This window comes from Aquarana catesbeiana, linkage group LG08, assembly GCF_042186555.1.
Source record: "Aquarana catesbeiana isolate 2022-GZ linkage group LG08, ASM4218655v1, whole genome shotgun sequence".
NCBI lineage: Eukaryota > Metazoa > Chordata > Amphibia > Anura > Ranidae > Aquarana > Aquarana catesbeiana.
In genome coordinates, this window is record NC_133331.1 from 264,493,932 (window position 1) to 264,638,110 (window position 144,179).

The following is a 144,179-nucleotide window of genomic DNA, read 5'->3' on the forward strand; positions in this document are numbered from 1 at the left end:
CAAAAAATAGGAAGGAATTGGAATAGGGAGGACTCTGAATAGATAAAGCAATTTGGGTAGAATAGTCATTTTGATTGCATTAATCTTCCCTATCCAGGATAAAGGAAGTTGCGACCATTGTTTTATTAGATTTGTGATCTGTCTTAATATAGGAGGATAATTGGTTGAGAATAAGTCAGAATGAGATGCTGTTAAATGAATTCCAAGATATGGGATTGATTTTTCTGCCCATGTGAATGGGAGTGCAGCCCTAGCCGGGATCAATTCCATGTTTGTGAGCGAAATATTAAGCACTAGGCATTTCTTAGGATTAATCATAAGGCCGGATAGGGCTGCAAATCCATCAAGAGCTGGTATTAAGTTAGGACCAGAGACCTGTGGTGATGATAGAAAAAGTAATATATCGTCTGCAAATATACATAATTTGTGTGTAATACCTCCTACTTCAATGCCAGTTATAGTTTGGTTTGTTCTGATGTATTGGGCCATGGGTTTGAGTATAAGGGCAAATAATAAGGGAGATAATGGACAACCCTGTCAGGTACCTCTTTCGATATTAAAGGCATCAGATTTGTATCCAGCATATTTTATATAGGCTTTGGGTTTATTATATAATGCTTTGATCCATGTTAAAAAGTGGGGTCCAAAACCCCATTTTTGTAATGAATATTGCATATATTGCCAGGATACTGTATCAAATGCCCTCTTAATATCGAGAGATAGAAAACATAAAGGGATTTTCCGTTTTTTAGCAATATGTGCCAATAACACTGCCCTGCGTATATTATCGCCTGCCTGTCTATTTGGCATGAAGCCTACTTGATCTCTATGTATTAATTTTCCTATAATGCTATTGAGGCGTTTTGCTATTATTTTTGCTAATAATTTAATATCAAGGTTTAACAGAGAGATAGGCCGATAATTCACACAGGAAGTATCATCAGAAAGGGGTTTTGGGATCATACAAACAATTGCCATTAATGTTTCTTGCCGAAAATAATGTCCTTCTAGAAGTTTGTTAAAAGTTTCAGTGAGAATGGGAGAGAGTATTTCTGAGAATGTTTTATAGTATAAAGCCGAGTAGCCGTCTGGGCCTGGTCTTTTGTTAAGTTTTAGGTCTTTTATGGCGTTAGCAACTTCATCTATAGTTATAGGCTCATCCAAACTGCTTTTTTGATTCTGAGACAACTCAGGTAAGGTTATTTTTGAGAAGAAGGATTCTGCCTCTGTAGGATTAAATTCATTGTTTGTCTTGTATAAAGTTGCGAGGTGTGAGTGAAATTTATGGACTATTTTAACTGGATTACAAGTATAAACATTTTTTGATAATTTCAGACGTATTGGTTTGAAAGATTTGTTAGTTGAATTTAATGCCCGTGCCAAATATGTGCCTGGTTTGTTTGTATTCATGTAGAAATTGTGTTTGGAGCGTTTGAGGGATTTATCAACTGACTCAGTGAGAAATAGATTGTATTCCAATCTAGATTTTTCCAGATGAGATTTTGTACTCTGAGATGGATTATCTTGGAATGATATGTAGGCTGCATTAAAATTGAGTTCTAGTTTTTTTGCTAGATTTTTGCGTTCCCATTTAAATAGTGCCATTTGTCTTTGTATTGCACCACGCAAGACAGGCTTATGAGCTTCCCACAGTGTTATTGGGGAAATGTCTGTTGTATTATTAATTGTTATGTATTCCTTTAAAGCTTGTTCAATGGCCATCTGGTGTAGTAGGTGTTTGAGCATTATGTCCGGTAAGTACCACATTGGGTCATGCGCTTTTGGTATGGCTGAGGCTATAGTAGTGTATACTGCATTATGGTCAGACCACGGAATCGGAATTATATCTGATGCAATAATTTCTGGTATCATTCCTATTGTTAGAAAAATATGATCTATTCTGGTGAAGGTTTGATGAGGGTGCGAGAAATAAGTGAATTTCTTTTTCATTGGGTTACTTTCTCTCCACGAATCTACCAGATTGTATTTGGAAAGAAGTTGAGGAAAAGGTAATCTAGTGGTTATTTTAGATGGTTTAAAAGGTGATTTATCTAGAAATGGGAGGAGGACCTGGTTCGAATCCCCGCTCATTATCACTGTTCCTATTTTGTGTGTATTAATCACTTGTAATATATGTGAGAGGAATGGTGTAGGTTGTTAGGAGCGTAGTAGGAAATCACCGTGATTGCTGTATCCATTATATAACCCATGAGTATCAGGTATCTACCTTCTGGGTCTTTAATTTCTGATGCTAAGGTGAATGGTGTGGATCGGTGAAATGCAATTAGAGTACCCCTTTTTTTGGTACAGGCAGAAGCCGTGTAAATTTGTTGATAAAAAGGAGAAATATATTTTGGAGTAGAATCTTTGGTGAAGTGTGTTTCTTGGAGGCATACTATGTGAGCCTTCTTGTTATGGAAAGTATGGAAGGCTTTGGTCCTTTTTTGAGGGACATTTATTCCCTGAACATTCAGGGAAAGTACATTCAGTGGTGCCATGGTAACAGATCAAATAGTTTTGACTTACTTTTTGTTATGCAGAGCTGACTGCACAGATCAACCTGTGTGGACTGAAGAGATGAAAAGATAGGAAAGAAACCAGTGAATTCTGGAGTAAAGAGTAAACAAAAAACATATGAGATTAGATGATACATTGTATAAATTATTTTTTGTAAGTAATCACAATTTACCCGTGAAAGAGAATAAATATCTCTCTAAGGGGAATAAGTGCCTTCGTCACACTCCCACATAATATGGTTGGGAGAATGAGGAGGGCTAATGGGGGTACACGGATCTTCCGCTTACAGGAGAGAAGTGCTATGTCAAAAGACATCAAAATGATGATTCATTAATTGGCGTGCAGAATATAGTTTTTGTTGAAATTATTTATTCCAGGGTGGTTGTATATGGTTAGTTTTGCCCTAGGCTAAATAATTCAGTTAGAAAGGTACTGTTAATAACTTTGGTACTGATGAAGATAGTTTGAATTATTTTGGGATTTTAACCCTTTTAGAGTAAACAATTACATATTTTATTTATATGTAACTGTTTAGATATGTTAACTCATAAAATTGAGGTTGTATTGCTTCAGATTAGAATAAACAAAAACATAGTTCTAGGAACTAGTTAGGTAATAATATATTTGTTTTAAGAAAAGAAAGAAAAAGCTTCCATTACTTCTGGATTATTGAACATATTTGTCCTAAAAAGTAATAAATCTATTGTTATTACCTGAAAATATATAACTGAACAAGAATTTCCTTGTTTATATATTCCAAGGCTATATGAATCAGAAGTAATAAGAAATATAACTGGAATGTAACATGATCCCACACAGTGTGTGACTATCAGAATGCAGTTACATTCAGTTATAAATACAGGTTTTTTATAGAGAACCATCTCTTAGTATAATAAATGAAGAGATATCAGGAAATAGGATGTCAGTCCATTGAATCTTCTTGGTCCATGGATGATGTGGCATAACGGCCTCTTTTGTGAGAATGATGATTCCCATTTTGTTCTGATATTTTCTGGGTGCTGCCTGAAGGTGAAGATGATGATGCCATTCTTCTGCGTGTGGGAGAGTTGCTGCTTGTGGGTTCTGTCAGATTTAATTTTAAAAGGGTTTGTTGTAGTTCATCTGCTGATCTGCTTCTGTAAATTGTACCTTGGTAGTTAAATCTGACTGAAAAGGGGAAACCCCATTGATACATAATGTTGTGGCGTTGCAGTTCCATTAGTTGGGGTTTCATGGATCGTCTTTTAGTAATAGTAAGTTGGGATAGGTCAGCAAAAATTTGATAATTGTGTCCTTGAAAATTAAGTTCCTTTTTTTCTCTTGCAGCAATTAGTATTTGTTCTTTTGTTCTGTAATAATGAAATTTTGTGATTATATCACGTGGGGGTCCATCTTTCTTTTTGGCTGTGAGGGCTCTGTGTACTCTGTCCAGTTCTAAACGTTCAATAGGGATATCTGGCTTTAGTTCTTGTAATAGAGCAGTAATAGTAGATTGCAGGTCTGTCACAGTTTCAGGTATTCCCCTTATGCGCAAGTTTGAACGTCTGGCTCTATTTTCGTAATCTTCGAGCTTAGTTTGAAGTATTAAATTCTCTTCTTTTAATTGTTCCAATTCTGTTATATTTTCTTGGGTTGTAATTTCAATTTCATTCATTTTTATTTCTAAGGCTGCGGTGCGGTTTCCCAGCTCTCTTATTTCTTTGGTTAGGCTGTTTGTTATTTGGTCTGAGGTTTGTTTTAAAGCCTTATGAAGCATCTTTTCAAATTGTAATAATATTACTGGGGATGTTGAGGAGGCTTGTGGAGAAGTTTGTGAGAGGATTTGTTCTGTATCTGACTCAAATGGAGAGTCTTGCTGTGACATTTTCTGTCTGTGAGAGCCCTGATGCTGTATATTGTGAGTTGACTGGAGCTGCTTTAGTTGCAGTGAGTGCCTGTGAGCTCTTTGTGAGGTGATTTTTATTTTTGCCACGGCTTCCTCCCAGTACCATTTTTCCTGCCCAAACTTTCACAGTTTGTTCCCTGGGGCAAAAAGGTTCAAATGGATACCTTTTGAGCCTGCAGGCTCCGCTTTGTCCTTCTCTTCGCTCCTCAGCGGTGTGGAGCTCTAACAATGCATGTCTGCTCTGCTAGACTCCGCGCATGCACCTCCCGAGTATGTTTTTTTTAATCGGCCTTATTTCTCTACCCCATATTTTTATCATATTCCGAAAATACACAAGAGTATCCAAAATCCACCAGGTCGACCCATAGTTAAGGCTATGGATAGCATCACTAGTTCCTTTTCTCAATATATAGATCAGTTTTTACAGCCACTCGCAACCAGTCTCCCCTCTTACATTCGTGATGTATTCCATCTTATGCAACAGTTGGAACACTACACATGGGAGCCCACTTATTCCTGGGCCTCCTTGGATGTAAGCTCGCTGTATACCTCAATTCCACATCACATAGGCCTCAGAGCTATTGCTAGCTTCCTTTCCTCTGATCCCATGCTAAATCCAGGTAAGGCAGAGTTCATTCTAGAGGCCACAGAATTCTGCCTGACCCATAACTATTTTGAGTTTGATGATGATTTCTATCTCCAAACAAAGGGCACAGCTATGGGTGCTAACTTCGCACCCAGTTACGCTAATTTAACCATGGGGTACTGGGAGGCTAATCACATCTGGCTCAATAATCCCTTTACCTCCCATATAGTTTTTTATGGGAGGTATATTGACGATATTATCGTCATTTGGGATGGCCCAGAGCCCCTTTTCTCAGACTTTATCACACATTGCAACAACAATGAGTATGGCCTCACTTTCACTTCAGAACATGATCCGTTTCAACTTGCATTTCTAGATCTTTTACTTTTCCACCAAGATGGCAAAATATTGGCCAAAAACTACACTAAGGCAACAGCCGGCAATTCTTTTTTGCACCATCAGAGCTGCCACCATCTGAGATGGATTGCAAACATCCCTAAGAGCCAGTTTTGCCGCTTACGCAGAAATTGCACTAGACAATCGGACTACATCACGGAAGGGTCCCTCTTAAAACAAAAGTTTTTCTATCTATACTAGTATTCTCATTTGCACATCTCATTCACATTCCTATTTTTTCTTACAGACCACATTAACAGAAAACAATATATATATAAACCTTTCTTCTCATATATACATATAGCGCTGTTTTATTAAGATCTGTCACAGCAGAGACACGAACACTACTCCATCTACTTCCTTATCAGACACGTCAGCACGTAACCGCAGTACATAGCTTTGTGCCTGAGTCTGACAGATGTTTTTTTCCTCCAATCAATGCCCCTCATAGACTACATAAGTTTTGACCAATCACAGGTCACGTTAGGCCTGAGGAAGGAGCGTAGCTCCGCAAACGCGTCACCTATCTGCCTATCCCTGCACGGACCCGGAAGTGACCTTGTTCCCCTGATCACAAACAGTGCGTTCCAGCGGCAGGATACACCGAGCATCCAGCAGCGCAGCCTGTCGTATGAAGCAGAACGCCACTACACGATGTGATTGGACACTACTCCTGGGACACCTGGCACCACCTATCTATTTTCCACATGCCTGTTTACATGTACCCTTGTGAGTACCCGATTTTAAAGATGTATTAAATTTGTTTTTAAATACTGCACTTAGAGTGGCGCCCTTGTTGTTCTTTTTCTTAAGAAATAGAATATCAGTATGTTTTGCAGTAAGAATTTGTACAAGGAAAGTAGAAGTAATAGTCTGCAGAAGAGTTATTCAAATGAAAGAGACTGGGGTGCAAGGAGTGTATCCAGTTTTTGCAAGGCCACGGCCACTGAATAACTACATACAATCTGCAATGTGTTAAATGCTATGGGCATCTCATATCATCCTTTTCCCAGTTCAAGTTGTATCCCACAATAAATATGACAAAACCGTGAAACTGACTGTTCATTTTCTTAATTTATCATGAGGAGGATGGCAACAGGGCGATTGGCGGATTGCTAAGTAACCATATCAGCAGCCCTTACGGGGGTACCGCTACAGTAACATAGTTGGTAGTGTTGAATAAAGACAACAGTGCATCCCGTTCCAGTTATTGTCTTAGTTATCTCCTTCTTTTACATTCTATATCTTTCCTTACTTTTCCTGAATCATTTCTTTCCCTCTCCCCTCTCACTCTTTTCTGCTTTTTCTTAAAACCCAGGTCATTGGTCGGAGATTACACAGCACCAATAATACTAATACAGAGAACACATGAAATTGAGTTTAGTGCTATTCTCTCTCAATCCTGAAATGGAGAAAAATACCAAACATAGCAATTAGTACATTTAACCTGTTCTGTTGTGCCTTGAATAATTTTGATGAATGTGATCCTGTGTAGTCAGGTGTAGGGAAACAAGTGAATAGGAGATTAAGGTTACAGGGAAGGTTCATGGTAATGTAGCTAGGAGCTGGCTAATATTACCTGCATTTTCAGGAAACACTCATAGAATTGCTATGGTGAGGCTGTTCCCTCCTAGTGCTCAGCTCAGACTCTACCTTCAGGATGTGATGACGCAGAGTGACTGAGATCCAGGAGAGGAACGAAGCATCTTGAGACATGTAGTCTATGGGGCCAAGTTGTACATTCAGTCGAACTGCTATGGAATACAAATTCCACCCGGCTGGAGAGTAGAATGAGATGCTGGGAAAGGTGATATAAAGCCTGTGTGGGGGAGGGATTACTCTCTTGGGACCACGGCCTGGATCTGCAAAGAATGACTCTGCATTAGATTGTGCTGTGGCCGAATTGCGGCCTCTGCAACCAGGAGAAAGAGAGTCATCATGAGAGGGTGCTGGAGCATCCACTTCCAGCCTCTTTTGGTCATTTAGTGGCAGCCTGGAGGCTGCTCTCATCACATCCATGCCAGATCCAGCTGGGCTGCAACATGGTGCAACACGAGGCCAAGTGCCATCCCTTGAGGCAGACCATGCAGGAGATTGCTGTGGAGCCTTCTTGCCACTCTTCAATACCAAAGGTCCCTGGGATTGGTGAGCGGGCACTTGCCCATCTTCCTAAAACAAAGGACACTGCATGCAGACACCATAGTCAGTCTTGTTTCACTGACCTAACTTGTAGGAGAACTTGTGCTACACCTACTCTTTACTGAGCAGCAACAGTGTTCATTCTGCCAGGACACCACAAGTTTACATTACCCTGCTTGTCAGGACACTTTAAGCACTTCACTAAAGAGCTTGATGAAGACGCAAGACCTTCTTTTCTTCTAAAAGACTACAACATACCCCCCCACAAGGGATAAATGCCATTGGTGCTATAAGGGCCCATACTTCCACAGAGAACTTTATGCACTAAAGGAGCAGGTTCTCGGGATACGCACACGTCAGCATCTCTCTGCTTGAGTTAGTTCCGGTTTCTAGCAGGCGGGCGGTGGAATGCACGCCACACCACGCTGCCCACCAGCTGTGAGCCGGCTATTGGAGCGCTGTTAGCTCCTGTGTTTATAACTGTTTTTAACTATTTTTACCATACTCTTATGGATTTTTATTAATAAACTCAATTTTTTTGGATTCACGCTATGAAGTTTTTTCTTTCCTTACGGATGTTTATTATTGGGGATACTACAATATCAGAGAAGGATAAAACACCCCCGGACGGAGGATCGCTTCCTGGATTCACCATCGCAGGATTTTCTACATATGTCTTTTACCCCTGCAGGGGTTAGGCAGTCCGGTGAGTGTAAGCACGAGTGAGGGTGCAGTGAAGAACGGGGGAAGACACCAGTTAATGCTGAGACCACGTTTTCTTCACCAGAAGGATACACTTTAGCACTTTGACTTTGATTTTGGACACTTACTGATTTTTTATAGATTTTTTGTTTTTTTCTACACACATTTTTTTCACTTTTCATAATTTGTTTTTTGGACTTTTTATGCACACATGCTGGAGATTTTTTATTGCTAAAACTGTTTGTTTTTTATTGCCATAACTGTTTGTATTTTGGATTTCCTGTTTTTTTGCCTTTTTCATTTTTTCAACCTTTGGGCACATTCCTATATACATCTAGGTATTTGGTATATATTGAGATATTGGCACATATACATATATTTTAGGAGCACGTTGCACTTTATTATATTACATTTACTGGGTGTGTTGTTTGCACTTTGATATACCTCAGCCCCCGCAACACATTGGTTACAGGTATAATATTAATAGCTTTATTCTATTTCATTTTCTTTTTACACGTATGTTTTTTGCACTTGTATGAATCACCATTAATGCACATATAGCCGGACAGCGCCAATTCCCCTGTTTAAAGCATTTTGTATATTGGATTTCACCTAGGTGATTTTCATTTTTAGGGGGGCAGCAGTCCTTTCTTGTCCCTATCCTCCTAAGCGCGGAATTACCGTCATCCATTTAATCAAATCAAGTAACACGGGAGCAGGGGGTGGGGCCGTGTCCCGCTGTCTGTGAATGGATGCAGCATCCATTGACACAGACTGACATGTCAATGAATGCAGCAGAGCGAGCCCACACGGTTGCCCACAGGGAAAGCAGATTTCCGTGGGGGCACCCGATGAAGAGGAGGGCCCTGGAGTGCCAGCGGGGCACTCCAGAAGAAGAGGATCAGGGCTGATCTGTGCAAAGCGATTTCACAGAACAGGTAAGTATAAGCATGTTTGTTATTTTAAAAAAAAGAAAAGTAGAATTTTAAAAACAGATTTTGTAAAAAAAAAAAAAAAAAAAAAAAAAGTTATTGTTTCTTCCACGGGACAAGGTGTGTAAACCAGGCCTAAGAGTATATTACTGGTAGGGTCTTGGACACTTAACAAGTTTGGGCCTGGCAAAACCAACCTAAAACCCACTGATTAGTTTGATTGTCATTTTTTAGAAAAGCAACATTTTACTTTTTATTGTACTTTTTTTAAATCTCTTCAGTGGAATTTGAACAAAGGTTTACTGGTCTGCCCAAAGTATATGCTAAAAGGTGTCATAGAACTATAAACAAAACGATAGCACCGATAAATAAGTCAGCACACTAAAATTCAAAGTTAGATGAATATATTATAGTATACAGATAGCAACAATGTAGTACATAGAAAATACAGACAGCGTATGTATATTTTTGGATGTGCCCCCAAATTAGTCTAGCCATGCTTTACAAAAAGTGCAGCCTATAGCTATGAGCAAACAATAGTCATATATAAGGAAGGGGGTAAAGATTCAATATAAAAAGGAAAATATAATGAATTGAAGGACTAACCATATAGAGCAGACAAATGGTACTAGTAGAGGTGAAACAGACAATCCCCTTTCTCAAGTCAAGTCCCACCTCCTGGTCAGTCCAACACATTAAGGAACCTTTTTTGGCACAAGTAATCACTTTTAGAAAAACAACCCAAGAATTTAGTAATATTGCTAAATTACTGATTTGCAATAATTAGGAAACAATCCATTAGAAAGCTGATCATAGCCATAAAATATGTATATGACAGTTGCTCTTTATTAATGGTCTGGTCAAGCTTTAACTACATTGACTGTATATGGCGGTGGCTGCGGTGGTGGTTGAGCATATGTGGTGGTTACAGGATAGGGAACGGGAACGGCACCAGGATTCATGGTAAGGACGCCATCATTCTGTAACACGAACACCTTCAAAAGATAAAAGTACAATAAGATAAAGGATAATATTTTTGAGGAGGAAGACAAAATATTATGACCAAGGTTCATGGTATTCATGGTTCATGGTATATACCCAAAGAGGGTATGAGGACAAATTTCTGAGAAATGCAAATCATAGAAGGAAAGCTATTAGAAACTTCATCGTGTTTGTAAATCTTTATTGTGGATTATGTTCATGTCTGTTTGTTACATTACTAGGTATTTAGAACAATCTTCTAGGTAAAAAGAAATCTCTGGCATTGGTTCCAGGAAGATCTGCAGCGGCGTAACTAGAACCTTCAGGGCTCCGGTGCAAAAAAACATGAAGGGCCCCCCTAAACCCACTAGTCCTGAGACACTTCCCTCAGAGCCCGCGCCCCTTTACTCCCATCGTCGGGCCCTTTATTATGACCCCGCAGTCTTACCCTTTCACATTTTCTTCAGCCGCCCCCTTACTGCCACCTTGGAGCACCCCACGGTGGCGAAGCGCCAGGGCCCAGTCGACCTTTGAGACCCTGGTAGTTCTGCCATGGGGTGAAATACTCTGCAGTGTCATGGAATGGGTGCAATGCTCTGCAGTATATTATGTGATAGTTGTAATGCTGTGCGGTGTATCATGGGATGGGTGGCATGCTCTGCAGTGTCAGGAGAGGGGTGAAATGCTCTGCAGTGTATCATGGGATAGTTGTAATGCTCTGCAGTGTATTATGGGATGGGTGGAATGCTCTGCAGTGTATTAGGATATGGGTGGAATGCTCTGCAGTGTCAGGGGTTGGGTGGAATGCTCTGCAGAGTGCAATGTGATTGGTAGAATGCTTTGCAGTGTGTCATGGGATAGGTGAAATGCTCTGCAGGGTGTTATGTGATAGGTGGAATGCTCTGTACACATATACACACACATACAAACAGATATAAAAACACACACTCACACAATCACACAATAGTTACATAGTAGGCGAGGTTGAAAAATGACACGTTCATCAAGTCCAACCTATGTGTGTGATTATATGTCAGTATTACATTGTATATCCCTGCATGTTATGGTCGTTCAGGTGCTTATCTAATAGTTTTTTTAAATTATCGATGCTCCCCGCTGAAACCACTGCCTGTGGAAGGGAATTCCACATCCTTACCACTCTTATGCCCCGTACACACGGTCGGATTTTCCGACGGAAAATGTGTGATAGGACCTTGTTGTCGGAAATTCTGACCGTGTGTAGGCTCCATCACACATTTTGCATCGGATTTTCCGACACACAAAGTTTGAGAGCAGGCTATAAAATTTTCCGACAACAAAATCCGTTGTCGGAAATTCCGATCGTGTGTACACAAATCCGACGGACAAAGTGCCACGCATGTTCAGAATAAATAAAGAGATGAAAGCTATTGGCCACTGCCCCGTTTATAGTCCCGACGTACATGTTTTACGTCACCGCGTTCAGAATGATCGGATTTTCCGACAACTTTGTGTGACCGTGTGTATGCAAGACAAGTTTGAGTCAACATCCGTCGGAAAAAAATCCTAGGATTTTGTTGTCGGAATGTCCGAACAAAGTCCGACCGTGTCTACGGGGCATTACAGTAAAGAACCCTCTACGTAGTTTAAGGTTAAACTGCTTTTCTTCTAATTTTAGTGAATGGCCACGTGTCCTATTAAATTCCCTTTCGTAGAAAAGTTTTATCCCTATTGTGGGGTCCCCAGTACGGTATTTGTACATTGAAATCATATCCCCTCTCAAGCGTCTCTTCTCCAGCGAGAACAAGTTCAGTGCTCGCAACCTTTCTTCACAACTGAGGTCCTCCAGTCCCTTTATTAGCTTTGTTGCCCTTCTCTGGACTCTCTCCAGTTCCAGCACATCCTTCCTGAGGACTGGTGCCCAGAACTGGGCGGCATACTCCAGGTGGGGCCGGACCAGAGTCTTGTAGAGTGGGAGAATTATCATTTTATCTCTGGAGTTAATCCCCTTTTTAATGCATGCCAATATTTTGTTTTCTTTTCTTGCAGCAGCTTGGCATTGCATGCCATTGCTGAGCCTGTCATCTACTAGGACCCCCAGGTCCTTTTCCATCCTAGATTCCCCCAGAGGTTCTCCCCCTAGTGAGTAGATTGCATTTATATTTTTACCACCCAAATTCATTATTTTACATTTTTTTACATTAAACCTCATTTGCCATGTAGTTGCCCACCCCATTAATTTGTTGAAATCTTCTTGCAAGGTTTCCACATCCTGTGGAGAAGTTATTGCCCTACTTAGCTTAGTATCGTCCGCAAATATAGAGATTGAGCTGTTTATCCCTTCCGCCAGGTCGTTTATGAATAAATTAAATAGGACTGGTTCCAGGACAGAACCCTGGGGAACCCCACTACCCACCCCTCACCATTCTGAGTACTCTTTTATCACTACCCTCTGAACTCGCCCCTGTAACCACTTTTCAATCCATGTACTCACTCTATGGTCCATGCCAACGGACCTTTACTTTGTACAGTAAAGGTTTATGGGGAACTGTATCAAATGCTTTTGAAAAATCCAGATACACCACGTCTACGGGCCTTCTTTTATCTAGATGGCAACTCACCTCCTCATAGAAGGTTAATGGACTGGTTTGGCAAGAACGATTCTTCATGAATCCATGCTGATTACTGCTAATGATACCGTTGTCATTACTAAAATTTTGTATATAGTCCCTTATCATCCCCTCCAAGAGCTTGCATACAATTGATGTTAGACTAACTGGTCTGTAATTCCCAGTGATGTATCTTGGCCCTTTTTTAAATATTGGCGCTACATTGGCTTTTCTCCAATCACCTGGTACCATTCCAGTCAGTAGACTGTCAGTAAAAATTAAGAACAATGGTCTGGCAATTACTTGACAGAGTTCCTTAAGGACCCTCGGGGTGCAAGCCATCTGGTCCTGGTGACATATTAATGTTAAGTTTTTCAAATCTATTTCTAATTCTGTCCTCTGTTAGCCATGAGGGTGCTTCCTGTGACATGTCAGGAGGATAAACATTGCAGTTTTGGTTACTGAAGCCCCCCGTTTCCCTCGTGAAGACTGAGGAGAAGAATAAATTCAATACCTTCGCCATCTCTCCATCCTTAGTAACCAGATTCCCTTCATCATTCTTTATGGGACCAATATGATCTGACCTCCCTTTTTTTCCTATTTATGTACTTAAAGAATTTCTTGGGATTTTTTATACCCCCCTCCACTATGTGCCTTTCGTGTTCTATCTTAGCCACCCTGAATGCACCCTTACATTTCTTGTTGCATTCTTTGAAATGCTGGAATGTTGATCTCTCAGTCTTTTATTTTTTTAAGGCCTTCTCCTTTGCTTTTATATGCATTTTTACGTTGGAGTTAAGACATCCAGGACTTTTATTAGCTCTTTTAAATTTATTTCCCATTGGGATGCACTGGCTAATGTCCTTATTTAATATGCTCTTAAAGCATACCCATTTTTCCTCCGTGTTCTTTGTTCCTAAAAATCACAATCACAAAAAAAACAATCACTCACACACTTACACAATCACACTTAAACACAATCACACAAACACATGCCGATTCCCCTGCTCATCCAGCCAGCCACTGCTGCCACCGGTCACACAGGCAGCGGCACTGACACACAGAACTACAGCAGCTGCCGGGGATTTCCCCCCTCCCTCTCTTCTCTGTGCTGCTATGCCGGTGTGGGTGGCGCAGCAAGGACAGCTGACTGTTCTGCTCCTTTCCCCTGTTTCCTCATTGGCAGGGAGAATGAACCAATTACAGAGGAGCTGGAGAGGATCACCGTGGGATATGTAGTCCTAAAGAAGCACGGCCCTACAACACTGAATGGACAGTGGACTGCAGCCCCCAGCATGCAGGGGGGGGCTGGACCATGGGGTGACCAGAGGAGACCATAAGGCGGCTGATGAGAAGAAGCTGATGCCCTTGGTCAGTGACTTGGTGAGGAGATCTGAGAGCCTCTCTCTATGAGCCACACGGGCCTCCCAAAGCAGGGGCGGGGTCGCCATTGCAACCCCTGCAACCCCCCTAGCTACGCCACTGAAGATCCAGTTACTGTTTATCTAAACAATTTTTTGGTGCTGGAACCTTAGGTGGATGTTAGTTGCTACAAATGATTGGTTTTATCAAAATTATACTGTTACTGTCATAACGGGGCATCTAGGAGATATGTGGGCTGCTTTTGTACACTGAAGACCCTTCCACTTTGGGATGTAATGTAATAGTTGGATCATGAGCTGCAACATGTACCAGCTGCTGAAGAGGACTGAGTCTCTTTAATAAACAACATTTTTAGATTTTATCTGCAGTCATTCTTTTATGTCCTGATGAAGGGAGCACAACGAGGCCCCTAAAATGTGTTGGCTATTAAGTTTACTACATGCTTGGAATAAACCTCTTTTATGGATTTCAACATTTTGTGCCAATCTTCTGATCCATTTAGTACATATCTGAACTTGTGATGTCTTTATCTTACCATCTATTACATATATATCCACACTTAATAGGGGATCAATTAGTCTAAAGCCACTTTTGTAGCAATCACCAATTATGCTGCCGAACTAAGGGCACCTATAAGCATGGGGCTTTTTCAACTTGCAAATAGGTATACGCTGACAAATGGATTGATGTATTTAATGGAAAAACTTTGACTGCTAGACATTTTGCTAATTGCAACACACAGGGAGTTATTTATCTCCTCCTTCATGGTTTGCGAAGGCCATTTTGGCAGAAAACAAAATGTCCATTTTAAGTGAGAATTTCAGACCATGTCCCAGACATATGTTAAGAAAATATCCAATCACCTTTAGCCCGCCATGCTTTATACAATCATATTGATAACATGGAATCCCCTTTTTCTGGGTTCTGGATGGAACCATAGGAGCAAAAGGTGTGAATTTGTTAAATATCTTTTGAGTTTGGAGAGCAGGTGGATCTATAAATTAAGGGCCCATAATTTTCTGGGCCTAAATAATTCAAATAATTTTGCCTGTATTTTGGATTCTTAGATTTGCCCCTGAAATTTTGAAATAAGGAGGGAGAGGGGTTATTTGTGGTTTTCCTTTTTGGTGGAAACATTGCCAATTGTTTTCAGTCATTTCTATATTGTTTTTTGTCTATTAGTACAATTCCAATGACTGTACCATGACAACTTAGTTGGCTTTCGTTTGGCCTTCTATTTGGTTTTCTTCCTTTTGTCTTGTATATATTATGGGGCCACATGTAGTGCATATGTCTTGACGTCAATGTGCGTTGCAGTGTTATGTGCATTGTGCCTTCACATGTGGCGCAAAGCTATGTTCATGACAACACCCCTTGTATGGCTTTATTTTAATCCACATGTACACATGCTTTTGAATCCGTTTGAGAAATTTGCCATACAAGCGTTGAAGCCAGCCATGCCAGCAACTAGCAGTATTGTTCTCCGCCACATCTACTTGCATATGCAAGGCTTATATTTCACCATTGTCCTCCATGGGACAAGAAATATGGAAGACCTTTTTTTGCAGAGAGTGGATAAACTCAAAGGAGACTTTTTGTTGGGGTGAAATATGAATGTCATCATGGCATACATTTTCTGAATCTTTTTGATCTTTCACATATTTGTAGTGGATTACTTGGTGACGTTTATACACAAGATTAATGCACATAAACAAGTTTATTCACATAATCCATGTTGTATGGGCTATGGAAGGATTGTATTAATGAGATTTTTGGTTGAATTGATGAATTCACAAAATACACAGTCCACAGCGACTTCCTCAGTTCCTCAACCCCTTCATCATTATGCGGTGTAGCACAGCCTGGACATTGGTGCATATACAATTTAAACAGCTGGGGCTGTATTTGCCCATTACAGCTTTTGGAGCTCAACTTTGACTGGTTTTCAGCATGTGTTCCAAACACTAAGGGAAGGTTATAGTCGCCAACAGTAATTGCATGTAGATGTAGCATTACCCCCTTAGGAGCCACTACGTATTGGGTCCCTCTATAGCCCACACAGCCAGGCAACATGTATTTTCTTACTTTCAGGCAGAGACAAGAAACAGTCCATGGACTTGGTTTTTAGTATTTATTAGGGATAGTAAACTTGGATAGGGATAAGGGATTATGGGATGCCCGACTTAACTCGAAGAACAAGAAAATGAGCAGGGTATTGCTGTTCCCTCTGTCCTTCTCAGCTCCCAGCCTGGAGGCAGAACCCCTCCACCCCGGAGTCTCCTCCCAGGCTAAACGGCACAGCTTCCTCACTCCATCTTCCACCTGACTCCCCTTACTGGGCAGGCTCCTCAATATTTATGGCAAACAAGATCAAAAGAATTCCCAGCTCAACTTACCAACCAGCCTGAAAACAACCAAATTATCCTGTCTAACAGTTTGCATTTAAAACAGGGATTTAGTTTGCACACATTTGCCACTTCATGGCACCTCAGTATTATCTGCAGTCCCAATTTGTGAGAGCCTCCATAGTAGAAGCACATGTATAAAAATTGATAGATAAAGGGCAGGTAAGCCTGGAGGGAACCCACCCCTACTTAAATGCACAGGGGCACATTGGATAGTCAGCATATAGCACAGGCTGGTTGTACTGTTAAAATACAGGTGAGGTGATGCACTGGACACCATTGCTGCCATTGTGCTATATGCTGGGTGTCCAGTTCGCTCCTGTGCCTTTAACACCTTCCCATATGGCCTATAGCAGATTGATGGCTGGCCGAGCCTTTCGTCCTTCTGAGTGGACATCGTATGATGTCCTGTCAGAAGGCGCTGGTAACAGTATGTAAAAAAAAAAAATTGCCATGCCTCTTACTAAAGACCTTGGACTGTCCATTTTCCAAAAAGGGGGCATTTGAGGGGACAATTGTACTTTTCTGGCATTTTCAGGCCTCAAGGAATTAGATAGGCCATCAATACATCAGGTTTGAATGATTTTCACCTATATACCATCGTTTCTGGACTTTCCTACAGAATAAATATTAAACACTGATTTGGGTTATTTTCACCAAGGAAATGTAGTAGAATACATTTTGACGTACATTTATGAAGAAAGGTTATTTATTTGCAAAATGTTATAACTGAAAAAAAATGTGTTTTTCTTTGTTTCTAAGTTTCTGGTCTTTTTTTGTTTATTTAGCAAAAAAATAAAAACCCAGTGATGATTAAATATCACCAAAAGAAAGTTCTGTGTGATAAAAATGATAACAATTCCTTATGGGTACAGTGTTGCATGACCGCGCAATTGTCATTCAAAGTGTGACAGCACTGAAAGCTGAAAATTGGCCTGGACAGGAAGGGGGTAAAAGTGCCCGGTATTGAAGTTGTTAAGGAGGGCCAGGCCCCTCTAGGCTTACCTGCCCTCTATCTATCCATTATTATACATGTGCTTCCACTATGGAGGCTCTCACAAATTTATAGAATTAGGACTGTGGATAATACTGGGGTACCTTGAAGTGGCTCTGCAGCTTAGGCATGTATTTGCAAATGTGTGCAAACTAAACCCCTGTTTTTAACGCAAACTGGTAGACAGGAGAATTCAGTTGGTTGCAGACTGGTTGGTAAGCTGGGAATTTTCTTTGGTTTTCCATGTGCTCCTTGCTGTGAAGTCCAGTTATAGGTGGGGGACAGTGGCCATTTGTTTGACCTCAATAATTATGAGCCTGTGTGACCTACCTGCCAAGCCTACAGCCTGTGGATTGGTCCAACTCCCATAAATATTCAGAAGTTTAAAAAAAAATCATATTCGAAAGAGTATGTAGAGTAAGGCCCCTTTTCACACTGGAGCGGTTTTAAGGCGGTATTGCGCTAAAAATACCGCCTGAAAACCGCCCCTAAACAGCCTCCGCTGTTTGTTCAGTGTGAAAGCCCGAGGGCTTTCACACTGAAGCGGTGTGCAGGCAGGGCGGTGAAAAAAGTCCTGCAAACCGCTTTTTTGGAGCGGGGAAATAGCGGTGTATTCACCGCTCCTTCACCGCTCCTGCCCATTGAAATCAATGGGACAGCGCGGCTATACCGCGGCAATACCGCGGCTATAGCCGCGCTGTACGAGGGATTTTAACCCTTTTTCGGCCGCCAGCGGGGGTTAAAACCGCACCGCTAGTGGCCGAATACCACAGCAAGAACGACGGTACAGCAGCGCTAAAAATAGCGCTGTTGTACCGCCGACGCCCCCACCACCCCAGTGTGAAAGGGGCCTAAGGGTTAAGATCACTGCCAGTTTTTTTTTTAACCATCTGTGTCTCAGGAGATTTTCCTTCACTTCCTATAGACTCAGTAGAAAATGAAAGAATATCATTCCAATGTCAGGGAAATCCTCTCTTAGAGAGCTGTCATGGGAGCAAATGTTATCATTGGAAAATTTCTCCTCTATTCCTGTTCTGGTAGCAACTCAAAATTTTGCTATAAAAACCTGGTATTGGTTGTAATCCCTCAGCACATTTAGATAAAAAAAAAAAGCTTAACCTCTGGTTACACTTTAAATACAGGTCCACCCTTACAGTGTAAGTATAGCCCAAACTCTTAAATGTTTTGAATAGAGTAGAGAAGCCTTAAAACCCTTGTCAGGTTATTTTTCTCTTATTGCATGGCCTAGTGGGGAGATTTCGCTCCACTTCCTGCAGATGCAATAGGAAGCAGTGGCGGCTGGTGGTGTATTTTTTAGGGGGGGGCGCCACACCCCCCCATTCTGTCGGGTCACCCACGCCTAGCACTTACCCCTTTTAGGTCACAGGCAGCACTTTTCCAGGCAGCGGGTGGCAGCTTCCTCTGCATCTCCTCCTTCCCTGCATTACGCCATGCATCTCCTCCCTCCTTTCCTCTGTGTGCCGTGCATCTCCTCCCTCCTCCTCCTAGGCGGCCAATCGTATCACCTCTAAGTTCGGGCCCTGAGGCCTCAGGACACGCTTTCTGATTGGCCGGGAGGAGAATCAGTATGACATTAGCAAATATTAATTCCCTATGGTCACACAACTGGGTGGGCTCGGAGCGCAGTTCTCTGTGCCCCGAGCCCACTCTTTTTTGAAACCTATTAGAGCCTCTGGCTCTAATCACGAGCTTAAAAAAAAAACCCATTGGAATCCATGCATTCGGCGCCCTGCATGTAGATTAGGGGGCCGGACGCATGGATGGGGGGAGGGCGGTGCCCCCGCATTATGGGCCGCCACTGATAGGAAGTAGGAGGAAATCTTTCCAAAGTGAGAAGAAATCCATTCTTAGGGCTCGTTTACACCTGTGTCAGTCTTTAAAGAGAGATCCGTAGTGGGTCCCTTTCAGAGTGATGCAGGTGCAACTGAAAGGCATTCAGTAGGGAACACTGTAACCTCCTGACTTCCGTTTTCTTTTCCTGACACCTGAATGCCTAGTGTTTGGCTTGTGGTTATGGTATGGCCCCAGTCAGGTAAATATGTCATTTTTGTTAGCAGTACTGTGATGGGGGATCCTTTTTGCCACAATGCAAACAGACCTCTGCCTCAAGTAGGGTGATGCCTAAACACAATCCTAGTTAAGGCCACAGGGGAGAGCTGGGACAATGATCTCAAAGCAAAGGGTTTCCCAAAGCTGGTGGGTGATAGACTTTGCTGGTCCCTTGACTTGACGTTCTTTTTACAGTAATCCCATACGTCTCTTACCTGGGTGACACTTTGTACTTTTGAGAGAGTCCGGCATTCAAAAACAGAGGTGGAAACGGTGACACAGAAGAGCAGCAAATTTATCACAAGTAGTAGAGAAATAGCAGCATAAGCACCATTCTGTAAAAAAAAATAAAAATAGTAAGTCAGCGAATGATTATAGGGAATCTTTTAGTTTAATATATGCAGTATATGTCTATTATACAGGATGCCGGGATATGTCCTGGATGTTAGGTTCGCTTTCCCTGTTATTTGGGTTTTGGTCCCTTTAGCCCTTTTACAGCCACAGCTGTTTTTATGTTTTTTTGTTTACATGTATAAAAAATGTTAGGCCTGAAGATTAGGTCTCTTTAATGAGAAATCAGGAGTCTAGAAGACCCCTAATATCTCACCTGTCCTCAAATAGACTATATAGTCTGTTTCTGTAACATGTAGGCACCGCCAAGGATCAGAAAGATCTGCAGAGTGAAGGAATGAAGAGAGAGTGGTAGTCCCTTTTCTGCAAATGTGGTAATAATAACTTAATTGTAATGCCTGTATAAGATTAGGCATTCTCTGGGGTAAGGTTGAAGTTTATCCATAAGGAACTTATGGAATCTTTTATGGTGTGTTTTGGGTGTATAGACATTGAATATGACTACTGTTTTCTTTCCCCAACAAAGCCACGTAGGCTAGTGGCGTAACGCGTAGGGTGAAGCCAAGAGGTGTCTGGAGCCTGATGCCGGAATTCTTCAGCTAAAAATGCTGGAAATGAGTCTGTGGCTCAGATAATACAAGTGAGTGTGTTTCCTTTTGTGGTTGGCATGTTTAATATTGGAGGCTTCCTCTCTTTCCTTTAAATTCTGTATGGAGATGATGCCTAACATTTAATCCCTTCCCATCTGGCCTACTGTAATGCCCTGTACACACGGTCGTTTGTTGTCGGAAGTTCCGATCGTGTGTGGGCTCCATCTGACTTTTTCTGTCGGAATTTCCGACACACAAAGTTTGAGAGCAGGCTATAAAATTTTCCGACAACAAAATCCGATCGGTTAAATTCCGATCGTGTGTACACAAATCCGACGCACAAAGTGCCACACATGACGAAAGCTATTGGCTACTGTCCCGTTTATAGTCCCGACGTACGTGTTTTACATCACCGCATTCAGAACGATCAGATTTTCCGACAACTTTGTGCGACCGTGTGTATGCAAGACAAGTTTGAGCCAACATCTGTCGGAAAAAATCCATGGATTTTGTTGTCGGAATGTCCGATCAATGTCCGATCGTGTTTACAGGCCGGATCCCTATTGTGGGGGGGGGGTATAAAAATAAGGGGGCGCTAATAGTTTCTGAGTGTGACAGTAAAATACCAGTGATCAATATTTCATGGTCATTATAAACAATACTGTACAAAATAAATCATATTAAATAGCAACATATAGTGAATATAATAAACTGTGCATCAGTAAACAGCCAGTATTGTGCTCATAGCAGATATATTAAACACCTTCCTGTAAATAAGTCAAACCACACCTTAGATAATAGTGTGAGACTATCTGATCTGCTACACTCACACTATTATCTAACGTGTGGTTTGACTTATTTACAGGAAGGTGTTTAATATATCTGCTATGAGCACAATACTGGCTGTTTACTGATGCACAGTTTATTATATTCACTATATGTAGCTATTTAATATGATTTATTTTGTACAGTATTGTTTATAATGACCATGAAATATTGATCACTGGTATTTTACTGTCACACTCGACTATTAGCGCCCCCTTATTTTTATACACCCCCCTTTCAAGCTCAAAGTCTGCTCACCAAGCACTTTGAGGGGAGCAGCTTTTTGGTATATTTTTTAAGTTTCACTCATAACGCAGAGTTCTTTCTTTTTACTTTTTTATATTTTTTAGGGATCCCTATTATCCTGGGAGGACATCATATGATGTCCTCCCATGATCACACCTCGTGTGTGCCCCACAGGCCATGCTCTGGCACGATCTGTCACCCGCTGTGTCCGGATGACAGATCAGTTTATCGGCCTGCTGCCAGTACCATGGGTTCGCTGTGGCCAATCACAGCAGATCACATTGTACACAATGAAAGGCTTTGATTCATGTGTACTATTGTGATGAGCTCCGTGATTGGTCACAGTGATCAACTGGTACAAGCAGGGCTAGTCACAGCCCATCTGTACCATGGGATTAGCTGTGGCCAATCACGGCTAATCACAATAGTAAACACTGAATTAATAGTTTTAATTCAGAAAAAATGCTTGATTTATAACTGTAAAATTCACAGTTATAAGCAATCATAGTTGTAAAAAAATCCTGATCACCTCCCCAGAGTAGTACAGTGTTACTATGGTAACACTAAATTGCTCTGGTCACTGTATTTATAAAAAGAAAAGAAAAGGAATGTAATAAAAAAAAAGAAAATATTTTAAAAAATTAAAAAAAAAATAATATTTTTTTTTTTTACTTATGCTGTCCCCAGTCAGTGTCCCTGATCATGGCCACACCAGTTTTATGATGATGCTGTACTGCACTGCTGACAGTAATAAAAATGTAAAAAATAAATTTCTTCATTATCCAAAAAATTGTGACAAAAAAAAATACAACTTCAAAAAAACTCCCCATGCATCTTATTAAATACCTTGAGTTATCTACATTCCAAAAAGGGGTCGTTTGGGGGATATTTGTACTTTCCTGGCATTTTCGGGCCTCAAGAAATGAGTCGGTACATCAGGATTGATCGATTTTCAGATATAGAGTCTATAAGCTATTGTATATACTGGATAACTTTCCTACAGGCTAAATAATATACACTGATTTGGGTTATTTTCACCAAAGATATGTAGCAGAATACAGCTTGGAAAAATGTCATAACAGAAACGAAGAAAAACTGCATTAAGATTTTATATTATTCGTATGATATCCAACCTTGCCCCTTTTTATAGTATATATGATATTATTTGAATCAGTATACATATTTTTAGTGATTAATGTATTAAAGAAATTAAACATATATAACTAGAATATCAAGTGTTTTATATAATGACCAGAATAAGACTTACAAGTTTCTCTTGGCATAGCCTCTGAGCTTCATAGTAATTATAATTGTACCCACTATTGCCATAGTAACCGTAACCGTAACTGTAGCACCGCAGGGTTGCCAAATCGGCAATATTTAGGATCACAGCTACCATACTGAAAATGGAGCTAATGATGTTCAGAGACAGAGAGCCTTTGATCTGTAAAGTGAAATCGGGAAGAATAAATCAATGATACAACAATACCATAAACAGTCCTATTTATAACATTTGCAAAGTGTTAAAGCGGTATTAAACCCGAAACCAAACATATAATATATCACAGTTTACCAATCATTAGATGTGGTGGCTGCATTTGTTTTCTTTTTTTTGTAATTTTCCCCCCTGTGTTTTCACCTGATGATCTAGCCAGGAACACACTTTTTATTTTAGAGAGCCTACACTCTGGATGAAGGAACAGAGACACCTTAGGACAGCAGCATTGTCAGTGTGGGAGGTCCCTGAGGATGAGCAGGTGCGGGAAAGGCATTGGGCGGAGAATAGAGCGTGACATCGAGCCGCCACGCCGGTCGGGTCAGTGGCAGCGTTTGATGGGTCTTGTGAGTGCTTAGTGCATATACTGCCCTCAGTGAGAGAAGAGGATTTAAAAGTTGCCAGACCCACTGAGTGGATTGATCCGGGGATCTCAGATTGAGCTCGTATTGCTGCTTCATTCTTTGGCAGCACGTTCATGCGATGAGTGGGTAGTCTCACTTTTGGTGGAAGAAAGTGCTCAAATTGTTGGTGTAAAGCTTTGGATGTTTGGTGAAGAAAGTTCACATACTAATGGATGGAACAATTGTTTATTTCCATCACTATTCATCATAGTGGACTTATTTATTATACTTATTTATAAATTAGGGCTGGGAAAATTAAAGATTAATTCCTCGATTAATCATTAATTTTTTTGATCGATCAAAAATCTTTTGATAGGTACTCACCTCTCCGCCGGCTTCCGGGTCTTCAGGGAGTTCCGTCGGAGATCCGGCGACGTCACCGGACTCCTCCCCCCTTCCCCAAGTGCCACCGTCTGCTAACGAAGGGAAGGGGGGAGGAGTTCTGTGACGTCGATGTCCATGAAATCATAAATTGAGGAAGACAGATCCTAACGATTTGATTGATCTCACTGGTCAAAGTATTCAGATAAACATCTATGTAAATCTTGGACTTGGCTATGAAAATCCACAAATCTGAGGGCTTTCCTGGCGGTAAGTCAGTTTGAAGATGAACTGACATTGATTGATTATCCAGCAATCAAGAAACATTTATGATGAGGGCACTTTATTTTCCAAAGAGCTGACACTTTGCTGTCTCAGCAGGTGATGGATGTCTCTGGCTCTCCATTGATGCACAATGGTGCTATTTAAATAGACTGTAGGGTGACACCGTAGCCCCGCCTCGCCTCGCTGAGGAAGTTCTGATTGAACGTAACGCGTACGGGGGAGGAGCTACGCATGACGTCAGCTAAAAGTAGTTGGATCTGTATGTGCATTATAATTAATCAAAATTAGTCGATTAATTGATTTAAAAAAATCAGTTAATCGAACATGAAAATTTTAATCAGTAACAGCCCTATTATAAACGATATTTGGTTATATTTACATATACACTCCCGGACCATTTTATTAGGAACACCTGTTCAATTGTTTGGTAACACAAATTGCTAATCAGCCAATCACATGGAAGCAACTCAATGCATTTTGGCATCTAGACATGGTGAAGTTCAAACTGAGGATCAGAATGGGGAATAAAAGGGATTTAAGTACTGTAACTTTGAAGGTGGTATGGTTGTTTGTGCCAGACGGGCTGGTCTTAGTATTTCAAAAACTGCTGATCTACTGGGATTTTCATACACACAACCATCTCTGGAGTTTACAGAGAATGGTCCGAAAAAGAGAAAATGTCCAGTGAGCGGCAGTTGTGTGGACGAGAATGCCTTTTTGATGTCAGAGCTTAGAGGAGAATGGGCAGACTGGTTCCAGATGATAGAAAGGCAACAGTAACTTAAATAACCACTCGTTACAACCAAGGTATGCAGAATACCATCTCTGAATGCGCAACACATCAAACCTTGAAGCAGATGGGCTACAGCAGCAGAAGACCACACCAGGTGCCACTCCTATCAGCTAAGAACAGGAAACTGAGGCTACAGTTTGTACAGGTTTAAATTCAGCTGCGACATTCAAATGGTAGGGTCAGAAAATGGCATTAACAACATAAAAGCATGGATCCATCCTGCCTTGCTTAATTGGTACTAAGGGGCCCAAGGTGTGCCAGGAAAATATCCCCCACACCATTACACCACCACCAGTCTGAACCATTTGTACATCATTTAACCACTTACGAACCGCCGCACGCCGATATACGTTCTAACTTTGAAGAGGAATATCATTGTTATGGCAGCAGCTAACTGCCATAACCCCAGTATCCTCTTCTTCGTCCGGCGGTCCACTTTCCGATTCACCGCGAGATCACTTTTATCGGTGGTGGGAGAGGGCCCCCCCGCTCCCGCCTTTATCCGGTGCCCTCCTTTTGACCCCAGATCTCATATTTAAGAGGTCCTGTCATGCTTTTTTTCTATTACAAGGGATGTTTACATCCCTTGTAATAGTAATAAAAATGACACATTTAAAAATAAAAAAAAACAGTGTAAAAAAATAAAATAAAAGGTAAAATAAATAAGAAAAAAAAATTTTTTAAACACGCCCCATCCTGCCGAGCTTGCATGCAAAAGTGATCGCATACGTGAGTAGCTTCCCCAGACACAGCTCCCTGTTGTCATTCAAGGTTTGATGCCGCAGTCCACCTTACTATTCCTTTCCAGCGCAGAGACACTAACTCCCTCTGGCAGCCACCATTGGTGCAATATCCAGTCTTACTACAGATACCCCCAACTTGTGTTCTGTGTTTTGGGGAAGTTTCGGATGTACGCCCTGCCAGCACGCTGCTCCATCACCTCAGCTCCCGGCAAAGATTGGTTGGCCCCGGCTCCATACTTATTATACCTCATTATAGTGAGTCCCTATATACTATTAGCACCTGCCCCTGATGAGTGTCATACACATGAAACGCGTCGGGCATTGTTTGGGATGCAGATACAAGCCCCCATTCAACCATCCACCTTGGGCATTCCGGGTTGTTTCCCCACACCCCGATTACTCTACTTCTTATCTTCAAATCTGATTTTGCAATTTACTATGGTCTCACTGTCTCATTTGCAAGTGCTGTTTACATGTTACATGATGTATTTACTGATCAATCCAGACCACTGCGGGGCACGTGGCTACCATACCTGGATGTACCCTAGTTGCCTGTATTGCACGCACACTTTCAATAGTGTGTGTGTGAACAAACATGAAATTACATTTATTACAATGTTTTCTCACCTATGTGGTTTCTGTCATTGACATGTTTTATGATTTTTATGACAATAAATGTGTACTTTTTTTCAATCTATCTCCACCATGTCTATGACCTCATTTAAAGTCCCAAACTTTCCGTTTCCTGATGGACCGCCGCGCGATATAATCGCCAAATTTCACTATTTTCGCACCAAAGAACCACTCCTGGCTGCAGCTAGAGTGAACGATACGCTGACCTTCCAGGTACATACTTATCAGCTATTTGCTGACCTCTCCCTGCTCACTATTTCTAAAAGACAGGCTTTAAAGCCTCTTCACCAAATTCTACAGAGACATCAAATCGCATATCAATGGGGTTTCCTGTTTTCAATTTGTTTCACGCACCAAGGGTCTAAATATGTCTGCCGTTCTGCTGAAGAATTCTAGTCTTTCTTACAAGACATGCAGCTTTTAGAATGCCCTCTCAACCAAAATAGCACGCAAAGTCGATTAGCCCCCCACTCTCTGCAAACACCAGCAGCAGGAAGTGATAGAAGTCGCCAGGGGCAATCAAAGCATGGTCGTTTTGGGCTCTAGATGGCCTTGTCCCGGCACAGCGACCAGCTTTACTTTATTACGTAGCCTTGTGCTATTTTTTTTATTGTTATATTTGATGCTTTATGTTACATGGTTGCTCCTTACACTTATATTTATGCTCCCCCTCTTGGGCTTTTATAGCACATTTTTAGGGACGTAGTTATCAACTTTCTATATGTATTATATTTTTATTGTTGGCAGTGCTCCCTTTAGAGGAGTCTTTGTGCCCCCAGTTAGCTACCCTCAGATCACCATTAATATTATGTGGATATCAGACGGTAGCACTTTGGCCTCTGGTGTACGCCCTTGTGTTTTGTCCGTTGCTCTCTATACCATATTGCAAATTTTAAATACATTTGCTCTACGAGAGATAGTCCTTCTTCCTTCTTTCCTACTTCTTTTCCTGCGGTAGTCGCAGTCACATTATATATTGTTAAATCATCTGTAATTCAGTTCATAACATCATTATTATGGCCCCCCTAAATGTTTTGACCTTTAAATGTCCAAGGTCCTAATATACCACATAAACGTACCAAGGCATTTCGCTGTTTTGCTGCATCCAAAAGCCATATTGTTTGTCTACAAGAGACTCATTTTACGGCTCGAGCCACCCCCCTTTTTTTTAGTACCTTTTATCCACAAGTATTTACAGCCTCAGCAGCTATTAAACAACGAGGGGTTCTTATAGCTTCCCACCGCACAACCCCATTTGTACCCACATCTGAAATTAAAGACCCAGAGGATCGTTATCTCATACTTACTGGACACATTTCTGATGTAACGGTAACCATAGTATCATATTATGCTCCTAATAAACAACCAAACTTTTTTTTCTTTCCCATCTTTTCCATGTAGTTGATACCCATAAATTAGGTATTGTGATAATATGTGGAGATTCAAACCAAGTCCTCTCCCTTTTTAGATAAATCCCCACCCTGTCCCTCTTCCAGTCCTTCTAAACTTTCATTTCAACAACTTCTTTCTAAATATAACTTGTTTGACTCTTGGCGTGAGCTTAACTCAGCTCGCAGACGCTTTACCTACTACTCTCATCCACATAAATCATTCTCTAGGATTGATCATATTTTCCTAAATATAGGTATGGCACCAGAAGTCCTTTCCTCGATCATTATACCCTTTACCTGGTCTGATCATAGTGCAGTTTGTACTACCATCTCCTCCCCTGTCTCAAAAGCATGAGATACATCCTGGTGTATAAACAATTCGATTTTAACTCACCCATCCCACTCTTTAGATATCAAGCTCGCTCTCACTGACTATCTCACTAATAACACTTCTCCAGATATTTCTCTACTCACTCTTTGGGAAGCCCATAAACCTGTAATCCGGGGTGCCCTTATCCGACAGGCATCATTTCTCAAACGTGAGCACAAACTCTTACAATAAAAATTAGAAACTTATTTTAATTCTTGTCATAACGCATTTTAAAACTCTCCCTCCCCCTCCGCTAAAGCTAAACTTGATAGGGCCCATTTAGAGTTTGACTTGTTTCCTACCAACTCTGCAGATAATCTTTTACGCAAATCACAACACCTCTATTATCTCAAAGCAAACAAACCTGATACCCTTTTAGCTCGAACCTTGCGTTCACTGTATAAACCCACAACATCTGTGCGACTTAAGCTAAATCAAGATAATTATACAAGTAGTCCAGTCAAAATTTTACACACCTTTCGCTCAAATCTTGCTAAATTATACTCTTCAAACTATATATTTGATCACACAGTTGCTGGTGTCCTTTTTTCCCCTATCACACTTCCAACACTTTCCCAAACTCATCGTGAAAGACTTGAGTGCCCAATTTCTGTAGCGGAAGTTAGTATGGCTATCAAAGCTTTAAAACCTAAAAAGTGTCCTGGCCCAGATGGGTTTTCAGCTTCTTATTACAGGAAGTTTTCTCATATTTTAACTCATATTCTGACTGAAGCCTTTAATTAGCTGCTGAAGGGACACTCTTTTCATTCAGAATCTTTAATGGCTATAATCTCTTTGTTATCTAAACCTAAATCTAGTACAACCTCCTGGACAAATTATCATCCTATTTTGCTCCTTAATCTTGACATAAAACGTTTAGCCAAAATACTAGCAACTCATTTAAATCAGATGATAGATGAACTTATTCACAGTGGTCAAGTTGGATTTATCCGCCTATGCCAAGCAGGTGACAATGTTCGCAGAGCTTCGCTACTTGCTCATGCAACCAAATCTAGATGTTTATCAGAATGTTTTCTTACCCTCAATATTAGAAAAGCTTTTGACACAGTTTCATGGTCCTATCTTCAGTACACGCTTCAAAAATGGGGATTTGGACCACATTTCTTAAAGTGGATTTCTTCCCTATATGATAAACTGAAAGCATATATAAAATATGCCGGTTTTAAATCTGACCTATTCCCTATTGGAAGTGGACCCTGTCAAGGATGCCTTTTCCACACTTTTTTTTTGCTCTCATCATCGAGCCTCTTGCCCAATTGATTAGATCAGACCAAAACATTAAAGGTATTGAATTAGGCGGATATCATCATAAAGTCTGCCTTTTTGCTGATGATATCTTACTCTTTATGACTTCTCCCTATATCACAGCACCTAATTAGCACCTAATCTCCTGTTTTTCACACATTTCAGGTCTGACAAAAATCCACTGCACTCAACATCTCCCTATCTCCTGCTGAACTTCAACTTGCTAAAAACTCACTCCCCTTTGCATGGACACCACATCGACTCCCATACCTAGGAATCCAACTTACTACTAAAATAACCAATTTATATTCAGCTAACTTCCCTCCGTTACTGAAATAGGTTACCGAATTGTTAACACAATGGTCCTCTATCTTCTTATCCTTAATAGGAAAAATTAATGTAATCAAGAAGGCTATTTTACCCAAATTCTTATACCTTTTTAGAGTCCTGCCCATTTCAGTGCCATCCCATTTCTTATGACTTATTCAGCGTAGAATTATGTAATTTATCTGGGGCACAGCTAAACCCTGTACCTCTAAATCCACTTTTTGTCTTCCACAACAACGTGAAGGCTTAGGTCTCCCCGATATTTCTGCCTATTATCATGCAGTTCATTTTGCACATTTACCTATATACTATGCAGTAAATGAAGTTCTAGTATGGGTAGCAATTGAGTCTGTTGACTGTGACCCTTTCTCAGTAGCTAATATGTTATGGTTACGTCCAGTTGATCGAACCTATATCTACAATCCTATCATGAAACACTCTTTATCCATCTGGGATAGATTCAAAACCACTCTTGGCCTTCAATCACCCCATATACCACTTTTTATTAAAAACCCAGCCCTTTACCCTTCCTTGATTTCCCCTAATTCCTTTAATGCGTGGAGTGCAGCTAATCTATTTAGATTAAAGAAGATGCGGATACAAATCTATATACACTCCTTTCCTACTCTATGTGAAACTTATGGACTTCCCCAATCAGAATTATTCCGTTATTTACAGATTAAAAATTGTTTCCAACCATACCTACAATCAGGTGTCACATTTTGAGCATATACAGTATCTCACTAAAGTGAGTACACGCCTCACATTTTTGTAAATATTTTATTATATCTTTTCATGTGACAACACTGAAGAAATGACACTTTGCTACAATGTAAAGTAGTGAGTGTACAGCTTGTATAACAATGTGAATTTGCTGTCCCCTCAAAATAAATCAACACACAGCCATTAATGTCTAAACTACTGGCAACAAAAGTGAGTACAGCCCTAAGTGAAAATGTCCAAATTGGGTCCAAAGTGTCAATATTTTGTGTGGCCACCATTATTTTCCAGCACTGCCTTAACCTTCTTGACCCTTTTGACATGGAGTTCACAGGTTGCCACTGGAGTCCTCTTCCACTCCTCCACAATGACATCACAGAGCTGGTAAATGTTAGAGACCTTGCGCTCCTCCACCTTTGGGTTAATGGTGCCCCACAGATGCTCAATAGGGTTTAGGTCTGGAGACATGCTTGGCCAGTTCATCACCTTTACCCTTAGCTTCTTTAGCAAGGCAGTGGCCGTCTTGGAGATGTGTTTGGGGTCGTTATCTTGTTGGAATACTGCTCTGCGGCCCAGTCAACAAAGGGAGGGGATCATGCTCTGCTTCAGTATGTCACAGTACATGTTGGCATTCATGGTTCCCTCAATGAACTGTAGCTCCCCAGTGCCGGCAGCACTCATGCAGCCCCAGACCATGACACTCCCACCATTATGCTTGACTGTAGGTAAGACACATTTGTCTTTGTACTCCTCACCTGGTTGCAGCCACACACGCTTGACACCATCTGAACCAAATAAATTTATCTTGGTCTCATCAGACCACAGGACATGGTTGCTTGTCTTCAGCAAACTGTTTGCGGGCTTTCTTGTGCAGCATCTTTAGAAGAGGCTTCCTTCTGGGACGACAGCCATGCAGACCAATTTGATGCAGCATGTGACGTATGGTCAGAGCACTGACAGGCTGACCCACCCCAGCCCTTCAACCTCTGCAGCAATGCTGGCAGCACTCATACATCTATATCCTAAAGACAACCTCTGGATATGACGCTGAGTATGTGCACTCAACTTCTTTGGTCGACCATGGCGAGACCTGTTCTGAGATGAACCTGTCCTGTTAAACCGCTGTATGGTCTTGGCCACTGTGCTGCAACTCAGTTTCAGGGTCTTGGCAATCTTCTTATAGCCTAGGCCATCTTCATGTAAAGCAACAATTCTTTTTTTCAGATCCTCAGAGAGTTCTTTGCCATGAGGTGCCATGTTGAACTTCCAGTGACCAGTATGAGAGAGTGAGAGCGATAACACCAAATTTAACACACCTACTCCCCATTCACACCTGAAACCTTGTAACACTAACAAGTCACATGACACTAGGGAAGGAAAATAGCTAATTGGGCCCAATTTGGAAATTTTCACTTAGGGGTGTGCTCACTTTTGTTGCCAGCGGTTTAGACATTAATGGCTGTGTGTTGAGTTATTTTGAGGGGACAGCAAATTTGCAAGCTGTACACTCACTACTTTAGATTGTAGCAAAGTGTCATTTATTCAGTGTTGTCACATGAAAAGGTATAATAAAATATTTACAAAAATGTGAGGGGTGTACTCACTTTTGTGAGATACTGTATGTAATTATGTTCTACATATCAGAGGGCTCTGTTTCAATTCTTTATAAACAAATTCTAGCTAGTTTTGATACTAGTCCCCTCCCTATGTTTCTAAATGGGAACAAGATCTAAACCACTCATTCGATGATATTGAATTGTCCAGTATATGGTTAGCCACTAAATCTGTTTCCTCTAATGTTGTTGCTGTGGAAACAAATGATAAGGTGCTTTCTCGGGGGTATTTAGTTCCTGCTAGGATAGCAAAATATGCTCCTGATTACCCTGTGGCTTGTTTTGTTCAGATCCTGGCACCCAACTCCATATATGGTGGGATTGTCCAATAGCCCAAAAATTTTGGAAGGCAGTTTTTGATTTAGCTTCTAAAGTGTTTGAAGCTTCCATACAACCTAATCCTGTTTTAGCTCTTTTGAATCTAAAACCAGACGGAATTACACGGAATCAATTTTGCCTTCTTTTACAGCTCTTAACAGCCGCAAAACAAACCATAGCTAAGGCATGGAAAACTCAAAATCTGATTGTAGCCAAAACCATTCACAGAACCAATAATCGGATCTGCAAATTTGAAAAACTTTGCTTACCTTGGGTTAAACATTGTTTACCTCCAAACTTTGATGGCACTTTACTATTGCCATGGTAATAATACTTCATTTACCCTTTCATCACCCTTCATTCTGTTGAAGCTGCACTACCTCTATCAAATTTACCACTTACTACCGCTATATTTCTTCCCTTTTCTTTACTTCTTCTATTCTCTTACTCCTTTTTCATGACCCTTTCCCTTTTATCAGTTCTTATGTGGTACTAACAGTGTTGTTCTCCAGACCCATTGAAATGTACTTTTTCTTTACTGATTTGTTAATTACCTTGTTTTTAATCAGACAGGCAGTCAACAATCTACCTTCCTTTTTCTTTTCAATTATATGACATTTTTGACATTTGACCTTGATGGTCTATTTGATGCTTATCCATTTCATGCCTAAGCCTATTTCTGACATTTGTTGCTTAAAAGTTAAAATCCATATTTTTTGCTAGAAAATTACTTAGAACCTCCAAACATTATATATATATTTTTTTTAGCAGAGACCCTAGAGAATAAAATGCCTATTATTGCAATATTTTATGTCATTTCAAATGCAATTTTGGGGAAAAAAGACACTTTCATGTATTAAAAAAAATGAAAACAGTAAAGTTAGCCCAATTTTTTGGTATAATGTGAAAGATGATGTTACAGCGAGTAAAAAAATACCTAACACGTCATGCTTTGACATTGAGCACACTTGAGGAATGGAGACAAACTACAGTACCTAAATACCTCCATATGCGACATTTTAAAACATTTTTATGGTTACCAGGTTAGAGTTACAGAGAAGATCTAGTGCTAGAATTATTGCTCTCACTCTGACGATCGCGGCAATACCTCACATGTGTGATTTGAACACTGTTTACATATGTGGGCATTACTTACGTGTGCTTTTTCTTTGCTGCACGAACTCAAAAAATGTTGATCACTTTTATTGCTGTCACAAGGAATGTAAACATCCCTTGTGATAGTAATAGGTGGTGGCAGGTACTCTTTATGAAGGGATCAGGGGTCTTTTAGACCCCGATCCCTCCTTAGCACTTGACAGTATTCAGAATCGCCGTTTTTGGCGATCTAAATACTTTATTTTTTTTTTTTTAATTGCCGCCATTGGCAGCCAACTAAACCGGAAGTGACATCCTGACGTTGCTTCTGTGTTTACACAAAGGAGACTCGATCGAACAGGGCACCCACCACAAAGCAACCCCTTCTATATTGAGCACATGTGGCCTGCTATGGTTCAGGAGGGTGGGGGGGTGCTGCATGCTCAGATAAGGGTCTGGTATGGATTATAGGGGGGGCCCACGTCATTTAAAAAAAAAATGGTGTGGGGGTTCCCATCAATCTCCATACAAGACCTAAGCGTCTGGTATAAATTTTGGGGGGACGCCCACACCATTTTTTTTTGGTGTAGGATTTGCCTTAAAACCATATCAGAACCAGAGGGCCGTTTTTTTCACTTTGTGTATTATCTGCAATGTTTTTTTTTTTTCAAGAAAGCTTGCAGCCGGGAAAATCTATTTAAACATTATTTTTTCCTTTATATATGTCAGTTTTGCTACAGTAGGTTCTATACATATGTGTCACTTTACCAGCAGACTAAGGGGATCCCCCCAGCACTATATTTAAAGGAATTTTTCATTTTTATTGTTTCACTTTAAGCATCAATAAAATTACTGCTCATTTAAAAATTATATTTTTTAAAAAACATTTTTGCATTAATCCGCAGGGCAGTACCCCAGCTCTCACACTCTTTTTATGGGTATCAATAACTTTCATATAAGCCTTCAAAATGGAGACTTTTGATTTTTCAAGTTCGGGTCCCATAGACTTTAATATGGTTCGCTGTTCGGGTCCGAACTTTTTCCATTTTCTGGTGCGAACTGAACCAGGGGGTATTCGGCCCAACACTATCAGCTATAAATAGATTTTTTTCAACCTTTGGAGAAAGTTTATACTCACCTTATAGCAATGTTACTTTCCGACTACTTAGAAAATGAAAAGAAAAAAAAACTCACCAAGCAGACATTGGGTTTTTTCTGAGCTGCAAGTGTCAGAGATGCGGCAATGATGTACTGTAAAATAAAAAGAATTATAAAAAAAAAAAAACACATCTTCACATTCTAAAACATTCTACACACAAATGTCAGAAGCATTTGTGCAAACTGAACAAAATTTAATTGTACTGTATTTAAATAGAGAAATTTCTGTACTGTCAGCTCCATCTATTGGCCAAAATGCAGTATAGTTTTCTGAAATACCTCAAACAGTAAACAATGCTGCATTTGGCCACTAGATGGAGCTGATGATACAGGAATTTATCTCTTAGAAAAAATACGGTGACATTTTGTTCAGCTTGCACAAATGCTTCTGACATTAATGCACCTAACGGAAGAAAGAACACGAGTAAATTTAAATGTAGATATCAAAACTGATATTACTTGGCACTTATACATAACAGGGGGTCCCAGAATGAAGGCTGCAAGATCTGTGCACAGGGCATCCGTTTGCCACGGCCTGTGGCAGAGCCAGATAAGCCGGGGGGAGCTGTCAAAAAGCTGGTTGATGGAAGTGAGAGTGCTGGAAGGGGTATTACTGAAGCTGCTGGTTCTCAGTGTACATGCTGTGCTGGAGTCAAGATAGAGGTCCTCCCAGGTTGCAGAGTGGTGTGGGAGGTTGCTAGGCATTTTAAAGTGCAGCTCCTTTGTCAGGACAGATGTTCTGTACATGAATTTTGTAGACCACATTGTGGGACCCCCTGATAAATGTAAATGCCAAGTACCCAGGAAGGTGCAGTGAGTTGTCTCCAGATATGTATAACTAGTACTGGCATGCATAATAAGATATACATCACCCCTAGGTATATGCATACATTCTGTGATTCACAGAATAATACTGGGTGGCAAAAAAGAAGCTCTATACCATTGTGTTGGCGATCAGCAAATCTTCCAAAAATTACAGATTGTAACTCTGCACACTCAACAGAGCCAGAGTTGGAGTAACTTATCCATGAAGCCCGAGAGACACCTTCGAAATATATGACCTCTTGGGCCTACTGGAACCATTTGGTGGAGTCTACGGAATACAAATTTCTGATGACGCACCCACCATGATCACGCAGTATGAAGGTGGTGGAGGAATAGTTTCCTCCCTTTACCCCCTCCCACCTCCCCTTCTTACCTTGACCTCCCCTCCTCTTCTTTTTTTTTGCCCCCCTTCCCCTTACTCCTTGTATTCTACCCTCCCTACTATTCTACTTCCCTGACCCTATATTCCCCTAACTGGACCGCCTAGGACCTATTAGTGAATAGGCATAAGCCAACCTGTTTGGATTACTATTTCAACAATTTTTGCTAGTACCTATGGTTTTACATGTACTGTCCTATGTATATAAGTTTCTATAACATATGTTTTTTTCTTCATCTCTGGCCATGTTTAAATGGTTATAGATATATGTCAGTTGCACCCACTTATTAGGTAACGTCTCTTTTTTTTTTAACTGGTTATTGACTTTGTGTTTTTGTTTACAAACAATTTTTTTTTTTTTTAGTGCAAAAAAGAATGGTGCAAAAAGTGGTGGCATATGAGAAGAAAAATGCATTACACATGGTTTACAGGTAAGGAAAATGTTGTTAGTCTATACAATATGTGATAGATGTACATTGCTATGGTTAACTAGTATGCTAACAGTAGAATCCTTGAATTCAATAAACAACTTAAGTTTTTCATTGATCTGTGATAAAAAGTATTATTATTCTGGGTTTAAGAAGTGTTTAGAGTGAGTGAACCAAGGATCTCATTTCTTATCATATAAGTGATTTGTGTAGGGTGTGAAATATTTTTTCCATGAGGTTAATATTGTTTATTCGTACTTTCAATTGGGCTAGAGGTACTGATGGGGATTTCCAACGGTATGCGATCAGCCAGTGTATTGACACACATATTGTATGGATCAGTCTCATGTGATGAATGGATAGTCCCATGATTGGGGAGAATAAAAGGTTATTGACTTTGTAGCCTAATTCTTATCTTTAGTTTTTACCATTCTAAGATGATTGGTGATTAAGCTGTCTCCTTGCCGACACTGAGATGGGGAGCATGCGCAGTCTGTACCAAGCGGCCGGCTTGGATGACGTCACCTCGGCGTGCGCCGATTGGATGACTACAAGCGGGGCGTGTGCACAAAAGGCACGCTGTTCAGCGTCCCTCTACTGACTTCCTGGGTACAGTCGCTCTCTACCCAAGCGGCTGCTTTTTTTTGTCCCTCCAAGCTTATTATTTTATGCCAGCAGCAGGTATGTTCCTGGAGTTTAGACTATGTTACTGGCACATCTATTTCTGCCTTCCCTGTTCTCTCTCCATACCTTCTTCCTTTTTGCTAGACCTTGTTTTGTCTATTTTAATTTATTCAATTATAATCTGAGTACTCATATAACATCTTTAGTAATTTTGCCTTGTTATCTGTTTGCATCCTATTAGGTCTCACACCACCAATCTCTATATGGGATGTCCAATCACCCTGTGTGACTATCTATAAATATTTGTGACTGCTGTGTTTTACACACATTTAAGTAACCCTATATAGTTACCTATACAACTGCTCTGCGGATACTATATGTTGCTGGATGCTTCTAGCACTATTTATCACAGTGATAGTTTCTAGGTCATTTTCCTGGCGTGGCACTCCCCCGCCCTCCCCCTCTTTTTCTCCCCCCTCCCCCCTTCACATCTAAGTACTACATTACTACTATTTGGTAAATACCTTAATTTTTGATATTGTTAAAATTATTATAATTATGAGGTTCCTGTAACTAGAGGTTATTCCTATCTACGAGTTTTCAGGACCACTATTTAATACCTATTTTTTCTATCAAAATCAATCGCTGTACACCTTTTTATTACAACACAATTCAATTGTTATTCTGGGTAGCCCTTCCCCTCTTTCCCCTTCCCCCCTTCCTTTCTCCCCTCCCCTCCCTTCCCCCCCTTTTTTTTTCCCCCTCCCCTTACTTTTTCCTCCCTTTTCCTTTCTCCCCCTACCTTCCCTCCCCTTCCCTCCTTTCTTATCCTCTCCCTTCCCCTCCCTCTCCCTCCTCCCCCCCTTTCCTCCCTCCCCCCCTTTTTCCTCTTCCCTCTTCCCCCTCCTCTTTCCCTCCTGCCCCTCCCTTCTTTCTTCCCTCCCTCCCCCACCCTTTCGTCTCCCCCCCTTCCCTTCCCTTGTTGCCAGCTGCCATATATCTATTTCCGGATTTATCCCTTTTTTAGTTATCTTTACATACTGATTTTGCTAACCATACTACTAGCATATATAACTAGCATATATAAATATACCTTTGTTATTATGTTGCATATGTTCCCATAGTGTACGAATACTTCCTGGGTCTTTCCTGACTAGGACTGGCCTGTATAGGTTTCCATCTTAGCCTATCCAATTTGCAGTGTTTATTTATTATTTTTTGTCACTAATATCTTTGGTTTATGTTTTATGTTTTACATTGACGTATTATCTGTTATATTTATTCAATGTCCTATATTTCAGTTCCATGCTCCTGAAGAAGCGCTAGGCGCGCAACATGTTGAGCTGTAAATCTTAAGATTTACAGCTCCGTTGGTAGATGTTAACATCTACCAACGACATAGCTCTCCTCTGAATTCAATACTTCTATGATGGAATGATGGTTATCCTATCCTTGAAATGTTTATGATATTTCACTGAGCTGTGTATGCTCTGTTTTGATGTAAACATTCTCATGGACTGATGTTGTACAGATTTTTGGATCTGTTTTCCTCTTTAAAATCTATTGAACATAGATAACATATATTTAAGTTTTTAACTGAATAATACCTGTCATCGTGCCTAAAAAGTCCAAGCCCACACATTTTTCTCCTAATCTACTTAATCATAGGACGTGGCACAGATTACTTTATACGTATCAACAGCCCCACTCTGCGTTGATACTAACAGATTCTGCATGGTGATTATTTATGTTTACTACCTAAGGGCTCTTTCACATGGGCCGGATCCATGATGATCCGCCCCGTGAACATCCGCTTGCTCAGCGGGGATCGCTCCGCCGATCCCTGCTGAGCAGGAAGATGACAGGTCCGTCACTGCACACTGTGCAGTGACGGACCTGTCAGAGCGCCGCTCTCCCCTATGGGGGATCGGGTGATGACGGACCGTAGAGTCCATCGTCACCCGATCGGATCCAAAAACGGATGGAAAAGTAGGTTTTTCCTCCGTTACACTTTTTCGGAGCGGAGCGGACATGCCACCGCTGACATCCGACGCTCCATAGACCTCCATGGAGTGTCTGTTCAGGTCTGCCTAAAAAAACTGACAGGCGGACCAGAAGGGATCGGCCGTGTGAAAGAGGCCTTAGATAAAGTGCTCTTATGTTTATATACAATGTATGTTTTCCTCATCTTCCTTTACCTAGGGACTTGTCTCCCCAGAAAATTCTATTATATCTTTGTCATGGCGATTTCTTTATTGGAAATTAATAATAAAGTAACAGCAAAAAGAAAAAAAAAACAAAAAAAAACCCTCACAGTCCACAGTCCATCATGGTACACAGCCGTCATGTCTAGTGCCTAATTTTAGGCCAGAGTCAGAGTCACCATCTCCTGCTTACCAGCCTAATATCTAAGTCAGATGTGCACATTTGCAATATAGTTGACTATGAAGGTCATTTGTATACTATTTAGCATTATCCCACTGTGATATAGTTCCTGGCACCTCACCTGCCAAATGCCAGTCTCCTTTGTTACATGGTAATGGGAGAATGTCCAAACCTGATGCCAACTCCAACACAGGCTGACAATGAGCTTACATAGTACTACCTACAGTTGTGCTCAAAAGTTTGCATACCCTGGCAGAAATCATGACATTTTGGCATTGATATCGACATGAGTGATCATGCCAAAAAATTATTTTATTTAAGGATGGTGATCATATGAAGCCATTAATCACATCGTTTTTTTAAATCATAATGATAACAAAAATCCCCTAAATGGCCCTGATCAAATTGTTTCCATACCCTGGAATGTTTGGCCTTGGTACAGACACACAAGGTGACACACAGGTTAAAATGGCAATTAAAAGTGAACTTCTCACATCTTGTGGCTTTTTAAATTGCAAATAGTGTATAAATAGTCATTCAGTTTGTTAGCACTCACATTGATGCACAGAGCCATGGGGAGCAGAAAAGAACTGTGAAAAGAACTGCCTAACAAAGTAATATAACTTTATAAAGATGGAAAAATATATAAAAAGATATCCAAAGCTTTGAATATACCAGTCAGTACTGTTCAATCACTTATTAAGTGGAAAACTTGGGGATCTCTTGATACCAAGCCAAGATCAGGCAGACCAAGAAAGATTGCAGCCACAATTACCAGAAAAATTGTTCGGGATACAAAGAAAATCCGACAGGTAACCTCAGGAGAAATACAGGCTGCTCTGGAAAACTATAGTGTGGTTGTTTCAAGGTGCACAATATGACATTACATGAACAAAAATGAGCTGCATGGTCGAGTTGACAGGAAAAAGCCTTTACTGTACCAATGCCCCAAAAAAGCCTGGGTACAATATGCCCAACAACACCTTGACATGCCTCACAGCTTCTGGCACATTGTAATCTGGAGTGCCGAGACCAAAATAGAGCTTTATTGTCTCAACCATAAGCACTATGTGTGGAAAGGGGTCAACAAGGCCTATAGCGACAAGAATACAATCCGAACTGTGAAGCATGGTGGTGGCTCACTGATGTTTTGGGGGTGTGTGAGCTCTAAAGGCATGGGGATTGTTGTGAAAATTGATGGCAAGATGAATGCAGCATGTTATCAGAAATTACTGGCAGACAATTCTCCTGCATGAAAGCTGAGCATGGGACACTTGGAATATCCAACACGACAGTGACCCTAAGCGGAAGACCAAGTTGACCCTCCAGAGTTTACAGCAGAAAAAGGTGAAGGTTCTGGAGTGGCCATCACAGTCTCATAACCCTAATGTCACCGAGATCTGTGGAGATCTCAAACGTGCAGCCTGACCTGGAGGTATTTTGCCAAGATGAATGGGAACTGCCTTCAAGAATTTGGGGCCTCATAGATGCACACTTTAAAAAAGGGGTAATTTAATTTGTTTACTTGTTGCCATAATTTGTTTTTGTCATTGTACCGTTCTGTTATAGCCTACAACTGAATATGAATCCCATGGCTTTTGGCCCTACTTTGGCTTCCTTACAAGCTTCGCCCCCTCCTCCCCTCGCTCAGCCCGCTTATGGGTTATAGCCTTAAACTCTGGGACTCTGTTCGCTACTCGGGTAACCTCATGTTCCCCTTTCTACCACTCCTCCCTCTCTTTAGTAACCCCCTGTTCCTGCTGGGCCTTGATCAACTAAGCTTTTTCTCTTGGTGGTCCTTCCATGACTTCACGGAGGTCCGACATTTTATCTCAACGCATTTCCTTCCCTCCTGGTCTTGCTTCCAGGACACCCATGAGGCACCCTCTTTGCAATTCTATCACCATACTAAACCAAGCCACTGGGTCTCTTCGTTGAGACGCAATTCCGTTTATCCTTTCCAAAAAATGTTTTTTAAACTCCTTTGCTTTCATTTCCATGGGGCCCCAGAAGCTATCGCCAAAATCTACTCTTCTTTAAATGCTATGGACTTGCCTGGGGCCGTGTCTTATAAGTTGCGTTGGGAACAGGGCTTGGAGACCTCTATCGAACCGGATGACTGGAACAAGGCTTGGTTCTCTGTGGCCAAATGCTCCTTCAACATGGCTACTTTAGAAGCTGCATACAAAGTCCTCTTACGGTGGTACTAGGTCCCAGCCGAGATAGTGAGCGCGAACCCATCCTATAAAGACTGGTGCTTTAGAGGATGCGGTCAGCAGGGTGATGCAATACACACTTGGTGGTCCTGTTCTTGCCTCATAGGGTTTTGGCCCAGGGTGTTTGGCCACCTGCATTCCTTATTTCATATACCCATTCACAGAGATGCTAAATTTTCTTTGTTGCACTGCCCGATCCAGGGCTTGTATTCTTACCAACAGAAACTGGCAACGTATTTGTTTATTGCGGCCAAACGGGTTATAGCCAGAGCTTGGAAGAGGCCCTCTGTTCCATTTGCTATGGTGAAGAGCACTCTAACTGATCTCATGATCAATGAGAAAATGTTGAGTATTTTAAATGACTTTCACTATAAATTTCTTAAAGTATGGTCTCCTTGGTGGACCTATGCTCGTCCCACTTTACACCTGAGCAGTCTGGGCCTCTCCTGAGAATGGTCTTGTCACTCTCACCTCCTGCAGGACTCCCCCCTCCTCTCCTTCTCCCCTTCTTTTCTCTATATTCTGGTCTGCCTTTCCTGGTTTTTGCACTCCTCTCCCTCCTTTTTCTTTTTGAAATCAAGACTATTCCTAGGGCCGCTCTTGGTCTTTTGTGCTCTTGGGTGACCCTGGATCCTCGAAGCTGGGGCCCACCTCATGATGGTTAGTGGCCACCATCGCTATATTTTCAATCTTTTTTAGTTTTGTATCTTTCTGCCAAATGTTCATCCCGGTCTGTGACAGGGATTTTCATTGGACTGATATACGCATGTCCCTCCGCTGTGATCTAGTGCACTTGGACCCTAATTGGTTGGCCCTTATGCCCTGGTGATGTATAGGAACCTATGGGGTGCCCCATATGTCCCCCAGTTGATAGTTAGTAAATTCCTATTCATGTTATAAGATCGTTATGTTCATTGAACTACGCCCCTGCATGGGTGAACGTTTGTCAAGATGTTATATTTTTTCAATAAAAATGACTGTACCAGAATAATAATCCCATGGGAAATAAAAGAAATGTGTTTGCCTGCTCCCTCGTGTTTACTTTAAAAATGTTACATTGTGTATATTATCAATTCTCCAAGGGTATGCAAACTTTTGAGCACAACTTTACCTAGGGATTTAGCAGGAAAGGTAAGTATTGGTAGTAGAAGAGATGGGCATTTAAAAGGATTCATCACTTTTCCCTCAATTAGTGAAATTGTAGACTTACTGTAACCCTGTAACTGAATTTAAACCCTTTTAAATGGAAACTAACCTAAACTAACCCTTGACATAAACTCACTAGACCAGCCATTCTCAATCAGAGTTCCTTGGAACCCTAGGGTTCCTCCAGAGATTGCTTGAGGTCCCTTAAGCTGATTGACCTCCCATCCGATGATGTGTGCTTAGTTCCGAGCAGAATCAGTGGTATGACACCAATATTTTTTTTTAGCTATCTGTATCTGTAAGGGAGGCATTCTTCTCATTGGCCACCAATGTAAGGGGTATTTGCATCGAGCCCCAATGGTTTTAGCAAAGGCTCCACAAGACCTGAAAATTATTTAAAGGATACCTCGGGGGTTAAAATGTTGAGAAATGCTGCACTATACCCTCCTCTATACTGCAGTAATTGTGTACCAACAGATGATTCACCAACTGCTCAACATTTTGTCAACAGCTCTGTCCTGAAACACACTGATATCCAGCTGTAAGTGACAAAAAGCTACCAATCCATGTTAGATGGCTTAGCCTCTCTATCGGCCTTAATCACACAACAGGGGCTTAATCTGTTGAAACACTTGTGCATATTTAAATGGCAATTTTTCACTTATGCTATCCAAAGAGAAATATGATTGGATGGTCATAAGAAAGAGATAGAACTTTTTCCGGTTACTCTTTTTGTCTTTGTTCTTATTGGGGAAGATTAAACCCCATTTCCTGTCCCAGTGATCAAATGAGTGGTCACCAGGACAGGAAGTGTGGGGAAACTTTCCAATGCTGACACAGGCAATAACATCTCACATTGATTCAAACCCTCCCCTTTTACATTGGTGAACTTTAATCTATGATTAGCCAATAGGTGGTACTGCAGGCCGATGCTTTTCTGCACCCAGTTATTACAATCACAAACAGCAAATTGTAAAGGTACTTACGAACACTGGGCCCCAAAAAGGAATGCCACTTAGAGACGTGATAGTAAACCTGGTGAAGACCAATGCAATGCCGAGGCCAATCTCCAATATGGCTGCCACAATGACCAGAATCTGAGCAGAGAAAGAACAAGGTTTAATTAGTTTGATGCAGCTTTGAACAATACTCTGCTAAGTGCAATTGATACCCAAGTGCAATTGATACCTAATGGTCCGCTAGAGATAAATTCATATATTTGCCCAACTAATGATTGAACCCAGATGGGGATTCTTTCAAGGCAAATTCAAGTTCCCCAAAGAACATTTTCTCATTCTTTTGCAGTACAGAATTCTAATTGCAATACAGAAGATAGAAGAACATAGAAGAAGTGGGGAGGCTCTAGGTAGAACTAAACCAACCCGTACTTAACAGAAGGGGAGGACAGAGGCAGGATGTCCTCCAGAGGCAGCCATCATGGAAGAGTAAACAGCAGCCACCCCATTCCATCAGATTGTGGAACTGTTATCTCCCGGCCCACTTCCCGCAGCTCAGCTGTGTGGGCCTTTTTTAACACATGTGCAGCCGATCGCACTGTTGCAATTTGCAATCTCTGCCGCAAGCAGATCAAGCTCAGCAAAAACACCAGCCATTTGGGTACCACATGCTTCAAAAGCTAATTAACCCCACCACTCAACCCCTTGGCAAGAGCACCCGAAAGCCACACAAAAGGGACACAATTCTTCTCCTCACCTTTCATGCCTACCCCCGCTACATTACACCCGCTATATCTCATGACTTCTCAGCAGCCTCCACTGACAGGGATGATGGTGTAGCAAAGGGTGTCACAGGTCCTTGCAACACGTCTGCCAGCAGCATACCACCATCTGTAGAGTATAGCAGGCAAATTTCTCTGCCCCAGCTGCTGCATCGAAAGAAAAAAAATACACTCCCTGACACCCACATGCCCAGCATCTAAATTCCAGCTTGTCCAAATTGCTGGCTTTACAACTCCTGCCTTTCTATCTGGTGGATTCTGCCCCCTTCTGTGAATTAGCTACTGGGAACCTGCCATTGTGGTACAGCACTTTCTGCAATTTATTTGCACGTAAGTACGTTCTATCTCTGTACCATCACGTAGAAGGCAATGTTTTGGCATTGTTGGGCAAGGCAGTCAGCCACGTTGTCCACATTACTGCTGACATATGGTCCAGCAAGTATGGTCAGGGACAATATATTTTGTTCACAGCACACTGGGTAACTCTGCTTGCAAATAGAAAAGGATGCAGAAAAGGGCTCAGTGCTGGAGCTTGTTTTTCCACCACATCTCCATACAGCTGGTGGTGATGATGTGAGATCTGTCAGCACCACCTTCTCCTCCTCCTCTATGCCCTCCTCTGCTGGATTGTTGTATGAACCACCAGTACCCCCTACGCTCTCAAGGGGCCATTCAACGAGTCAGACTAAAAGATGCCATGTAGTGCTTTAGCCGGTCTGTCTGGTTGAACCAAGTTCAACCAGCTTAAAAACCTAAAAAGATACACACTGCCTGGTCATTGCATTGTGAGACTGTGGGAGCTGCTGTGTGCCTGGCTGCGTAGCATCTGATTGAGCATGGATCCTGAGACAAATCTGCGGGACCTATTAGGGATCTACACTACATACCTGTATCTCCATCTCTACTCCCCCTCATGCATCATATTGTCTATTGCAAAAAGACAGGTACACTTTTAGATGTGGTTCCCATAATTTCCTTGGCTCCCTGTATAAACTGTGTGCTGTATGGTAACCTTTAATACTTACTCCCAAAACCTTTGGTTTACCCTTAAGAAATGTTTGGAAAAATGGTAAAGATGGGTCCATATTTCGGGGTATGATGGCGGACAGCTGCCATTGTGGTGCCACAGTGGGGACACTCAAGGCCTGGGTTGAAGGAGGGATGTAGAATGTGGGGGGCGGAGGACTGATGTTCTGAAAGAAAGATGCCACAGGCACATTTGACGCTGGGACCGCAGATGGGACTGCAGATGGAGTGCTGTTCATTAGAGTCTCACATTCACTCGCAAGATCTGACATCGTGAAATCTAAAATAGAAAGGAAAAAAAATGTTTAAAAAGTTAAAACCAGGATTTTGTGTGCTTTTCCAAAAAAAAAAACAACAAAAAAAAAAAAACAGTGAGACAATATTTTACTTAACCACTGTATTAGGAGAGGAATCCTAAAATAAAGATACATGTTTGAGATTTAAGTTACAGAGGTTCTAAACATTCTTAAACAGTGTTATCAGATTTCCAAGCTATGGGATCACCAGCTAAACAAAAAGTTAAAAAAGCCTTTAAAAAGGGAACCTAATGCACCACCACATCTAAGGATTTAAAAATAAAAAATGATATGTTGCAGTTTACGAGTTTAGATATGTTTTAAAGTTGAACTCCAAGCTGATATTAAATACACAAATTAATGCAGTTCTGTAAAAATTTTCCAGGGATGTGCTGCCCTGTACTGTCTGTAAGTGGCTCTGCTGCCTAATGTTCACAGAGATTATTCACATACAGTTCCTGTCTCTGGGGGCTGACTTTAGAAACCCCATATGGAGGAAGTGGAGAGAGAAACAGAGCGAGAATTGAGTCACAATGGGCTGCTACTGCTGCTGTATTTTTACCCAGACCAGAAGTAGTGACTATTAGGCAAGTATTGCTATGTTCCAATAGTTTAACCAAAGCTGCCCATAGCTTTTTGGGTGCCTAATCTTTGTCTTATTGTTATTATCCCACATGCACAGTGCCAGATAGTTAGGTCTGTGCTACTGTATGTGTGTAGCGGTCACCTTCCAATGTATTAGAAGTTGAACCTGTTTATTATAGAGTTAGAGTTTATAAACAGCTCATGTTAGTCTAATTAACCCTGTCCCCTTTGTCCTTGGATTTTATAGCTATTTTTTTTCAGGGCTCAATAACCAGTATAGGCTAGAGCCAGGTTGGGCATCTGAAGGCCACTTCTGGTTGTTAAACGTTGGGTTGCATTACAGATTTGAAACTACTAGGGACAAAAGTATAGAGTTGATAGGCTGATTCTGATTCCCAGTGCCACGCCACAATTTCTGCATGTGAGAAGCTATGTTCCAGGCTGGTTGGACAAAGGCTGTCTTCAGGTCTCCAATAACAAGTGTGAATGAGGACCTAATTGATGGAGAATGTGATGTGGCTGAAGCATTATGGGTGGAACTGCATATAGATGTGCGTAGTTCAAAGTTAATCATTGGAGATTGTTATAGACCACCCAATGTTAATGAGGAGATGGAGACTCCTTGCACAGATGGAAAGGGCTGCAAGGGCTGGGACAGTGATAATAATTGGGGGATTTTAACTACCTGGAAATTGACTGGAGTAATGGCACTGCTGGAACAGTTAAAGGGTAAACATTTAAACCTAGTACAGGACAACTTTATGGTCCAGTTTATTGAGGCCCCAACTAGGAATGATGCTCTGTTGGACCTGGTAATCTCAAACCATGCAGAGCTTATTACTAATGTTCATATAAAGGAACATCTGGGTAGCAGTAACCATAACATGATTTCATTTGATGTTACCTGTAAGCAAAAAACACATACGGGAAAGATAAAAACACTTAACGTTAAGAGAGCAAAAGATTGCAAAAGATAGTAGGACAAACCCCCAAAAATTCTTCAAATATATTAATAGTAAAAAGGTCAAGTCTGAGCATGTAGGCCCTTTACAAAATATTCTGGAGTGGGTGACTGGGGACAAAGAGAAGGCTAATTTATTAAATACTTTCTTCAGCTCTGTGTATACAAAGGAGCATGGGGGAGCTCATGTTCATAATGGGGGTGGTAGTGACACGGCCCCAAATGATTCACAATGGCTCAAAAGTGATATGGTCCAGAAATATTTAGACAGAATAAAGGTTGATAAACCACCTGGAACAGATGGCATCCACCCACGGATCCTAAAAGAATTGAGCTCTGTCATTTCAAAGCCTTGTATCTAATTTTTAGGGACTCATTAATGACAGGAATAGTACCACTGGATTGGCATAGGGCCAATGTGGTGCCTATATTTAAAAAGGGAACAAAGTCTTTACCAAGTAACTATAGACCTGTTAGTTTAACTTCTATAGTCTGGAAGTTACTGGAGAGTTTAATAAAAGACCACATAGAAGAGTTCTTGCTGGAAATTAATATTTTAAGCAACAGACAATATAGATTCATGAAAGACAGAAGTTGTCAAATAAATCTGATTTCTTTTTATGAGGAGGTAAGTAAAACCTTGGACAGAGGGGTGGCTGTGGACGTGGTATACTTGGATTTTGCAAAAGCGTTCGATACAGTTCCCCACACACACGGCTAAAGTGTAAGGTAAAGTCTATAGGCTTGGAAACATCAGTTTGTAAATGGATAGAAAACTGGCTAAAAGAGCGAATTCAGAGAGTAGTGGTTAATGATTCTTACTCTGAATGGTCTAAGGTTATCAGTGGTGTACCCCAAGGTTCACTGCTGGGGACCCTTACTTTTTAATATCTTTATAAATGATATAGGGTCTGGGATTAAAAGTATAATTTCAGTCTTTGCCGATGACACTAAGCTATGCAGTGGAATAACGTCCTTACAGGATGTCTCCAATTTACAAGCTGACCTCAATGCACTGTCTAATTGGGCAACTATGTGGCAGATGAGGTTTAATGTTGATAAATGTAAAGTTATGCACTTGGGGGGTAAGAATATGCATGCATCATACATTCTAGGGGGAATACAACTGGGGGAATCCATAGTGGAGAAGGATCTGGGGTTTTGGTAGATCATAAGCTCAATAATAACACGCAATGCCAAGCTTCGGTTTCCAAAGCAAGCAAAGTCCTTTCTTGTATTAAGAGAGATATGGACTCCAGAGATAAAGATATTATTTTTCCCCCGTACAAATCATTAGTAAGACCTCTTCTGGAATATGCAGTTCAGTTTTGGGCACCAGTTCTCAAAAAAGATATAAGGGAACTGGAGAAAGTGCAGAGAAAGGCAACCAAACTGATAAGAGGCATGGAGTACCTCAGCTATGAGGAAAGATTAGAGGAACTAAATTTATTCTCTCTTGAGAAAAGGAGATTAAGGGATTAAGGGGGGATATGATCAACATGTACAAATATGTGAACTTGGTGTTAAGTTATTCACTTTACGGTCAACACAGAGGAGAAGGGGGCATTCTGTACATCTAGAGGAAAAGAGATTTCATCTCCAAATACGGAAAGGTTTCTTCACAGTAAGTGCTGTGAAAATGAGGAATAGGCTCCCTCCAGAGGTGGTTCTGGCCAGCTCAGTAGAATGCTTTAAGAAAGGCCTGGATTCTTTCCTAAATGTACATAATATAACTGGATACTAACATTTATAGGTAAAGTTGATCCAGGGAAAATCCGATTGCCTCTCTGGGATCAGGAAGGAATTTCTTCCTCTGCTATAGCAAATTGGATCATGCTTTCCTGGGGTTTTTCGCCTTCCTCTGGATCAACTGTGGGTATAGGATTGTGTATAGGGATGAGCCGAACACCCCCCGGTTCGGTTCGTGGCAGAACATGTGAACGGACCGAAAGTTGGCGCGAACAATCGGACACCGCTAAAGTCTATGGGACCCAAACGTGAAAAATCAAAAGTGGGAATTTTAAAGGCTAATATGCAAGTTATTAACCTAAAAAGTGTTTGGGGACCTGGGTCCGGCCCCAGGGGGCATGTATCAATGCAAAAAAAAGTTTTAGCAGTGATTTTAATAATGCTTAAAGTGAAAAAATAAAAGTGAAATATTCCATTAAATATCGTACCTGGGGGGTGTCTATAGTATGCCTGTAAAGTGGCGCATGTTTCCCATGCTTAGAACAGTCCCTGCGCAAAATGACATTTCTAAAGTAATAAAAGTCATTTAAAACTGCTTGCGGCCTGTAATGTAATGTCGGGTCCCGGTAATATGGATGAAAATTATTGAGAAAAATAGTATGGGTACCCTCCCAGCCCATTACCAGGCCCTTTGGGTGTTGTATAGATATTAAGGGGAACCCCGCACCCAATTTAAAAAAAGAAAAGGCGTGGGGCCCCCAGGCCCTATATACTCTGAACAGCAGTATACAGGTGGTCCAAACAAGACAGGGATTGTAGGTTCATTCTTAAGTTGAATCTGTTTGTAATTTGGAACAGGTACATTTTGTAAGTGTAGCTCCAGCCAAAAATCAATTTTTCAGCTTTTTGGATAACATAGGGAAGGGTTATCACCCCTGTAACATTTGTTTTGCTGTCTGTGCCCCTGTTCGGAAGATTTCACCTCACTTTCTGTCCCAATGACAATTGGATTTTGAAAATTTGGGGTTATTAGGGAAATAAGGACTGGTGATAAAGCATCAGTGGAGACACCTTTTTCCCATATTAACTCTTACAGGAGAGAATTTCTCTTCCTAGGGGTAGATTTCCTCTCACTTCCTGTTTTCTCCCTCCGTTTGTAAGTAGGAGTCGTTTGTAAGTTGGATGTTTGAAAGTAGGGGATATATACTATACGGCCTGCCCTATATACTCTGCAGAAATTTGGGCCTTAGGTGTTTGTGAGGGCTTACTGTGTTGTGGCACCACTGTTACTCTTGGTGGGTGCAGGAATGGGCCCTGCTGTGGAATATTAGATCAAAACTTGGTAATTACACGCCCCTGTTAAACAGGGGCAGAAAAATTGGGTCTTAGGCAGTGGTGGTGCCACAACACTGTAACCCCTCACAGATTCTGATGTTGAGCGCAGGAACAGGCCCTGCTGTGAAATATTAGAGCAAATATTGTAATTACATGCCCCTGTTAAACAGGGGCAGAAAAGTTGGGCCTTAGGCACTGGTGGTGGTTGCACAACACTGCAACCCCTCACTGATACTCTAGTTGAGCTCAGGAACGAGCCCAGCTGCAAAATATTACAGCAAAAATTGTAATTACACTCCCCTGTTAAACAGGGGCAGAAAAATTGGGCCTTAGGCACTGGTGGTGGTGCCCTGAAACAAAAATGTTCTTAGAAGCTATAAACATTAACATTGAGGAGGAATAGGATAGTCACTCAGCATAACAGGATAGTCACTCAGCATAGGCAGTCTTCAAGGGCTCTCCCATTCATAGAAAAACTATTCGGTTTCATCAGCATCAGGTGCTTGGTAGCTGGTGATCCAAGACTGATTCATTTTTATGAAGGTGAGCCGATCAACTGAGTCTGTGAACAGGCGCACTTTGTGATCGGTTACAAAGCCTCCAGCACTGAATGTGCGTTCAGAAAGAACGCTGGATGCAGGACAGGCCAGTAGCTCAATTGCATATTGTGCAAGCTCTGGCCAGTGATCCATCCTCAAGACCTAGTAACCCAGTGGATTTTCGGTTGGAAAGGTCTCGAAGTCTGATCTTGCCCCTAGGTATTCCTGCACCATGTAAATCAGACACTGACAATGGTTGCTGGAGCCGATCAGACCTTGGGGCTGCGGACTAAAGAATTGTCTGAACGCATCGGTCAGACGGCCACCTTCTCCACCGCTCCTTCTGTGACTGACCGAAGCCTCAGCAAAACGTTGTCCGGGAGGGCCAGGAAATTGTAACCTCCCAGGCTCTGGAAACGCATTGCACAAACCTTTCTGCAAGGCCTCCTGAAGATGTTTCATCCTCTGCACACTCTGCGAAGGCTGGATAAATTCCGCAACCTGTAACGTGGATCAAGAAGGGTTGCCAGCCAGTAATAATCCCTCTCCTTGATACCACGAATCCGAGGGTCCTTTCGCAGGCTTTGCAGGATCAGGGAGGCCATGTGGCAAAGGTTTGCTGAGGCATTCGATCTGGAGTCCTCTGGGTCACTAAGGATGACATGATCCACAGCCAACCCCTCCCAGTCACGTATAAGTCCATGGGTTTCTGGAGACTGAAAATGATCCCTTGAAGACTGCTGCTGATACTGAGTGCCAGGCTCCACCTCCATGCTGACACAATACTCATCCTCCTCCTCCTCCTCTTACTGCGTGATCGGTGGGCCCACAGGAATACTGTCTGGATAAAGGGGGCCTTGACAGGTAAGGATGTCCTCCTCTTTCTCCCTCTGTTCTGCCTCAAGTGCCCTGTCCATTATTCAATGAAGCATGTGCTCCAACAGGAAGACAAGAGGGACAGTATCACTGATGCATGCACTGTCACTGCTCACCATCCTCATGGCCTCCTCAAATGGTGACAGGACAGTGCATGCATCCTTGATCAGTAAGTGTATAAAAGTGTAGCGCTGTGGTGCCAAATTAAATAACCATAAGTAATAGTGAAGTGTACATATAGCACATATGGTGAAAAAATTATATGACAAAGTATATAAAATAAAGTCTCTAGTAATCTCCAAGTGTCAATCATGTGCGGTGATTAATCGTAGTCCATATTGGAATGGGACGGTCCTGATCCCTGTGTAGATAACCAATAAGGTAGATGAAAGGTGAAAATACCAATGTGATAGTACCACCACCAGAATGAATGCAGGCTTACCAGAAAGTTTGAACTCAAAAGAACATACGTTCTATGAGTCAAATGAGCTTGTATTGCCAACCGGCAATGGAGGAGGAACATTAGAAATCAACGGTGATTGGAATCTGGAGTCCCCAAAGCCTTCATGGAAGGGTCTACACTGACACATAGGTTATCACATGGATCCCACCTCAAAATCCTTGAATCATAACCTTTAGAGATAAGTTTCTGAAGCTGTTTTTTATATACATTAGTGGGATTATTAGGGAGTTCCCTGTATGTGTCAGGTTCGCTCAAAATACGATACATCTCCTCTTCGTATTGACTCTTATCTAGAACCACAATACCACCCCCCTTATCCGCTGGACGGACAACCAAGTTTTTCAGTGCACACAAAGATTGCAGTCCATCTTTTGACAGCGGTGGGTGGTGAATATGTTTCTCGGGTAATTTTGCAAGATCCTCAAGGACAAGGTCCCTAAAGATTTTTACCGCAGGGGCTACAGGGACGGGGGGAGAGAAGGGTTAAGCAGGATCCATGTAATAACCTATGTGTCAGTGTAGACCCTTCCATGAAGGCTTTGGGGACTCCAGATTCCAATCACCGTTGATTTCTAAGGTTCCTCCTCCATTGCCGGTTGGCAATACAAGCTCGTTTGACTCATAGAACGTATGTTCTTTTGAGTTCAAACTTTCTGGTAAGCCTGCATTCATTCTGGTGGTGGTACTATCACATTGGTATTTTCACCTTTCATCTACCTTATTGGCTATCTACACGGGGATCAGGACTGTTCCATTCCAATATGGACTGCGATTAATCTCCGCGCATGATTGACACTTGGAGATTACTAGAGACTTTATTTTATATTACTTTGTCATATAATTTTTTCACTACATGTGTTATATGTACAATTCACTATTAATTATGGTTATTTAATTTGGCACCACAGCGCTACACTTTGATACACTTGTTTTGAGCAACATTTCTGTTTGTTGTGTTAGCTGCTAATTATTGAGCAAGCGCAGAGTAATATTTTTTGATCATTGATCAGTAGCCACTGGCGTGGCGAAAAAAAGCCAAGCTCCCCTGACCCTATCCTGGTGCCATACTCACACAGGTATTCATTGATGGCCCTCTGCTGCGTGTGCAGCCGCTGCAGCATTGCTAACATTGAGTTACACCTTGTGGGCATGTCACAAATAAAGCAGTTCTTGGGCAGGTTGCATTACTTTGAAGGTCAGTCAGCCGAGCACTGGCATTATATGACCGGCGGAAATGCCTACAGACTTTCCTGGCCTGCCTCAGGAGATCCTGTAAGCCCGGGTACCTGCACAAGAACTGCTGCACCACCAAATTAAGGACATGAGCCAAACAGGGAACATGGGTCAAGTGTCCCTGTCAGAGGGCGGAGAGGAGGTTGGTGCCATTGTCACAAACCATCATTCTTGGCTGAAGCTGGCGTGGCGTCAACCACCTCTGAGTCTGCCCCTGTAGAGCTGACAGGATCTCTGCCCCAATGTGGCTTCTGTCCCCTAAGCAGACCAACTCAAGCACCGCATGGCATCTATCCATGCCTGCTGGACCATGAGTCAGCGGTAATATTCACCTTACCGGTGATCGCCCTGTCCAACGAGACCAAGACATTGCCTTCCACATGCCGGTAGAGAGCCGGAATGGCCTTCCGTGAAAAGAAATGGTGTTTGGGAACCTGCCACTGAGGTACCGCACATTTCACGAAAGGGGGCAGAGTCTACCAGCTGAAAAGGCAGCAGTTGGAGTGCTAGCAATTTAGCCAAGCTAGCATTCAGCCGCTGTACATGTGGATGGCTGGGCCCAAATTTCTTTCTACGGTTTAGCAACTGGGGTAGGGAAATTTGCCTGCTACAATCGGATGTTGGTGTAGCGATAGCAGATTGCCCGCAAGTACTTGGCACACTTAATTCTACACCTTCATTCCTCTCTGTGCAGGTTTCTGAGAGGACTGAAGGTATAGTGGGGTTGGAGATATCAGCAGATGAGGAGCAAGGAGAGGTCCGCCTTGTTCTTTGGTGTGGGTCTTTTAAGTACTGTTGCCAACGAACTGCATGGGAGGTCGACATATGTCTGGTCAAGCATGTGGTGCCCAAGCGGCTGTTCTTTTGGCCACACTTGATACGCTTCAGACATATGTTGCAAACAGCAACGGTGCGATCTGCTGCACACATATCAAAAAAGGCCCACACCAAAGAACTTTTCAAAGTACGCGGGGAGTCAGCAGCACCCTGCACATGCGGAGCTTTGCGGTGTGATGCAGTCGGGTGGCTGCCCTTAAGCTGGCCCGTGGAGGGCATCCTGCCTCATTGGAGATGTGCCTCCTTCTCCTTTTCCTCTCTTCTATCAGGCACCCACCGAGGAGTCAGTGACCTCATCATCCCCTCCCTGTTCATCACTGGAGCAAGGGAGGGGATGATGAGGTCACATGAGGGAACATGACTGACAATTTCTTGTCCTTCTTGGGCACCCCCTCTCTCTGGGCTCACGTTACTGCCTTCCTCAACCTGGGTACCATCATCTGAGCCTTCAAAATGCTGTGCATCCTCCTGCAGCATGTACCCAATACTGTGGTTGAACAGTTCGGGGGACTCCTCCATGCATGATGGTGGGGCTAGGGAAGGAGTGACTGATGACATTGAGCCGATAGAATAGGCCGCTTTGGTAGCTGCATTGGCAGGCAAACTACTCTGAGCCTGGGTGACAGAGGATGAGGATGAGGAGGATGAGGACAGCTTAGTTATCCACTCTACCAACTCTTCTGCATGTTGTGGATCAACACGGCCAGCTGCCAAAAAAAGGACAAGCGTGCCACACGGCCACGTGCTGAGGATGCACGTTGTCCAAGACCAGCACTGTTGGCTGTAGACACAGAGCCTGCTTACCCTCTTTTAGTGTCCTGTGAGCATCTGCCTCTCGGTGGCCTTCCAGACATGCTGTAAAATGTTATTAGCAAAACACCGCCTGAAGTTTAATAGAAAAAGTACACCAGGAATGACCTGCAGTCAGATATAGGCTTGGCTAGACTAGAATGCAGTGGTTATATATATATATATGTAGGAAACTGTATATATATTTAATGCACTGCAGATCACTGAATCACCTCCCTGTCTGCCTGAAAGTGTATTTGAATACGTACACCAGGAATTGCCTGCAGTCAGATATAGACTTGGCTAGACTGGAATGCAGTGGATATATATGTAGGAGACTGTATATATATTTTTTGCACTGCAGATCACTGAATCGCCTGCCTGAAACTGTATTTGAAAACTTACACCAAGAATGGCCTGGTGTACGTTTGTACACCAAAGTGCAGCCATTTCTTCTACTTTTTGAATGCAAAGAGATTTATTGTCTCTCGAACAGAAATGCGGGAGAGAGGGTTAGTGCCAGGACACCCTTAGGAACATGCAACGGTAATTGGCAGACTCCGAGACTTCCATAGGCAGACAGCTATACAGGTGAAGGCCTCCAGCCAGACATCGTTTCTGTATAGGTAGGACCGCTGTCTCCTATAGCAACAATCTTGTAGCAGTTACTAACCGTAGTTATACTCAACTATTGGCAACACAAACAGTTCTCCTAACTCGACAGTCACTCACTATGGATCTTTACTCAATGAACTCCCAGTCTTTCACTAGACCTTGGACCCAATAGCCACTGAATCACTTGAGCTCTTCCACTTTTAGTATTCAGTATTATGGATGAGCCGAACATCCCCCGGTTCAGTTTGCACTAGAACATACCGAACAGGCAAAAAATTTGGCAGAACACACGCACACCGTTAAAGTCTATGGGACACGAACATGAATAATCAAAAGTGCTCATTTTAAAGGATTATATGCAAGTTATTGTCATAAAACGTATTTGGGGACCCGGGTCCTGCCCCAGGGGATAGTATCAATGCAAACATTTTTTTTAAAAACTGATATTTTTGGGAGCAGTGATTTTTTTAATGCTTAAAGTGAAACAATAAAAATGAAATATTCCTTTAAATATCATGCCTGGGGGTGTCTATAGTATACCTGTAAAGTGGCGCATTTTTCCCGTGTTTAGAACAGTACCACAGAAAAATGAGATTTCTAAAGAAAAAATTGTCATTTAAAACTGATCGCGGCTGTAATGAATTGTCAGGTCTCGACAATATAGATAAAACTCATTGAAAAAAAAAGCATGGGGTCCCCCCCAGTCTATTACCAGGCCCTTTGGGTCTGGTATGAATAATAAGGGGAACCCCTAACCAAAATTAAAAAAAAAAAATTGTGTGGGGGTCCCTCTAAAATCCCTACCAGGCCCTTCAGGTCTGATATGGAAATTAGGGGGAACCCTGAGGCAAATTAAAAAAAAAATGGTGTAGGTGTCCCCCCCAAAATCCATACCAGACCCCTAGATCCTGGCCTCCCCGCTGTGTGAAATGGTAATGGGTACAAGTACCCCACAGGGAAGCCATAGGGAAGTCCCAGTGGTGTCAGAGGGGGCGGGGCCATTTGGTGACGTAAATGGGTAATCCTGCCCCCTCTGACACCACGGGGAAGCCATAGGGAAACCCCAGTGGTGTAAGAGGGGGCGGGGTCAGCCAGGTACGTCACCGGGTGGCCCCGCCCTCAGTTATATAAGAACTGTCATAAGCGAAGAAGCATCACATGGCGGGAGCCTCCCATAGAGGTGGATCGGTTGCGGATTTCTTTTTCTTTTTCGGTCCATCGCGGCGTACAGAAGAAGATGACTAGACATCGTGGGACATTTTTTTTTTTTTTAATAATGGAATTGTCCCCAAGCTGTGTCTTGTCGTTTTTAACATTTTGACACTTTTTCTGTGAAATGGTAGGCCTTTACTATTTCACACAGGGGGGAGGCCGGGATCTGGGGGTCCAGATTCTGATAAGCCCCCGCCGGCAGACCCCCACAACCACTGGGCAAGGGTTGTGGGGATGAGGCCCTTGTCCCCATCAACATGGGGACAAGGTGCTTTGGGGGGCTACCCTAAAGCACCCTCCACATGTTGAGGGAATGTGGCCTGGTATGGTTCCTATGGCCTGCCAGGTTGCGTGCTCAGATAAGGGTCTGGTATGGATTTTGGGGGGGACCCCTACACTATTTTTTTTTAATCTTGGCGCAGGGTTCCCCTTAAAATACATACCAGACCTAAAGGGTCAGGTATGGATTTTGGGGGGCGCCTACGCCATTTTTTTAAAATTTGGCGCAGGGTTCCCCTTAATTTCCATATCACACCGAAGGGCCTGGTATGGATTTTAGGGGGACCCCCCACGCATTTTTTTTTTTAATTTTGGTTCGGGGTTCCCCTTAATATTCATACCAGACCCAAAGGGCCTGGTAATGGACTGGGGGGATCCCATGCTCTTTTTTTTCAATGAGTTTTATCTATATTGCCGAGACCCGACAATTCCTTACAGCCGAGATCAGTTTTAAATGCCAATTTTTCCTTTAGAAATGTATTTTTTCTGAGGTACTGTTCTAAACACAGGAAAAATGCGCCACTTTACAGACTTACTATAGACACCCCCCAGGCACACTATTTACAGAAATATTTCATTTTTATTGTTTCACTTTAAGCATTAAAAAAATCACTGCTCCCGAAAAAACGGCCGTTTTTTTAACTGGTTCAATACAGGGCATTTTTACCCCCTTCCTTCCCAGACCAATTTTTAGTTTTCAGCGCTGTCGCACTTTAAACGACAATTGCGCGGTTGTGCGACGTTGTACCCAAACAAAATTGACGTCCTTTTTTTCCCACAAATAGAGCTTTCTTTTGGTTGTATTTGATCACCTCTGCGGTTTTTATTTTTTGCGCTATAAACAAAAGAAGAGCAACAATTTTGAAAAAAACATAATATTATTTACTTTTTGCTATAATAAATATCCCAATTTAAAAAAAAAAAAACACATTTTTTCCTCAGTTTCAGCCGATACGTATTCTTCTACATATTTTTGGTAAAAAAAATAGTTTTAAGCGTATATTGATTGGTTTGGTTTGCGCAAAAGTTATAGCGTCTACAAAATACGGGATAGATTTATGGCATTTTAAAAAAAAAAAATTTATTTATTTTTTTACTAGTAATAGCGGCAAACGCAATTTTTTTCGTGACTGTGACATTATGGCGGACACATCGGCGGACACTTTTGACACATTTTTGGGACCATTCACATTTATACAGCGATCAATGCTATAGGATTGCATTGATTACTGTATAAATGTGACAGGCAGGGAAGGGGTTAACCACTAGGGGGAGACGAGTACTGGGAACACAGATCGGTCTCCTCTCAACTGACAGGACGTGGATCTGTGTGTTTACACACACAGATCCACGGTCCGGCCCGGTTACAGGGCAATCGCGGGTGCCCGGCGGACATCGCGGCCGCCGGGCACACGCACCGGGTCCTGAGCTAGACGGCCGGGAAGCCCAGGACTTCATATGACGTCCACCCAGGATGGGAGATCCCATCTGTGGAGGTCATTTTACTATGGCCAGGTAGTGAAGTGGTTAAAAAAAAATTTCATTGATACATGTCCCCCGGGGCAGGACCCAGGTCCCCAAACACGTTTTATGACAATAACTTGCATATAAGCCTTTAAAATGAACACTTTTGATTTTTCATGTTAGTGTCCCATAGACTTTAACGGTGTTTCGGTGGCTTTCAAATTTGCCCCGAACAACGCATATTGTTCGGTGTTCGCAGAACATCCGAACGACCAAAGTTCGGCCCGAACTTATGCTCGCCCATTTCTTTTCAGTATATTCCTCAAGCGTCACCCCTGCTTCCCTGCTGGGTCCCTGGCTTGGCACTCACAGATACTCGTTGAGCGTCACCCCCGCTGACATGCTAGGTCCCTGGGTTGGCACTCACTGATGCTCCACAACCGTCACCTCTGCTGTCCCACTGGGTCCCTGACTTGGCACTTGCTGAAGTTTTCCCACTAGTTCACTGTCCCCGGCTGGTGAGAAGTCTGCTCTGGTACTGTCCTTAGCTTACTCACAGTGGAAGTGATGGTCCCTTAGTGGCGACAGCTTCCCCTCTACCTCCAACCACAGCAAGTTCCCCCGGCCAGCGGAACTGCTACTTCTGGTTGGACTACAAGCCCGCAGTCTCAACCTTGCTCTGCTTCTCCTGCTTATGGATAGGCCCTCAGATAGCCTAGCAGCCACTAGTCCCTGGGATAGGCCTCAGGCTTCCGACCTAGCAGCCTGGGGCAACATAACACACGTCCACCCAGACAGCCGTCCAGGTGGCACAGAACCCCGAACATCTGGCTCCACCCCAAATAAATAGGCGCTCCCAGCAGGCCAAGGGACCAAAGAAAATCCCTGCCCATTGGCTGAGACACCCCATTCATTCATAATCTGTCCTTGCTATGCCCTTCTCTTATCCAATGTCACCAGATATAATGCCACCTAGTGACAGAAGAGAGAAGTGCAGCAATTACAGAATTCAAATCAATTGATCTCCTAACCATTGGCCAAGGCAACTATCGCCTGGCAACTACATTTGATAGCAGCCCTGCCTAAACATCAGAGTGCTACATATATGTGAAATATAAATCCCCCATATACATGTAACAATATTCAAATGATCAAATTATTTCCATGCTTTTTTGGGAAACTTAAGACCAAAGTGTAAGTGAAGCCACTGAACACCAAACCAAAAGTAGCTTGAATATTAAAAAATCTTCTTCTTGCATTTCCAACTGTGCAAAGAAAAGTGTACTCCACCCAGTGACAAATCAAATCTGCCCACCTCAAAGTTGTGATTTCAGTAATATAGGGAGGCCAAACAGTGCTATACCCCAACTGGGCTGATAATAATGGTAGAAGCTGGTCTCTCTTACTCCACCTCCATATTCTAAGATAGATAAATCAATATCGCTTATCATAAAGCATGCTTGCCTATTGACAAACTGCTCTCATAGAAGGTAGTAATTTCTACTGAGGAAGTTCTGATTGGCTGGACTTAACACACAAGGGGGGTGGAGTCATATGCTGATGACTGAATCACATTTGCAGTGCCAAAGCTGAGATCAGTGAGCAGTTCGCCAACAGGCGAGAATGAGATGAGCTCATCACTGTGCTCCTTCTCTTTTCATTTTCCAATTATAGGCTGGGGCATTTCCAGGAGGACCTGAGAAGGATCCATGAAATACCCTTTAGATTTTAAGAAATTAGGGAGTAAAGTCCCATGTGTGCTAAAGAAGAGGACATTATATTTGTTTTTGACTTGAGAGAATGGCATCAACTTCCTTTGTAAAGCAAGTTCTGACTGGCTGGGAAAACTCCTGAGTGGCATATGAGGAGTAGGGATGAGCTTCGTGTTCGAGTCGAACCCATGTTCGACTCGAACATCGTCTGTTCGACCGTTCGTCGAATTGCGAACGATATGGGTCGTTCGCGCCAAATTCGTGTGGCGCGTCACGGGCCATAATTCACTGCGGCATCGCAGTGCATTGCTGGCTGATGATTGGCCAAGCATGCACTATGACCCGCATGCTTGGCCAATCACAGCGCCGTCAGTAGAGAGAGCTGTAATTGGCCAAAGCCAGGGTGGCTTTGGCCAATTATGGCTCAGGGGGTTTAAAACAGCCCCACACTATATAAGGCCGCCTGCACAGCGGCCCTGTGTAGTGTGTTCTGGTTTGCTGAGAGATAGAGAGAGAGAGAGAGAGAGAGAGACAGTGTCATTTCATTTGAGTTAGATAGATTAGGCAGGGCAGTCAGTCAGTTAGCTGCACTTACAGTGTATTGTGTACATATATGCATCCCAGGTGTTGTGTGTATGTGTGTGTGTATGTATATATTTTTATATATATATATATATATATATATATATATATATATATATACACTGATCCGTTCCTGTTATCTTCCTACTGACAGGCAGGCTTGTCTTGTTACAGTATTTACAACTACCTGAAGAAAATTGCTGGTGTTCTTTTGATCCTATTAGTACCACAGTCAGGCAGCTAGGCTATTTACAGTTAGTGTAGTGCGTCCTGCTTACAGTGTTCAGCTAAAGCTACAAGTTAGTTTATTGTGACCTCTGCACAGTGTTCAGCTAAAGCTACAAGTTAGTGTAGTGCGTCCTCCTCACAGTGTTCAGCTAAAGCTACAAGTTAGTTTAGTTTAGTGTGACCTCTGCACAGTGTTCAGCTAAAGCTGCAAGTAAGTGTAGTGCGTCCTCCTCACAGTGTTCAGCTAAAACTACAAGTTAGTGTAGTGCGACCTCTGCACAGTGTTCAGCTAAAGCTACAAGTTAGTGTAGTGCATGCTCTGAACAGTGTTCAGCTAAAGCTACAAGTTAATGTAGTGCTTCCTCCTCACAGTGTTCAGCTAAAGCTACAAGTTAATGTAGTGCTTCCTCCTCACAGTGTTCAGCTAAAGCTACAAGTTAGTGTAGTGCGTCCTCCTCACAGTGTTCAGCTAAAGCTACAGGTTAGTTTAGTGTGACCTCTGCACAGTGTTCAGCTAAAGCTACAAGTTAGTGTAGTGCGTCCTCCTCACAGTGTTCAGCTAAAACTGCAAGTTAGTGTAGTGCGACCTCTGCACAGTGTTCAGCTAAAGCTACAAGTTGGTGTAGTGCGTCCTCTGAAGAGTGTTCATCTAAAGCTACAAGTTAGTGTAGTGCGCCCTCCTCACAGTGTTCAACTAAAGCTACAGGTTAGTTTAGTGTGACCTCTACACAGTGTCCAGCTAAAGCTACAGTTAGTGTAGTACATCCTCCTCACAGTGTTCAGCTAAAACTACAAATTAGTGTAGTGCGACAACTGCACAGTGTTCAGCTAAAGCTACAAGTTAGTGTAGTGCGTCCTCCTCACAGTGTTAATCTAAAGCTACAAGTTAGTGTAGTGCTTCCCCTCACAGTGTTCAGCTAAAGCTACAAAGTTAGTGTAGTGCGACCTCTGCACAGTGTTCAGCTAAAGCTACAAGTTAGTGTAGTGCGTCCTCTGAACAGTGTTCAGCTAAAGCTACAAGTTAGTGTAGTGCGACCTCTGCACAGTGTTCAGCTAAAGCTACCTGTAGAAGGTTGGTGGTGTTTTCCTGATCCTATGACTACCGCAGGTAGCTAAAGTATTTACACGTTAGTGTAGTGCAACCTCTGCACTGTTCAGCTAAAGCTACCTGTAGAAGGTTTGCGGCACTTTGTGTTTACCCCTACCATTCAACTATCCGGTGGTTGTCGTTTTAATTTACCTTCTTCTATTAACATAAGTAAGCAGTAAGCAGTAACTGTGCAAGCTTTTTGTTTTTACTCACCATTGGGCTCATTTCCATTATTTATTTATTTATTTATGACACTTGCACAGAGACCCTGTGTGTGTTTATGGGCACTGGGTGTTTTATATGATCCTCTATGATTCATCACTGTGTAAGGGCTTTCCTTTCTCTTTTTTTCCTATTTGTTGACAATATTACACTATGTTTTTTATTTAAATTTTTTTGGGATAAATTCGTTTGAATTCACGTTCATTCTTCACGATTGGAAGTATTGCTCATATGCACCGGGATTGGTTCCTTAAAGGCCCAGGCTGGGTTTAATCCACTCGTTTGATTTGGCTTGCCATCTGGTAAGCATTCTATATACTATTTGCTGTTCCATTTGATCCGTCTGTGCACCTATCAACTTTGATCGTTCTTTGAAGATTTGAATTCACTTATATTCTTGGACTTTATAGGCACTATAAGGAATAAATATTCTTTTTTCATATCACATTGTTATTCACATGTATAAGGCTGAGCGCAGTTTTTTGTTTTCTTTACTTTTATTTGGTGTACCCCACTTATAACCGCAGCTATCCACTCCAATTCAGCGCAGTTTTTTATTTTTATTACCTGTAGAAGGTTGGTGGTGTTTTCCTGATCCTATCACTGCCGCAGGCAGCTACATTATTTACACGTTAGTGTAGTGTGACCTCTGCACAGTGTTCAGCTAAAGCTACCTGTAGAAGGTTGGTGGTGTTTTCCTGATCCTATCACTACCGCAGGCAGCTACATTATTTACATGTTAGTTTAGTGCGACCTCTGCACAGTGTTCAGCTAAAGCTACAAGTTAGTGTAGTGCGTCCTCTGAACAGTGTTCATCTAAAGCTACAAGTTAGTGTAGTGCGTCCTCCTCACAGTGTTCAGCTAAAGCTACAAGTTAGTGTAGTGCGACCTCTGCACAGTGTTCAGCTAAAGCTACAAGTTAGTGTAGTGCGTCCTCCGAAAAGTGTTCAGCTAAAGCTACAAGTTAGTGTAGTGCGACCTCTGCACAGTGTTCAGCTAAAGCTACCTGTAGAAGGTTGGTGGTGTTTTCCTGATCCTATCACTACCGCAGGCAGCTAAATTATTTACACGTTAGTGTAATGCGACCTCTGCACTGTTCAGCTAAAGCTACCTGTAGAAGGTTGGTGGTGTTCTCATACTGTAGGCAGGCAGTTGATTTTGATAATTAATGTGTGTGAATGCGCTACTCCTATATCTACACCACTCACAGTATTACATTCCCTTCCTATTGTTGTGTCAAAAAAACGTATTTTATATCCTAAAACAATATCCCATAAATTATGTCATTTGCATGTGTACAAATCACCAAAGTGAACCAAAAACATAAATAAAAAACATAAATCAACTGACATGTGCAATGTATATCACAAAGTCCCAAAAAAATGCTTCAAAATCTTCTATCAATTGCTGTGATTAACGTGCTCCTGTGTTCCTTCTATTTTCGTATGTGACTTAATGACACACCACCACCTTTTAGATTGGCCACTCACCAGATCCTTCTTAAATGATGCGCCTTTGGTTCATTCATGGGATAACCACTCCACCTTAGTAACACTCCTCACCGGCTATGCTTGAACTTTAGTGTTCCTCATATGAAAGTATATGGACAAACGATCATTGCGCAATGCGTTTAAAACTTTTTATTATATAAAATCCAAAGAAAAGTGTACACTCACATTTAACAGTGCCCTCGAGCCGGCACTAAGCTATTCCAGCAGTTAAGGATGGGTGTTGAACTATTGCATGGTCCGCCTGTGTGTAATGTGTGACCTCCGCGTTCTGCTTGCGCTCCACCCCTCGTTCCCGTTCGCGTCCTCACCAGCCACGGACGTTTCCGATCACCTGATGCAAAAAATCTCCCAGCAGCCTCTACGCGTTTCGCATCACAGTATGCGTCATCAGGAAGCTGCCGTATGATTGGTGCGTGTTCTATTTATACTGCGTATGGCCGGAAGTAAGTTTACCGTCATCTTAACTAAGGGTTTTTTTCCCTTTTGTTTCTTTTGTAACTTCCTTTATTATGTCGCCATTTTGACTGAGGGCCTTTGCCCACTTTGCGTTTCCTAGATATGCATACCCCGTTCCCCTTACTGCAACTACTTTTCCTTACTATGTTCTTCTTAAATTATATATTTGGATGTGTTTATATTCCGGGATCCATCTATATCTGCTGGAGAGGCTTTTACAATTTGCTAAACATATCTAACATCTTTCCTGTTCCGCAGCCTGTACTGACTTGCAGGCAATATGGAACAGCAAAACCAAAACTTTGTTTGCTATATCCATTTACTTAAATAAACTTTTTTTGGGAAAAGTAAAAAAATGTATTGACCCCTATCTGTCCTTATACCATCCCAAGATCAATGTTTATGTGCAAAAAATTTTTACATGAAGTTAAAAATAAAAATAAAAAATAATAATAAAAATATGATAATAATAGACAAACTTTAGAAAAAATACTAAAAATAAAATGAAATAAAATAAAATAAAATGAAATAAATAATAAAAAAATATATAATAAAAAATGAGCGAATGAAAAAATGAAAAAATAAATAAAATGAAAAAATGAAAAAAATGAAAAATGAAAAAAATGAAAAAATGAAAAAAATGAAAAAAATTTAAATGAATGAAAAAATGAAAAAAATTTGAAAAAAATTATGAAAAAAATATAATCAACAAATAAAAAAATACAATCATGTAAAATAAAATAAAATAAAATTAAAATTATTATGAAAAGTTAGTATTAACCGGGCAATTTCACCCCCTTCCTTCCCAGGCCAATTTTTAATTTTCAGCGCTGTTACACTTTAAACGTCAATTGCGCGGTCGTGCAACGTTGTACCCAAAAAAAATTGACGTCCTTTTTTTCCCCACAAATAGAGCTTTCTTTTGGTGGTATTTGATCGCCTCTGCGGTTTTTATTTTTTGCGCTATAAACAAAAGAAGAGCGACAATTTTGAAAAAAACACAATATTTTTTACTTTTTGCTATAATAAATATCCCAATTTTTTTTTAAAAAAACTAATTTTTTCCTCAGTTTCGGCCGATACGTATTCTTCTACATATTTTTGGTAAAAAAAATCGCAATAAGCGTATATTGATTGGTTTGCGCAAAAGTTATAGCATCTACAAAATACGGGATAGATTTATGGCGTTTTTAAAAAAAATATATTTATTTATTTTTTTAGCGGCGATCGCGATTTTTTTTCCTGACTGCGACATTATGGCGGACACATCGGACACTTTTGACACATTTTTGGAACCATTCACATTTATACAGCGATCAATGCTATAAAATTGCATTGATTACTGTGTAAATGTGACAGGCAGTGAAGGGGTTAACCACTAGGGGGCGGGGAGGGGTTAATATGTTTCCTAGGGAATGCTTCTAACTGTAGGGGGAGGGGACGTACAAGGGGAGGAGACCGATCAGTGTTCCTCCGTTCTGGGAACACAGATCGCTCTCCTCAGAGCTGACAGGCTGTAGATCTGTGTGTTTACACACACACAGATCCACGGTTTACCCCGTTTAACCGGCAAGCGCGGGTGCCCGGCGGACATCGCGGCCGCCGGGCACACGCACAGGGTCCCGAGGAACACGGCGGGCGCGCGCGCCCGCCCCCTAGGCGGCCGGGAATCCCAGGACGTCATATGACGTCCACCCAGGATGGGAGATCCCATCTGTGGACGTCATATGACTATACGCCGGTATTGAAGTGGTTAATAATCTTCCAGATAGCAGTTGATGTCGAGTTCCACATTCAACCCCATTGGCCTCATCGTGTCCATTTTAAATATCCAATGGGTTTCATTCCTTGACACCTCTCTTTTCATATTGGTGTTTCTCCAGTTTTTCTCTATTCTTTCTATTCCATAGAACTTTAAATGTTGGGGGTTTCTTCCGTGTGTGTCCCTAAAATGTTTGAATGCACTGTGATGTTTGAATCCTTTTTTGATGTTTCTGACATGTTCACCTATTCTTACTGACAGGGCTCTGGTTGTTCTGCCTACGTACTGTAGTCCACAGCTGCACTCCAGTACGTAGGTGACATGTGTACTACAGCATGTTATCAATTTCTCGATGTTGTATGTTTGTTCATTGGTGTTCGACATAAAGTTCGTTATCTTTCTATCTTTTTTGTTGGTAGATCTACAAGCCTTACATTTCCCACATCTGAAGAAACCCTTCTGACTGAAAAAAGTTGACATAGTTTTAGGGGGGTCTGGCACATTTTTTACTATCTTATCACGGATCCTTCTTGCTCTTCTGTACAGAAATGTTGGTTTTTGTGGTAATACCTTGCTTAGTTGTGGATCATTGCTGATTATAGGCCAATGTTTTTTTATAATGTTCTCTAATGCTTTATATTGTTTATTGAATCCTGTTATAAATGGTATTTTGTTACTCTGGTTATGGTTCTTTGTTTTGTTTATTAGAGTTGATTCCCTATCCATATTGGCTACTTTCAGGCGTGCTTCCTCCAGTACATTTCTTTTATAGCCCTTGTCTATAAATCTCTCTATCAGGATATCAGTCTGCTGGAAATAGTCCTCTATTAAGTCACAGTTTTGTCTTATCCTGATAAACTGGCTCTTCGGAATGGCTTTTTTCCACTGAGGATGGTGACAACTCCCCATCGGTATGTACCCATTCCGGTCGGTTTCTTTAAAATGTGTTCTAGTCCCAAGTTTATTCTTATTTTTATAAATTTCCAAATCCAAAAAATTAATTCTTTGTTGATGTATTGTCGCTGTAAATTTGATATCGTACTGGTTGCAGCCAATATGTTGGATAAACTGTTCTAACTGTTCCTGACTTCCCTTCCACACTATCAAAATATCATCGATGTAGCGTTTGTATAACAGCAAGTGTGGCCAGCATCTCCCGAAGATTTCTTCCTCCTCCCATTTACTCAGGAAGATGTTGGCCACACTCGGTGCATACTTGTTGCCCATTCCCACCCCTTTAATTTGCCTGTAATAGTTATGATCGTGCCAGAAAAAATTGTTCCCCATAGCCATCCTTAGTCCCTCCAGGATAAACCTTCTTTGTTTTAATTTTAGGTCTGATAGGTTCTTCATTCCCCATGCTGCAGCTGCCAAGGCATCTGTTTGTTTTATATTAGTATACAACGACTCCACATCCAGTGTTACCAGTAGTGTGGAGTCGTCCACCTGTATATCTTTTAAATTGTTGATTACATCTTTACTGTCCTTGAGGAATGCCTTGCCCTCTCCTGCTATTGGCTGGAGGAGTACGTTCAAGTATTCCCCCAGTCTAGAGTATACTGATTCAATGCCACTGATTATGGGCCTCCCTGGTGGTTTGGTTTTGTTTTTATGAATTTTTGGGACCTGGTATATTACTGGTATTCTTGGTGCCTCTGTCAACAAGTATCTACCTTCTTTTTTATTAATGATTTTATCTGTTATGCCCTTATTTAGATAATCTTTCAATTTCTTTTTAAGTTCTCTATTAGGATTCTTTTTTAGGGGTTGGTATGTGCTAATGTCTTTTACCAATCTTTCCAACTCTGTGTAGTAGTCCTGTTTTGGTTAGGACCACTACCCCTCCCCCCTTGTCTGCTGGTCGGATTACTATGTTTTTCCTTTTTTCCAGTTTTTTCAGACCTTGCCATATTCTATCTTTATTGCACTTTTCCGGTTTGATATTTCTCATTTCCTTCTCCACTATCCTTTTGAACACTTCTATGTGTTGATTGGTGTTAGACCTGGGTTTGAATGTGGACCTGTTCCTCAACTGACTATGTTTGTATCCTGTTTCATTTGGTTGGTGTTGGGGTTCTCCCTTTTCTAAAAAATGTTTCTTTAGATTTAATTTTCTAATAAACTTCTGCAAGTCAATAAATGCTTCAAACTGGTTAAAAGTTGCACTAGGTGCATATTTAATTCCGCTATCTAGTACCAATAGTTCTTCCTGGGTGAATGTTATGTCCGTTAAATTAAAAATTCCCTCCCCTAATTTTCTCTTTTCCTTTTTGCCTCCCCCTCTGCAGCCTCTTTTTCTCTTTGGTTTGTATTTCCTCCAGCATCCTGGGGGCTCCTGCTCCAGCCCCCTCTGCTGGTTTGGAATACTGGCATGGGTGGTTTGCAGGGTTCCCTCCAATCCCGCCATACCCCCTGCCACATGGGTGGGCCATAGTTTTGGTTGTAGTTGTAATAACCTCTACCCCTGCCTCTGTAACCCCCTCTCCAGGGTCTGGGGTACTGTCCCATCAGGGGTTGATAAGGGGGTGCATTTGTGATGTTATTCCCTTGCTCGGGTTTCTGAATATTCACTTTTTTCTGATTGTTACTTGGGGTATGTGTTGACGTCCTAGTGTCTCTTCTTATTAGATTGGCGATTGGGGTGCCTGGTGTTCCACTATTTCTTGTGTCTGCAACCACATCCCTAATGTCCATCTCTTCATCCAGGGATGTGTTTGCAGAATTGGTGGTTGTTTCCTCTTCCTGCCACCTGTACACTTTCCCCTCCAAATAATCTTTTTTATCCCTTTGATATTTTTTAACCTTTTTATTCTTTACTTCATTGTCCAGTTTAGTTAAAAATTCTTGTAATTTAGTCGCTCTAGTTTTATACTCATTCGTTTCTACATGTGGTAGCATGTTATCTTTGATGTTACTAATGGTGAATTCTATCTTTTTTAGTTTGATTCTCCTCCTTTCAATTATGGTGTCTAGTAATTTATTTTCACAGCTGTTGAAGAAATCAAACCAAGTCCTTGATAGATTTTCGTCTATTAACCCATCATTGGGACCTAGGTCGCATCTGAGCCTTCTTGGGGTGATTTTGGCTTCTCTGTACTGGTCTAGTGTGTTGATGTCCCATACTGCCAGGTTTGCTCCAGTGATGAGGAGGGAGGGGATGATGAGGTCACTGACTCAACGTGGGTGCCTGAGAGGAGAGAGGAGGAGGAGGCACATCACCAACGAGGCAGGATGCCCTCCAGGGGCCAGCCTAAGGGCAGCACACTGACTGCATCACACCGCAAAGCTCCACATGTGCAGGGTACTGCTGTCTCTGCGTGTTATTCCAAAAGTTCTTTGGTGTGGGCCTTTTTTGAGATGAGTGCATCAGATTTCACCGCTGCTATTTGCAACATATGTCTCAAGCGTATCTCGCGTGGCCAAAACATCTCCCGCTTGGGCACCACGTGCTTGACCAGACATATGTTGACCTGCCATGCAGTTCGTTGGCAAGCGTATCTAAAATACCCACACCAAAGAACAAAGGGGACCTCTCCTTGCTCCTCATCAGCTGAGATCTCTAACCCCACTATACCTTCAGTCCTGTCTGAGACCTGCACTGAGAGGAATGAAGGTGTAGAATTAGGTGTGTCACAGCCAAGTACTTGTGGGCAATCTGCTTTCGGTACACCGACGTCAGATTGTACCAGGCAAATTTCCCTGCCCCAGCTGCTGCACCGCCGAAAGAAGTTCACTCCCAGCCATCCACATGCCCAGCGGTTGAATGCTAGCTTGGCAAAATTGCTAGCACTTCAACTGCTACCTTTTCAGTTGGTAGACTCTGCCCCCTTCCGTGAGTTTGCGGAATGTGCGGTTCCTCAGTGGCAGGTACCCAAACGCCACTTTTTCTCACGGAAGGCGATTCCGGCTCTCTACTGGCATGTGGAAGGCAATGTCCATGCCTCGCTGGACAGGGCGGTCAGCGGTAAGGTGCATACTGTATTACCGCTGACTCATGGTCCAGCAGGCATGGACAGGGACGTTACCTAAGTTTCACGGCGCATTGGGTGACTCTGCTGGCAGCTGGGAAGGATGCAGGACAAGGTGCAGTAGTGTTGGAGGTTGTTCCGCCACCACGCCTCCAAAATGCTAATGATTGTGACACACCTCTCTCCTCCACCCCCTCCTCTTCTTCTTCCTCCATGGCCTCTTCCTGTGCTTTGTCCTCGGAACCAGCGGTGCTCTGTAGGCGTTTAAGGGGCTACGCAAGTACGCAGGCCAAAAGATGCCATGCAGTGCTTGAGCTGGTGTGCTTGGGGGACAGGAGCCACACTGGGGCAGAGGTTCTGTCAGCTCTGCAGGGGCAGGTTCAGAGGTGGTTGACGCCATGCCAACTTAAGGCAGGAATAGTGGTTTGCGACAATGTCACCAACCTCCTCTCCGCCCTCCGACAGGGACAACTGACCCATGTGCCCTGTTTGGCTCACGTCCTTAACTTGGTGGTGCAGCGGTTCTTGGGCAGGTACCCGGGCTTACAGGATGTCCTGAGGCAGGCCAGGAAAGTCTGTGTGCATTTCCGCTGGTCATATAATGCCAGTGCTTGGCTGGCAGACCTCCAAAAGTAATTTAACCTGAATTAACCTTTAACCAAGAACCGCCTAATCTGTGACATGCCCACTAGGTGGAACTCAATGTTGGCCATGCTGCAGCTGCTGCACACGCAACAGAGGGCCAATGAGTACCTGTGTGACTATGGCACCAGGACAGGGTTAGGGGAGCTTGTTTTTTTTCCCCACGCCAGTGGGCCATGATCAGGGGTGCATGCACTGTCCTGTCACCATTTGAGGAGGCCACGAGGATGTGAGCAGTGACAGTGCATGCATCAGTGACACTTTCCCCCCTGTCCACCTGTTGGAGCACACGCTGCGTGGAATAATGGACAGGGCACTTGAGGCAGAACAGAGGCAGGAAGAGGAGGACTTCCTTAGCTCTCAAGGCCCCCTTTATCCAGACAGTGTTCCTGCGTGCCTGCTGATCACCCAGGAAGAGGACGAGGAGGAGGGGGAGGAGGAGGAGGATTGTGTCAGTATGGAGGTGGAGCCTGGCACTCAGCATCAGCAGCAGTCTTTAAGGGATCATTGAGTCCGAATGCCTCAGCAAACCTACGCTGCATGGCCTCCCTGATCCTGCAAAGTCTGCAGAAGGATCCTCGTATTCGTGGTATCAAGGAGAAGGATCAATACTGGCTGGCAACCCTCCTTGATCCACGTTACAAGGGTAAGGTTGCGGACCTTATCTTGCCATCGCAGAGGGAGCAGAGGATGAAACATCTTTGGGAGGCCTTGCAGAAAGGTCTGTGCAACGCGTTCCCAGAGACTGGGAGGTTACAAACTCCTGTTTCTGGACAACGTGTTGCTGAGGCTTCGGTCAGTAAAAGAAGGAGCGGCAGAGAAGGTGGCCGTCTGACCGATGCGTTCAGACAATTTTTTAGTCTGCAGCCCCAAGATATGATCAGTTCCAGCAACCATCGTCAGCGTCTGTTTTACATGGTGCAGGAATACCTAGGGGCAAGATCTGACTTGGACACCTTTCCCACCGAAAATCCTCTGGGTTACTGGGTCGTGAGGATGGATCACTGGCCAGAGCTTGCACAGTATGCAGTTGAGCTACTGGCCTGTCCTGCATCCAGCGTTCTTTCGGAACGCACATTCAGTGCTGCTGGAGGCTTTGTAACCGATCACAGGGTGCGTCTGTCCACCGACTCGGTCGATTGACTGACCTTCATAAAAATGAATCAGTCTTGGATCACCACCAGATACCAAGCACCTGATGCTGATGTAACCGAATAATTTTTTTTGTAAATGTCAGATCCCTTCAAGACTGCTTATGCTGATGCTGTGTGACTATCCTGTTATGCTGAGTGACTATCCTCTTCCTCCTCAATGATCAAGCTGAAAGCTTGTTTTCCATTGAGAAGTCAGGGAAGAACATCAGGGTGGTATTTTGGTATTTCAGCTCACCCGCTCTGCGAGCTGCGTGGAGTATCTCGTCCCGGTCCTGAAAATTGAGCAGCCGAAAGAATAGAGTGCGAGGATTAGAACCTGGTGGCCCCGGGACTGGAGGGATCCTGTGGGCACGTTCCACCGTAAAGTATGGCAAGAACTGCGCAGCCGGCAGCAGCTTTCTTAGTACCTCTTCCATAAAGACCGTGGGGTTTTTCCCCTCCGCTCCCTCCGGCATACCTACGAGGCGGAGGTTATTCTTCCTGTTCCTATTTTCTGCGTCGTCCACCTTGTATTCCAGCGCTCTGACCTTCGTTTGTAGGGTGCGGATCGACGCTGTGTGCTCCGTGACCGTGTCTTCCGTTAGCCCCACACGCTGCTCCGCTTCCGACACCCGTGCACGGAGTATGTCAAAGTCCTGCCGAATGAGGCTAACTTCAAGTTGTACAGCCTCAATTTTGTTAGTCAGGGCAGTTTGGCATGAAACTATCGCGGCCATTACCTCCTGGGAGCCAAGTCGCTGCACGTCCGACTTCTCCTACATGTCCGTCTGGGACGCCATGTTTCTTGCACTGCCAGGGGAGGTTTGCACGTGGGGAGTCACTTGTGTAGTTGTTTCCTCCTCACCTGGTGGAAATCAAAGCTTCTTCCCCCTGTGCCTAGTTTTGTATGGCATCCGGAACAGTTCTGGCTAGTTTATAGTGAGAAAAGGGGCCAGGAGAACGGATATAAAGACGGATCTCCAGCAGAGCTCTAAAACCTGCTTCCTCTCAGATCGCCATCTTGGCCACGCCAAGCTGAAAGCTTGTAAGAATATTTTGTTTCTGGACACTGCCACCAGTGGCTAAGGCCCAATTTTTCAGCCCCTGTTTAACAGGGGCGTGTAATTACAATTTTTGATGCAATTCTTTGCAGCAGGGCTCGTTCCTGCGCTCCAACTAGAGTATCTGTGAGGGGTTGCAGTGTTGTGGCACCAGCACCAGTGCCTAAGGCCCAAATTTTCTGTCCCTGTTCAACAGGGACATGTAATTACAATTCTTGATCTAATATTTCAAAGCAGGACCCGTTCCAGCACCCACCAAGAGTAACTGTGAGGATTTACAGTGTTGTGGCACCAGCACCACCACCATCACCAAAGGCCCAATTTTTCTGCCCCTGTTCAACAGGGGCATGTAATTACAATTCTTGATCTAATATTTCACAGCAGGGCCCTGTGAGGGCTTACAGTGTTGTGGCAAAACCAACACCTAAGGCCACAATTTCTGCAGAGTATATAGGGCAGGCCCCTACTTTCAAACATCCAACTTACAAATGACTCCTACTTGCAAACGGAAGGAGACAACAGGAAGTGAGATGAAATCTACCCCTAGGAAGGGAAATTCTCTCCTGTAAAAGTTAAAATGGAAAAAACATTTCTCCTTTCCACTGATGCTTTATCACTAATCCTTGTTTCACTAAAACCCCCAAATTTTCAAAAAACATTTGTCATTGTGACAGAAAGTGAGGTGAAATCTTCTGAAGAGGAGCACAGACAGCAGAACAAATGTCACAGGGGTGATAACCCTTCCCTATGTTTTCCAAAAAGCTTAAAAATACATTTTTTGGCTGGAGCTACACTTTAAAAATGTACCAGTTCAAAATTACAAACAGATTCTACTTAACAACAAACCTGCAGTCCCTGTCTTGTTTGCACTGCCTGTATACTGCTGTTCAGAGTATATAGGGCTTGGGGGCCCCACACCTTTCCTTTTTTAATTTGTGTGCGGGGTTACCCATGCCGTTTGTCTCACTGATTTTCATCCATATTGTCGGGACCCGACATTACATTAAAGCCGCAAGCACCACTTTACAGGCATACTATAGACACCCCCCAGGTACGATATTTAAAGGAATATTGCACCTTTTTTTTTCACTTTAAGCATCATTAAAATCACTGCTCCCGAAAAAACGGCAGTTTTTAAAACTTTTTTACATGTCCCCTGGGGCAGGACCCAGGTCCCCAAACACTTTTTAGGATAAGACCATGCAAATTAGCCTTTAAAATTAGCACTTTTGATTTCAAACGTTCGAGTCCCATAGACTTCAATGGGGTTCTAACGTTTGTGCAAACTTTCGGTCCGTTCGCAGGTTCTGGTGCGAACCGAACCGGGGGGCGTTTGGCTCATCCCTAGTCCTGTTTAGTATCAGGCTGGGTTCACACTATTGTGAATTGGATGCAGGTTTCCCCACATCCAATTCAAATGTCAGGAGTGGCTTCGGTGCGAATGGCTCAGGAGTCCTGTGCATTTTTTGGTCCGTTTCAGGTCTGAATTCAGCCAAAAATATGGGCTGAAATCGGACCTGAAACTGTGAACGGAGACGCACCGGACTCCTGCTGTGAGCCGCTCCGTGCTGCAGTGTGAACTCAGCCTCCCAGTAATCGCAGTGACACAGCTTATTAAAGGGTAATGCTGCGTACACACGGTCGGACTTTCCGCCGCACAATCTGACCGTGTGTAGGCTCCGCCTGACTTTTTTTTCCCAAAAGTCCGCCGTACCTAGATTTAAAGCATGCTTTAAATCTTAGTCCGCCGGACTCAGTTCCTGACGGAAAGCCCGTTCGTCTGCATGCGTCTGTATGCTGGTCCGACGGACCAGATACGGCGCAAGGGCAGAGTACTGCATCTCGCGCTCGCTGCAATAGGAAAAACAAATTTTCCTATTGCAGCGAGTGCGGGGCATCCCAGGCCTGGTATGGATCTTAAGGGGAACCCCCTACGCCGAAAAAAATCGGCGTGGGGTCCCCCCCAAAATCCATACCAGACCCCGATCCAAGCACGCAGCCCGGCCGGTCAGGAAAGGGGGTGGGGACGAGCGAGCGCCCCCCCCCTCCTGAACCGCACCAGGCCGCATGACCTCAACATGGATGGTGGGTTCTTTGGGGAGGGGGGGTGCCCTGCGGGGCCCCCCCCACCCCAAAGCACCTTGTCCCGATGTTGATGAGGACAAGGGCTTCTTCCCGACAACCCTGGCCGTTGGTTGTCGGGGTCTGCGGGCAGGGGGCTTACCGGAATCCGGGAGCCCCCTATAATAAGAGGGCCCCCAGCTCCCGGCCCCCCATCCTATGTGAATGAGTATGGGGTACATGGTACCCCTACCCATTCACCTAGGGAAAAAGTGTCAATAATAAAACACACTACACAGGTTTTTAAAGTAATTTATTAGACAGCTCCGGGGGGTCTTCTTCCGGCTTCGGGGGTCCCTCCGGTTCCTCTTCTCCCGGTGTTCCAGTTCTTCAGCCAGCTCCTCCGCTATCTTCATGCCGCTCTCTTGCCAGCGGAGGTCCGGACTTCTGGCCTCTTGTCTTCTTCCCTCTTCTCTTCTCCAGATGTTGACACGACGGTCTCTCCGGCTGGACTGGTGTCTGAGCGCTCCGATGTGACTTATATAGCCAGAGACCCTGCCCCCTTATGCCGTCACAGTCCCTGGGCATGCTGGGACTGTGACGTTTTAGGGGGCGTGGTCAACATCACCCGGTGCCGAGGAACTGGAACACTGGGAGAAGAGGAACCGGAGGGACCCCCGAAGCCGGAAGAAGACCCCCCCCGGAGCTGTCTAATAAATTACTTCAAAAACCTGTGTAGTGTGTTTTATTATTGACACTTTTTCCCTAGGTGGATGGGTAGGGGTACCATGTACCCCATACTCATTCACGTAGGGTGGGGGGCCGGGATCTGGGGGCCCTCTTAGTGTAGGAGTCTCCCGGATTCCGATAAGCCCCCCGCCCGCAGACCCCGACAACCAACGGCCAGGGTTGTCGGGAAGAGGCCCTTGTCCTCATCAACATGGGGACAAGGTGCTTTGGGGTGGGGGGGCCCCGCAGGGCGCCCCCCCTCCCCCAAAGCACCCACCCCCCCATGTTGAGGGCATGCAGCCTGGTATGGTTCAGGAGGGGGGGCGCTCGTTCGTCCCCACCCCCTTTTCTGACCGTCCGGCTGCGTGCTCGGATCGGGGTCTGGTATGGATTTTGGGGGGGACCCCACGCCGATTTTTCGGCGTAGGGGGTTCCCCTTAAAATCCATGCCATCCTGGTATGTCCCACGACGGGGCTTGCAAGGTATCAATCTCGCCAATAAAAGCGGCGAGATTGACTTCCTTTTCTAGTCCCGTCGTACCTGAGTCACGTTCAAAATGAACGGACTTGTCCGTGTGTGGGCAAGTCCGTTAATTCTGAAAGTCTGCCGCAACTCCGGCGAAAGTCAGTCGGAAAGATGGGCGGATCTAGCCTGCCGGAAAGTCTGGTCGTGTGTAGGCAAGTCCGTCCGTTCAGAAAGTCCGGCGGTAGTCCGCCGGACAGTCCGGCGGGAAGAACGTCGGACCAAGTATGCCAGAAAGTCCGCTCGTGTGTACACGGCATAACTGCACTTTTGTGAGGAAGAAGCTAGCAAAATAAAAAAAAAAATAATATAGTGTATACAATTACTTCACAAATCATATTGTAATTGAATTTTAACAAAAATGACCCTTCTTTCAAACTGCAGTTCTGTAATTTTCTGAAAATGCAATACATAATGGCTACCTGGAGGTGTTCTCTACACAGAATGTGTACAGAACGCCCCGCTGGAAACATCATTTAGTGCTTGTGTGATTGGCTCACTGATTTTCCCAGAAGTCCGCACTAAGATACAAGTTTGATTTCAGGCATCCCCTGCAACAAAAATGTAATTTTTTGTACAATGCTCCCAAAGAAAAATCACATCTAAAGGGATGCAGGCCTAGCAGCTTTCCTCATTAGTGCCTTACAGCTGCTGCAGCTGATTGATAATTATGAAACCACTCCCATTAGACTCAGTGAGCACAGGGGCACAGAGGAACAGAGACAGTGATTTCTTCAGAATAACAAAAGATAGGAATCTGCAACAAAGTTTGTTAAAACGCCTGCAATGTACATAGATCAGCCAGAGGGGAATGTTTTTTTTTCTCAACAAAGGTGAAATTACGCTTTAAAGTTAACCTTTTTGAAATTCAAGGTTCTTGTTATACCAACATGTCTGTCTTTCCTCTAATTAACCTTATAGACTATTCTATGATCACTGTTGCCGCAAGTTGTCCCTAATTTTCCCATCTGCAAGCAGCTATGTGTTATTTGAAATTAGTAGGTTCAAGAGAGCATGTTTTCCAGTTGTGGCTTCTACCTTTTGACCCATAAAAAATTTGCTGGAATACATTCAAGAAATGTTGAGCCTTATGCCTGGTACACACGATCAGAAAATTGTACGAAAAATACAGATTTCAGAGCGATCGTACGATTATCTGATTGTTAGCACAGAGCTTTCGAGAGACAATCAGGACAGTTCATCCGATCGTATTTGATTGGACATGCACGAAAATTTTCTTTGTACAATGCCAGATCGTACGATTTTCGTTTAATCAGTACAGCTGTCGTTCAAAAATGCAATATAAATGCATTACAACACATGACATCACTTCCGAATTTTTATTATGTCGTAGGCAAATATTTGTGACTTTACTAAACTCATCAGATTCGATCTGAGATTAGCATGCAAAAAAAAAAAAGGATGATTGTTCGTCCGATAATCTCATCGTGTGTACCAGGCATTGTTGTGAAGTTCTGTTTGTCCAATCAATATCAGGATATGCGAAGTATCCTATAATAACTTCCGGACATTTCAATCTCTGAGAGCAACCACATTTCCCCTTATATTAAGGGGCTTATATCAAACATTCATCAGTAATTTAACAAATTTTTAATTCACGTGACGCTCCACACACATAACAATTCCGCACCCTCACAAGTCAAATTAATGATGTAATCTCTCACACTTCAGATTGTTCTTGACATACAGGCATGTCCCTCCTCTTTCCTACCTAACCAGTCCTTCCGAAACAGTGTGTACTGTTGGATATTTACAGCCCAGTCATGTGAGTTGTCTAACCAGGTTTCGGATACGTCCATGATGTCAGAATCCTTCTCAAATAGCAGTTGTTCTAGCTTTTCCATATTGTTAGCCAGACTAGCATTTGTGTATATACCTTTTACTTTTTTACTTATGTTTAGTAATTTATTGCTGCTTACTCTTGGATTACAGTTAGCATCAGGCAAACCTCCTGCATTGGGCATGGTAGATTCCTTTCTGACTCTTCCCCCCGAGGGCCTAGTTTAAAAAACCCCTCCAAACTTTTAACTATTTATTCTCCCAACGGAGCTGCACCCTTCTCATTTATGTGCCATTTATCCCTACTGTAGAGCCAGTAACTGACTGAAAAGTGAGCCCAGCTCTCAATGAACTCCAAACTTTCCTTCTTACACCAGTTCCTCAGCCATATTTTCAATTCTCTTAGCTCCAGCAGACCTCTCTGGTGTAGGTGTCATGGTTATGCAATAGAGTTTGTCTGTCAGCTTACCTGTCACCATGTGTTAATCTCTAGATACCAGCTGACTCTCACCTGACTGCTTTTGTAATCTCTCCTCTAGCATGGCTCTACCCCAGCTCCTATCAGTGAACTCTATATTAACCTGTGCACTGCAGGCCAGCCCTGCTGATCAACCTTTGTGTGTTTGGCTTCCTGTTTCCCGTGTGCTCTACGTTTGTTTCTGTTACCGACCTTGGCGTGTTCTCAACTATTCCTGTCTGCTTGTGACCCTGACCTTTTGGCGTGTCCCCGACTATCCCTGTTTTCCTGTGACCCTGAACCTTTGGTGTGAACTCTGTTGTCCTTGTCTGCTTGTGGCCCTGACCTTGGCTTATTATCTTACTATCCCTATCCTCCTGTTGCCTGCTGTGGGCGTGAGCTGGGGGACCCTGGGGGTCGCGACCTGGAGCCAGTTGCAGCCCAGTCCATCCTCACCACTAGAGGCTCTGGTGAACACCTGCTGGCTCTTAGACTCCGCGCCCTAGGGAATCTTACGCTCTAACCCCGGTGGGATCCGTGTTGGTGTTCCAGCGGCCCTGCCTTACCCTGGACTCCTGTACCTTCATATACAGTGGGGACGGAAAGTATTCAGACCCCATTAAATTTTTCACTCTTTGTTATATTGCAGCCATTTGCTAAAATCATTTAAGTTCATTTTTTTCCTCATTAATGTACAAACAGCGCCCCATATTGACAGAAAAACACAGAATTGTTGACATTTTGCAGATTTATTAAAAAAGAAAAACTGAAATGTCACATGGTCCTAAGTATTCAGACCCTTTGCTGTGACACTCATATATTTAACTCAGGTGCTGTCCATTTCTTCTGATCATCCTAGAGATGGTTCTACACCTTCATTTGAGTCCAGCTGTGTTTGATTATACTGATTGGACTTGATTAGAAAAGCCACACACACTTGGCACACCTGTCTATATAAGACCTTTCAGCTCACAGTGCATGTCAGAGCAAATGAGAATCATGAGGTCAAAGGAACTGCCTGAAGAGCTCAGAGACAGAATTGTGGCAAGGCACAGATCTGGCCAAGGTTACAAAAAAATTTCTGCTGCACTTAAGGTTCCCAAGAGCACAGTGGCCTCCATAATCCTCAAATGGAAGACGTTTGAGACGACCAGAACCCTTCCTAGAGCTGGCCGTCTGGCTAAACTGAGGTATCGGGGGAGAAGAGCCTTGGTGAGAGAGGTAAAGAAGAACCCAAAGATCACTGTGGCTGAGCTCCAGAGATGCAGTCGGGAGATGGGAGAAAGTGGTAGAAAGTCAACCATCACTGCAGCCCTCCACCAGTCAGGGCTTTATGGCAGAGTGGCCCTACGGAAGCGTCTCCTCAGTGCAAGACACATGAAAGCCCGTATGGAGTTTGCTAAAAAACACCTAAAGGACTCCAAGATGGTGAGAAATAAGATTCTCTGGTCTGATGAGACCAAGATAGAACTTTTTGGCCTTAATTCTAAGCGGTATGTGTGGAGAAAACCAGGCACTGCTCATCACCTGTCCAATACAGTCCCAACAGTGAAGCATGGTGGTGGCAGCATCATGCTGTGGGGGTGTTTTTCAGCTGCAGGGACAGGACGACTGGTTGCAATTGGGGGAAAGATGAATGCGGCCAAGTACAGGGATATCCTGGACGAAAACCTTCTCCAGAGTGCTCAGGACCTCAGACTGGGCCGAAGGTTTTCCTTCCAACAAGACAATGACCCTAAGCACACAGCTAAAATAACAAAGGAGTGGCTTCACAACAACTCCGTGACTGTTCTTGAATGGCCCAGCCAGAGCCCTGACTTAAACCCAATTGAGCATCTCTGGAGAGACCTAAAAATGGCTGTCCACCAATGTTTACCATCCAACCTGACAGAACTGGAGAGGATCTGCAAGGAGGAATGGCAGAGGATCCCCAAATCCAGGTGTGAAAAACTTGTTGCATCTTTCCCAAAAAGACTCATGGCTGTATTAGATCAAAAGGGTGCTTCTACTAAATACTGAGCAAAGGGTCTGAATACTTAGGACCATGTGATATTTCAGTTTTTCTTTTTTAATATGCAAAAATGTCAACAAGTCTGTGTTTTTCTGGCAATATGGAGTGCTGTGTGTACATTAATGAGGAAAAAAAAATTAACTTAAATGATTTTAGCAAATGGCTGCAATATAACAAAGAGTGAAAAATTTAAGGGGGTCTGGATACTTTCCGTCCCCACTGTATATACCCTCCTCTATAATGTCCTCAAACTGCAGCTGATGGGTAAGGCCCAGACTCCTCTCCAAGTTGTTAATGCTCCACAATGTTGCAAGTTGGTTATTTAGATCTAGAATGTGGGCTTCTAAATGAACAACTTGCTCACCCTAGAATAGCTGCTCGAGGAACATATACATGGAGCGGAATGTTCAATGTGTCGCATGTCCTCATGGAGGGCATGTTTACCACTAACCTAATGAGGATACTCAAAATGTTGGTATACTGTCATATTGCAAACCTTTTTATTTTTGCTGATCTATACATGAGACCATAGACCATTCTTTTTACAGAGCCTATCGGTTCTGGCCACGCCCTGATATTCTCACAGTACACAGGGCTTCTCTCAGTGCCCAGCAGCTACAACAGTACCCAGCAGTTACAAGATGAACCAAGCCGTTTTCGTGGTGCCCAGTAGATTATCACAGTGTCCAGCAGTGTTATTGCAGTGCCCACAAGTGTTCTCACAGTGCCCAGCACTTGATATTACAATGCCCAGTATTGTTATCACAGTGCCCAGTAGCTCTGTACCCAGTAGTCGTTATTCCCGTGCCAGCAATGTTATTATAGTGCCTAACAGGGTTTTCACAGAGCCCAGCTGTTAATGACATTGTCCAGTAGTAAGATTGCAGCGCCCTGTAGTTGCTTTTACATAGCCCAGTAGATTATTACCCAGTAGCTGTTAAAGTGCATTAAATCCAAAAAACAAAAATGTATTATATTGCTTTTACATATTCCTAGATGTGATGGCTGCATTTGTTTTCTTTTAAACATTTTTCCTTTATTTTCTATGGTAGTTAGTGGGTTGAGACAAACCATTTTGCATTGACAATGGTCACCGACTCCCTTACACCGCACACAATGCAACTATGAACACTGACCAAGAATGCTACAATGTACAATTTTTCCCTCATCAACACCGACACACACTGCTTTTTTATTCCTGTACTAGTCCAGTATTATAGAGAGTTCTCAGTAAAATTCCTTCCATTAAGTTATTTTGAGTTACAAGTTATTGTCTGTCTTTATTACTATTAAATGTGTAGTGATATGTGATATGAGGAAACAAATTATATTGGATTCATAACACATAGTGTGGTGCTTCATTAATTTGGGTTTAGTACACCCCATGTTCTCTTCATCTAAGAAAAAAACAACACAGTGCTTGAATCCAACATCTCCAATCTACAGGTTCACACATACAATGTGCAAGTATGACAGCCAGAGAACTAACATTTTCAGAAGGAATGATCAGCAATAATAGCCTCCCTGATTCTCTTATGATTTCCTTTTAGGGTCAGGAGCGATAGTCATATAGTGCCCGCCTTTAAGGTCAGGAGCGATAGTCATATAGTGCCCACCTTTAAGGTCAGGAGCGATAGTCATATAGTGCCCACCTTTAAGGTCAGGAGCGATAGTCATATAGTGCCCACCTTTAAGGTCAGGAGCGATAGTCATATAGTGCCCACCTTTGAATCAAGCATATAACTAGAGTGGGTCAGTAGTATTTATCAATTCTAAGTGTCCATATGCATTGGAGGAAGTATAAAAACGTTGCCAATTGCTGTCCATAGACAACAGTGTCATATAAATAAACATTTATACTCACGCCTTTTGTTGCTTGGTGTGTTCTAAGTCTAGATTCAAATGTAAGTATCAGGAAGTGTTTTTTTCTTCAGAGTCCTGAGCATGCAGCTATACCAGCTTCTCATATTACCTTTAGGTCTCCTATATTAGTGACAATGGTTTCCGGAAGAATTCATAACTTTGTATAGAGTTTGTAAAGTATGCAATGCAGCTAATGTACATGTCAAAACATGCCATTTGAAATCTTATGTCGTTTTAACATTAATACAAATCTTACCTGTGTTGGCAGGCTGCCTTTTGCTCTTTGCTTAAAACGACTGTCTTAAAAAAGTATTCATATCCCTTAAAATTTTCCACGCTTATTCATGTTACAACCAAAAATGTAAATGTATTTTATTAGGATTTTATGTGATAGTACAGTGTATTGCTGTCTACCAGGGGCACGCTGGATTATTTGTATCCTGAATATGCAGCGATGGGATTGTATTGAGCCTTCAGCATTGCTGATACCAATTCCAGGATCTAAGTGGTGCATCCGGTGTTGGCACTCCTCCCTCTAATGGCTGCTCCCATAATTAGGAATATTGTTTACATGCCCCTGCTGAGATATTTAGCAATATCTAATATACTTTCTTACTGCTGACTGAACTTTCTTATTCTACCGTGACTTGCATGATTTTGCATTCCAATTTACGATAGAGAGACATATTCCCTTCTCTGTCTCATCTGTGAACCTTGGCCGTGTCCTGAGGAAGCCTAACAGCGAAATGCGTAGACATTAGGGATGAGCCGAACACCCCCCGGTTCGGTTCGCACCAGAACCTGCGAACGGACCGAAAGTTCGCAGGAATGTTAGAACCCCATTGACGTTTATGGGACTCGAACGTTCGAAATCAAAAGTGCTCATTTTAAAGGCTAATTTGCATGGTATTGTCCTAAAAAGGGTTTGGGGACCCGGGTCCTACCCCAGGGGACATGTATCAATGCAAAAAAAACTTTTAAAAATGGCCGTTTTTTCGGGAGCAGTGATTTTAATGATGCTTAAAGTAAAAAAAAAAAGTGAAATATTCCTTTAAATATCGTACCTGAGCGGTGTCTATAGTATGCCTGTAAAGTGACGCGTGTTTCCCGTGTTTAGAACAGTCCCTGCACCAAATGTCATTTTTAAAGGAAAAAATCTCATTTAAAACTGCTTGCGGGTTTAATGTAATGTCGGGTCCTGGCAATATGGATGAAAATCAGTGAGACAAACGGCATGGGTACCCCCCAGTCCATTACCAGGCCCTTTGGGTCTTGTATGGATATTAAGGGGAACCCCGCACCCAAATTAAAATAAGGAAAGGTGTGGGGCCACCAGGCCTTATATACTCTGAACAGCAGTATACAGGCTGTAAGTTTGTTGTTAAGTAGAATCTCTTTGTAATTTTGAACGGGTACATTTTTAACGTATTTAGCTCCAGCCAAAAAATCTTTTTTAAGCTTTTTGGAAAACATAGGGAAGGGTTATCACCCCTGTGACATTTGTTTTGCTGTCTTTCCTCCTCTTCAGAAGATTTCACCTCACTTTTTGTCCCAATGGATTGGAAAGCATCAGTGGAAAGGAGAAATGTTTTTCCCATATTAACTCTTACAGGAGAGAATTTCCCTTCCTAGGGGTAGATTTATTCTCACTTCCTGTTGTCTCCTTCCGTTTGCAAGTAGGAGTCGTTTGTAAGTTAGTTGTTTGAAAGTAGGGTCCTGCCCTATATACTCAGCAGAAATGTGGGCCTTAGGTGTTGCTGTGGCCACAACACTGTAAGCCCTCACAGGGCTCTGCTGTGAAATATTAGATCAAGAATTGTAATTACATGCCCCTGTTGAACAGGAGCTGAAAAATTAGGCCTTAGGCACTGGTGCTGGTGCCACAACACTGCAACCCCTCACAGACACTCTAGTTGGAATGCAGGAACGAGCCCTGCTGCAAAGTATTACATCAAAAATCGTAATTACACGCCCCTGTTAAACAGGGGCTGAAAAATTGTGCCTTAGGCACTGGTGGTGGCACCCAGAACCAAAAATGTTCTTACAAGCTATCAGCGTGATGATTGAGGAGGAAGAGGATAATTACTCAGGGATAGTCACTCAGCATCAGCATAGGCAGTCTTTGAAGGGATCTGAGATTTCAAAAAAAATTATTCGGTTACATCAGCATCAGGTGCTTGGTAGCTGGTGGTGATCCAAGACTCATTCATTTTTATGAAGGTCAGTCGATCGACCAAGTCAGTGGACAGACGCACCCTGTGATCGGTTACCATGCCTCCAGCAGCACTGAATGTGCGTTCCGAAAGAACGCTGGATGCAGGACAGGCCAGTAGCTCAATTGCATACTGTGCAAGCTCTGGCCAGTGATCCATCCTCAAGACCCAGTAACCCAGAGGATTTTCGGTGGGAAAGGTGTCCAAGTCTGATCTTGCCCCTAGGTATTCCTGCACCATGTAAAACAGACGCTGGCGATGGTTGCTGGAACCGATCATACCTTGGGGCTGCGGACCAAAAAATTGTCTGAACGCATCGGTCAGACGGCCACCTTCTCCACCGCTCCTTCTTTGACTGACCGAAGCCTCAGCAACACGTTGTCCAGAAACAGGAGTTTGTAACCTCCCAGTCTCTGGGAACGCGTTGCACAGACCTTTCTGCAAGGCCTCCCGAAGATGTTTCATCCTCTGCTCCCTCTGCGATGGCAAGATAAGGTCCGCAACCTTACCCTTGTAACGTGGATCAAGGAGGGTTGCCAGCCAGTATTGGTCTTTCTCCTTGATACCACGAATACGAGGATCCTTACGCAGGCTTTGCAGGATCAGGGAGGCCATGCAGCGTAGGTTTGCTGAGGCATTCGGTCCGGAGTCCTCTGGGTCACTAAGGACGACATGGTCCGCAGCCACCTCCTCCCAGCCACGTACAAGTCCATGTGTTTCTTGGGACTGATCCCTTAAAGACTGCTGCTGATGCTGAGTGCCAGGCTCCACCTCCATACTGACACAATCTTCCTCCTCCTCCTCCTCCTCTTCCTCCTCGTCCTCTTCCTGTGTGATCGGCGGGCACGCAGGAACACTGTCTGGATAAAGGGGGCCTTGAGAGCTAAGGAAGTCCTCCTCTTCCTGCCTCTGTTCTGCCTCAAGTGCCCTGTCCATTATTCCACTCAGCGTGTGCTCCAACAGGTGGACAAGGGGGACAGTGTCACTGATGCATGCACTGTCACTGCTCACCATCCTCGTGGCCTCCTCAAATGGTGACAGGACAGTGCATGCATCCCTGATCATGGCCCACTGGCGTGGGGAAAAAAAACCAAGCTCCCCTGACCCTGTCCTGGTGCCATAGTCGCACAGGTACTCATTGATGGCCCTCTGCTGCGTGTGCAGCCGCTGCAGCATGGCCAACGTTGAGTTCCACCTGGTGGGCATGTCACAGATTAGGCGGTTCTTGGGCAGGTTAAACTCCTTTTGGAGGTCCGTCAGCCGAGCACTGGCATTATATGACCGGCGGAAATGCACACAGACTTTCCTGGCCTGCCTCAGGACATCCTGTAAGCCCGGGTACCTGCCCAAGAACCGCTGCACCACCAAGCTAAGGACGTGAGCCAAACAGGGCACATGGGTCATTTGTCCCTGTCGGAGGGCAGAGAGGAGGTTGGTGCCATTGTCGCAAACCACCATTCCTGCCTTAAGTTGGCGTGGCGTCAACCACCTCTGAACCTGCCCCTGCAGAGCTGACAGAACCTCTGCCCCAGTGTGGCTCCTGTCCCCCAAGCACACCAGCTCAAGCACCGCATGGCATCTTTTGGCCTGCGTACTTACGTAGCCCCTTGAACGACTACGGAGCACCGCTGGTTCCGAGGAAGAGGCCATGGAGGAAGAAGAAGAGGAGGGGGTGGAGGAGAGAGGTGTGTCACAATCATTAGCATTTTGGAGGCGTGGTGGCGGAACAACCTCCAACACTACTGCACCTTGTCCTGCATCCTTCCCAGCTGCCAGCAAAGTCACCCAATGCGCCGTGAAACTTAGGTGACGTCCCTGTCCATGCCTGCTGGACCATGAGTCAGCGGTAATATGCACCTTACCGCTGACCGCCCTGTCCAGCGAGGCATGGACATTGCCTTCCACATGCTGGTAGAGAGCCGGAATCACCTTCCGTGAGAAAAAGTGGCGTTTGGGTACCTGCCACTGAGGAACCGCACATTCCACAAACTCACGGAAGGGGGCAGAGTCTACCAACTGAAAAGGCAGCAGTTGAAGTGCTAGCAATTTTGCCAAGCTAGCATTCAACCGTTGGGCATGTGGATGGCTGGGAGCAAACTTCTTTCGGCGGTGCAGCAGCTGGGGCAGGGAAATTTGCCTGGTACAATCTGACGGCGGTGTACCAAAATCAGATTGCCCACAAGTACGTGGCTGTGACACACCTAATTCTACACCTTCATTCCTCTCAGTGCAGGTCTCAGAGAGGACTGAAGGTCTAGTGGGGTTGGAAATCTCAGCTGATGAGGAGCAAGCAGAGGTCCTCTTTGTTCTTTGGTGTGGGTCTTTTAGATACGCTTGCCAACGAACTGCATGGCAGGTCAACATATGTCTGGTCAAGCATGTGGTACCCAAGCGGGAGATGTTTTGGCCACGCGAGATACGCTTGAGACATATGTTGCAAATAGCAGCGGTGCGATCTGATGCACTCGTCTCAAAAAAAGCCCACACCAAAGAACTTTTTGAATAACGCGCAGAGACTGCAGCGCCCTGCACATGTGGAGCTTTGGGGTGTGATGCAGTCAATGTGCTGCCCTTAGGCTGGCCCCTGGAGGGCATCCTGCCTCGTTGGTGATGTGCCGCCTCCTCCTCCTCCTCCTCCTCCTCCTCTCTCCTATCAGGCACCCACGTTGAGTCAGTGACCTCATCATCCCCTCCCTCCTCATCACTGGAGCAAACCTGGCAGTATGCTGCAGCAGGGGGAGCATGACTGCCAGATTGCTGTCCTTCTTGGGCACCCCCTCTGTCCGTGCTCGTGTTACTGCCTTCATCGAGCTCAGTATCATCATCAGAGCCTTCCAAACGCTGGGCATCCTCCTGGAGCATGTACCCAACACTGTGGTCAAACAGTTCGAGGGACTCCTCAGGAGGACATGGTGGGGCTAGGGAAGGGGTCACTGATGACATTGAGCCGAGGAAAGAGGCCGCTGCTTTGCCAGACAAAGTACCCTGGGCATGGGTGAGAGAGGATGAGGAGGATGAGGACGGCTTGGTCATCCACTCGACCAAGTCTTCCGCATGTTGTGGCTCAACATGGCCAGCTGCCGAAAAAAAGGCCAAGCGTGTCCCATGGCCATGTGCTGATGAGGATGCACCGTCTCCATGACCAGCACTAGACACAGAGCCTGCTTGCCCTCTCTTATTGGCTTGTGACTGTCTGCCTCTCCTTCTTGGCCTTCCAGACATACTAATGGCCTGTAGCTGCACTAAGCTGGGATATATATATATATATATATATATATATATATATATATATATGTACTGATACTGCAGCTAGCAAAATCAACTGCCTGCCTGTAGTATGAGAACACCACCAACCTTCTACAGGTAGCTTTAGCTGAACACTGTGAGGTGGACGCACCCCACTAACTTGTAGGTTTAGCAGAACACTGTGAGCAGGACGCACTGCACTAACTGTAAATAGTCTTGCTGCCTGACTGTGGTACTAATAGGATCAAAAGAACACCAGCAATTTTCTTCAGGTAGCTGTATTTACTGTAACAAGACAAGCCTGCCTGTCAGTAAGAAGATAACAGAAACGGATCTAGCTGAACACTGTGAGCAGGACGCACCCCACCAGCTTGTAGGTTTAGCTGAACACTGTGAGGTGGACGCACCCCACTAACTTGTAGGTTTAGCTGAACACTGTGAGCAGGACGCACCCCACTAACTTGTAGGTTTAGCAGAACACTGTGAGCAGGACGCACTGCACTAACTGTAAATAGTCTAGCTGTCTGACTGTGGTACTAATAGGATCAAAAGAACATCAGTAATTTTCTTTAAAATACTGTAACAAGACAAGCCTGCCTGTCAGTAAGAAGATAACAGGAACGGATCTAGCTGAACACTGTGAGCAGGACGCACCCCACTAGCTTGTAGGTTTAGCTGAACACTGTAAGGTGGACGCACCCCACTAACTTGTAGGTTTAGCTGAACACTGTGAGCAGGACGCACCCCACTTACTTGTAGGTTTAGCAGAACATTGTGAGCAGGACGCACTGCACTAACTGTAAATAGTCTAGCTGCCTGACTGTGGTACTAATAGGATCAAAAGAACACCAGTAATTTTCTTCAAAATACTGTAACAAGACAAGCCTGCCTGTCAGTAAGAAGATAACAGGAACGGATCTAGCTGAACACTGTGAGCAGGACGCACTGCACTAAATGTAAATAGTCTAGCTGCCTGACTGTGGTACTAATAGGATCAAAAGAACACCAGTAATTTTCTTCAAAATACTGTAACAAGACAAGCCTGCCTGTCAGTAGGAATATAACAGGAACGGATCTAGCTGAACACTGTGAGCAGGACGCACTGCACTAAATGTAAATAGTCTAGAAGATAACAGAAACTGATCTAGCTAAACTGAATACAGTGTATATATATATATATATATATATATATATATGCAACACCTGGGATGCATATATATACACAATACACTTTAAGTGCAGCTAACTGACTGACTGTCCTGCCTAATCTAGCTAACTCAAATGAAATGACACTGTCTCTCTCTCTCTCTAAGCACACCGGAACACACTGCACAGGGCCGCCGTGCAGGCGGCCTTATATAGTGTGGGGCGTGTACTAAATCCCCTGAGCCATAATTGGCCAAAGCCTCCTTGGCTTTGGCCAATTATGGCTCTCTGTTAAGGCGGCGCTGTGATTGGCCAAGCATGCGGGTCATAGTGCATGCTTGGCCAATCATCAGCAAGCAATGCACTGCGATGCCGCAGTGAATTATGGGCCGTGACGCGCCACACGAATTTGGCGCGAACGGCCCATATCGTTCGCAATTCGGCGAACGATCGAACAGCCGATGTTCGAGTCGAACATGGGTTCGACTCGAACACGAAGCTCATCCCTAGTAGACATACAAGGGCTCACTGCACAATAATCATAGATGCTATATGTTACAATTGTCATTGTTTTTTAGATATTTGTATTTTTCAATAAATTTATATTTTTTATACTGCTATATCTTCTCCGCTGTTTCTTAGCCTAAAAAGTCCGCCTCCCTGGTAATACTCAGTACTACCTTATTTTGTATCCTCAATGATTTATGGACGTGGCTCATTTTTGGTGCACTTTCCTCTCTTTTTTTGTGTCTTTATGTGATAGACCAACACAAAGTGGCACATAATTGTGAAGTGGAAGAAAAATGATAAATGGTTTTTCAAAGTTTTTACAAATAAATATCTGAAAAGTGTGGCGTGCATTTGTATTCAGCCCCACTGAGCCAATACTTTGTAGAACCACCTTTAAAACCACGTTTGACTGCAATTACAGCTGCAAGTCTTATTACATACACTATATTACCAAATGTATTGAGACGCCTACCTTTACACGCACATGAACTTTAATGGCATCCCAGTCTTAGTCCGTAGGGTTCAATATTGAGTTGACCCACCCTTTTGCAGCTATAACAGCTTCAACAAAGGTTTAGCAGTGTGTCTATTTGAATGTTTGACCATTCTTCCAGAAGAGCATTTGTGGGGTTAGGCACTAATGTAGAAGAGAAGGCCTGGCCCGTAGTCTGTGCTCTAATTCATCCCAAAGATGTTCTGTCCGGTTGAGGTCAGGACTCTGTGCAGGCTAGTCAAGTTCCTCCACCCAAAAACTCACTCATCCATGACTTAACGGACCTTCTGTCTACAGGACAACTAATAGTTGTCCTGTAGACAGATTCTCCCACCTGAGCTGTGGATCTCTGCAGCTCCTCCAGAGTTACCAAGGGCCTGTTGGCTGCTTGTATGATTAATGCTCTCCTGTCAGTTTAGGTGGATGGCCATGTCTTGGAAGGTTTTCAGTTGTGCCATACTCTTTGCATTTTCGGATTATGGATTGAACAGTGCTCCGTGAGATGTTCGAAGCTTGGGATATTTTCCCTCTTTCGTCTTTCAGGAAAGCACATTTGAGAGACCTCGGCTCCTCCCCTCTAAGGAAACACCGCCTCCACCAGACTTTAAGTCGCCCCTTCCCTTCAGCCCGTCAGTTTTGGTGTTTCCTCCAGCAAGGAGACATCGCTAGGAACATGGGCTATTTCAGCTAAGGAGGCTGAGGCCAGTATCATCCTGGAAGGGAGAGACAGAGGTCTCTCATACACAGCAGCACGGATGGGGAGTCCCTGCGCTCCCTGTCCTCCCTTGGGGAATCCGCTGCCAGGGGAGGGCGATGCCGAAGTGTCCAGATCCCCCTTACTCTGGGAGTCAGCATGGAGCTCAGCACTGAGTCGGATGACGGGCGACGTCATTTCCGGCGGGGAGGGCACTTCCGTTTGACCCGAAGCTTCCGGTTCCGGCCTGCGGGACGTAAAACGAACGGCGCGACAGGTGGTGCGGGCTCCATTAAGGCTGTAGTTTCAGCCAGAGGAGCATCCTGAGGCGGACCACTCCCCTGGCCAGAGGGATGTCAGAGACTGAAGGTTCCCGTTCTGTGCCGGGTGATGCCAGCACCAGCCACACTAAGGTAAGTGGAATCCTGGGGTGGTGTTCCCTTACCATGTTCCCACTAGCTCCACGGGTAAACCCCCCTCTTAGTGGTCAGAGGGGAGGAGAGGCACGTTTGGGACCCTGGTGGTGATTGGTCCTGGGGGGTGCACTCCTGGTGTTGGTCAGATGGTTTTTATTTTTTGAAAGACTGTTGCTGATGCTGGCGGGTCTTGTTTTGTCGTTTCAGGACAAATCTGCGGAAAAAACCAAGCCCTTACATGTGTCCAAAAGAAAGTGCCCATCATGTAGGAGTACTTTAGGGGAGTCCTGGGGGGAGGTTTTGTGCAGTAAATGCATTGAAGGCTTAGTTAAGGAACACTCTATGGAACAGAGCTCTGACCTGGCAGCTTCTGTTAAGGAGCTTTCCAGCACTTTTCAATCTTTCAAAGCATTGTTTTAAAATTTTCAGCTTATACAGCCCCCAGCCGGTCCTCTGCCAGCACAGCAAGATGTCGCACTGGGTCCTTCAGGTCCCTCAGTCAGTGAGGAGTTACCGGGGGGCTCCAGAGAGGTTTTGGAGGATGAACCAGATAGTGCATCCTCACATTCCTCAGGGGAATCAGACGGAGAGAAGGTGGACGGCGAGTCCTCCAGAACCTCCCGATAAAAACTATCCTTGGAGGAAGTGGAAGAGCTCTTGGGAGCAATCCACACCACCCTAGGTATCCAAGAGGAGAAGAAATCTCTGTCTCTTCATGACCAAATGTACGTGAGTCTTGGAGAGCAGAAGAAAAAGGTCTTTCCGGTACATGAGGTCCTAGTAGACACCATTAATGGCGGGACCCAGAAAGGAAACCTTTCTTTTCTAGAGCATTAAAGCGCAGATTCCCTTTTTCAGAGGATGAAGCAGCTGTATGGAACAAGTCACCTAGACTGGATGCAGCCTTCTCTCAGGTATCCAGAAAAACAGACTTGGCGTTTGTCAATGGGATGTGCTAGCACCCCCATATCTTCAAGCGGATGGATTCTCTACTTAGAAAATCCCGGGATTCCTCTCTAGGCAACCTTAAGCCTGCCATGGCCGTCACAGTGGTGGCACGTAACATGGAGCACTGGCTAACACATATAAAACCTCATATTGAAGCTGGGACCGCTAAGGAGACGATTCCCTCCTCCTTCCCAATGCTCTTGAAGGGGATCGCATACATTGCTGACACCTCAGCGGAGTCGGTCCGCATGTCTGCTAGATCTTCTGCCTTGGCCAACTCAGCCAGGAGAGCTCTTTGGTTAAAGACCTGGCAGGAGGACAATGCTTCAAAAATCAAGCTTTGCGGAGTCCCTTTGACCGGGGACTTGCTGTTCGGTCCGGATCTGGAGGCAGTTCTTGATCGAACGGCTGATAAAAAGAAGGCCTTCCCCTTGAAGAAAAAGTTGGGGGAACAGCCTAAAAAGAAGACTCGCTCACAAAGGAAGTTTAATTTTCCAAGAGCAGAGTCTCAGAAAAAAGTCTGGACCAACAAGGGCAGAGGGTGCAGGGGAGCGATTTTTCGCCCTCCTGAACAGCCCCGAAAGCCCCAATGACAGGTTAACCCCAGTGGGAGGAAGACTGGGGGCCTTCCTCCCACAGTGGGAGTCAGTTACCTCCAATCAGTTTATTCTAGAGATCGTAAGGAGGAGGAACAGATTAGAATTCTCAAGTCCCTCCCCCACACAGGCTGCTGGTTATGGACTTGCCAAAGTGTGCAGAGAAGGTGGCGGCATTACTAGCCTCACTGGAGGATCTAGAACAGCAGGATGTAATATCATGTGTCCTATCCGGAGAAATAGGCAGGGGTTGCTATTCCCACATCTTTGTGGTTCGGAAGCCTTCAGGGAAGTTCAGGCTCATCCTGAACTTGAAACCCCTGAACCTATCAATCTCCTACAAGAAGTTTTGGATGGATTTCATTTGTTCTGTAAAAACATTACTTCCTCCGAATTGCTACATGGCGTCCATAGATCTAAGGGACGCCTATCTGCACATTCCGATCACAGAGGACAGTCAGAAATTCCTCAGGCTGGCAGTAAGGTCCGGGGAGGAAATAGTGCATCTTCAGTTCGAGGCCCTCCCCTTTGGGCTCTCCTCTTCACCCAGGATATTCACCAAAGTTATGGTGGAGGTTCTGGCTTTTATGCGCCTTCGGTGAATTTCGGTAATCGCATACCTGGACGACCTGCTTCTTTTTGCTCCCTCCCCGGAGCAGCTGGTCCAGGATTTGCAGGTAGCAAGGGGTATACTGGAATATCTGGGATGGCTCCTAAATTTGGAGAAATCCAGCCTGGTTCCATCCCAGAGGATTACATTCCTAGGTTACATCTTGGACTCAACCCAATGGAGAGTTTTCCTTCCCGAAGAGAAAATTGGCAAAATAGACAGAGCCTTGGCAGTTCTGCAGGGCAATCACCAAATCACCATAAGAAGGGCCATGTCAGCCTTGGGATTGCTGACAGCTGCCCTCCCAGCAGTAAGGTGGGCAGGATTGCACTTCCGCCCTTTACAGTGGTTCATTCTGAAAGTTTGGGACCGCACTCAGAAGTCCTTGGACTCGGTGGTCTTCATTCCTGTACGGGTAAAGAGATCCCTGTGGTGGTGGAGAAAGGCAGCAAACCTATCGCAGGGTCTGGAGTGGGTTCTGCCTGTGTCCAAAATTGTGACAACAGACGCAAGCGGCACAGGTTGGGGCGCACCCCTGGGGGCGAGTCTGGCGCAAGGTTTCTGGGGAGTCGAGGACGCAGTACAGTCCTCGAACTGGAGAGAACTGAGAGCCATTTTTCTGGCTCTCAGAGCTTTCCAACAGGAACTCCGGGGACATCATGTACAGGTCCGCTCAGACAATTCCTCAGCAGTTGCTTATGTAAACTGACAGGGGGTCACCAGAAGCGGTTCCCTTTGGGGTCTGACGGAAACAATTTTCAGTTGGGCCGAGGGCACGGTACTCTCACTATCAGCTGTTCACCTAAAGAGGAAATTAAACCAGAGAGCAGACTTCCTCAGCCGAAGGAAGTTGAGGGAAAGCGATTAGGTTCTTAGTCAAGTCATCTACAAGATGATTATCGAGAAATGGGGGATCCCATGTGTGGACCTTTTCGCTTCAGGAGAGAACACGAAGGCCCCCCTCTTTTTCTCCCTGAACTGCTGGGACAGGGCGATAGGGGTGGACGCTCTGTCTCAGAGCTGGCATTTTTCCAAGTGCTATGCCTTCCCCCTTCCGGTTCTGTTGCCTTTCGGTCTTGAGAAAATTCCAGTTAGAGGACACGACCCTGATCTTGATAGCGCCACACTGGCCCAGGAGGCCATGGTTCTCGGTCCTAAAGAAGCTGGCGGTAGAGCCACCCTGGATATTTCCGGTCAGGGAAGATCTACTCTATCATGGCCCAATTTGCTGCCCTCAGGTGGAGAGGTGGAATCTGGCTGCCTGGCTACTGAAGAGGACATGCTGAGAAGTAAGGGGTTTTCCGAAGGATTGGTAACAACTCTTCTAAATTCTAGGAAAGAATAAACGAGATCTATTTGAAGGTCTGCAAGAAATTAAATTCTTGGTGCGCAGAAAGCTCCTTTAATGTTCACAGTCCAGTAGCAGTGCTAGAGTTCCTACAGAGTGGGGCAGATAAGGGGTTGGCACTTAACACCCTTAAAAGTCAGGTGTCGGCTTTAAGTGTATTCCTTGAACAACAGCTAGCAGTAAATCCCTGGATATCCAGGTTTTTTAGAGCTTTAAGAAGGCAGAGACCAGTCAGCTCTCGCCCCTTTGCAGTATGGGATCTATCCTTAGTATTGCAGGCCCTTACAGAGGGTCCTTTCGAACCTATTGAGTCTTGTTCGGTGAAGTTTTTAACCCTCAAGACGGTTTTCTTAGTAGCCATCACTACTGCAAGGAGGGTTAGTGAGCTACAAGCTCTTTTTTCCAAAGGTGGTTTTGGAATTTCATAGAAGCCAGGAAATTTGTTTACCCACTTTTTGCTCAAATCCTGTGAAGGAACAGGAGCAGGTCTTCCACAGGTTAGATGTCAGAAGATGTGCATTAAAGTACCTGGAGGTTACGGAGCAGTTTAAGAAATCCAACTCCTTTTTTGTTTCTTTTTCAGGGGCAAGGATGGGTTCCAAAGCCTCTAGACACACTATAGCCAGATGGCTAAGAATGGCTATCAGTCAGGCCTATATAGCAAAAGGGGTGGAAGTTCCGGAAGGTATTAGGGCTCATTCCACTAAGGCTATGGCAATGTCACAAGCAGAGTGGGCTGGTGCTACACCCGATCAGATCTGCAGAGCAGCAACGTGGTCAAGTTTTTTAAGACTTTCGTTAAGCACTACAGACTGGACTTGTTGTCTGCCCAGGACCAGGCTTTTGGGCGTAAAGTTCTGCAGGCAGAAGTCCCACCCTAGGGTAAGTGCTCGCTTATCCTCTCAAGTGTGCTGTCCTGAAAGACGAAATAGGGAAAATCAAAGTTACTTACCGGTAACGTTTTTTCCAAGAGTCTTTCAGGACAGCACCGATACCCATCCAAAAATGTTGTCTTGCCACTAGGACGTGAGAACATCAGGAATATGAAGGTTGTTATGATGTGTTCTTATGTCTCCCTAGACTGGCCGGAGGTTCTCGTGCAAAAACTGACGGGCTGAAGGGAAGGGGCGACTTAAAAGTCTGGTGGAGGCGGTGTTTCCTAAGAGGGGAGGAGCCGAGGTCTCTCAAGTGTGCTGTCCTGAAAGACTCTTGGAAAAAAGGTTACCGGTAAGTAACTTTGAGAAGTTTAAAGCAGGGTTAGGTTATAAAAAAAAAATCAAAGTACTTTATCCCTGACCTGTCTAGTGTGTTCCTTGGCCATTCATTATGCTGTTTGTTTACTAAGGTTCTCTAACAAACCTGAGGGCGTCACAGAACAGCTGTATTTATACTGAGATTAAATTACACACAGGTAGACTCTAGTTGCTAATTAGGTGACTTCTGAAGGCAATTAGTTCCACTAGATTTTAGCTAGGGGTATCAGATTAAAGGGGGCTGAATACAAATGAAAGCCAAACTTTTCACATATTTATTTGTAAAAAATTGTTAAAACCATTTATCATCTTCCTTTCACTTCACAATTATGTGCCACTTTGTGTTGGACTATCACATAAAATCCCAATAAAATACATTTATTATTAAATTACACCTAATGTGTGAAAAATGTATGGGAAAACCTTGATAGTTCTACCCCCAAAGGAGATGCTGGATTATTGGGTTCCCTATTTTATAAGCCTTCAGACAGCCTTCAGTCCGCACCACCTAGGCCCTGACTCATGGGGAAGCCCTAAATATTATATATTATATATATCTTATCCTGGCCACTGCCAGGATAAGAAGGAACTGTGAAGTTTAGCCCCACAGAGTGTGTAATATATATATATATATATATATATATATATATATTTATATATATATATACATATATATATATATATATATATATATATATATATATATATATATATATATATACACACACACACACACACACACACACACACATATATATATATATATATATATATATATATATATATATATATATATATATATATATATATATATATATATATATATATATTACACACTCTGTGGGGCTAAACTTCACAGTTCCTTCTTATCCTGGCAGTGGCCAGGGTTGGGGCCCAAAACTGTGTTGGAGTGCTCTCTAACAGTTTCTCACCACTCAGACGTTTACCATGGAGTCTCCTCCCTCTTGTTGGCATCTTGAACACTGGATGCACGATCAGGCTGCCTCCCTACGGTCTCTGAGAGTTATACTGTCAAAACTATCCCAAACAAAGCTATCGGCATTTCAAGTGCAAATGTTCTCTCCCACAGCTTGCTGGGTTCCCCGTCTCTAGATCACGATCCTCTGGTCACTTCAGCATGGTGGTCTCTGGCAGGTACAACAGTTCAGTTAACCACTTCAGCCCCGGACCATTATGCTGCATAAGGACGAGAGGACTTTTTCCAATTTGGCACTGCGTTGCTTTAACTGCTAATTGCGCGGTCATGCAATGCTGTACCCAAACAAAATTTGCGTCCTTTTCTTCCCACAAATAGAGCTTTCTTTTGATGGTATTTGATCACCTCTGCCGTTTTTATCTTTTGCGCTATAAACGGAAAAAGACCGAAAATTTTGAAAAAAAATGATATTTTCTACTTTTTGTTATAAAAAAAATCCAATAAACTCAATTTTAGTCATACGTTTAGGCCAAAATGTATTCGGCCACATGTCTTTAGTAAAAAAAATGTCAATAAGCGTATATTTATTGGTTTGCGCAAAAGTTATAGCGTCTACAAACTAGGGTACATTTTCAGGAATTTACACAGCTTTTAGTTTGACTGCCTATGTCATTTCTTGAGGTGCTAAAATGGCAGGGCAGTACAACCCCCCCCCCCAAATGACCCAATTTTGTAAAGTAGACACCCCAAGGAAATTGCTGAGAGGCATGTTGAGCCCATTGAATATTATTTTTTTTTGTCCCAAGTGATTGAATAATGACAAAAAAAAAAAAAATTACAAAAAGTTGTCACTAAATGATATATTGCTCACACAGGCCATGGGCATATGTGGAATTGCACCCCAAAATATATTCAGCTGCTTCTCCTGAGTACGGGGATACCACATGTGTGGGATTTTTTGGGAGCCTAGCCGCGTACGGGGCCCCGAAAACCAATCACCGCCTTCAGGATTTCTAAGGGCGTAAATTTTTGATTTTACTCCTCACTACCTATCACAGTTTTGAAGGCCATAAAATGCCCAGATGGCACAAAACGCCCCCAAATGACTCCATTTTGGAAAGTAGACACCCCAAGCTATTTGCTTTGAGGCATGTTGAGTCTACGGAATATTTTATATTTTGACACAAGTTGCGGGAAAGTGACAATTTTATTTTTTTTTTTGCACAAAGTTGTCACTAAATTATATATTGCTCACACAGGCCATGGGCATATGTGGAATTGCACCCCAAAATACGTTTAGCTGCTTCTCCTGAGTATGGGGATACCACATTTGGGACTTTTTGGGAGCCTAGCCGCGTACGGGGCCCCGAAAACCAATCACCGCCTTCAGGATTTCTAAGGGTGTACATTTTTGATTTCACTCTTCACTGCCTATCACAGTTTCAGAGGCCATGGAATGCCCAGATGGCACCAAATCCCCCCAAATGACCCTATTTTGGAAAGTAGACACCCCAAGCTATTTGCTGAGAGGCATGGTGAGTATTTTGCAGCTCTCGTTTGTTTTTGAAAATGAAGAAAGACAAGAAAAAACATTTTTTTTTTCTTTTTTCAATTTTCAAAACTTTGTGACAAAAAGTGGGGTCTGCAAAATACTCACTATACCTCTCAGCAAATAGCTTGGGGTGTCTACTTTCCAAAATGGGGTCATTTGGGGGGGGGGGGGGGTTTGTGCCACCTGGGCATTCCATGGTCTCCGAAACTGTGATAGGCAGTGAAGAGTGAAATCAAAAATTTACGCACTTAGAAAGCCTGAAGGCGGTGCTTGGTTTTTGGGGTCCCGTACGCGGCTAGGTTCCCAAAAAGTCTCACACATGTGGTATCTCCTTACTCAGGAGAAGAAACAGAATGCATTTTGGGGTGTAATTTCACATATTCCCATGGCATGTTTGAGCAATATATCATTTAGTGACAACTTTGTGCAAAAAAAAAAAAAAAATTGTCTCTTTCCCGCAACTTGTGTCACAATATAAAATATTCCATGGACTTGACATGCCTCTCAGCAAATAGCTTGGCGTGTCTACTTTCCAAAATGAGGTCATTTGGGGGGTTTTGAACTGTCCTGGCATTTTATGCACAACATTTAGAAGCTTATGTCACACATCACCCACTCTTCTAACCACTTGAAGACAAAGCCCCTTCTGACACTTTTTGTTTACATGAAAAAATTATTTTTTTTTGCAAGAAAATTACTTTGAACCCCCAAACATTATATATTTTTTTAAAGCAAATGCCCTACAGAAGAAAATAGTGGGTGTTTCATTTTTTTTTTCACACAGTATTTGCGCAGCGATTTTTTTGGGGAAAAAACACACTTTTTAAAATTTTAATGCACTAAAACACACTATATTGCCCAAATGTTTGATGAAATAAAAAAGATGATCTTAGGCCGAGTACATGGATACCAAACATGACATGCTTTAAAATTGCGCACAAACGTGCAGTGGCAACAAAATAAATACATTTTTAAAAGCCTTTAAAAGCCTTTACAGGTTACCACTTTAGATTTACAGAGGAGGTCTACTGCTAAACTTACTGCCCTCGATCTGACCTTCGTGGTGATACCTCACATGCATGGTGCAATTGCTGTTTACATTTGACGCCAGACCGACGCTTGCGTTCACCTTAGCGCGAGAGCAGGGGGGGACAGGGGTGCTTTTTTTTTTTTTTTTTTCTTTATTATTTTTTTGCTTTTTTATCTTATTTTTAAACTGTTCCTTTCATTTTTTTTTTTAAATCATTTTTATTGTTATCTCAGGGAATTTAAATATCCCCTATGATAGCAATAGGTAGTGACAGGTACTCTTTTTTGAAAAAATTGGGGTCTATTAGACCCTAGATCTCTCCTCTGCCCTCAAAGCATCTGACCACACCAAGATCGGTGTGATAAAATGCTTTCCCGTTTTCCCAATGGCGCTATTTACATCCGGCAAAATCTAAGTCATAAAATGCTCATAGCTTCCGGTTTCTTAGGCCATAGAGATGTTTGGAGCCACTCTGGTCTCTGATCAGCTCTATGGTCAGCTGGCTGAATCACCGGCTGCATTCTCAGGTTCCCTGTTGAGACAGGAGAGCAAGAGAAAAACACGGAAGACGGTGGGGGGGGGCAATCCCTCCCACTGCTTGTAAAAGCAGTCTAGAGGCCAATTAGCCACTAGGATTGCTTTTACATGAAAGCCGGTGGCTGAAAAGAATGATACCAAGATGATACCTAAACCCTCAGGCATCATTCTGGTATAACCACTCAAAGTCGTGAATGGCGTACCTGAAGGCCAAAAAATGGTTAACAATAAAGCACAGTAAACAGTAAAGTATAAAAAATTGCATACCTGAAAAGCAAACATGATAAAACATAATAACAATAAAACATTGCAGAATAGAATACAGTAAAAAAGAGCAGAACAATAGAGAGAGAATATATAGAGAGAGAGAGAGAGAGAACAATAAAACAACAACTTTAGCGGGTGTCACGCCTATATCCGCGCTTGCTGCAGACACAACATCTTTTTTGGGGGGTTCGTTGGGTAGGGGTACTCGGGAGGACATAAAGAAAATGCCTCTCATGCAGCCGACTGCATTTGGTTGGGGATGTGAATGGGGGAAGTACGGGCGCTGCAGAAGTGGTGGGTTCCCAATTAGGATTGGCAAATGCAGCAGGAAGGGCATTATGGGCACGACGGCCTGTGTTTGTCTTCTTGGTGGCAGCGGGACACTACTTGTGCTTGCCACCTCACCAGCTCAACTGCACTTATTGGACTCGCCACATCACCAAGTGTTACTGCAGTGCTGGTTTGACTAAGACCGGGGTGTACTAGGCCGCTGGTGCTTGCCAGTTCACCAAAACGCTACCAAAAAAACTGTTAGCGATCGCAGGGATCAGGCCTGACTCTGCGAATGCTGCAGTTATGCGTTTAGTGTTTTGTAAGTGACAGTGATCGACCGATACTGCACTTGGGTGGGCTGGGCCGGGCGGAGGGGCAAAACGCAGGTCCTAGCAGGTATCTGGGCTGATCCCGCTAACACTGCGTTTTTGGGAACCCTAAACTGCTGGGGACGCTAGTATAGATCTGATCGGATCAGATATTGATCCGTTCAGATACTATACCACTAAGGGAGGTGTATGTTGCGTGCGTGGGTGTTAGCGCTACTGGCGCTAACCTGACGCTGCTTGGGGCTGGTGCTTACCAGTTTACCAAAATGCTACCAAAAAAACTGTTCGCAGAGTCAGGCCTGATCCCTGCGATCGCTAACGCTGCAGTTATGCGTTTAGTGTTTTGTAAGTGACAGTGATCGATCGATACTGCACTTGGGTGGGCTGGGCTGGGACGGGCGGAGGGGCAAAACGCAGGTGCTAGCACGTATCTGGGCTGATCCCGCTAACACTGCGTTTTTGGGAACCCTAAACTGCTGGGGACGCTAGTATAGATCTGATTGGTTTAGATATTGATGCGTTCAGATACTATACCACTAAGGGAGGCGTATGCTGCGTGCGTGGGTGTTAGCGGTACTGGCGCTAATCTGACGCTGCCTGGGGCGACGCATATCACCGCCGGGCGATCAAGGGGCTAAACCTTTATTAGGTAATAAACGGCGGGTGCCCTGACACTATAAAAAATAAACGAACTAACCAGCGTCACCCGTAACGGTTATACGGCGATCAGTGGTGAAAGGGTTAGCTAGGAGGCAATCAAGGGGTTAAAACATTTATTAGATAGTATATGGGGGTCCCTGTCGCTATAAAACGCTGACGGCGAACCTAAATATTTACCTCCCTAACTAGCGTCACCAGTGACACTAATATAGCGATCAGAAAAATGATCGCTTAGCGACACTGGTGACAGAGGGTGATCAAGGGGTTAAAACTTTATTAGGGGGGGTTAGGGGGGTACCCTAGACCTAAAGGGGGCTAATACTAACTGCCCTACCACTTCTAACTGTCACAAACTGACACCATGCAGTAATCAGAAAAAAAAAAAAAAAAACTGCTTGGTGTCAGTGTGACGGGGGGGGGAGGGGTGATTGGGGGGTGATCGGGGGGCGATCGGGGGGGATCGGGGGGTGTAAAGTGTGCCTGGCATGTTCTACTGTGTGTGTGTGTGTGTGTGTGTGTGTGTGTGCTTGTGCACTCACTCAGATGTCTTCTCTCCTCGGCGCCGGAACGGAAACTGCCGAGCCGAGGAGAGATGACATCACATCCTCTGCCTCTGTGTACTACACAGAGGCAGGTGAAGATCCTCATTGGCTGGGAGCGATCGCGAGGGGGGGGCCATGATCGGATGGCCTCCCCCTCATCTCTGATCGCTGCCAGACCAACGGCGACCGCCTCAGGCACGGGGGGGTCCGATTGGACCCCCCGCCCGCGGGAAGGCAATCACGTACCAGGTACGTGATTTTGCCTGCCCGTGCCATTCTGCTGACATGCAAGAGGGGGGGTGCTGCGCTAACCAGAGAAACAAACTGCTGTAAATCTCCATATGTGGTCAATTACTATGTGCCAATAACCCATAACTCATAAAATCGCATGGTAAATAAAATCACATAGGTTAGTGTTAATACTAAAAACCCTTGTGACATTGTGGTTGTAAAGATCTTGTGTTAATAAAAGGAAATGTGTAAGGACGTCTTCATGTAGATAGTCAAAACGTGAATATATCTAGAAAACATTCAATTCATATAAAAAACAGAAAAATATCCTTATAAATTGTGCAAAACATATGGTATAAAGTGCTGGTGCTAAGGTGACCTAAATATCTCTATTCAGACAAAATTGATCCAAAATATAAATAATATAAATAGTACAGTGATAAGTGGCATAATAATAATAACAATTACCTATGGTTTTGAATAAAGCGCCACCTTGTTTAAATAAGGAATAAGGAATATTTTTATTATATTTCATTCTGCTGACGTACATCAGCGTGAGGCGGTCATCAAGTGGTTAAAGGCAGCACTGACATGCCATCAGTTTTACCCTGTCTCTCCAAGTAAAAAGACTGACTTGGTAGCAAAGGTTTCTAGTCTTTTTTCCTCTATCCTGGTACATTTTTCCTTTGGGACTTGTAATCTCACACAGTTCTCAGTGCTTAGCCTTTAGGTGGAGACTACATTCCTCATAAGTCTCATTGGGTTAATTGGCCGGCTTTCCCAGTTTTCCTGCAGCCAATCCCTGTATTCTGAATAAGGAAAGAGATGGTCGGCACTCAGGATGACATCCAAAATAGTATTCCTTTATTAAATACATGCACAGAGCTGTAAAACAGCCTATGCGTTTTGGACGTTAGTCCTTAGTCATGACTGTCCTGGGAAGTGGCTGAGGATCTCCTCCAGACATGGCTAAAGTCACGTAACCCCAGGGTCCTTCTTGCTGTCTTCCTTTTTTCTGCATGGCCTCTCTGCACATTCATGGCAGGGAAGAGGAGGGAGATGACTGTTGCAGCAAGGATAGCTGTGTGACACCTACATTCTGTATGTACTGTAATGATTGTAATTGTATAGGTAAATGGAAGGAAGTTATATTTTTTCATTAAATTACATTGCAGGCAGGGCCAGCACTACTGCTAGACAAGCTAGGCAGCTGCCTAGGTGTAGCACCCTCTACCATAAGTAGGTGCTAGAGTGAGGATTTTGTAAGGGAAACTGTCAGTGCAGGTAAATTTGGGCAGGCCTATGCTTCCGACTAGGCCTGCTTGTTTTGATCTGGGGGGCAGGGCGTGGTCAGTGCAGCAGTGGGTGTGACCACCTGTGCTTTAGTTCTGAGGTGCCTCCCCTGCTTCCAGAAAGAATGATCTGGAAGAGGGGCAGGGCCTAGGACTGGAGTGGCAGGCAGCTCATGTGAGGAGCTCTGGCCATTTCCCAACTGGAATTGGCAGGGGAGGAGAGGCTGTGGGGAGAGTGTCAAATTGCTGCGGTCTGAGGGCGCAGGATTTGCAGGCCAGACTAGCTGGGAGCAGTAGTCCACCAATCAGCACATGCTACTAAATTACTAGGCCGCCGGGGAGAGGTACTGCAGACCTCTGGCCTAGTAACAGTCTAACCAATTCTAGCCAGCAACTGAGACTGTTCAGAGTGGTTTCTTTTGTCAAAAGAAGATGATGTGACAGGAAGAGTAATGATCTTCAATGGAAGTTTGTGCAGGAGGTTGTAAGTCCTGGGAGCAACAGTCTGCTGGAGATACACAGAGGAGGAGAAATAGTCTGCATGGTGTTATGCAGGGGAAGCGCCTGTAGATATTATGTGTACATCAGTACTTCAAGGCTCAACCTTTCAATCTAATTCTTAAATATGATGGCAAAGCAATTGTTCTATGGGCAGCCAATATTCCCTTTTCCCCAACCAAGTTGTATCCCTCAATAAACAAAACAAAACAATGCAAATGACTGTTCACTGTCTCAGAAGTGATGGAGGTCTGGCAGCAGGGTGACATGGTGGATGTTAGTTATTAGTAGCAACCAAGCGCTACATTTGGAGGTCCCACGAGATCCGCCTTCACAGTTAACATGCTGGCTGTCGCCCCTAGCAACCATTAAAAGCCAGGGGAGACTTTCCTTGTTATACCGCACACTTGGCAAAACAGGCAAAGGACTGTGTGTTTGTCTTTAAAAAATGACTTTTGCCACATGCTGTTGCCCATAGCAACCAAATCCAAGCTTGTTACCAAGTGCCTTTGTCTATAGCAATCGTCCAGAATCAGCGCTGCCATCAAGCCCCTGCACCCAGTTGCCTCAATGGACACTCACATCAGTAATAAGCCCTGAAACCAGTGACTGTAACCATGTGCTATCACCCATGGCAACCACGGCGAGCGATCACGCTCTGGATTACAAATATGTCCAACGCTCTGCATGGCGCGGACATTACACACTGAATTGCAGGAATCTCAAATGACTTTAATAATCCTGCTTAACATAGTAAAAGGAGTTTGTGAATGTATGCTGTTGCCCCTAGTAACGGTATGCAATGAGGGGGTGTCTATGACGGGATGTTGCACGGTCAGTCCCATACAGTAGGATGTTACAGGAGAGATTTTACTGTGCCAATGATGATCGCTGTATAGTTTGCCTGCCTTTAGATTCCAGCTTCCGTGACGCAGTTTCTAATAGACATGTGCATTCGTTTTCGTCCGAATGCATTTTCGTCCGAATTTCAGGTATTTTCGTTATTGTTTTAACAAACGATAACGAAAGTGCAGAATCCGAAAAACGAAAGATCCGACATAAACAAATGCTTTATTTTCATTTTCGTTGCTACAACAGTTCGATATAGATAGGAGATTCGACATGATGATGACAATAACAATCTGTGTCCATCAAACCTGTGGTCGAATGTGCCTAACCTTAGCTCTATTAGTCCAAGATTATTCTACATAGAGAGAAAAGATTCGACATAGAGAGAAAAGATTCGACGTAGAGAGAAAAGATTCGACGTAGAGAGAAAAGATTCGACGTAGGGGAGAAAAGATTCGACGCAGGGGAGGAAAGATTCGACGTAGGGGAGAAAAGATTCGACGTAGGGGAGAAAAGATTCGACGTAGGGGAGGAAAGATTCGACGTAGTGGAGAAAAGATTCGACGTAGGGGAGGAAAGATTCGACGTAGGGGAGGAAAGATTCGACGTAGGGGAGGAAAGATAAATAAAAATAATGATGATGATGATGAATGTTATTGGCTGATTGTAACCAAAGAGGAGGAGCAGTAAAAAAGCTAGAACTAAGTACACACGTACTTTGGCTTATGGTGTCTGTTGAAAGTTCTAAGAAGATTCGACGGAGCAGGTAAACTATACGGCGTCGTACAGTTTAGCTGCTCCGTCGAATCTTCTTTGAACATTCGACAGACACCATAAGCCTTCAATGACAGATTCGACCTTAATTTGGATTTTCGGACGAATGCAATTTTTAACGAAAAACGAAATAAATAAAAACGAATTTCGGGAGTATCTAAATAAATTTATTTTTCAGACGAAAACGAAATTCCGAAACGAAATATTTCAGTGTGCACATGTCTAGTTTCTAAAACTACATGCCTGGACAGTGCCTGCAATTCATCAGCGCCTGCCACCAGGTGTCACTACAGCGCACACTGCCTGAAGCCTGCTTACAGTTCCTCGCACGCTGGACCAATGAGTGTGTACGCGGAGTTATGCCCCAGCGGAGGACAGTGAAGGGGACCAGTGTACTGCATGCTGCACGAGGCTGCTGAAGATGGCAGAGGGCGGTCGGAGGATGCCCGCTATGCAGTGGTTGCTTGATATGCAGGATCGGGTGCTGGTCGATACCGGCATCCGGCTGGACCTCTCGGGAGGACTCGCCTTGTGGGTGATAGGAGGAGTGGAGAGGTTGTGCATGCTGTGTCCCAGGTGCCATATCCCGACGGCTGGAGTCAATGCCTGGGCCCAGTGCGGCCACTGTAGAGAGTCACCAACCTGCTTAGGCCCGGTGCAGCGGGAATCAAGGTATTACTCTGCCAACCTGCTCACAGGACTATGCATGCCACAGCCGCAGGTGGCTCGAGAGCCGGCGAGGGCCATGTATCACCCGCCAGAGATGGAGGAGAGCTGCCATCAGGTGTGTCCACCCCAGAAGTCCTGGACATACAGGAAGAGAAGGTTGTTTGGAAGACCCGGTTCATCTCCCTGAAGAGCCGGCCTCAGATAAGTCCCTTGCTGTGCTCATCCGGAAGGAGCCCATGCTGCTGGAGGGGGGGATAACCATCAGGTGAGCTGGATGAGGTGGGCAAGGGCCGGGTCATTTACTGGGGTTCGCCCAGGGAACTGGACAGATTTGGATCTGTGGAGAAATTATTCTCCTGGTCTACGGAAGAAGGCTCCAGTGAGGAGGAATGGGAGACAGGAGATTCCCCATCCACAGGGACCCCCGTCTGAGGTGATGGAGGAACCACAGTCACCAGTATGGACCCCAGTGCAGACCAGCAGACTTTTCATCAGTCAGCCATCCACTACCCAGATCAGGGCACCCACATATGGACAGTGGGTCATCAAGGCCCAGGATGCCTGTGTCCTGCCTGGCAGGGGGAAACCCAGGGAACTGCCCAGGCTCTCCCGTCTACAGCGGGAGATACAACGGAGGGTTGCCTTGGAGTGGGGCTTAGACTACCTGTATGTCCCATCCCAAACCATGGACGTCATTGAGGACTCCCGGAGAGAGTGGGAGGATGACCTGGTTTGGGACTACTTGCACGTGCCCAAGCCGCTGCAGGTGCCAGAGAGTGAGGTCTGGGCCCGGTTTAAGGACATTCGGGAAGAGTGGAAGCTTGGCAGTGCAATTTACCGAGACAGGGTCCTAGTTGTGAAGGCGGGTCGGCCTACTAGGAGCCACACAGTTTCTGTCAGAGGAGAGGGGGATAGCCGGAGGAGGTTGCCGGATCCGCGCTTCTATTTGTGAGAGGGACTGCTGAGTTGTGTAGCCCACAAGTGGGAGCGGCCACCAGGACTGCAAGACCAGGGCAGGGCTTGGGTGGTTCTTCTCCAAAGACAAAACTTATGCAGAGGACAGTGATTGCCTGCCACCCAGGGTGCCTGATGGAGCGTATCATGGACACTAGGGTGTACTGTCCCACTTAAACCTTTTTTGCTACCTACCCTTCAGGAGGGGCCCCTCCACCCAGGAGCGAAAGAAAAGGTTTTCATTGCCATCGGCATGAATGTCTGGCTGTGCTCTCCAGGAGGTTTCCTTAGACCCCTCCTGGGTGAATGACAGCAGACAGGAAAAAAACATGCCACATTTTGTAAATTGGGAAGGAAAATGTATTTCTTCTGTCATCGCAGAGAGGATTGTAACCCCCTCCCAGTGGTGAGGTGATATGTACAGTTATGCCGTGTATGATCGGACATTCTGACAACAAAACCGTGGATTTTTTTTCCGACGGATGTTGGCTCAAACTTGTCTTGCATATACATGGTCGCACAAATTTTGTCGGAAATTCCACCAAGAACAACACGTACGACCTGAGAAAAATGAAGTTCAATAGCTAGTGTGGCTCTTCTGCTTCATTTTGGGCATGCATGGAATTTTGTGCGTCGAAATTGTGTACACACGCTCAGATTTTCCAACAACAAATTTTGTTGTCAGAAAATTTGAGAACCATCCCTCAAACATTTGTTGTCTGAAATTCCGACAGCAAATGTCCAATGGAGCATACACACGGTCAGAATTTCCAACAACAAGCTCACATCGAACATTTGTTGTCGGAAATTCCGATCGTGTGTACGCAGCGTTAGTGTGTATAGTCTTCTTTTAGGAACGCCAGGGATGTGACGGCTGTCCATCTCCACTGCGGTAACACATGAAGACCTGTGATAGGCAGAGTATTCTTCCTGAGGGAGCAATGCTCTGGCTTCTCTTGTATGTACCTAGCTGCAGGGACCTGTAGTTAGGATGTCTTTGTCCAAATTGTACATTGTAAATATATGAACAGATTGTGCATATTCTATTTTTGTACCTTATTTATTTGTGCATAGTCCGTCCAAGTTTTCTCCCCCTCCCCAATCCAACCAATTAATATGGGACGCCTTTACTCCTGGCCCAGGAGGTAATTTTTGTAAATTTTATTTTTCCATAGCTGGGGACCAGCTGTGATTTGGTGGGGGATGAATGTAGCACCCTCTACCATAGGTAGGTGCTAGAGTGAGGATTTTGTAAGGGAAACTGTCAGTGCAGGTAAATTTGGGCAGGCCTTTGCTTCAGGCTAGGCCTGCTTGTTTTGATCTGGGGGGCAGGGAGTAGTTAGTGCAGCAGTGGGTGTGACCACCTGTGCTTTAGTTCTGAGGCGCCTCCCCGGCTTCCTGGAAGAATGATCTAGAAGAAGGGCATGGCCTAGGAGTGTAGTGGCAGGCAGCTCATGTGAGGAGCTCTGACCAATCCCCAACTGGAATTGGCAGGGGCAGGCCTCCCATATAAGCTGGGGTAACAGCCCACTGGGGGAGAGAGTTGTCTAGTTAGTTATTAGTAGCAACCAAGCGCTACATAGGGTACACTGCCGCCTAGGGCACAGCCACAGGCACTGGTTTCCCTACTCTATAAATGTGAACTTGAATCTTAATGTCAAGTTCTAGGTGCGAGGCCAGATTGCTGAGAGGGCGCCCCTTGCGACTAAGTGCAGCGTAACCCTGGGAGTGAGACAGGGAGTACGGTGCCCAAAGGTGCACGGGTTGCCGGATGTTGAGGGTTGGATAGCTAAGAGCCGCTTGGGTGCGTTGGACAACCGTGCGTGGAAGTATTCCAGTGGAGAAACCAGGAACGGGGTCAAGGCAGGCCAGGGGTCATGAACCTTAGGAGCAGTCCGGAAGAGGCACAATAGGTTTAATCAGGAACAAGGTCAGTAGCCAGGCCAGGGGTCAAGACCGATCAGACAAGCAAAGGTGCAGGGGTAAAGACAGGAGCGTAGTCAAGTCCAAGCCAGAGGTGGATGCAGGTGGAGATCAGGGTGAGTCAGGCAAGCCGAGCAGTAAACACGAACCAGGAAGTCAGATGCAGAAAGCAGGTACAGGGAACACAGGAAGCTGGTGATAATCCAGCAACTTGCATACAACTGCAGCAGGTTTAAATAGGCCAGAGGGCACCAAACACCGTCACTGTGTGCGCATGCGCCTGGGGATGCCTGACAGTGACCCCCCCAAGGGGCAGCCTCCGGATGCCCAATCGGGACCATTTCTCAGGATGGCGACCTCGGAACAACTGCAACAGTCTGGGAGCATGAATATTTCTTGCTGGTTCCCAAGAATTTTCTTCCATAGCATAACCTTTCACTTTAATAAGAAATTGAATTGTCCTTCCTCTCTGTCGACAGTCCAGAATGGCTTCCACTTCATATTCAGTTTCATCTTCCACTGAGACTGGAGGAGGAGGAACTTCTTCTCTTCCTGGAAAGGGACTAGAGACAACAGTTTTAAGCAAAGACACATGAAATACTGGATGTATTTTATAGGACCCTGGTAATACTAGTTCAAATGCCACTGGGTTGATTTCTCGTTAAATTGTAAAAGGCCCGATAAACCTAGGACCCCACTTCTGGGAGGGACAAGGGAGTTTCAGATTTGCTGAAGAGAGCCATACACTATCTCCCACCTTAAACACAGGATTCTTCCTCCTTTTGTCATACTGCTTCTTGTAGTACTCCTGGGCCTTCTGCATGGTCATCTGGAGGGTCTGATAATTAGCCTGGATAGCGTTAATTCTGTCCTGAACTGCTGGAACTGAGGCCTCCGGAATGATATTGGGCAGAAATGAGGGATGGAACCCATAGTTGGCCCAGAAGGGCAATTGATTGGTAGTTGCATGAACTGAATTGTTATATGCGAACTCCGCACACTGGAGTGAGGTGATCCAATCGTCCTGGGAAAAAGAGCAGAAGCAGCATAGATATTGTTCTAAGGTTTGGTTTGTTCTTTTCGGTTTGACCATTGCTCTGGGGATGATAAGCAGAAGATAGATGTATTTTGATTGACAGCATTTTGCAGAGCTCTTTCCAGTGGTTTGCTGTGGGACAAAGATTTTGTCCTGGTAACGAAGAAACCCATCCAAGTTTCTTAGGGAGGAGGCTTCTGGTTCTGAGCAATGGGTGGAAGCCTATCTGAGTGAGGGGCTTAGGTCAGGTTGAATCATAAGAAAATTCTGTGGTGACAGGATGGTGCTGAGAGCCACCTCCTCGGGAGTGTCAGAGAACATTCTGGACAGAGCATCCGCCTTCCCATTCTTAGATCCAGGGCGGAAGGTTATGTGGAAGTTGAATCTGGCAAAGAACAGAGCCCACCGGGCCTGTCGAGGTCTTAACCACTTAGCAGTGCGGAGGTACTCTAGGTTTCGGTGGTCCGTAAATATCATAATGGGATGAGAGGCACCTTCAAGGAGATATCTCCACTCCTCCAGAGCAGCCTTAAAGGCCAAGAGTTCTCTATCACCCACATAATAGTTTCTCTCAGACTGGCTCATCTTTCGTGAAGAGAAGGCCACGGGATACAGTAACAACTTGGGCCCCTGGCGTTGAGACAGAACTGCCCCCGTGGCTACTTCAGAGGCGTCAACCTCCAGGGTATACGGCAGAGTGGGGTCGGGGTGTTGTAAGATTGGAGCTGAGGTAAACAAAGACTTCAGCTTATCGAAGGCAGATTGCACTTCTGGAGACCACAGGAACCGAGCATGCAGACGGGTTACTTGGGTTATAGGTGAGATAATGAAAGAAAAGTTCTTAATGAACCTTCTATAAAAATTTGCGAAGCCCACAAATCTTTGCACCCCCTTCTTGTCTGATGGAGTTGGCCAATCCAGGATTGCCTGTATTTTTTGTGGATCCATGGCTACACCACAAGGGGAGATGATCAACCCCAGAAATTGTATGGATGCTTTTTCGAAATCACACTTCTCCGCTTTCATGTAGAGTCTGTGTTTCCTCAGTGTGTGTAATACTGTCTTTACATGCGTCCGTTGAAGCTCCAGAGTAGTTGAGAAGATGAGGATATCATCAAGATAGATGATTACGAAGAGATCCAGGTATTCACGGAAGATATCATTTACAAAATGTTGAAATGTGGCCGGGGCGTTGCATAGCCCAAAGGGCATCACCAAGTATTCGAAATGTCCAAAGTGTGTTCTGAACGCTGTCTTCCATTCGTCACCCTCCCGGATGCAAACGAGATTGTAGGCCCCCCGTAGGTCAAGTTTAGTGAACACCCGAGCAGTACGGAATCTCTGGAAGAGTTCAGGAACAAGGGGGAGAGGATAGCGTTTTTTTTAAGGTAAATTTATTGAGTTTCCTGTTATCCACACAAGGTCTTAGGGTCTTGTTTTTTTTTTCAACGAAAAAGATTCCGGCGCCAGCAGGAGAGGAAGAAGACTGGATGAAGCCTTTTTCTAAGTTTTCATCAATATATTGACGCAGGGTTCCTAGTTCCATTTCGGAGAGTGGAAAAATACGTCCAAAAGGAATTTCGGCTCCAGGGAGTAATTCAATCGGACAGTCATATGGTCTATGTGGTAGTAGAATATCAGCTTTCTTCTTATCGAAGACATCAGAAAATTCATGATAGACTGATGGTACGTTGGGATAACTGACCAATACAGGCTGAACTGACAAACAACTGGTAGTGTCCATGTGGCTAGGGGCCAGGCAATGCTGCAAACAGTAGGGAGAGGTGAACACAATTTCTCTCTTAGCCTAATTGATCTGAGGGTTGTGTGTTTGGAGCCAGGGAGTACCCAGGATGACTGGAAACATAGGTGAGCTCAGAACGTCAAAACGTATGAACTCCTGATGGCCATCAGGAGTAGTGACAAACAGAGGAACAGTCTCTTGGGTAACAGGACCAGAACTAGGCAGGGTACCATCGGCCAGGAGAACTTCCAGCCTATGTTTCTTGGGTAGCAAAGATAGGCCAAGTCTTTTGGCCAGGTTCAGGTCCAGGAAGCAGCTACATGCCCGGAATCGACTATGGCTTGCAGCTGAATGCTTCCTTCCGCTAACTGCAACATAATAGAGAGGATAAGGTGGGAAGTGGAAGTTCCGGAGACCTGGAAATATACTGGGGTGTACTTGAGTGGCTTGCAGGGCCTAATGGGACAGTGGCAGAGGAAGTGTCCATTCTCTCCACAATAAAGACATAAGTTGGCTTGTCGCCGACGTTGTTTCTCCCCAGGGGTCAATGCAGCTCTCCTCCTACTAGCAGGCCTTGCCCCAGTCTCTGGAGTGGATATACAGAGAGTTTGTGACCGTTCGGCCTGCAGCTCCCGTAGACGTCTGTCCAACTGGATGGCCCTTTGGATGAGATCCTCTAGATGAGCAGGAATACCACTTCTGGCCAATTCATCCTTGAGGGATTCAGAAAGTCCTAAATGGAATTGATATCTTAAAGCGGCCTCATTCCAGCCTGCATCTGCAGACCATCGACGGAAGTCTATGGTGTAGTCCTCTACCGGCCGCTGTCCCTGCTGTAGGGAGTGCAGGGCGGCTTCAGCGGTGGCTGCAAGCTGAGAATCTTCGTAGAGCTGAGACATGGCTGCGAAGAAAGTGTCCACTGTGCGGATAGCTGGGTCCTTTTGTTCCCATAGACTGTGAGCCCTTGCCTGGGAATCACCGGATAACAAAGAAATAAGGAACCCAACCTTAGTAGTTTCAATAGAAAATGTCCGGGGCTGCAAGGCCAGATAAGGCAAACAGGCATTTTTAAAAGATCTAAACTTTAGTCGATCTCCAGTAAACCGCTCAGGCGTTGGAACTCGTGGCTCTGGAGGCGGGATCATCACCGTAGGGGTAGCTGGTTCCATTAGTAGTTTTAGCCTACCCTCCAGATGCAGGTATCCTTCCTGTAACTTTTGGATTACTTGAGCAAGAGTAGAAGTCTGTTGGCACAAAGCCTCCACAGGGGACGCACCTCTGCCAGCCTCAGTCATGGCTGGATTATACTGTCAAGTTCTAGGTGCGAGGCCGGATTGCTGAGAGGGCGCCCCTTGCGACTAAGTGCAGCATAACCCTGGGAGTGAGACAGGGAGTGCGGTGCCCAAAGGTGCACGGTTTGAAAGATGTTGAGGGTTGGATAGCTAAGAGTCGCTTGTGTGCGTTGGACAACTATGCGTGGAAGTATTCCAGTGGAGAAACCAGGAACGGGGTCAAGGCAGGCCAGGGGTCGTGAAACATAGGAGCAGTCCGGAAGAGGCACAATAGGTTTAATCAGGAACAAGGTCAGTAGCCAGGCCAGGGGTCAAGACCGATCAGAGAAGCAAAGGTGCAGGGGTACAGACAGGAGCGTAGTCAAGTCCAAGTCAGAGGTTGATGCAGGTGGAGATCAGGGTGAGTCAGGCAAGCCGAGTAGTAAACAGGAAGTCAGATGCAGGAAGCAGGTACTGGGAACACAGGAAGCTGATGATAATCCAGCAACTTGCATACATCTGCAGCAGGTTTAAATAGGCCAGAGGGCACCAAACACTGCCACTGTGTGCACATGCGCCTGGGGATGCACCCGGCGCGGTGATGATGGTTACTGGCAGGATCACCAGTCCTAATACTATTTCCCTGACACTTAATACAGATCTTCAGCTCAAAATCTCTAGCATAGAGACTGAGATAATGGAGACCAAGAGATCCAAATATCTACGGGACTTAAAGGATTATGAGGATGGGACTTTTTACATACGTACAAAAAATAAAAGATTCCCGCACTCTATTCTTAAAAAGAGACTGAGATCAGGAGGCGACAGAAGGGTTAATTTTAGCTCACTGGAGGATACACAGTCAGAATTTTCTGACACAGCTGAACAGCAGTCTCCTGTCTCCTAAAGAGGTTCAGTCAGCTCAGTTTTTTCCAGAGAGGAGCCATTACAGCAACCTGCAACAAATCCTCAAACATCAACACAGCCACCAGATCAAAGAGGAAAAAGAGGACGAGGCGGGGGTCATCATACAAACAACACAGGCTACAGAAGATATCCAAGGAAAGCCAAGAAGACACAGAACTAGGTACAGGCTTTTCTAACAATGTATTGAGCCTGTCAGGCATTGAATTAACCAAGCATGAACTTTCTGTTTTGTCTAAAGGCATGTCTTTTGTCCCTAGTACACATTTTTGTCTTTTTACCACTATACTGGATATCAATCGTTTTGTAAGAAATCTGATGCTTAGGAAACATTTCAAGGATATACCTTCTGATAGCGAATCCACAGTGTGTCACAATGTTCAAAATGAGACCACCTCCTTCAGATTTGATTATTTAGTAGCAAGGTCTGCATTGGAGAGTCTGCAAGCAGAATCAGAGGGGGGATCTTTTGGTATAAAGGAATCAAACATTAACATGGGGGATAAATATTTTTACTCTGTTCAAAAGAGGAATGACATTGTGGATTCGTTTCAGAATATTGTGGAATCAGAATTGGTTAAATTGCAGGAATTGTGTCAACAAGACAATAATAGAAATAAAATTAATGTGACCAAGCAAGAAACCACAGCCTTAAAAGCCTTGAAAATGAGATCTGACATAGTGATTCGCCAGGCAGATAAGGAGGGTGCTGTAGTGATCCTAGATACTGCTAGTTTCAAACAGGAAGCGCTCAGGCAGCTGGAAGATCACATCACATATCGCCCCCTCAGTTCTGATCCCACAGCAACTATACAACAAAAATTGTTACACTTATTGGATGAAGGCAAGGAAATGGGTGTTTTAGATCAAAAAACTGTAGATTATCTCATGGTCACACATCCCATTACTCCGGTTTTTCACCATCTCCCCAAAGTGCACAAACAAGACAGTCCAGTGAAAGGTCGCCCCATAGTTGCCGGCATAGGATCACTATTGGAGAGATTAGGAGAATGGGAGATTAAGAGAATGATCAGTTTCTTCAACCGCTTGTTGTCCGTCTACCTGGTTACATAAAGGACACTGGACATTTGTTAGCCCACATGCAGGAAATGTTTTGGTCCACAGAATGCATTTGGATCACCATAGATGTTAGACCTCTGTATTCCTCACTCTTTAGCACTGTTAGCCATCAAACATCATCTTTCATGCTACAGTGGTTACAGTCCTAATGTACGTGAGTTTATTTGTAGAGTTTCTCCTGACACACAATTTGTTCATGTTTGATGAACGATACTACATTCAGAGTCAAGGTGCGTCCATGGGGGCTAAATTTCCCCCTCTTTGGCAAATCTTTACATGGGCTGGTGGGAAGAATCCACTTTATTTGCCCATGGTAACCCATTCAAAACCAACATCACCTGGTATGGTCGTTTCATTGATGATCTGATTGTAGTATGGCATGGATCGAGTGGTGACATAGGTGACTTTATGAAATATATTAATACCAACTCCCTAAACCTGGAGTTCACCTGTGTGCACCACCCGACCCAAATAGACTATTTGGATTTGACCTTGATGGGGCACCCAGATAGCAACACAGTGACTTCCAGAACTTTTAGAAAGCCCTGTGCAGGAAATAATTGGCCAATAGCTGTCAGCCAATAGCTGTCACCCCAGTCACACCATCAAGTCTTTGCCTACTGGTGAATTCATCAGGGCCAAGAGAAACTGCTCTGCAGGTAAGGATTTCTTGCAAGAATGCACAGCGATTCAAAAGCGACTCAAAGAAAGGGGCTATAGTACAAGATCAATAGCTAGAAGTCAAAATATAGCATTTCATAGAGATCGGGTGGAGATGATTCAGAATAGTGACAGAAATAAACACAAACAGTGTAGGGATTACAATAGAAATAAAGTTAATTTTGTTAATTTTGTCACTACTTGCGCTTTAAGAATCGCAACAATTTTGTTGTATTCTAAAGAGAATCTCCCCATTTTGCATGCTGACAAGGATCTGTACTCTGTTATCCAAGGCAGTTGTCAATTTTCCAGTAGAAGGGCCCCCAGTCTGGGAAGTATGTTGTCACCCAGCTTGTTTTGCTCCCAGAAGTTAAACAAATTGCAGACCTGGCTTTCCACTGTAGGTTCCTACAGGTGTTGTGACCACACATAGACATAGTCATAGACATAAAAAAAGCACCTCAGTTTTTTCTTTTTCTACCAAGAAAACATATACCATCAAACAGTATATAAACTGCAACTCTAAATCGGTGGTAGATGTTATTCAGTGTAGTGCCTACAGTCTACAATACGTTGGGTGCACTATACGCACGTTGAGTTAGAATCTCAGAACATGTGAATGACACTACAAATACTAATGCTAAAAATATCTCAAATGTGTCAAAACATTTTCGGGAATTCCATCATGGTAATCTTGACACTTTTTCCTTTTTTGGTGCTGAACAGGTTAAAAAACCCTCAAGAGGAGGTGACACTCATCATATTTTGCTCAAGCGTGAAGTATGGTGGATACATACCCTCAATACTAGAAAACCGTATGGTTTGAACGATAGGATGGATATAAATCTTTTTTTAATATAATTGCATTTTTCAACATAGTTGCATTGTTTGATACATTTATCGCACCATTTTGAATATGCTTTATTTGTTCATGGTATGCTTCTCATATGCCTGCTGTGCTTTTCTTTCTCTTCTCCATGTGTTAGCGTAGCCTGTACCCGTGTACCCATGTAACCCAATAAAGGACTTTTATTCAAGAGCATCCGAGTCGCCAGCCCTTTTCTGATTCAAGTACTACATTTTGGGGCCTGAACGTCCTGGCTAGAGCACCGGATTACAGTTCATAGATCATCATATTGGCAGTGGAGCTGGGGTATCATTTTGTTTCTCTATAAATGTGAAGCTTGGTGACATCACTGGGAAGGAAATGTCACCCGCTTTCGAGCATGCGCAATGCCTGGAACATCAAGCGTTCTCCTTACTCAATCTGGTGGGGAGAGGACTATTGGAGCCTTATAAGTGGATTCTGGAGGCGGGCTCTGAATGTCATGGAACTACAGCACCCAGCATTCCCAGCTCAAACACAAATTTAAAATTCATATGTTTATAAAGGATTATTTATAAATAAATATATACAAACCTAATTTAGCACCCTCTAGTGTAGAGTGCTAGAAGTATATGTAGCGCTGGTAGATTTTCAATCTACCACTTATAGGTACATTTAGTGGGTTACCTGTTTCATACATAGTCAGATTTAGCCTCTGTTCCAGTTTGGCTGTGTTGTATGCAGTTTCACACTGTGCCTGTGGGTGTCATTGTCACCATGGGTCGGTGTTGGAAAGGCAACACGTTGAAGCATATGAGTGCTCTTCTGTCCCGGAGATAACTCGGTGGAGGTGGTCCTCCGAGTTGCATTCTGGGAGAGGGTATTTATGGGACAGACGCCATGTTTTAGGGTTCTTTTTGTTCCACCTGCTGGCCCTCCTGGCTGACAGGTATGTGTTAGGAGTACTACCGTGTGGTCCCCCGACCACGTTGCTGCAGCGTGTGGGTGGGTCCAGAAGCCTGTCTGGGGCCTACCACAGCGGCGAGGGAATGGTCCTGTGCTGTCTGTCCTACGGGAAGAAGCTGGACAACTGAGAAGATCCCAGGGGAGGACCCGTCAAGGAAGGATCATGCAGAGTGCTGGCCTGGAGAGGGGCCTGGTGACTCAGTTGGAGGACGCATCCTAAAGTTAACCTACCACATAGTACTGCCGGGTCGGCTTAAAGGTTCTAGTGCTGTGTTTGCTATCCATCGTAAACCATTACATCTTGTGGCAGAGGATCGTACGGGTTTCTATTCCATTCAAGTCTGTGGCAAAGACTTTTGTTTGTGCTGTGTACTGGCTACTAGGTTAGTGAGAGAAACCTATCTGGGCGGGCAAAGATTCAACTCTAAAAGGAAAGTACATTCATCTACAAGATTCCAATTCCTAATACTACACTAAGAAAAGGTATTTGAACTTCCCTGCAACTCTTCTTCTACCTCTTTCCTGCTACTTCCTTCAGTTACTCTTTATTAAAGCATTGGAAAAGATACTCAAGTGTCATGTGCCTACACTGTTTGGTATTAAGCTCAACGGGACCCTAGACCTGGTTCTGGTGAAATTCAGGTAACAAAGGTGACAGTAACAGCCCGCTTTAACCCAGCAGCTCCACCGTGAGTTATTGCTACATATACATAGGTTTTTGTTAGTGTAGGTAAATTATTTGGCTTGGCTGGCAGCCAATTCTCAGTTTATTCAGGGTCAGGGTTTGAGTGACTCAGGGAGGCTGGAATGATTCATCAGGCAGCACCCCTGGTACCTCTCCCTACTTGCTGGAACTTTTGAGAGGTTTCCAGAAGAATGGGAGGGAGGGTAGGAGGAGATTTTTTTCAATTGTTAAGCAAAAAATAAAAAACTCAGTGGTGATTAAATACCACCAAAAGAAAGCTCTATTTGTGTGAAAAAAAATAACATAAATGTCATATGGGTACAGTGCTGCATGATCGTGAAATTGTAATTCAAAGTGCGACAGCGCTGAAAGCGGAAAATTGGCCTCAGCAGGAAAGGGGTGAAACTGCCCAGTAGGCAAGTGGTTAATTGATTTTGTAAAAGTTATACAAACTATGGTATATACTGTATATTAGACAGTCAATATATTGGACAGTCAATACATCAGGATTGATCAATTTTCAATCATTTCCTGAGGTTCTTAAAATGCCAGGAGAGTACAAATACCCCCAAAATTACCCCTTTTTTTGGAAAGTAGACAGTCCAAGATATTTATTAAGAGGCATGGCAAGTTTTTTTGAAGTTGTAATTTTTTTCTCACAATGTTTTAGAAAATTAAGAAATTAAATTGTATTTTCACATTTTTTTTTTTTCTTTCAAATAGTTTATTAAATTTTTCGACAGAGATTACAAAGGTTACAGAACATAAATCAAACAGGTATCTGGACAGCCATTACTAAATCCTTTACAATATTTAGGAAATCTGTATAACAATAAGGATTTATCAACACAAGAATTAACCTGGTCAACTTACTTTCGGTTCCTGTGTGGTAATGGTGTGGCCGCGCACCCCCGGCACCCATATTGGGAACTAACTGTGCCACAGGGTACTCAACACCGTCCCACTGCATCGCCGCAGCCGCGGCTACTAGACTAGTCAAGTTGACCTTGCACTTTTGAAATTTTAGATATGCCAAATGAAAAATTATAACAAGAATCAACAGAAAAATAAAAGCATAAAACATGTACCAGATATATATTCAATCTTTCAGTATACCATCAGTCACTAGGATAGCACGTTGCCCATGTATCCCAGTAGTATGCGAATTTAGTTAGGTTATGATTCCTTATAGCGAAATATTTTTCATATGTATACTGTAACTTAACTCTTTGACTTCAAAGACATTTGGAGCCATATTGGATTTCCATTTGGAGGTGATGGTCAACTTTGCTACTATTAAGATATGGGTAATCAAGGGTCTAATTTGTGTTGGCACCGAGTGTATTCCTATACTAAGTATGGCCAGTTGTGGGGATGGTGAAATAATCAGACCCGTAACTCTGGCGATTAATGAAAACACTGTTTTCCAAAAACTCCTCAATCTCCTGCACTTCCAAAGATAAGTAAAATGCTGCCTCTTTCCCCACATCTCCTCAAGCAATTGGAAGACGAATCTGGATAGATTTGTGCTAGTCTAAGTGGAGTTAAATAAGTTCTGTACAGCAGTTTAAGCATCAACTCCCAATGGTTCACACAACGGGAGAATTGAAAATGTGATCGTATGGCCATTTGCCATTCTTTTAATGAGTAGGAGTTCTCCAGGTCTCTTTCCCAGTTATGCATATTTGAGGATTTATGAAAGGTCCCACAGAGCTGAAGTTGATTGTAAAACCACTACAGGCCTTTAGGACTGCCGTGGCTTGACATCAGGTATGACCAGGATGCCCTATGCACGTTATAATGTATATTTGGGTTTGTATTGTGGAGGTGGGTAATTTGAATATAGAAGAACGATGGGGGACTAGGTTGTTTAGATAGTTTTTTGTAGGTCAGAATGCCTACCTTCAACCAAGGTAGTGTAGATGGGTTTGGTATAATATATTCATAGACTTGCAGTGGGAAGTCTATGCATTTGTCCATAGTATCCTGAGGCATTGTAGCATGTAACCTTTCCCTTCCATAGAAGCTACACTATATGCCTGGAAGAGTGTTATAGCTCAATGACATGTTAGTTAAAGATGATAATAACATGGATGGCAAGTGACAGTTGCCAGCAACATTCTTCTCAATCTGGACCCACAATTTGTCTGTTAATGGATCAAACCAAGCCTTAGTTTGGTCTAGGCGGGCCGCTAGATAGTAGTTTTTAATGTTCGGGAAGTTCGCTCCACCTCTAGTTTTATGTTTCAATAATTTTGTAAAGGAGATCTTGGCCACTTGCTTCCCCCATATGAACTGTCTGAACAGATTGTGAGTGGTGTTGTCCTTCGCGCTTGTAGTGAGATAATAGGTGTTGGTAGTGACAATCACAAAATATAAATAAATAAAGTCAATAAATAAATATCATGAAAAACTCCCAAAGTGTAATAAATTATGATGATACCTTGAAAAAAGGTTGCAGCAAAAATAACAAGTGTTCACATTACACTCAAAGACTAAATAAAAAGTGGAAAGATTTTGCGCATCAAATCTATCATAAAAAATCACATATAATATCACATAAATGATAGTGTATAGGAATGTGCATAAATGTGCAAAATAAAAATCAAAAGATCTAAAATATTCGGAAAAAATGTGCATCAATCAGAAAAAATGATAAAATTAATAATACCCAGTAAAAATGTGAAAATGTGAAAAAAATCGAAACCGGGATATCAATGTGCAAAATTGCAAAAAAGTTCTCCCCAAACAAATAACTATTACAATAAAAAGTCTATAAGAAGCGTATGTTATCATCTGGGGTAATGTGAAATAGAGAGATATAAATATATGGTGGTGATGTTGATGTTTCTCTTCATATATAGACTGACGGCCCTGCGGGCTCTCTAACCTCTCACCTTAAGCACAGAATTTTCAGGCATCAATGTATACCTTTAGAATGGTGGTGTGCGTTATCACATGCTGGTGTGATGATGGCTGAATTCTCCTCTCAGTCTGACAGGCACCTATTGAGATAAAAGGGGGTATTTCCACCTAGGCTGTGCCAGCCCGTTTGGAGGGGGGGGGGGGGGGGGAGAGAGGAGAGAGGAGGCCTCCAATAGTGTAGTATTTTAAGTATATTTTGTTTATTAATTTAAAAAGTGGTCTCTTACATTAAAAGCAAAGTTAAAAGCATGAAAAACAGAAGGAACGGCGTCCGAGGCGCCTCCTTACGTGACTTCTGGTAAAGTCTCTTCTCTGCCACGCCCTACGCGTTACGTCACCGCTCATGACTTCAACTGGGGAACCGGATTGGCCCGAGAGGGAAGCTATTTGTATTGTATAACCGGAAGTAATGTAGCGGCCATTTTTGTTATGGTTTTCGTTTCTTTATGTGATAGCGGCCATCTTAGAGGTGGCACTCTGCGCGGACCGCGGTTGTTAAGGGAGCGAATCAAGCTAGAACTAGAAATATAACTATATGCAATATAAATGTTTTTCTAGTGTTGCATTAAATCAATTTAGGCCAAAAAACAAACTTATAAGTGGGCAATTGTAACAATAAATGATAATGAATATCGTGTATCTCGGCCATTTTATTGTAGTTCATTAGACTTTGTGAATGTCGCCATCTTTATGGTGGTTGAAACACCTAGACGGTGGCCATTTTTGGGTGGATAATTTCTAAACGTCATTACTTATCCCTGTCTGCAATGGAATGAAGGCAGTAATTTTTGTAGTTGGACGTGTAATACGAAAAAGGCTAAACTACCTTTAAGTTTTGTACTAGGCACGTCGACTGTAAACCTCAGTCACCAAGGAAGTGCCTCTTACATTAAAATACAATGGATACAACAGTATATAAACTGTTAAATAACATATTCACTATAAAACTACATCTTGGTTTTTAAAATTATATAATGAACAGCATCTATTAAAACTTAATTCAATAGTAAATATGGGCATTTTTTAAAAAAATTATATTATTCATAAAAGCAATAATATGATCTAAAAAACAGTAAAAATATTCAAACATACTAAAAATTACTCAAAAAACAGTTTAAATCAAACTCTACGGTCATACCTCTAGGAATTAGTGTACGTAAAGTATGTATCCAATATGACTCTTTTTGGCTAATATTTCTAATTTTGTGGGTACCTCTCCATGAACTTTTGTATCTTTCTATCCCCCAAAATTGGAGATGTGTGGGGTCATTGTTGTGCATTGCTGCAAAGTGTTTGGATACATTGTGTTTGGGATTCCCTTTTTTAATGTTCTGAATGTGTTCTTTGATCCTAACTTGGAGGGCTCTCTTCGTGTGTCCTACATATTGTAGTTTACAACTACACTGAAGTACGTATACAACTCCCTCGGTGTGGCATCCTATAAAATCTTTAATTTTATATGTTTCCTTTGTAGTGGTAGCTGTAAATTCTGTTCTTTTTCCCTGGAATTTCTGGGCATGTTTGCATGCATAACAATTCCTACATGGATAGAATCCTTTACCAGTGAAAAAAGAGTATGGTGCTTGTTGTGGAGATTCAATCACTGATTTTACTACCATGTTTCTGTGGGTGCCTTCTTATATATAATATTTGGTAATTGTGGTAGTATTTTACTTAGGTCTTTGTCATTTTTTAAAATGTGCCAGTGTCTTTGAATAATTTTGGATACTTGTTTGTGTTGTACACTATAATCCAAAATTAGACTAGGTGTTTCTTTAAACAGACGTCAAGGCACTTTATAAGATATTTCCGCTGTTTGCAAAGTGCAACTATTTTTGGCACAACCATGCATATTATAAACAAGCCATTGGCATTGCAATGGGTGCCAAGTTTGCACCGAGCTTGGCCAACGCATTTATGGCACAATGGGAAGATCAATCCATTTATGAAAACACCCCAGCAGAACTATCCCTATATAAAAGGTACATCGACGATGTAATTATAGTCTGGAATAGCAAAAAAGAAGCACTTGAACAATTTCTGTAAAAATTTAACACAAATGATAAAAACATCCACCTGTCGTGGAATATTGATGAAAAGACAGTGGAATTCCTTGATCTTAGAATAAGTCTTGAAGGAGATAAAGTAGTAACTAAAACTTTCTTTAAAAATGTGGACGCTAATAGCTACCTTCCCATCAATAGCTGCCATCACAAATCATGGCTGTATAAAATACCGAAGGGACAATTTGTCAGAATAAAAAGGAATTGCACAAAAGAAGAAGACTATAAAGAACAAGCTAAGCAAATCGGATCCAGATTCATAGAAAAAGGACATGAACACACATGGATAGATAGACAAATTGAAGAAGTAAATAGTATGGATAGAACTAAAATGCTAAAAACACATCCAAAGAAAATGTTCTCACAAGAAACACCTAGTCTAATTTTGGATTATAGTGTACAACACAAACAAGTATCCAAAATTATTCAAAGACACTGGCACATTTTAAAAAATGACAAAGACCTAAGTAAAATACTACCACAATTACCAAATATTATATATAAGAAGGCACCCACCATCAGAAACATGGTAGTAAAATCAGTGATTGAATCTCCACAACAAGCACCACACTCTTTTTTTCACTGGTAAAGGATTCTATCCATGTAGGAATTGTTATGCGTGCAAACATGCCCAGAAATTCCAGGGAAAAAGAACAGAATTTACAGCTACCACTACAAAGGAAACATATAAAATTAAAGATTTTATAGGATGCCACACCGAGGGAGTTGTATACGTACTTCAGTGTAGTTGTAAACTACAATATGTAGGATGCACGGAGAGAGCCCTCAAAGTTAGGATCAAAGAACACATTCAGAACATTAAAAAAAGAAATCCCAAACACAATGTATCCAAACACTTTGCAGCAATGCACAACAATGACCCCACACATCTCCAATTTTGGGGGATAGAAAGATACAAAAGTTCATGGAGAGGTACCCACAAAATTAGAAATATTAGCCAAAAAGAGTCATATTGGATACATACTTTACGTACACTAATTCCTAGAGGTATGACCGTAGAGTTTGATTTAAACTGTTTTTTGAGTAATTTTTAGTATGTTTGAATATTTTTACTGTTTTTTAGATCATATTATTGCTTTTATGAATAATATAATTTTTTTAAAAAATGCCCATATTTACTATTGAATTAAGTTTTAATAGATGCTGTTCATTATATAATTTTAAAAACCAAGATGTAGTTTTATAGTGAATATGTTATTTAACAGTTTATATACTGTTGTATCCATTGTATTTTAATGTAAGAGGCACTTCCTTGGTGACTGAGGTTTACAGTCGACGTGCCTAGTACAAAACTTAAAGGTAGTTTAGCCTTTTTCGTATTACACGTCCAACTACAAAAATTACTGCCTTCATTCCATTGCAGACAGGGATAAGTAGTGATGTTTAGAAATTATCCACCCAAAAATGGCCGCCGTCTAGGTGTTTCAACCACCATAAAGATGGCGACATTCACAAAGTCTAATGAACTACAATAAAATGGCCGAGATACACGATATTCATTATCATTTATTGTTACAATTGCCCACTTATAAGTTTGTTTTTTGGCCTAAATTGATTTAATGCAACACTAGAACAACATTTATATTGCATATAGTTATATTTCTAGTTCTAGCTTGATTCGCTCCCTTAACAACCGCGGTCCGCGCAGAGTGCCACCTCTAAGATGGCCGCTATCACATAAAGAAACGAAAACCATAACAAAAATGGCCGCTACATTACTTCCGGTTATACAATACAAATAGCTTCCCTCTGGGGCCAATCCGGTTCCCCAGTTGAAGTCACGAGCGGTGACGTAACGCGTAGGGCGTGGCAGAGAAGAGACTTTACCGGAAGTCACGTAGGAGGCACCTCGGACGCCGTTCCTTCTGTTTTTCATGCTTTTAACTTTGCTTTTAATGTAAGAGACCACTTTTTAAATTAATAAACAAAATATACTTAAAATACTACACTATTGGAGGCCTCCTCTCTCCTCTCCCCCCCCCCCCCCTCCAAACGGGCTGGCACAGCCTAGGTGGAAATACCCCCTTTTATCTCAATAGGTGCCTGTCAGACTGAGAGGAGAATTCAGCCATCATCACACCAGCATGTGATAACGCACACCACCATTCTAAAGGTATACATTGATGCCTGAAAATTCTGTGCTTAAGGTGAGAGGTTAGAGAGCCCGCAGGGCCGGCAGTCTATATATGAAGAGAAACATCAACATCACCACCATATATTTATATCTCTCTATTTCACATTACCCCAGATGATAACATACACATCTTATAGTTTTTATTGTAATAGTTATTTGTTTGGGGAGAACTTTTTTGCAATTTTGCACATTGATATCCCGGTTTCGATTTTTTTTCACATTTTCACATTTTTACTGGGTATTATTAATTTTATCATTTTTTCTGATTGATGTACATTTTTTCCGAATATTTTAGATCTTTTGATTTTTATTTTGCACATTTATGCACATTCCTATACACTATCATTTATGTGATATTATATGTGATTTTTTATGATAGATTTGATGCGCAAAATCTTTCCACTTTTTATTTTGTCTGAACAAATTGTCCACCTCTTTGAAAAAGAGGTCTGGTAAAATTATCGGTATAGATTTGAAATAGTAAATGATCTTAGGTAAAAGCATCATTTTCAAGGCTGCAACTCTCCCTATCCAAGACAGCTCATATTCGGAGATATGTTGTAGATCTTGTTTAATTATTCCTATTCATTTGTGAAAGTTAGCTTGGTATGTGCGATTGGACGGTGATGTTAACGTGACCCCTAAAAAATTCTAGGTTGTTAGGTACCCACTGAAAAGGGAAAGTTGCTTCTAAGTGGGTCTTCAGCTTCTTTGTCACCCCTATGGGCAAAATGGAGGATTTATTTGAGTTAAGTTTATAATAAGAGGCTAGTCCAAATTCATTTAGTAACATTTGCACCGTTTCTAGCGAAGAAGCCGGATTGGTTAGTGTCAAAACAACATCATCTGCAAATAACCCAACTTTGTGGGAGTATCCTCCTATGTCAATACCTGAAATTGTGTCGCAGGACCTAATGGCCTCTGCCAAGGACTCCATTATTAAAGAGAAGATCAGAGGTGAGAGAGGACATCCCTGGCGGGTTCCATTAGATATGCTAAATGAATCTGATAGGACATTTGATGGAAACACTCTAGCCGAAGGTTTCGTGTATAAGGCCATGATAGCTGAGAACATCAGACCCTTAAGGCCAAATTTCTTTAAAGTTGCGCTCAGGAACCCTCAATGCACCCTGTCAAATGCTTTTTCAGCATCCAACGTCAGGAATACAGTGGGGGTCCTACGTGCTTCTGTAATTTGTACAAGGTTGTAGAGTCGGCGTGTGCCGTCAGGTGCCTGTCGGCCTTTCACGAAACCCACCTGGTCAGTCCAGTAGCGGAGTAATAATGGCTAGGTGGTTCGCAATAATTTTAGCATACATTTTTAAGACGGTATTAAGGAACGAGATTGGTCTGACGTTTTGCGGGAAATCCGCCTTCTTCCCCGGTTTGGGCAATGCTACATAGTGGCTTGCAACATCTCTTCGGGAAAAGAGGCAGTTGAGGCAGCGTGATTGAATAGTTTTTTAAGTATGGGACAAGAACCTTAGTAAAGGTCTGATGATATTCAGCGGAGAATCAGTCACTACCAGGAGATTTATGAGCGGGGAGCAATTTGATTGTGTCTGAAATCTCTTTTTCTAAAATTGGTGAATTGAGAGTGTCTAATGCTTCCTTGTCTAGTTTGGGCAGGGTGACTGAGTTTAGTAAATTATTTATAGTGGCCTCAGTAGGTTGTGGGGTTGTAGGGTCCTGCGCTAGATTATATAAATCGCGATAGTATTTTTGAAATGCGTTATTAATTGGGTGATAAACCATCTGACCTGTATGTGGGTCTGTGATAGAATTTAATTTAGAATGGTGTTGTCGTTTGCGGAAGTAGTTAGCTAATAGTTTGCCTGCTTTGTTTCCATGTGCATAAGTGGCCTTGAAGCATTTTAAAGATGTTGTATGGTCTGTCAATAGAGCTAGGCGTAGCCTATGTCTACTATCTGATACTGCCTTTTGGGTAGAAGGGGATGGATTTTGTTTATTTTGCCATGCTAAGGTATTTAAATTAGTTAAAATATCTGTAAGTTTTAGCCCTCTGCCTCTTTTCCCGTGCTGCAGCTTGGAGCAGCAAGCCCCTACTGTAATGCCCCGTACACACGGTTGGATTTTCCGCCGGAAAATGTGTGATAGGACCTTGTTGTCAGAAATTCCGACCGTGTGTAGGCTCCATCACACATTTTCCATCGGATTTTCCGACACACAAAGTTTGAGAGCAGGCTATAAAATTTTCCGACAACAAAATCTGTTGTCGGAATTTCCGATCGTGTGTACACAAATCTGACGTACAAAGTGCCACGCATGCTCAGAATAAATAAAGAGATGAAAGCTATTGGCTACTGCCCCGTTTATAGTCCCGACGTACGTGTTTTACGTCACCGCGTTCAGAATGATCGGATTTTCCGACAACTTTGTGTGACCGTGTTTATGCAAGACAAGTTTCAGCCAACATCCGTCGGAAAAAATCCTAGGATTTTGTTGTCGGAATGTCCCATCAATGTCCGACCGTGTGTATGCATGAGCCTTGTGTGCGCACCATAATGATATTACATTAATGTCTTCAGTATCATTACACAAAAAAATTCTTCAAGCAGCTTAGACAATTTCTTTTGATGTAGCGGGTTGGATAGTATAGAGGTATTGTTCCTCCAAAGATAGGCAGGGTTATATGAGTGTTGCTTCCGAATTGTAATAGTTACTGGAGCGTGGTCTGACCAAGTTATTGCGTGTTTTTTTACTTCTTGTACTCTTTGCAAAAGGGTGAGGTCAGATAGATTTAAGTCAATCCTCGAGTAGGAATTATGAGGGGCTGAGAAGGATGTGTAGTCTCTTTCCGAGGAGTTAACACATCTCCAAGTATCGTACAAATTAGATTCTGTTAGAAATGATCTTAGCTCGTATCTATGCACTCTTTGCAAGGAGGAACAGTCCAAAGCTCTATCTACTACACAGTTAAAATCGCTACATATAAGCAAAGATCATTTCCTATATGTATCTATTTTTTGGTATAAGGCCTTTAGAAAGGGTGCCTGGCCTGAGTTAGGCGCGTACAAATTGACTAAAGTGTACATTATGTTATTCAATTCGCAAACTAGGATAATGTATCTTCCTTTGGGGTCAATAACAGATGTGTGAAGTTTAAATGCCACGGATTTGTTGATTGCGATCAACATTCCTCGCTTTTTAGTTGGGGCACATGCTTGAAAAATGTAAGGAAATGACTTGTCTGTGCACTTAGGCTGCTTGTCCTGGGAAAAGCGAGTTTCTTGAATACAAAGAAGGTCTCCTTTAAGTTTTTTTGCCCCTTGCCACATGGACCTTCTTTTAAATGGACTGTTTAGTCCATGTGCATTAAGAGAAATTATTTTAATAGTCATGATGGATATGAGGAGTCATTGCTAAGTGGTGCCTAGAACATTGAAAAAGAAATTGCAGTGCCTTACTTTCACCTGAAGATAGCAGCAAAGCATAAGGAATTAATTTCTGGAGATTCTTTACAGGTCTGACTGTCTTGAAGTCATAGGTGATTTCCACTGGTGACGTTAGTTGCAGTTTGCTGGTACACATGAAACATAAAAAAGAAAGGGTAGAAAAACAGAACAACATATAAAAATGTAAACTTATCCCCATATGCAAAAACATTTGATCCAGCACAATAAAGGGGACTGTGCTTCCTGAAGTCCAGGGAGGGAGGGAGGGAGAAGCAATGGGAGGTGTTTCATCCTCTGGGATCAGTTTCCATTGTTTTGCCAGCTTCAAACCATTTTCCAGGTTTGTAATAATATAGGTTTTCTTTTCCCTTGTAATGATGATTTTTGTTGGAAAACCCCAGGTGTATGGTAATTTATGGTTTTGAAAGAGCTTTGTCAGCGTAGCCAGGTTTCTACGGGCCTGCATGGTGTGTTGCGAGAGATCTGAATACACAGAAATATCTGCATAAGGGTCAGGTAGTGGTGAGTTCTTTCTAGTATGTCTCATCAGTTCTTCCTTTACATGAAAAAAGTGAATACGTGACGTCTCGTGGCACTTTGTCTGTTAAATGCCTAGGCTTGGGTAGATGGTGTGCACGGTCTACAATGACCTCCCTCTCTGGGGTATCCATGGACAGCAGTGCTAAAAAAAATTGCTGGACAAATTTGCGCAGATCTGCTGGAGCAATAGATTCCGCCACCCCTCTCTACTACACATTGTTTCTCCGTGCGCGGTCTTCTAAATCGGCCATTTTGTTTTTTATCGCCTGTATTCCTTCCTCTGCACCATTATAAGCATCTACAAGTTCGTTATGGGCCGCAGCAAATTCTCCCATTTTATCTTCAGTGTGAGAGACTCTCTCCTATAGCAATAACCTCAGCCTTTAATGGAATGCACAAATCAGCTAAATCTCTGTGCAGACGTAAAAGGGGGACTCTGTGGGTTCAGACGTAAAAGGGGGACTCTGTGGGTTCAGACGTATAAGGACGTAAAAGGTCATATGATTAGAAATGTTATTATATTTATAAATATATGATATTTTGCAATTAAACAGTGTTCCTGATAACCACCAGACCAGTGTAAGCCATCAACAGTGTTCCTTAATGCTGCCACAACAATGACAATGTCACCAGACCAGTGCAGCCAGCAACAATGTTCCTGATCGGTAGCCACACCAGTGCCAATGTCACCAGAGCCAGTGCAACAGTCAAGTGTCCCGCTTTATACCAAAAGGTTATAATGAAAATGCTTTAGGATTACAATGCTTTAGATCTTGAAATTAACAATGTGAGAGACCTGGATAAGGAAAATCTCCTATAAAACAGATGGAAAGATGAAAAAATTACTAAAGTTCCTCTTTAAGTTATTCTGTCTTACCCTGTTAAATCTTCTGCCCTTGTTGTTTAAACTTTGGATAGTAAAACATTTTTTTCTGCCAGTAAATACCTTATATAGCCCACTTCCTGTTTCTTCTATTTAAAAAAGCCTAAGCTTATGACATCATACACAACTCTCTCTCTTACTCTTGTGAGAGTTTGTCAGGAGGGAGGGGACGGACTGGGGCTGTTCTGTGTAAAACATAAGTTCAAGTGGTCCTTTTATTACCTGCTTCTCAGTGCAACACAGACAGGTTAAATATATTAACAGACACTGGGCGGTGTTAAAAAATGACATGGGGGTTGATTTACTAAATGCAATAAGACTGTGCACTTTACAAAGTGCAATTGCACTCTGCAAGTGCAATTGTTCCAAAGTTTAGTAAATTAGGTAAAGCTTCACTTTGCAAAAGGTACCCAATCACATGCAAGGAAGATAAAAAAAAAAAAACTGCTTGCACATGATTGGATGATGGAAGTCAGCAGAGCTTTTGCTCATTTACTAAGCTCTGGAGCAACTGTTCTTGCAGAGTGCAACTATACTTTACAAAGTGCACAGTGTATATGCCTTTAGTAAATCAACCCCATGGTCCGCTGCTCCCGGACAAACCTGGGGTAGTCTTTAGGGGTGTGCCTTCCCTGCCAGCTAAGTTGGCCCCAAATACCTCTGATCCACTGATTGAGCCATCTTTTTTATAACCTTACTGGATATTACCCGTGTAAGAAGTATTCAATTCGCCAAGTAAACATAGAAAGGTCCTGTACATTTACATTTACCGCTACATGCAGATCCAGTACTATTAAACAATTTAACAATATTAAACAATTTATTACTTGTGCATCCAAAAATGTTGTTTACCTCATGCAATGTCCATGTGGTACACAATACGTGGGCAGGACTACTAGATCTTTTTCAGTACGTGTTAATGAACATATTAACAAAATCAAAAAGGGTATGAAAGGGCATAGTGTCCCTAAACATTACACCGGCTGTCACAAAGGGACCCCAGTGGGACCCTTTTTCTGGCCATCGACAAATATGTTGCATCTTGGAGAAGCGGATCTGTTAAAAAGGGGGTTTCTCAAATTGAAACCCTTTGGATCCATGAGCTCAGGATCTTTTTTCTGCATGGCATGAATGTGGAATAAGATGTCAATGCGTTCATTAGTAATGTATGACATCCCATTACCATTATCTTTTTGTTACATAGTTACATAGTTAGTCAGGTTGAAAAAAGACACAAGTCCATCTAGCTCAACCAATAAAAAAAATTAAAAAAAATTATACAATCCCATATACACAATCCTATACCCACAGTTGATCCAGAGGACGGTGAAAAATTCACAGAAAGCATGATCCAATTTGCTACAGCAGGGGAAAAAATTTCTTCCTGATCCCTGAGAGGAATTCGGATATTCACTGGATCAATTTTACTTTATAAATGTTAGTATCCAGTTATATGATGAACATTTAGAAAAGAACCCAGGCCCTTTTTAATGCAATCTATTGAGCTGACCATAACCATCCCTGGAGGGAGTCTATTCCACATTTTCACAGCTCTTACTGTAAAGAAACCTTTCCGTATTTGGAGATGTAATCTCTTTTCTTCTGGATGTAAAGAGTGCCCCCTTGTCCTCTGCAATGGCCTTAAAGTGAATAACTCAACACAAAATTCACTATATGGGCACCTTATGTACGTGTACATGTTGATCATATCCAATCTCCTCTTCTCAAGAGAGAATAAATTCAGTTCCTTTAATCTTTCCTCATAGCTGAGCTCCTCCATGCCTCTTATCAGTTTGTTTGCCCTTCTCTGCACTTTCTCCAGTTCCCCGATATCCTTTATGAGAACTGGTGCCCAAAACTGAACTGCATATTCCAGATGAGGTCTTACTAATGATTTGTACAGGGGGGGCAAAATGATATCTCTCTCTCTGGAGTCCATACCTCTCTTAATACAAGAAAGGACTTTGCTCACTTTGGAAAACGCAGCTTGGAATTGCATGCTATTATTAAGCTTATGATCTACCAAAACCCCCAGATCCTTCTCCACTATGGATTCCCCCCCCCCTAGTATGTATGATGTATGCATATTCTTAGCCCCAAGTGCATAACTTTACATTTATCAACATTAAACCTCATTTGTCGCCCAATTAAACATTGCCTTGAGATCGGCTTGTAAGTTGGAGATATCCTGTAAGGATGTTATTCTATTGCATAGTTTGGTGTCACCATTTCAGTCTTTGCAGATATTTTTAATCCCAGACCCTATATCATTTTATAAAGATAATAAAAAGTAAGGGTCCCAGCACTGAACCTTTGGGTACACCACTGATAACCTTAGACCATTCAGAGTAAGAATTATCAACCACTACTCTCTGAATTCTGTCTTTTAGCCAGTTTTTGATCCATTTACAAACTGATCTTTCCAAGCCTGTAGACTTTACCTTACACATTAGTCATGTGTGGGGGAACTGTATCAAAAGGTGTTTTCAAAATCCAAGTATACTACTTCCACAGCCACCCCCCTGTGAATGGGCCATATGTATAACATGGGAGTTTTGAATTTTTTGAGGCGATTGGTCCATAATTCATACATGATGGTATTATATTTTTCAATTGGAGGCTGTACTGAGATTATACATTCATTTTCTAAGATTATTTGCTTTACATCTTTGGTGTAAATGTTGGGATTTATATGAGCATATATTACCAGGGTAATTTACATTTTTTTTGTATGTATTTATCTGTGAGTCTTAAAGAGGAACTGCAGTCTGCTCACATAATTTGTATTAAAAACATATTTGCCATTCTGAAGCTTCCCTCCAACCAATTTACATATTATTTTATATATACTGTGATTCTGTACTTGCCAAATATGCTGCAGAAATATGCTGTAGAAATCTCCCCCCACTAAGTCTGGCTGCAGCCATTTTAACTGTGGGCAGCTAAAGTTGCTGCCTGTTCACTTCCTGGATTTACACAGACACACAGAGGCACACCTCCAGCTTTGCAGCCCTGCAGCTCTCATTGGTCCTCTAATGACTCATCCCCCCCTTCCTTCCTGGCAAAGTCTCACAAGAGTGAGAGAGAGCTGTACATGATGTCATAATCCTAGGCTAATGACCATATAAGAAACAAGAAGTGGGCTGTATAAGGTATTTACTGGCAGCAGTCATGTACCAGTACACTAGACATGCTTGGCTTATAGGATTGGGGACTGCTAGACGTGATGCTACACTAAGCTTTATTCCCTGACCACTCATACAGAGGCGAGCATTACATGACTATAGTATTAAATATGTCTTGTCACTGCTATACCAAGAAACTCCACCTTTTTCCCTTAGTGACCACACCACACAAAATTGGAGTTAAATTGGCCATAGCAGCCTTTTTATTAAACAAATATAGCGCTGGTAGATTTGCGATCTACCATATGTTAGGTAAATTTAGTAATTTGTTCGTTAGGAAGGTTAGGATTGCCTCTGTTCCAGCTTGGCTGACGTTGCGTGTGTTTCCATACTGACCGGTGGGTGTCACTGTTGTCACTGGTTAGTGTTGGAAAGGCAACGTGTCGAAGTGTATGGATGCTCTTCTGTCCCGGAGACAACTTGGTGGAGGTGGTCCTCCGAGTTGCATTCTGGGCGAGGATATATATGGGACCGACGCCATATTTTGGGGTTCATTTTCAGCCACCTGCTGGCCATCCTGGCTGACAGGTATGCCTTAGAGAGCTATCTCGTGGTCCTCCGTTCTGGAGGCCCGCATCGCTACGGCGCAGGGGTGGGCCCAGAAGCTAGTTGTCAGGTCACAAAGAGGCTGGGTGACAGATGCACACCGTTGGGATCAGGAGTGCACCGCAAGGTAGTGGACCCTACGGCTGACTGCTGCGGATTGAACCCTGGGAGGTTCAGGAAGCAGGTCTACTGGATTACTGACACAGAACCCACTGGGAGCTAGAGCATAGATTCCCCAGGGCGTGGAGTCTAGGAGCCAGCAGGTGTTCACCAGAGCCTTTAATGGTAAGGATGGACTGAGCTGCAGTCTGGCTCCAGGTCGCGGCCCCCCAGGGTCTTACTGCTCACGCTCACGGTAGACTACAGGAGAAGAGGAAGGAGGCAGCAGGCTGGAACAACAAGGAAAGTAAGGGATAAGCCAAGGTCGGGGCCACAAGCAGACAAGGACAACAGAGTACACGCCAAGGTTCAGGGTCACAGGCAAACAGGGATGGTCGGGAACACGCCAAAGGTCAGGGTCACGAGCAGACAGGAATAGTTAAGAACACAGGCCAAAGTCGGTAACAGGAATCAGATGTAGGAAACACAGCAAGTACACACAGAGGCTAACAGGTCTCTAGAGATGAACACATGGAGACAGGTATGCTGATCGACAAACTCTATTGCATAACCATGACACTAGCCTGGGGCCTGCCACAGCAGCCGAGGAATGGTCCTGAGCTGTCTATCCCGAGTGAAGAAGCTGGACAACCGAGGAGATCCCAGGGGAGGACCCGTCATGGAAGGATCACGCAGCGTGCTGGTCTAGAGAGGGGCCTGGTGACTCGGTTGGAGGACGTATCTTAAAGTAACTATACAGCATAGTGTTGCTGGGTTGGCTTAAAGGTTCAGGCACTGTGACTGATGTTCTTTGCAGAAAAAAAACAATACATCCTGTGGCAGAGGATCGTATGGGTTTATCCCAAACAAGTCTGTGGCAGAGACGTTTGTTCGTGCTACATACTGGCTGCTAGGCAAGTGAGAGAGGCCTATCCAGGCGAGCAAGGAGTGTGTCCCACGAGGGGAGCGCATTCTATTATTATATCCAAATTCTACCAGGAAATTTGTCAAGAATCCTACAAGAAGATATTTGAGTTTCTTCTGCAGTTTCCCTTCTGCCTCTTTCCTGCTACTTCCTTGTTGAATTGTTTAATAAAGCATTGAAAATGTACTCAAGTGTTGGTGCGTGTGTCATCCAGAGGTAAACTCAACGGAACCCTAGACCCGGTGCCGGTGAAACAGAGGGAAGGAGAGTGAAGGTAACAAGCCCGCTTAAACCAGCAGCTCCACGGAGAGTTATTGCTACACAAATATAAATAACCAATAATTAAAATTAATAACATAAAAACAGACCAGACTGTTTATTAAAGAGAAAGGGCTACAAGATCCTAATAGGCATAAAACCCAGGACAGTACCTGCTTGTCAATTCACAGGCCTCCAGCCGCAAAAAAACACCAACTCGGAGACAACTAGCAGGTACACATCCACCACCTGGGAGCCGTATCTCAGACGGGTCCCTACACCATACTTTTGGTGCCCATATGAACCTAAAAAAGGACCTTGCACCCCATCCCCACCACATCTGGCTTAGAACGACCCCCTTAATCCCCAAACTGATCCCACGCCACCATATTCAGGGCGGGAGGGTGGGAAGTTGTTCCACTCTCTTCTCTGACTGAAGCCCTCCCCTTCCTGTCCACTGCTTAATTCCACTTTTTCTCCACCCAGCTCATACCCTGCCCCCTGCAGCCTGCTGACCTATCCTGTAGCCCTAAACTCAGTACCTTAAACAAGCCCCTTTAACCCCTGTCATGCCGGCCCTGCGTCTACTGCTTTCTTCCTTTTACTCCGGGCCTCTCTATACACTGTTTTTGATACAATGTTGGTTGATCTTTAGGGATTGGTATTGCTGGTGGGAATCTCAGGATACTCTTTAATAGGGATGAGCTTCGTGTTCGAGTCGAACCCATGTTCGACTCGAACATCGGCTGTTCGGTCGTTCGCTGAATTGCGAACGATATGGGCTGTTCGCGCCGAATTCCTGTGACGCGTCACGGCCAATAATTCACTGCGGCATCGCAGTGCATTGCTGGCTGATGATTGGCCAAGCATGCACTATGACCCGCATGCTTGGCCAATCACAGCGCCGCCTGAACAGAGAGCCGTAATTGGCCAAAGCCAAGGAGGCTTTGGCCAATTATGGCTCAGAGGATTTAGTACACGCCCCACACTATATAAGGCCGCCTGCATGGCGGCCCTGTGTAGTGTGTGTTCCGGCGTTCATTGAGAGAGAGAGAGACAGACAGTGACATTTGATTTGAGTTAGATAGATTAGGCAGAACAGTCAGTCAGTTAGCTGCACTTACAGTGTATTGTGTATATATATGCATCCCAGGAGTTGCATATATATATATATATATATATATATATATATATATATATATATATATATATATATATACACTGTATTCAGTTTAGCTAGATCCGTTCCTGTTATCTTCCTACTGACAGGCAGGCTTGTCTTGTTACAGTATTTACAGCTACCTGAAGAAAATTACTGGTGTTCTTTTGATCCTATTAGTACCACAGTCAGGCAGCTAGACTATTTAAAGTTAGTGCAGTGCGTCCTGCTCACATTGTTCAGCTAGATCCGTTCCTGTTATCTTCTTACTGACAGGCAGGCTTGTCTTGTTACAGTATATACAGCTACCTGAAGAAAATTACTGGTGTTCTTTTGATCCTATTAATACCACAGTCAGGCAGCTAGACTATTTACAGTTAGTGCAGTGCGTCCTGCTCACAGTGTTCAGCTAAACCTACAAGTTAGTGGGGTGCGTCCTGCTCACAGTGTTCAGCTAAACCTACAAGTTAGTGGGGTGCGTCCTGCTCACAGTGTTCAGCTAAACCTACAAGTTAGTGGGGTACATCCACCTCACAGTGTTCAGCTAAACATACAAGCTAGTGGGGTGCGTCCTGCTCACAGTGTTCAGCTAGATCCGTTCCTGTTATCTTCTTACTGACAGGCAGGCTTGTCTTGTTACAGTATATACAGCTACCTGAAGAAAATTATTGGTGTTCTTTTGATCCTATTAGTACCACAGTCAGGCAGCTAGACTATTTACAGTTAGTGCAGTGCGTCCTGCTCACAGTGTTCTGCTAAACCTACAAGTTAGTGGGGTGCGTCCTGCTCACAGTGTTCAGCTAAACCTACAAGTTAGTGGGGTGCGTCCTGCTCACAGTGTTCAGCTAAACCTAAAAGTTAGTGGGGTGCGTCCTGCTCACAGTGTTCAGCTAAAGCTACCTGTAGAAGGTTGGTGGTGTTCTCATACTACAGGCAGGCAGTTGATTTTGCTAGCTGCAGTATCAGTACATATATATATATATATATATATATATATATATATATATATATATGTATACCAGCTTAGTGCAGCTACAGGCCATTAGTATGTCTGGAAGGCCAAGAAGGAGAGGCAGACAGTCACAAGCCAATAAGAGAGGGCAAGCAGGCTCCATGTCTAGTGCTGGTCATGGAGACGGTGCATCCTCATCAGCACGTGGCCGTGGGACACGCTTGGCCTTTTTTTCGGCAGCTGGCCGTGTTGAGCCGCAACATGCAGAAGACTTGGTCGAGTGGATGACCAAGCCGTCCTCATCCTCCTCATCCTCTCTCCCCCATGCCCAGGGCACTTTGTCTGGCAAAGCAGCGGCCTCTTCCCTCGGCTCAATGTCATCAGTGACTCCTTCCCTAGCCCCACCATGTCCTCCTGAGGAGTCCCTCGAACTGTTTGACCACAGTGTTGGGTACATGCTCCAGGAGGATGCCCAGCGTTTGGAAGGCTCTGATGATGATACTGAGCTTGATGAAGGCAGTAACATGAGCACAGACAGAGGGGGTGCCCAAGAAGGACAGCAATCTGGCAGTCATGCTCCCCCTGCTGCAGCATACTGTCAGGTTTGCTCCAGTGATGAGGAGGGAGGGGATGATGAGGTCACTGACTCAACGTGGGTGCCTGATAGGAGAGAGGAGGAGGAGGAGGAGGAGGAGGTGGCACATCACCAACGAGGCAGGATGCCCTCCAGGGGCCAGCCTAAGGGCAGCACATTGACTGCATCACACCCCAAAGCTCCACATGTGCAGGGCGCTGCAGTCTTTGCGCGTTATTCAAAAAGTTCTTTGGTGTGGGCCTTTTTTGAGACGAGTGCATCAGATCGCACCGCTGCTATTTGCTACATATGTCTCAAGCGTATCTCGCGTGGCCAAAACATCTCCCGCTTGGGTACCACATGCTTGACCAGACATATGTTGACCTGCCATGCAGTTCGTTGGCAAGCGTATCTAAAAGACCCACACCAAAGAACAAAGAGGACCTCTCCTTGCTCCTCATCAGCTGAGATTTCCAACCCCACTAGACCTTCAGTCCTCTCTGAGACCTGCACTGAGAGGAATGAAGCTGTAGAATTAGGTGTGTTACAGCCAAGTACTTGTGGGCAATCTGCTTTTGGTACACCGACGTCAGATTGTACCAGGCAAATTTCCCTGCCCCAGCTGCTGCACCGCCGAAAGAAGTTTGCTCCCAGCCATCCACATGCCCAGCGGTTGAATACAAGCTTGGCAAAATTGCTAGCACTTCAACTGCTGCCTTTTCAGTTGGTAGACTCTGCCCCCTTCCGTGAGTTTGTGGAATGTGCGGTTCCTCAGTGGCAGGTACCCAAATGCCACTTTTTCTCACGGAAGGCGATTCCGGCTCTCTACCGGCATGTGGAAGGCAATGTCCATGCCTCGCTGGACAGGGCGGTCAGCGGTAAGGTGCATATTACCGCTGACTCATGGTCCAGCAGGCATGGACAGGGACGTTACCTAAGTTTCACGGCGCATTGGGTGACTCTGCTGGCAGCTGGGAAGGATGCAGGACAAGGTGCAGTAGTGTTGGAGGTTGTTCCGCCACCACGCCTCCAAAATGCTAATGATTGTGACACACCTCTCTCCTCCACCCCCTCCTCTTCTTCTTCCTCCATGGCCTCTTCCTGTGCTTTGTCCTCGGAACCAGCGGTGCTCCGTAGTCGTACAAGGGGCTAAGTAAGTACGCAGGCCAAAAGGTGCCATGCGGTGCTTGAGCTAGTGTGCTTGGGGGACAGGAGCCACACTGGGGCAGAGGTTCTATCAGCTCTGCAGGGGCAGGTTCAGAGGTGGTTGACGCCACGCCAACTTAAGGCAGGAATGGTGGTTTGCGACAATGGCACCAACCTCCTCTCTGCCCTCCGACAGGGACAAATGACCCATGTGCCCTGTTTGGCTCACGTCCTTAACTTGGTGGTGCAGCGGTTCTTGGGCAGGTACCCGGGCTTACAGGATGTCCTGAGGCAGGCCAGGAAAGTCTGTGTGCATTTCCGCCAGTCATATAATGCCAGTGCTCAGCTGACGGACCTCCAAAAGGAATTTAACCTGCCCAAGAACCGCCTAATCTGTGACATGCCCACCAGGTGGAACTCAACGTTGGCCATGCTGCAGCGGCTGCACACGCAGCGGAGGTCCATCAATGAGTATCTGTGCGACTATGGCACCAGGACAGGGTCAGGGGAGCTTGTTTTTTTTTCCCACGCCAGTGGGCCATGATCAGGGATGCATGCACTGTCCTGTCACCATTTGAGGAGGCCACGAGGATGGTGAGCAGTGACAGTGCATGCATCAGTGACACTGTCCCCCTTGTCCACCTGTTGGAGCACACGCTGCGTGGAAAAATGGACAGGGCACTTGAGGCAGAACAGAGGCAGGAAGAGGAGGACTTCCTTAGCTCTCAAGGCCCCCTTTATCCAGACAGTGTTCCTGCGTGCCTGCCGATCACACAGGAAGAGGACGAGGAGGAGGAGGAGGAGGAGGAAGATTGTGTCAGTATGGAGGTGGAGCCTGGCACTCAGCATCAGCAGCAGTCTTTAAGGGATCAGTCCCAAGAAACACATGGACTTGTACGTGGCTGGGAGGAGGTGGCTGCGGACCATGTCGTCCTTAGTGACCCAGAGGACTCCGGACCGAATGCCTCAGCAAACCTACGCTGCATGGCCTCCCTGATCCTGCAAAGCCTGCGTAAGGATCCTCGTATTCGTGGTATCAAGGAGAAGGACCAATACTGGCTGGCAACCCTCCTTGATCCACATTACAAGGGTAAGGTTGCAGACCTTATCTTGCCATCGCAGAGGGAGCAGAGGATGAAACATCTTCGGGAGGCCTTGCAGAAAGGTCTGTGCAACACGTTCCCAGAGACTGGGAGGTTACAAACTCCTGTTTCTGGACAACGTGTTGCTGAGGCTTCGGTCAGTCAAAGAAGGAGCGGTGGAGAAGGTGGCCGTCTGACCGATGCGTTCAGACAATTTTTTGGTCCGCAGCCCCAAGGTATGATCGGTTCCAGCAACCATCGCCAGCGTCTGTTTTACATGGTGCAGCAATACCTAGGGGCAAGATCAAATTTGGACACCTTTCCCACTGAAAATCCTCTGGGTTACTGGGTTTTGAGGATGGATCACTGGCCAGAGCTTGCACAGTATGCAATTGAGCTACTGGCCTGTCCTGCATCCAGCGTTCTTTCGGAACGCACATTCACTGCTGCTGGAGGTGTGGTAACCGATCACAGGGTGCGTCTGTCCACCGACTCGGTCGATCGACTGACCTTCATAAAAATGAATCAGTCTTGGATCACCACCAGCTACCAAGCACCTGATGCTGATGTAACCGAATAATTTTTTTTGAAATCTCAGATCCCTTCAAAGACTGCCTATGCTGATGCTGAGTGACTATCCCTGAGTAATTATCCTCTTCCTCCTCAATGATCACGCTGATAGCTTGTAAGAACATTTTTGGTTCTGGGCGCCACCACCAGTGCCTAAGGCACAATTTTTCAGCCCCTGTTTAACAGGGGCGTGTAATTACAATTTTTGATGCAATACTTTGCAGCAGGGCTCGTTCCTGCGTTCCAACTAGAGTGTCTGTGAGGGGTTGCAGTGTTGTGGCACCAGCACCAGTGCCCAAGGCCCAATTTTTCTGCCCCTGTTTAACAGGGCCGTGTAATTACAATGTTTGATGCAATACTTTGCAGCAGGGCTCGTTCCTGCGTTCCAACTAGAGTGTCTGTGAGGGGTTGCAGTGTTGTGGCACCAGCACCAGTGCCTAAGGCCTAATTTTTCAGCTCCTGTTCAACAGGGGCATGTAATTACAATTCTTGATCTAATATTTCACAGCAGGGCCCATTTCTGCACCCACCAAGAGCGAGTGAGGACTTACAGTGTTGTGGCACCAGCACCACCACCACCAAAGGCCCAGTTTTTCTGCCCCTGTTCAACAGGGGCATGTAATTACAATTCTTGATCTAATATTTCACAGCAGGGCCCTGTGAGGGCTTACAGTGTTGTGCCCACAACAACACCTAAGGCCCAAATTTCTGCTGAGTATATAGGGCAGGCCCCTACTTTCAAACATCTAACTTACAAACGACTCCTACTTGCAAACGGAAGGAGACAACAGGAAGTGAGATGAAATCTACCCCTAGGAAGGGAAATTCTCTCCTGTAAGAGTTAATATGGGAAAAACATTTCTCCTTTCCACTGATGCTTTCCAATCCTTGTTCCACAAAAAACCCCAAATTTTCAAAAAACATTTGTCATTGGGACAAAAGTGAGGTGAAATCTTCTGAAGAGGAGGAAAGACAGCAAAACAAATGTCACATGGGTGATAACCCTTCCCTATGTTTTCCAAAAAGCTTAAAGATTTTTTGGCTGGAGCTAAACACGTTAAAAATGTACCCGTTCAAAATTACAAACAGATTCTACTTAACAACAAACCTACAGTCCCTGTCTTGTTTGCACCGCCTGTATACTGCTGTTCAGAGTATATAGGGCCTGGTGGGCCCACACCTTTCCTTATTTTAATTTGGGTGCGGGGTTCCCCTTAATATCCATACAAGACCCAAAGGGCCTGGTAATGGACTGGGGGCTACCCATGCCGTTTGTCTCACTGATTTTCATCCATATTGCCAGGACCCGACATTACATTAAACCCGCAAGCAGTTTTAAATGAGATTTTTTCCTTTAAAAAATGACATTTGGTGCAGGGACTGTTCTAAACACGGGAAACACGCGTCACTTTACAGGCATACTATAGACACCCCCCAGGTACGATATTTAAAGGAATATTTCACTTTTTTTTTTTTTACTTTAAGTATCATTAAAATCACTGCTCCCGACTGCTGTTTTTAAAAGTTTTTTTTGCATTGATACATGTCCCCTGGGGTAGGACCCGGGTCCCCAAACCCTTTTTAGGACAATACCATGCAAATTAGCCTTTAAAATTAGCACTTTTGATTTCAAACGTTCGAGTCCCATAGACATCAATGGGGTTCTAACGTTCGTGCAAATTTTCGGTCCGTTCGCAGGTTCTGGTGCGAACCGAACCGGGGGGTGTTCGGCTCATCCCTACTCTTTAACACTACACAGTTCGCAAATGTGTATGTTCCCGCATGTATCCCTGCACTTTTGTACCCCTCTGCTTTTTCCTCGGTTTACAGGCTGGCGTGTTTTTATCTATAAGTGGTTGATATGTATTTAACTCTCTTTGGCTATAGATGAATGTCCATATGCCCCTGAGGGCTTTGCTTCTCGATCCTCTAAGGACATCATTATATTACTATATGTTGTGTACAACTTTGGATATTCTAATGAGAGGAGTGAGATTCTGTATTAGATCAATGAGGAACCTTTCTTCTACCAATGGTTTTATGACTGTAACAATAATTTTGGAATATTCCTATGTACACCTTTTCTGGTTTGGGTGCGCTTAAAGTCCCAGATGCCCACCTTGACATTGTGTCCTTTACATTCTTAGAATACTCATGCTGTGTGGTAGAAATATCTTATTAATTTTCCACTTTGTTTAAAAAAAGAAAATTCATTTTACTTCCCCATTTTCCAAAACTTTATGGCAGAAAAACAAATAAATCCTCAAAAGATTCACCATGCCTCTTAAAAAAAGACCATGGGGTGTTTACAGTAGTCCGGAAATTAGATGTGTAATTTATGCCCCTCGAAAGCTTGAAGGTGCTCCTCTCCATTATGTGGCTGTTGGATAGCGACATGGTCTAATATCTTACTTCTGATATTTCACTTCCTGTTTAACACAGCCAGGTAGAAATGAAACACATCAAAGCTTTGTGATCAGAAGAACAATGCCTTGGCTCAAGCCCACCTGCTGTCACATGTGTGATTACAAGTTTCAAAGAGACCACTGCTGCCAAGATGTCTATTGAGATTTGACACAGGGCTAATAGAGACGCTGGCCCTGGTGGACAATATAGCATGCTTCCTGGAGAATGGGCAGACATTTGAAGGGATACCTCTCGGCAATGCATATTGAATAAAAGGCAAATGGGGGTGGCTACGAGTGGGCGTGTATGTTTGAATGAAAGGGACACACAGGCTTTTGCGCTCTCTCTTTGTTGCTGAGAAGCCTGCCATAAGGTCGTCCCTCTGTCATCTTGGGACCTCGCTCTGACTGAGGGCTTGGGCCTAAATTCCATGTGGCCCAGACCCCTTTTATCATCCAGAACCAGCAGAGGAAACCATGTGTGATAAGTATCTTTGATATTTCATTGTTGTTATATGTTGTAGAGATATGCTGTTAGTATAGTGTGTTCTGATTGTAATCTATGTAAAATTGTAATACCCTTTTAGTACTTTTAAGATAGTTTCCTAATTCCATGGGAAATAAAATAAGATATTGTTTTACTAGCAGCACCGTGTGTTTGGTTTCATAGCTAACCTGGTATGATTGTGATTAGGGATGAGCTTCGAGTTCTAGTCAAACTCATGTTCGACTCGAACATTGGCTGTTCGCAAGTTCGCCGAACAGCGAACAATTTGGGGTGTTCGTGGCAAATTCGAATGCCGCGGAACACCCTTTAAAAGTCTATGGGAGAAATCAAAAGTGCTAATTTTAAAGGCTTATATGCAAGTTATTGTCATAAAAAGTGTTTGGGGACCTGGGTCCTGCCCCAGGGGACATGGATCACTGCAAAAAAAGTTTTAAAAACGGCCGTTTTTTCAGGAGCAGTGATTTTAATAATGCTTAAAGTCAAACAATAAAAGTATAATATCCCTTTAAATTTCGTAGCTGGGGGGTGTCTAT

General features: G+C 43.6%; 1 protein-coding gene across 1 annotated transcript; it reads right to left on the reverse strand.

Annotated features, from left to right (window-relative positions):
- Positions 1-9,544: 9,544 nt before the first annotated feature.
- Positions 9,545-82,442, reverse strand: LOC141106401 (membrane-spanning 4-domains subfamily A member 4A-like). Its single transcript, XM_073597163.1, has 7 exons — positions 82,277-82,442; positions 45,289-45,569; positions 43,512-43,622; positions 34,559-34,615; positions 22,858-23,034; positions 19,794-19,913; positions 9,545-10,152 (listed from the first exon to the last, which is right to left on the reverse strand). The coding sequence occupies exons 2-7, from the start codon at positions 45,559-45,561 to the stop codon at positions 10,018-10,020; spliced, it is 873 nt and encodes a 290-aa protein (XP_073453264.1). The 5' UTR covers positions 45,562-45,569; positions 82,277-82,442; the 3' UTR covers positions 9,545-10,017.
- Positions 82,443-144,179: the final 61,737 nt, after the last annotated feature.

Coding starts and splice junctions, on each gene's coding strand:
- LOC141106401 (XM_073597163.1), bottom strand. CDS start 45,561: ATGTCAGATCTTGCGAGTGAATGTGAGACTCTAATGAACAGCACTCCA. Junction 23,035..34,558: donor AAAAACCCAATGTCTGCTTG/GTGAGTTTTTTT, acceptor TTCACTTTACAG/ATCAAAGGCTCTCTGTCTCT. Junction 19,914..22,857: donor GGCTATGCCAAGAGAAACTT/GTAAGTCTTATT, acceptor TTTTTTTTACAG/AATGGTGCTTATGCTGCTAT.